We start from the raw sequence: 141236 nt of genomic DNA, 5'->3' as shown, positions 1-141236 counted from the left end.
CAGCATGCTTATGCTAATCTTGCTCAGGTTTAAAATATTAACATTTTTCATTTTAAAAAGTGGAATATATATAATATGCTTATTAAAATATTGCTTTATCAATGTGCTTGTTAAATAATTGATTTACAAATATTTCTTCTATAATTTGGTGGAACTTGTTATGTTTTGAAGTCATTTCTGCCTTTCCTAATAATATGCCCCTTTTTTAAAAGGAAATTAATGCTGTAATTTAACAAGGATGCATTAAATTGATCTTTAAATAATTTTTAATTAAATAAAAGCAGCCTTGCATAAGAGACTTATCGTACCAACCCCAACCTTTTGAATGATAGTGTAGATTTGTGTGTATGTGTTTAATATCCTAGTATATTAACGTGCTTATAAATCATTTAAACTGGCTCTTCAGGAAGTTTTTATACAACCTGGCAGTTGTAGGGTGAAAAAGTCTTGACAGCAGAGAGAGAGATTGAAATTGCTAAACAGCTGATGTATTAATGATGGCATCGGAAGAGAGAAAGGATTATTGAAGCACTTGAAGCTCAAAAGGTCATTAAACTGCAGCAGAGATCTTACTGTGATAAAAAGAGTTAAACAGCAGCTAGAAGAGTTAGATATTACAGCAAAACACCAACACAGCTAGAAGGTTTTGAAAGAATGTCTGTTAGACAGAGGATTTCAAGAGAGACAAAAGATGCCATACTTGCTTGATCCAGAGCCAGATCTTTTATTTGAAGGCGAAGACATGGAGTCAGCAGTCCTCTCCCTTCTTTCTCCTTCTTCAGCTGTATCTGTCTTCCTCCCTGTCAACACAGCATGAATAGCTCAGCTGCAGCCAGCCTGAATAAAACACACGAACATAGACAATGTTGTCAGTTTGACTTGCGGAAATGATTTTCCATATTAAACCATGTATCAACCCTGGCCTCATTCACATAACAGCAGTTTCCTAACTAGGTACATTCTAAAAAATACATATTTCAAGTTTGTTGCCAAACTATAATGCTATTAAAGGGATAGTTCACCCTTTAATTGAAAAATTTAAATTCTGTCATTATTTACTCACCCTCCATGTCAGTCCATTCCAAACCTGAATGACTCTCTTTGGTCTATGGAAAATAAAATCTTTTTTTTTTTTTTTTTTAAATGTTGTGTTTTGAAAATGCATTTCCCTTCCATGTTCCACAGAAGAAAGAATGAATGATTCCAAAAAGGCTTCACTGTTAGGTGAACTGCCCCTTTAAGACATTACCTAAATTTTTATTTCTTACAATATCATGAGGCAGATCATGGCATCAGTGTCAAAAGGAAACATTAGAATCTGTCCATTTCTAATCTAATCTATCTGATCTCTTCACACTCAGCAGACCTGGCAGCAGCATTGCTTGCAGAGCTGTAATATATTTAACATTGTGCTGACATAGACTGGCTGGTCTGACTCTGTACTGATGCGAAGCTAGACAACAGAAATAATAGAGCTTTAACTTTCACAATCAGATTACTCTGTGAAATCAAGATCCGCCAGAAGCTTTAAAAATGTTTTCATCCCTGATGCAGCTAGAATATTTAATACCTGAGAAAAAGACAAATAAGAAAATGAGAAAAGGAAGGGTAAAAACCAGGGATTTCTGCTACAGTGGGCATCCTGAGACACATGCAGATGGAAAAGAAGATTAATGATCTAAATAATTAAAAAGGAATTGGCACAGCTTAGTATAAGCAACAACACACTGCAATATGCTCCTCATAATAAGCAACTAAATCCTTCACCATAAGGACATGATCTTCATTTTTGCACTCGGAGTTGGCAGGGTGATGAAAATGAACAAAACAGACCAGTCTAGTTATTGTTAACTAAAACCATAAAAAAGTTCATTAATTAAAATAAAGCTGAAATAAAAAGTAAATGAATAAATATTATTTAAAAAACTAAATATAAGTAAAAGTAAAGAAAACTAAATGGAAGTAAAAATTATAAAAGCTCATTAAACAGTAAAATTATATTATTAATACATAACAATATTATGATTTAATAAACAAGGATCTAAAACATTTTTTGGGGAAAATGTGCAGTCGCTGAGTCAGTATCGGGACAGTGTGGTCTCCCTCTGGCGCAGTGTGAGTCATAATGTAGAGCGCAGTTGTGAGATCTATCTGTTTGAAATCACCGATGCAGAGAGAAGACTACATTCTCAGTCTCTCTCATATTTTAAATCATCTGCAAACTCTATCATATCAAATAAATACACAAATAAATTAATTAATATTCAGATCATTAATCAAATGAAAAATTAACTTTTATAGCTTACATATAATGATTGCATTATTTGGAGCACAAATCCTGGGAAATGGCTTTTTTTGGCTATTGTGTGTGGCTCATAAATTACGCAGAAATGTCTGAAGAAGGAGCCTTCTTCTCATTGGAAAACACATGTGAAAGGAAGCATATTTAAGGATAAAATGTCATGATGCTAGACTTGCCACATACACAAATACAGATCTAAAAATCTTAATTGATTAGAAAAAGAACACTGAATTTGCATTAGGAAGAATAAATATAATATATTTTGATGAGGAATTCTGCTGTGTCACGCTCCTGCTACAGCACTGGATGACCTCTGTCTGCTGTCTTTTGAGATGTTGTCTGTCTGTCTTTTGAGATTTGAGATGTGCAGAAGTGCAGAAATTGTTTTATTCTATATCATTGGAGAATTTCATGCTATTAAACAGCCAAATATCACACACTGGCTTGCAGCTTTCAACCAGTTTGTGACTTGAATATAAAGCAGATAATGAGAAAGGCAAAGAACAATGTAGAATAATAGAAGATCTGCTTAACAGCTTAGATCTTCATGCAAGTCTTTTCATACAGCAGCAGTTTACAGTGACCATGTAATACATATTAAAGGAATATCCAGTGACACCATGTTTAATGCCAATATAGAGAATTAATTTAGGTATTAAATAAAATACCTTGCCTTGGTTTAAGTACTAAAATGACTAAAACTTGAACTGAAATAAAAATATAATTGAAACTGAAATAAAAATAAATAGATATTTATAGTGAATTCACAGTGTTCATCAGTTTAATTCATAAACAAATCCTTAGGTTAGCAGTTGTGGTCACTATTATTGTATGGAAAAGACCAGTGTAGCCTTCAAAAGCATTTTTTTCCCCATTTTTTTACAGAAGAAAGAAAATCAGGTTTGGAATGAAACAAAAAAATTATAAATACTATTAGAATGCTTACTTACAGAACTATTCCTTTACTAAATCTGGTACAACCCACAATGAAAATGATTGGGCACATCTTATGTTTGCCTAAATCTAATGGGAGCTAGATTAAGATGGATTAGGAAGTGATCAGATTATGAAGTCATTTATCAGGACATCCCTCGTTGGTCCTTAGAGAGTAGTGATCACTCAGTCAGTGGATTGAATGGAGCTAAATGCATCCAGTGTGGATGGATAAATGCAGAATGAATGCTCTGAAGTGATTCTGAAGTGAACTACAACTCAGTAGTTGTTATCAGTGCAATCATTTTAAGTAGATCTATAAAAAGCATTAATCAATAATGCATTTATCTCACAAGCAATTACAAATATGAAATACATTTTAAAGGAATATCTACTGACACCATGTTTAATGTCAATATAGAGAATGAATTTAGGTAAAGTGGGACACTTTCTGATGATTTGTCATTGCCATTGTTTTGATTTAAGTAAGATCCAAATGGCTACATCAATGTCATTCCATACCAGTTTAGGATTTACTAAAAGGGATAAGTGATTGCCTTTAACAACGTTACAGAATGGGTGTGTGATTATTTTATATGCAGACTTATATACTTAAATTAATACATTAAATTAACACAAAATAGACATCCAGAAGATGACACACTTAGATGTCCAGGGACGTGGAGAAAAGACGTGTAATTCATGTCGGTTCAATTTTCATTTTGGATATATTTTTCAACCATGACGGGACGTGTTGGAGGGGCGTCTTTTCAACGGTCATTAAACATCAAAATGTTTGCTGGGATAGTTCACCCAAAAATAAAAACCTCTGTCATCATTTATTCACCCTCAAATTGTTCCAAACCTGCACGAGTTCCAGTTGACAGTATTTGTTTTCATAATATGGAAGTCTGTGGTTACCGTCAACTGTTTGGTCACCAACATTCTTCAAAATGTCTTCTTCCATGTTCAACAGAAGAAAGCAACTCATACAGGTTTGGATAAAGTGGAGGGTGAGCAAATGATGACAGAATTTTAATTTTTGGATGAATTATCCCTTTAACTCTTTCCCCGCCATTGACAGAATTTTCTGGCTTTCCGTGATTTCACTGGTGTACGACAGGAGGCGCTATTACGCATCTTCTGAAAGAGTACTGAATCCCTAGATCAAAACATGGTGAAGAAGAAGCAGAAATAAGCTATCGTGTATGTAAGCAGATGCATATGTGAAATAACGTGATCATCAAAAACGAATCATATAAATCAAACTGTGCAAGCTTTGGATGTGTTGATGGAAGCAATCAATTCCATCTATGTTTTGATCATCGATCTGAATCTGATCATTTAATTAGATGCATTTCTTAAAAATTTAGCTTTTTTTTTATGAAACTTACCACACAATGAAGTTTTGATAAAAAGAACAATTTTCTCAATGTTTTGTTCAAAATTTTCATGAAGCTAGAATAAAAGTTTTTTTTTTTTTTGCTTAAAAGCAATGGCTCTGTTCTTTGTTTTGACATATTGCATGTTCAGATGTTCATGCAACAAAATATTTTGGGTGCCATTACTTTTGTGAAAATTATCAAAAATGCTTGTGGTGGATGGAATAAAAAAAGCGATGTTAATGCTGTTTTTCAGTAATGAAAGAATCAATGTTATTTTATTTACAGTATAAACTTTTAATTTTAATGTGAGTTCAATAATTAGTCATTTATTTTATTTCAGTTTTAATTTTCATTTAAATAATTTTAGTACTTCAGCTTAAACCTATTTCAGTTTATTGCTAGTTACTTAGATGGCTGATCAGTTAATTATTTAATTATTGATTAAATATTAATATTAAGATTAATATTTCCTTACTACTGTAAGAATTTTTAAGACAGGCACTGAGAGAAGAATACATCTAAGTGTCACTTTTCCTGCATTCACCCTACAGAGTGAAATATATTATTAAGTGTGCTCTTTGTAGCACCAATGTGGTAAGGAAATGCTTTGGAAGATTAGCCTGCATGCTGAGAAGATGTAGAGCAGTCGTCATGGCGACAGCCATTCAGCCACTATTCTAGAATGTGAGGTCCACAAGTGGTGTGATTGGCTTTCCTATGTGTTTGTGGTGAGATAGACAGACAGGACGGCATTGTGACATTACACAACCACAAGGCAAGCAGCCTCAATGGCAAGTCTACGTGCAACAAATAGCATCCTGTGCAAAGGAGCAGGTGATAATTACTGTAATACCAGAGAGAGTAAAGAGATTATAGTGATGCACCATGAGACACAATGTAGAGTTTCACCTGCTTTAATATGTTCAAAATAATGTAAACTTGCTTGTGATAAAGACTACACTTGATGTTCTTTTTAGATCTTCACAAATCCACTTTTAAGGACACTTTCTCTGCAGTCCGCAAGTCCTTACAGGGATGCAAGGTCATACTGCACCCTAGGCCCTAAAACTACACTGTTCCTGTCACGACTCGGCGCGTGCTGACGCGTTGAAACCGAATCAGAAATAAAGCATTTCTCAGGGCTAGAGAACGGCAAATTATAAGTTATGAAAACACAGCCCTAGATTAGAATAGTATGAAAGCGCAATACCAAAACAAAAGCAAGATGCACACGCATGCTCGCTGCAGGGAAACATCTGCTGTGCGCGCGCACGTCGACACACCGAAACCCTAAATGTGTGCGAAACACACGGTGCAAATAAACACCATTTAGCTTGCGAATGTGAAATATCTTTTTGCTCTGTGCATTCAGATATAATATAAACCCTGTGCCTGGGGCGTCACAGTCCTTGGTTTGTCCTACACACGGGAAATGCTGAAGGAGTCCTTCGCTACAACGATACATCAGGATTCGCACGTCATACTGCAATGCAAAACATTTGACATTTACCTGGTTGCAGCAAACCGGAGAGATTCAGCTTGCATTCGTGTAAACAGCGGTGTTTTGCCGTTATTACCCGGGTGCACGTCCCCGTCAAGGACTCCGCCACAGCGGTGCTCCGCTGCTCGGGAGGGCGAGTAGACGGGGCGGGTGCTGCTGACAGTGAGAGGGATTCTGGCGCGTGAGGTTTGTTTGAGAGCCTAGTGAGGGAAGACGAGGGTTGATATGAAAGCAGATGCGTAATATTACGACGATCTCCTTAAAGGGGACCAGACCATTTTAAGTTGTGGGGACATGCGGTGCTATGTTCCGTTTAATTATTTCCGATTCCGAGTGTTAACATTTTAAAGGAATTGTTGTCAGTAATGTTCAGATAATGTGACGCGCAACCGAATTGTCTTTTGACGCCTAATCACCAAAACGTCAACTGTCAAAACTGTAAATATAAAAATTACAATTTTGTATTTTTGGAAAATCTAGAATAAAAATATATATTTTTTTATATTTTTGCACGGAAAGCAACCAAGAAATCTATTATTTCTTCGAATGATTTCGAATATGGTTTGTGTTTACTAAAACGCTGTTAAAATAGGCCTATGTTGCTTATTGAAAGAAGGCTATTTTGCTTTCAGGACATCTCCCCCTTCACCCAAACACATTTTTGGAGGGCTGTCATTGAAGAAAAGTTCATTGCACTTAGTTACTGAAGAAGAAATCAAGAGGTATATATTAAAGTCGAATAGAGAGAATTTAAATAGAAAAGAAGCATACATTTTGAATAGAATGATGGGAAATAATTTTTGACAGTGTGCTCTTCGATGCGGTAGTAAACAAGGTAACCCTTAAAATAACCACCCAATCTAAAAATAATAAGCACAGATTTTCAAGGCATTACATTCCCATGGGATTCTAGTTTGCTTTACATCCGCCTAATAAGATATAATGTATCCTAATGCCAGTCTATGGGCATTACAGGAGAAACTGAGAGTCGCATTTTCAGCACCACGGACAGCACTCTCCAATCTCTTCTAAATGGTTGTATACTCCCAATAGGACAGGTGGCGATTAAGCTTCTTTGTTGTTGTTGTGAAGTACCCAAGCAAAAAAAAAAAAAAAAAAAAAACCGTGCTCTGCATTTAACCCATCCAAACTGCACACACACATCAGTGAACACACACCCAGAGCAGTGAGCAGCCATTTATGCTGCAGCGCCCAAGGAGCAGTTGGGGGTTCAGTGCCTTGCTCAAGGGCACCTCAGTCGTGGTATTGCCGGTCCGAGACTCGAACCCACAACCTTCGGGTTAGGAGTCAAACTCTCTAACCATTAGGCCACGACTTCCCCATGATGAGCTGCTATCTATAAAAATTGTCTATTAAAATTATATAGCAATATATTTAATTTCTACCTAATTTAATTTCTTTAATTTCTTAACTGCCACGCCTCAAACCCTCGAGCTTTTGTTTTGACGGGAAACGACAGGAAGCTAAAATAGGTGGGTAATTAAAAATGATAATATTGTGTTTGTTAAATGGGATTCAATCCACTCTTGTAATGAAACGGATAAAACAGAGTATGCCTTCCCCACGACTCCACCGAACAAAAGACGTGATCATCCATTTTATTTATTTTTTCTTATAGTCTTTGCATTAGTGACAGTGTTAATGCATTAAGTATTTGTTATGTAATATTTTTGTAATGTACAGTTCTGTTGTTTTCTCTTCATTTTTTTTTTGATGGGAACACAAATAATACAGCCACAATTGTAATTGTAAAGATAGATAAGTGTACACAGCATGTGTACATGGCATGGAGGCCGTATTTAAATATAAGTAAGGTTCATAGGTTCACCACGCGGTCATATTATAATTATTAAATTATTTTGCGCCCTCCACATAGTATTTTAGGTTTCGTCTGGGATTGAGAACGTCTCTTATTTACATACTCAACCGCAGCAAGCCCACATCTGCTAACATTATATTGAGCAAAACCACATCGGTAGGTCTACAACAGGGATAGGCAACTCCGGTCCTGGAGGCCCACTATCCTGCAGAGTTTAGCTTCAGCCCTCATAAAAACTCACCTGCCTGTATCTATCTAGTAATCCCCAAAAAACTGATTGCCTTGTTCAGGTGTGTTTAATTAGGGTTGGAGCTAAACTCTGCAGGACAGTGGCCCTCCAGGACCGAAGTTGCCTATCCCTGGTCTACAATATTAGCCTAATATCAGTTCACACACAGGCTTATCGCCGTGTTAGTTAGTGGGTGACTTTCCCAACAAGCTACCGTATTAAACAAGCTACCAAACAAACTAGGTATAACCTTATAATAGCATATGGAAAAATACATCGGATATCATCTTTTTTTTTTTTGTCATGACTAATTAATGATCCACCGTCATCTGTATTAAAGAGAAAGAATCACTTCATCCGATGTTTAAAGAGATTAAACTTGTCCTGACAGCCTACTTCAGGGATAGGCAACTTCGGTCCTGGAGGGTCACTGTCCTTCAGAGTTTAGCTCCAACCCTAATTAAATACACCTGAACAAGGCAATCAGTGTTTTCGGGATTACTAGATAGATACAGGCAGGTGAGTTTTTATGAGGGCTGAAGCTAAACTCTGCAGGATAGTGGCCCTCCAGGACCGGAGTTGCCTATCCCTGGCCTACTTACACATAACTACTGAAGCACTGTGTTCTCTTCCACTGCCTACCGGACTCGTGTGTGTCGGTGAGGTAAAGGGGGAAATCAGGCAGTGTCATTAAATAATTTACAATACAGAGTGATTTGTAATGATACACAGTTTGTACCCCTGAAACTTATACAACCTTTTTTCTAGTAGTGTTCAATGAAAATTCTTATACTTGCATGCGAATTCATATAAATACAGCCCATTTTTAAGAGACAAGAAATAATGAAAGAGTAAATTAACAAGCTATTTATTGGCTTAAAATTTCAGCTGTTGTGTTTATGTTCTTATGTACTGTAACAAACAGTTTATAGAATGTCATATCTGTATTTTAACCATAAACCCAACTCATTACTTTTATTTTTCAGCCATAAGTTACAGGTTAAAACTGTCAGGTTTGAGTTTTGTGTTGTGGATATGGACATTATCATTTGAAATTGCATAATTTCTGTAACACTGTATTCTTAATGTATCATTGCTGCATTATTATGTTTGTTTGTCCTTATCCCTATTTTGAGATTTGGTGGTTGGCAAGTGAGGTTTTCTTGTAATATACTACTTTAACCAGCAGATGGTAGTCAACATTTGAAGGATGTAATTCAGTGTTTGTACATCAGTGATAAACAGAATTCAAAAAGCATTTATCACTTAGTTGTGAAAGTGTGGTTCATTGGAGCTGAGAGTTTACAGGTCCTTCTCAAAAAATTAGCATATTGTGAAAAAGTTCATTATTTTCCATAATGTAATGATAAAAATTTAACTTTCATATATTTTAGATTCATTGCACACCAACTGAAATATTTCAGGTCTTTTATTGATTTTAATACTGATGATTTTGGCATACAGCTCATGAAAACCCAAAATTCCTATCTCAAAAAATTAGCATATCATGAAAAGGTTCTCTAAACGAGCTATTAACCTAATCATCTGAATCAACTAATTAACTCTTAACACCTGCAAAAGATTCCTGAGGCCTTTTAAAAACTCCCAGCCTGGTTCATTACTCAAAACCGCAATCATGGGTAAGACTGCCGACCTGACTGCTGTCCAGAAGGCCATCATTGACACCCTCAAGCGAGACACAGAAAGAAATTTCTGAACGAATAGGCTGAACAAGGCACCTCAGTGGGAAGTCTGTGGGAAGGAAAAAGTGTGGCAAAAAACGCTGCACAACGAGAAGAGATGACCGGACCCTGAGGAAGATTGTGGAGAAGGACCGATTCCAGACCTTGGGGGACCTGTGGAAGCAGTGGACTGAGTCTGGAGTAGAAACAACATCCAGAGCCACCGTGCACAGGCGTGTGCTTTTGAACCAGAAACAGCGGCAGAAGCGCCTCACCTGGGCTACAGAGAAGCAGCACTAGACTGTTGCTCAGTGGTCCAAAGTACTTTTTTTGGATGAAAGCAAATTTTGCATGTCATTCGGAAATCAAGGTGCCAGAGTCCGGAGGAAGACTGGGGAGAAGGAAATGCCAAAATGCCTGAAGTCCAGTGTCAAGTACCCACAGTCAGTGATGGTTTGGGGAGCCATGTCAGCTGCTGGTGTTGGTCCACTGTGTTTTATCAAGGGCAGGGTCAATGCAGCTAGCTATCAGGAGATTTTGGAGCACTTCATGCTTCCATCTGCTGAAAAGCTTTATGGAGATGAAGATTTCGGTTTTTCAGCACGACCTGGCACCTGCTCACAGTGCCAAAACCACTGGTAAATGGTTTTACTGACCATGGTATTACTGTGCTCAATTGGCCTGCCAACTCTCCTGACCTGAACCCCATAGAGAATCTGTGGGATATTGTGAAGAGAAAGTTGAGAGACGCGAGACCCAACACTCTGGATGAGCTTAAGGCCGCTATCGAAGCATCCTGGGCCTCCATAACACCTCAGCAGTGCCACAGGCTGATTGCCTCCATGCCACGCCGCACTGAAGCAGTCATTTCTGCAAAAGCATTCCCGACCAAGTATTGAGTGCATAACTGAACATAATTATTTGAAGGTTGACTTTTTTTGTATTAAAAACACTTTTCTTTTTTATTGGTCGGATGAAATATGCTAATTTTTGAGATAGGAATTTTGGGGTTTTCATGAGCTGTATGCCAAAATCATCAGTATTAAAACAATAAAAGACCTGAAATATTTCAGTTGGTGTGCAATGAATCTAAAATATATGAAAGATTAATTTTTATCATTACATTATGGAAAATAATGAACTTTTTCACAATATGCTAATTTTTTGAGAAGGACCTGTATTTGAAATTAGCCAGCATTTCTACTGTTTTATTTGGCGAATAAGATTTATATAACTGAACGTATTACTCAAGTATGATAAAAGCCAGAAAAACACTGATGTGATTTTCTTAAAAACATGAAATATGGTTTAATCTTTCAACTTATTTGTTTTTATCTCCTCATGAATTACTTTCAATGTTTTCTTTTTAAAATATACATTAATACAACCAAAACAAATAGGTGTCATGTCGTTTATTATAAGTAACTTAAATTATTTCACAGGACTTTTTGCATCAAGCTTTTAAAGATTTAGAAACCAGGCAATATATTGAGATTTACATGCTTTACCTTTATAACTTGTGCATAATTAAGAGGAATTTAAGTTTAAGTCATAAACATTAATTGGCTAGGAACTTGTGTTTATTTATTAATTTATTTTGAATATTGCATTTGTGTATTCACATAAATGGAGTAAAAAAACAAAACAAAGGGGAATAAACTAAGTCAGAGGGATAGCTGAAAAGCGGTGGGTGAAATTAACCAAATTAGATACACTGTACCTGCAGTGTCTCTGGTGAATAAACTATTTTTTCTTCAAAGTTTGAGGTCCTAAATACTAAATACTTTTGCTATATAATTATGACTAGATATAACTAAAGGAAGGATTCTCTTCCTCTCACATTACGCAGTGACTCTTTTGCATATGGAACAATGATTCTTGCTCTTCCCAATTTACCCTGTTTTCATCCTGCATTTTTACTATTTAATGGTCCTAATACAGTACTATGTAATGATTTATTCAGTTTCATGCCTGGAGAGAGTTATATGTTTAGATGTAATATGAGCTATTTGAATTTTCCACCCTATTTCTGTCTGGCTTTCATACAGAGAGAATCATGGCTCTGGCCTGACCCACAGTCCTTCTGATGATGCACTTGACTTTTTGATTCTATTAATGATGAATTGAACCCTCAGTGCTAATAGGCTGTCTTCACAGCAAAAGAAGATATCAGTGCTGTTTGGAGTGTAAATATGGTTCTGTTCAGAGGAAGAGCTGTTTGAATGGAACGGTCAATAACAGGCACTGATGTGTGTGACATAAGTATGTCACTAGTCTAAGGACCATCTACTTATGGATGACTAAGTGTGCCATAATATATCACGAGACGCTGCCGGAAGAAACGAAGGAGCCGTGGATAAACAAAACTGTCATTTATTAAATCCAACACAGGGTAAATCCACACTTGGAAGGGAAGGGAAGGGAAGGAAGACACACACACACACACACACACACAAGACCCGACCAACACAGACTTAACAGACTGGGGCTTAAATACACCGGATAACAAGGGAATTGGGAGGAACACAGGTGAACAGAATGAATAATTGAGACAATGAGGACAGGAACAACCAAATAAGGGCACATGAGGGAGAAACTGGGTCAAGGAGAGAACATGGGGAGCAAAGACACACAGACAGGTCCTGACACATTGCCCCCCTCCCGGGAGGTGCGCCCTCGTGCCGTAAAACCAGAGAGAGGGAACGGGTGGGAACTGGGGAAGGATCAGGAGGAGGATGGACACCTGGGAGGGGGCTGGGCAGAAAGAGTCCAGGGAGGTGACGACGGAGGGAGGAGCCAATCAGGAAACAGGAAGAGCCAGGGCAGATAAGGAGGGAGGAGCCAGGGAGACGACAGGAGGAATTTGGAGCATGGGGTGCCAGGTGGGACTCAGGCCACAGCCATAATGACAACCCACAGTGGAGCCGACAGAGGGAGGAGCCATGGAGGAAGGGCTGACAACTCCAGGGGGCCAACCGACTGAGGCGGAAGAGGTGGGGAAACAGAATCTGGGATCGAGGCTGGAGGTGGAGACCAGGGATCCTCCAGCCACGGTGACAATGGAGGATGGCAGACCTGCGGAGCTCGCACAGTACAGATGGTGTGCTGAGGGTAAACAGAGGGGCTGCCAGACAACAGTGGAGGAGGCAGGAGTACGGGCATTTGTGAGCCACTGGGCTTAACTCAGGAACAGGAGCCCTTTCTGCTTTGGAATTGCACAGTCCCAGATCCGTAATTAGCTCACCCTCAGCCACGGTGCAGGGGGCGGAGCTCCTCCTCAGCTCTGTCACACTCCTTGGCGATGGCTCGTTGGTCGCGACGGGCTCTTGCTTTCTATCAGCAGTGGGCTCCGGTTTGTGCTCCGTGCAGCAGGGAGACGGTGGGCTGGGCTCTGGGTCTGGCTGTGCTTGTGATCGGGGATAGACACTCTCCAGACACCGGATAATGGCTTCCCTCCAGCTCAGTCCAGCGGTAACTGGGATGTCGACGGGACAATAGTAGTAGTCCCAATCCAGAACAGTGAGTTCAATCGCAGCATCGAATGCCGTTAAAATGGCAAGCTGGCTGAACTCAACTGCATACTCCAATAGGGAAAGGTCTTTGCAGGCGAGGGGATCCATAGAACATGGGGAAAATAAGAAAACAAACACTGTACAGTAGAAAACATACAAAGCTGAAAATGCAAATAACGTTACTTTTGAAGGTTGGTCTTCTGTCACGATATGCTGCTGGAGGGAACGAAGGAGCCGTGGATAAATGAAAATGTAATTTATTAAATTCAACATAACGGGTTAAGCCACACTTGGAAGGGAAGGAAGACACACAACTGGTAGACCCAACAAACACAGACTGAACAGACTGGGGCTTAAATACACCGGATAACAAATGAATTGGGAGGAACACAGGTGAACAGAATGACTAATTAAGAGACGAGACAAGAACATGAACGACCAAATAAGGGCACATGAAGTAGCAATTGGGTCAAGGAGAAGACATGGGGAGCAAAAACATACACAGACAGATCCATAGTCCTGAGAATATCAATATATGTCTAAAAATCTTAATAAATCTTAATAATTAAATCATGAAATGTAAATGAATATGTGTCAATAAATCCATCAATGTTCAGTTGAAGAATTTAAATTACATTTATTGACATATGTTTTGAAATGTGTATTGTGTTTAATAGAAGATTTATTTAATAGCGCCACACTTAGCCCTCTATAACAGATTCATACAAAACTGATGTGTTTAAGAGGATGAGAGAATAGAAAAAAATGGAACCAAATTAGTATTTATTTAATGAATTATTGCTCTTATCTATTCTTATGGTTACAGGCATTCATCAAGGCTTTTGTGAGTTTGATTAGAGGATTGACGTTGAAGTTAAGTTTGGAGTTTTTATGTCTATTTGGTCTTTTTTTTTTTCTCAGTTATTGCAATTTTTTTGAATGCCACTCTCATATTTACTGTGAAAATGATAGCTATGGAAAGGGCAGACTCATGAATTAAGTCTGCAGCTGTGGTATCAATTTTGGTTTTGTTGGCACTTTTATGAGATCTGGGAGGTCAGAGTCTCATTTCCTACAGTGTATTCAGATTTATTTTTAATTGTAATTAAACAATATTTGTTTACCCATGACTTGGTAAAACTGCACTTCTGTAGTGCTGTATTAAAATCATATTCACTATATAATCTATCTATGAATTAAATATTTTAACCTTTAATATCTCAATTGTTTCTTCGAGACTGCAGTGAGACAAAAGTGAAAGCAAATGGAGATGGCCTTTGTCTCAGGTATGGGGACATCTCAACCATTTAGATGAGCATGTTTTCCAAAAATATTACCCACATTTTTTTGTATTTAATTTGCTCCATGAGCATCCTGAAATAATCCCAATAAAACAATGGACTTTTGAAAACAATCAGACTGAGTTTGATACATTTTTTTTTTAAATATATATTTTAAATTCTTACACGTTTTGTCAGATCTTGCTTACCTTGAGAATTGAACCCATGACTTTGGTGTTGCAAGCTCCATGCTCCTAAACAATTAATATTATACAAAAACAAACAAAACAAATGTGCTTAGCCCAATACTTGAGAGACCTGTTAAAGGGTTAAAGAAGGATTGAAGTTTAAAAGAAAATGAAAGAGAATTAGAGCAAATAGCTAATTTAATATGAAATAGCAGAATTAATTCACTCTTCTGATTCCCAGCACAAAGCCTGATTGAGGTGGTGACATGCAGACATTCAAACTTCTTTTTCAAATGTTTGCACAAGGTCAGATCTTGAATAAATTGCAGAACACAAAGAAACCAGCATAGAAACACTTGGCTATGAATAAAAATGGGCTAAAAATATAGCATTGTTCTCTTGAGTGGTGGGCTGAAAAGCATTCCCACTGAGTCACAGACAGAAATGCTGGAAAAGTGGTGGTAGGAAAGAACTGGGCTACAACACAGTTAGGCAATCACTCAGTGACATTTTGAAAGTGCTGGGTAAATTTGTGTGCTTCACATAAGCTTTTCAGGTGAAACAGGGAGTGCCGGAGAGTGGGTGACAATGTACTGAACTCTTTCATCAGCCTCAAGAGCTGACAGGAGATTGTAGGAATACTCACTTTGATCACTTGCATTGATCCTCTTTGTGTCACTGGTTAATTGTGGCTGTCTAATGTTGTTGATCAGTGTCTGCCAACAGAAAGCTTCAGGAATTAAAATGAGATTAAGACTTGGAAGAAATGAAGGAGTAGGAATGCATGTCCAATGACAGACATGGTGTTGAAGTTAAGTCAGTAAAACCTCAGTGTGTAAAAAATCACTCGCCCTCTTCTCAGGCTCTCATTCTCTTCTCTTTGAATCATTCTTTCATTTGAATCAACGCTAAGGAAAATTCACTGGAAATTCACAAAAAACAGTGAGTCAATCACCAAGATTATGTTTATTTACTAATGTTTAAAATAACCTATTGCAACTAGAATTTTCAATTAATCTGTAAGATCTCTGGCAACAATTCCTAATGTGACAATGAAAACCAAATTGATTTACGTTCACAATGAATGTCTCACTGTGACCCACATTGCATATTACTTGTGATTACACAAATTTCTTTCTTGGTGTCTATGTTGGTCTTTTTTGATAAAGGCTAAATGCCATCATGCTTTAATGGGTAGGGAGTGTAAACACTTCTTTTCTTTTCTTTTTATTTATTTTTTCATCCTTTTCTAGTAAAAAGTCAGCTGACCACTGAATCCATTCTACTTTCATCAGATGTGGTCATTTCTTCTCCTCTTGACTTGACAGTTGGCCCCTTCAAACACTGTATCACATCTACGTCTTCACCTGTGGCCCTTGGTCTAGAAGAACTGTCTGTTCCTTGTTCTGAACTGCTTCTTGGACACAAGGTAAGGGTATTATTAATATACTGCTTTAGAAAGACAGGTAATAATGTTACTAGAATCAGCCAGGTAGAGTATCAAACCCATTCAGGTTATGTACAGTAGTGTTGTGACTGAATGTTTTGCAGTGGGTTCTTCAAATACGGCTGATAAAGCATGAGGTGTGATCTTGACAGGTTCAGAGAGTGTAAATGGAAGAGATCAACTCAGTCTCTCAGACGCCTCATCCAGACTGATCAGAGTCATCATCAGGCTGCTCTTGTGTCATATATCCCTAGACTGATAGGTGCTGTCATGGTCACCGTGACTCACATGACTTCTGATTGAATCAGGTGAAAGTGAACCATGGGTAGTGAACATTAATTGAGTGTTTATTAAACTAGCCACACATACTGAAATTTTGAAGGGTCACCATCAATGTGACATGTAGTGTTAATACAAGTTCAAGGAAGATGCAGCAGTTTGTTACAGTGAATTGAAACTAAATTATTGTTACCACATAGGTCTGGACAGTGTCTACTTATTTTTGAGCAATTAAGCCTTTTGAATACAATATCATTGGGCCTCATTCATGAAACTTGCATAAATATACGAGTAAATTCTGAGTAATTTGACCTTCTTGAAAACTCTCCTCCAGATTCACAAACTCTTCGTAAACTTCCGATTTGTTAGTTAAACATGTGTATGTTAATGAATTCAAATCATTCATAAATATGTCGCTTGTGCACGCTCATTCACAATTAGCATAATCCCCACCTATGAATTACAGCCACGCAAATTGCGTGTCCAGGAACGCAGTGGAATTTTCTGGTATAATTTCTCAGATTTGGCTACAGTATATTGCATAAATGCAAAAAAGACTAGGCTATATGCCTATCAATAATTATTCAATAATGTGTGACCACCAAAGTGTTTAGCCAGCTGAAAAAATGTTAGGTGCTCTTCTTAAAACGACCAGCTGGTGGCGCTTGAGAATGCTTTGGTGGGACAGCGTTTTTCCAGGTGAGGCGCTTTAGTTGCTATGGTATGGAATATTAACGGCGGAACGTATTAGCCTACTATCTCATTTTTAAGAATTTTACTAAATATAATAAAGCAGTAACCAGTAATATTGACTTCTCAGTCATTGTAGGCAGTCGTTGTACAAGTAGGATGTTTAGGTATTTGTCCCGCCCCTCCTCTATTTACGGCTGGGTAGTGACAGTGACGAGCGCTGCCTTTTACAATTATCAACTCAGCTGCAAAATGAATGAATGAATGAATGAATGAATGAATGAATAAATAAATAAATAAATAAATAAACAAGTTACTTGAAAATTAAAAAGAATTAAATAAAAAAAGAGGGCAGTGGCAAATTAACTTGTAATTATTATGGCAGTGCATCAAAAGTCAGTGCCATCAGTTTGCCAAAAAGAACACAGAACATTTTACGCACCATTTACACATGGTAGGGAGCAGGTGTGCATTTCTTTTGTATCTACTTAAAATTTTTTATTAATTTAAAAATAATTAATTTGATTTTTTAAATAAGTATGTCTTTACGAAGTTATTTACACAAAATTTAGTTCTGCTCGTGTTTCATGAATGAGGCCCATTGTTTGCACCTGTGTCTCATTAGCATTGTTAGCTCACTCATACTAGCGTTGTTAGCTCATCCATTGTCTTGTATGTGTTTAGACGACAGTGCATTTCTACGCCTCATTTCCTGGTTCTCAATTTCTGGTTTTGTTTCCCTGCCTGTCTTTGGATCACCCCTTGCCTGTGTCTTTGCCTGTTGCTGTTGTTTGAACTGATTGCCCATGCTGTGACCTTTTGCCTGTTTTTGGACATCGATTGTGGATTACTCCTTGAATAAATACTGCGTCTGGATCCTCAAAACTTTGTGTACCTGTTCAGTTCCATGTCAGATATGGTAACACTTTATTTTTATGTTAAGTTTTTTTTTATTTGTTTTTGTTTTTTTTTTGGTGAACTAATCATTTACAAAACATTCATAAGCAATTAATAAGTGATATGCTAACAATTTGTGTAAGTTTTGTTAATTCATTAACAAGTCATTTACAAGTGATTAGTTAATGATGAACTAATCATTTACAAAACATGACTATGCATTCATAAATGATTAATAAGTGATATGTTAGTATTTTTATTTATGTTTTGTAGATTAAATTATAAATAATTTACAAGTGATTAGATGATGATTAACTAATCATTTACAAAACATGACTATACCCTCACACATGATTATTAAATAATATGCTAGCAATTTACAAATCTTGTAAGTTATCTTAAAAAATATAATCATGAAATAATCAAACAGACCCTTAGTAAAAGGTTAATACACTGAAAAAATTTTTTTAAGGTAAGTGGTTGCAATATATTTTGGCTACGTTTAAATAAAAAAAGTTGAAAGTTAGTCAACTAAAATTGTTTATTTAAATGTAGCTAAAATTGTTTGTTTGAATGTAGTTATATTAAATTGAGTGCAACCACTTATCTTTTTTTTTTTTTAGTATAGTTTATTTTTTAGTTAATTTACTAGTTATTATTATTCACTTATAAATCATTTAAATGTCAACATTGTACTATTTTTGCACAGCGTTAAAAATACTCCATGTGTGTCAGAGAAGACATCTGTCTACACCCTCACCAGTCAGCCCTTACATTGCTGTACACACTACAAAGTATTCAAAACCTGTTGTGTAAACACATTAATAAATCATTTAATAAGCTTTCTGCATCCCCTAATCTAAAGTGTAAACTATTCATCATTTGTAAATGTAACCTGCCGGTTACAGGTTGTGTGTGTGTGTATACACTGGGGTGAAAGATCTACGAATGGTGAGTAAAACATTTACTGATGAGTAGTTTACACTTTAGAATAGGGGATGCAGAAAGCTTTGTAAATGATTTATTAACGTGTTTACACAACAGGTTTTAAATACTTTGTAGTGTGTACTGCAATGTAAGGGCTGACTGGTGAGGGTGTAGACAGATGTCTTCTCTGAATTTTTTTAACGCTGTGAGATAATAGTACAATGTTGACATTTCAATGATTTATAAGTGATTATTAATATATTAACTAGTAACTTATTAATAATTTACCAAGGATATGTTTGATTATTTCATGATATGCTATTTTTTAGATAACTTGGCAGATTAGTAAATCGTTAGCATATTACTTAATCATTTGTGAATCTATAGTCATGTTTTGTAAATGATTAGTTAATCATCATTTCACTTGTAAATGATTTATAACTCAATCTACAAAACATAGATAAAAAATATTAACAAATCACTTATTAATTATTTATGAACAGATAGTTATGCTTTGAAAATGATTACTTCATCATTAAATAATCACTCATAAATGCCTTACAACTGAACGTTATTTTAAAGTGTTACCCATCATTTTTGATATCTTGGACCTGTGCATTTAAAAGGGGTCATATGATGCAATTTCAAATTTTCCTTTCTCTTTGGAGTGTAACAAGCTTTTCATGCATAGATAAGATCCCTTAAGTTGCAAATACTAAAGTCTCAAAGCCAAAGATATATTCCGTATAAAAGTTAAGACCTGTCCACGCCCTCCTAAAACTCCTCGTTTAAACACGCCCCCACATGTCTATGTCACTGTGCGGGAAGATCTGCATAACACCGCCCAAATGTTCATGCAAAGAAAGAAAGAATTGATGCTGCCGCCACTGCCATGTCATGGAGATGCTGTGTGTTACACTATGAAAGTGAAACTACTTTGTTTGGCCTTCCAAAAGAGGACGATATCCACTTCGTCATCCACTTCGTCAACTTTGCACTGTGGATCGCCGGATCAGCTTTCACCGTGGACGAAGCGTCCAACCCGGGGTCATCACATGTGTTTGCTGCAAACCCACCAGCTGCTTCTTCGTTGAATCCGCCGGCTGTTCCTCACTCAAGCCCGCTGTGTGTGACATTGTGTGTTTCACTGTGAAAGCGAAACTACTTTGTTTGGCCTTCCAAAAGAGGACACAACTACAAATCAGTGGTTAAGTTGTATTATACAGCACTGTTCCAGAACAGTTCAACCCGAATATTCAGATGTGTGCAGCGCATTTTATGGAGGACTGTTTTCTGAACCTGCAGAGTAGCCTTCAATGCGTCTACACACAAAGGCTGTTTCTATAAAGTGGGGCAGTTCCAACTTTGCAAGGACAGTCTTCTGCTTCTGACGCCCAGCCTGTAAGTGCGTTTTTTTATATTTAAAGAATTTGCCACTGATGATTCAAACGAGTTTGAGTTTACGCTTGTTGTTTCTTCTCATGATCACAAATGCAGACATGGTTTTATGTTATGTTTCTGTTGCGGGCGCCATGTAGACTAGATGTCATTATAATCAGTTCAGAAAGACACGGGAGGGGCATAGAGGAGCAACATTTCCATAATGAGGTCTAACAACCCCACTGAATACTGTCAGCGTAAACCCTCGCTTTTCAGAACGATGAGCTTTGTAAAAATCGATGCGTTTCAGAAAGGCGGGGCATAGAGGAGCAACAATAATGTCTAAAATAATGTGTTTTTTTTAACCTTAAATTGCATAAACACATTGCATTACCCCAAACACACAACATAATGTTCTTTTTAGCAATGTCATATGACTTAATATATTTAAAAGTTTGTAATCAATTTTTTTTTTTTTTTTTAAGGAATTGTTCACCCAGAAATGAAAATTAGCTGAAAATGTACTCAACTTCAGACGATGCAAGATGTAGATGAGTGTGTTTCTTCATCAGAATGGATTTAGTGAAATGTAGCATTACATCACTTGGTCACCAATGGATCCTCTGCTGTGAATGGGTGCTGTCAGAATGAGGGTCCAAACAGCTGATAAAAACATCACAGTAACCCACAACTGCAGTCTATCATTTAACATTATGTGAAGTGAAAAGCTGCATGTTTGTGAGAAACAAATCCATCATTAAGATGTTTTCAACATCAAGCCATTGCTTCTGGCTAACATACAAGTACATAATCCATAAAAACACTTCCTCCACTGAAAAAAAAGTTGTCTTGTCTGACTCAGGAGAGAAATATGCACTGATCAGTCACCTTTTATAAGCAAAAACAGTTCTAAAAAATATGTTGGTGGATTTTGATTTGAGAGGAGAACAGGGGAATTTTTTAACTAGAGGAAGCATTATAATGGATTATGGACTCATATTTTAGCCAAAGCTACAGTTTAAAGATAACACTCCTTAATCATTGATTTGTTTCTTACAAACATAGTTTTTTCACTTCATAAGACATTAATTGATGGACTGAAGTCATGTGGATTAATGCTAAACTTCTTCAAATCTGTTCTGACTATGAAAAAACTTACCTACATCTTGGATGGCCTGAGTGTGAATTTCCATTTTTGGGTGAATAATGCCTTGAAGTAAAATTTTTGTTGACATTTTGTATGTTAAAACAAGTTTGACTGGGTTGAGTCGCCACTTATTGTTCAATTTAAAATTTTGGTACTGAAGCATCACTAGTATTCTTTACCTGTGTGTTAAATGGAACAACTGGTTTTTACCTTTATTGTAATTGAGGGAAAATAATTTTTAGTTTGTTCTTACACTAATGACTACAATAGTATCTGTGTCACAAAATATCAAAGGAGATGATCTGAAAGTAGAAAATGTATGAGGGGTTGGAAAATGGGTCTATATTGTGTAACTATGTCTTCTTCAGTGTAAAATTTCACACATGAATTCTGTGAGAGATGAGGAGTGACAAATAACAAGTTCTGACAGCACGATAGTCCCTGGAAAGGACTGAATGTGAATTTCATTTTATCCATGTGCAACATTTTTTTGGTATTGCAATTCAACACGTCTATAAATGAATGAATAAATGAATTACATTTTTTTTGAATCAGCTTTTTCAGATATAATTATTTATTTATTCTTTTGAGTATACAAATTAAGCTTCTGCAAGATGGTGCAGTGTGTCTGACAGTGTGAGAGAGAAGGAGTACAGATGTCCATGATGACTCATATTCATGATTCAATACAAAGTCATTTTGTCATTTCTGATTTAATAGAAGAAGTGGCTCAGGTAGAGAAAGTGTGCTGATATTAATTCCTAATATAAAACTATTTGTGCGCCGCATTACACCATTGTGACAGCTAATTTTCTCACAGTCTGAGCAGTAGTCATAACAACGGTTTTAGTTGAAAGATGACAACATGTTGCCATTTAGGTTTGACATTTTGGCAGGGGAAATGTAAAGCAGACTGAGGGGGATTTCATTATTAATTAATTTTGCCTGCTGATTACACCATTTAGGTTCATATGCTGCCTGTGTTGTTTTAAATGCTAATTCACAGTTATTTAAATCATGTGTGTTTGTGGCATTGCTCCAAGAACCAAACACCTGAACTGGATTTTTAAGTCAAGTCACTACAGGTAAAAATATATATATATTTCTTTTATTTTTATTTTTAATGCAGTGGTCAATTTAGAGATTTTGGAATATTTGGCCTTTCATAATGTGTTGTTCCAGACTAGTGGCAGACAATCAGCTTACACCTCACTGAACGTTAAGTTTAGGGGTGGGTTAGAGATTGACCTTCATGTTTACCTTTTTAACAGCACAGCATCAGTTGTGGCATGCAAACACACTGTAAAAAAGCCATTAAAAAATGGATAATGTCCATTTAGAAAAAATACCAGTGTGTTTTCCGTTGGGTTTACAGTCAATTCCTTCTACCCTAAAAGAAAACACAATGCAATGCCATTCAAAATATGGGTAAAACACCTGTGACGTTTCCATAATGTTAACATGGTATGTTGGGCCATATTTTTACAGATTTTTCTTAGAATGCAAAGTTTTGTGAATAAGGTGTAATAAATATTGCCCCAAAATATACTGCTGACCTTTTGATTTCAAATATGAGATTCTTGGGTCAGAAGATTCTTCATGTTCCTAAAACTAGATTAAATTCAAAAGATGATAGAGCTTTCCGAGTTGGTGCTCCAAGATTATGGAACCCTCTTCCAATGCACATTAAATCTTCCCTATCTGTGGATGCTTTTAAGTCTAGATTGAAATCGTATCTTATAGTATAGCTATTAAAATTGATTAGAGTGATCAGGATTTAATGTTAAATTATTGTCTGTTTGACTGAATGTAATGATGCTGGAATGCACTTTGGTTAACAGAAGTTGTTTTAAATGTGCTATACAAATAAAATTTACATTGTATTGTATAGTAAATACAATAATAAGACCAATTAACATAAAAGTATTAGGTATTTTTACTTAATAAAAAAGGTCCAGAAGTGTGTTTTGTTTTCTTCTTTTTTGGTCTTTATCAGAGAACTGGGGTGCTTTATTAGGAAGCACCCCACTTGGAGTCAAACTCAAGTCCCCACGAGCACAACAGCAATACACATTTCCCCCAGTTTGCAGTACATTTTCATTGACATAGAACACCTTCAGTACACATTTCCCTAAATTAAAAAAAAAAAATAAAAAAAAATGTAATTCATAAATCAAACCCAGACCCTTCCTACCAAAATAGCCTCATCGTCAGAAAATATCCCTCTTTCATTTCTCTCCCCTTTGTTTCTAGTGCGGTGAAAGGGCCTATTTTCAAATCTATAATTTCTCAGGGTAATTTGCAGTGTGCATTAATGCAGTATGTCCTGTTGATGCACTTTGATTATCATCAGCGCTTATTTGAGGCTCCTTTCACAGTGGTGTAATTAGACACATGGGGGATGAAGTACTTCTGTGCTGTCTGCTCTAATTCTCTCCCTCTCCGGCCGTTTGCATGCATGATTTTGAAGGGTCCTTTGAGACCTCAGGCCACAATAGTATCATAAGCATGGCATCTTTAGTAGTGTGTGCTTTATGTGTGTACTTATGTAGCCTGGGGTATCGTGGAAAGAAATGGAGAATGGAGTTAACATACTGATGTCATAAAGCTTGGGGTCTCGACAGCATTGTGATATGGACGTTGATGCGGTCGGTAATTGGTATTTCTCTCAGAGGTGTTTGAAGCAGCAGGAGGTCAGCCGTCTTTGCTTTCAAAGAAAGTGGCCCTCAGATGACCCAGAGGCTAGATGAGCTATTGAGCATTCTGTACATGTGTGCTGGTAATAAAATGGCAATCTGCAGTGAACTATGTTAACATGTCCATTGCTCATGGATTGTTATTAGAATTCAAGTCGTGTGTTTTAAGATCTGTGTCCAAGTTTGTGCCTTGTATTTCTTTCTACGTTTAAATAAGTTTTCATATCCCAGATTTAGCGTTCATTTTTTACAGCTTTTGGTTGTAGTTTGGTGACATTAATTCAGACTAGTTCCCCCTCCCCCTCTCTCACTTTTTTTCCTGTCTGTCCCTTGTTCAGCTTCAGAAGTAGGCTATGTTTGTTCCCAGGTGTTGTTATCGACAATGCAACAATAAGTGATATCTCAAGAGAATAAGATGGACTTCTTGGAATCCTCCTTTAATACTGATCTTTAAATCATGGAGCCCAACTCCTCCTGTCACCTCCAATCTCATATGTTCACCTGACTAGACACTAGCACATCCATCTGCCACCACTGAATCCCAGTGGTGTAATGTAACGAAGTAATAATGCATCGTTACAGTACTTAAGTATTTTTTTGGGAGTATCTGTACTTTACTTGAGTTTTTATATTTCAGCCAACTTTTACTTTTACTCCAATACATTTCCTGATTAAAATGTATACTTTTATATTTCTATAATTTAATATAGTTAACTTAATCTATATCACACAGTGAGCGGTACTTATTAGGCAGTATGCAGCAAAGCAATGCTGAGGTTGTGAGTTCGAGCCTCACCTAGAGCAAGAGTTTAGAAAGCAAGGTGCACTTCAGTAGCAAAAGAACTCATGGGCGGACATGGAAATGGGTTTAAAATCAGCTGGCATAATTCCGCAGAAGAAAGTTCATTGCATGTCATGAAAGTTCAGTCTAACTTAAGACCACTCTAATACTGAATGATTATCTTCAGGTGACGTGCTGACATTAGGTAACTTGTGTGCTGATCTTCTATAAAGTGGGACTTGCTCAATCAGTCGGCGTGCTGTGCTTATAAAACAGTACAAAGCAGAACAATGCCGAATTTGAACCTCACCTGGAGCGAGGTTTTAGATAGTAAAAAGCGTTTCAGTAGCTTTCAGTCAGAGTTCCTGGGATAATATAAAAGATCTGTTAAAAACCACATTGCTGTAATCAGTTTTAAGAAAATGTATTGAACAATTTGAATGATATGTCTAACTAAAGAACATGTTGTTTGGAAATATGTCACTTTGACAGCATCTCCAGTGGCTCAATCGGTAAGCACGAAGTGCTTATAAAGCAGTACGCAGTAGAGCAATGCTTAAGTTCTGAGTTCAAACCTCAGCTGGAACAAGGTTTTAGAAAGCAAGAAGCATTTCAGAGTAGTCTAACTTAAGAAAAGTCTACTACTGAATGTTTATCTTCAGATAAGGGGCTCACATTAGGTATCTTGTGTTCTAATCTTCCATTAAGTGGGACTTGCTTGTGTATTCAAGTTTAGTGGTTTAGTCTTAAAATTGACCATTTTGGTTTGGTTTTCTCACATAATATTTGGTAATATTCTCTTGAGTCAGGAGGTTTGGTTAAGATTGAGGTAATAATTCACAAAATGATTACTTTTTACTAAAACTAATACTGATCTTCCATTACGTGGGACTTGCTTGTGTATTCAAGCTTAGTGGTCTAGTCTTAAAATTTACCATTTTGGTTTGGATTTCTCACATAATGTTTGGTAATAGTGTCTTGGGTCAGCAGCTTTGGTTGCTCAATGTGTCAGCTTGCCGTACTTATAAAACAGCTCGCAGCAAAGCAATGCCTAGTGTGAGAGTTTGATCCTCACCTGGAGCAAGGTTTTAGAAAGTGAGAAGCATTTCAGCAGCTACAGAGTTCATGGGATAATTTAAAAGAACTGTTGAAAATCAGATGGCTGTAATCTGTTCAAAGAAAATTAATGGAACAAGTTGAATGATAAGTTTAACCAAAGAACATGGAGTTTGGTAACATGCCTTAGAGGCAGCAGTTCCAGTGGCGCAATCGGTCAGCGTGCAGTACTTACAAGGCAGTGCTCAGCAGAGTGGAGCCTCACCTGAAGCAAGATTTTAGAAAGCGAAAAGCATTTCAATGGATCTTACATATTATCCCATGAATATCTGTAGCTCCATTGAATATCAGATGCTTCTCATTCCTCTAGAAAAACCCTGCTCTAGGTGCGGCTCGCAAAATAATGCAGCACACGAGGAAGCTTATTTTAGTAAAGTCACTTTATTGCAGGATTGGTGTCAGACTGTTAAATTGGAAATTAACGTGACTAAAACAAAAGACACTTATAATACAAACGAAACCAAGAGGGGCCAGTAACATCAACCCTGTTGTACTTGACAGCCGGCCTAGGGCAGTAGTTGAAAATTTTAAGTACCTGGGTACAATCATTGATCGTCACTTTAAGCTTTAATGTTAACTCAGAGAGTATTTTTAAGAGAGCTAATCAGCGAATTTTTTTTTAATTAGAAAACTGAGGAGTTTCAGGTTTGGTCAGTCAGCAATTCTTGAGATGGCATATAGGGCCTTGTAGAAAGTATTTTACAGTTTAAAATAAACAGCTTGGTATGGTAACCTGAATGTGAAAGATAAAAACAAGTTTCTAAAATTGTGGGTACTTAACGGCACGGGAAGGTGATTGGCAGTCACAAAGGCAGCTTGGGGATGTATTTGATAAGGCGGTACTCAGGAAGGCCTGACAGATATCAACAGACACCCTACACCCACTAAACTCAGAGTTTGAATTGCTTCCATCTGGCCGTAGATTCAGGGTCCCAGGGCGAGCCGGAACATCTATAAGGAGATCATTTTATTCCCCATGCCATACAGGAACTTAATCTAAACTGAAATATTTTTTTAAAAATGTGTTTTTTTGTAACCGAAACCTATCTTATTTTAATCAGCTGCGCTGCTTTCCATTTTTCTGTTGTAAGTGTATGTTGATGGTGGTAGTGTTGTGGTACTCTTAACTGTGTGTATTTTAATGTAAGTTTAAATGTGGTGTCATTGATGTATTTCTGTTCGGAGAAGTCGAAGACAAATTTCCACTAAGGTGGACAATAAAGTCTAATGAATGAATGAATTGATTTATTTATTTGTGTTTGCTCAGCAGAGTGGAGCCTCACCTGAAGCAAGATTTTAGAAAGGGCTGCATTCTTTTAGAAGAAAGTTTATTGAATAATTTGAACGATAAGTCTTAGTAAAGAACATGCAGTTCAGTAATTCATCTTTAAGACATCACCTCCAGTGGCGCAATTGGTCAGCGTGTGGTACTTATAAGGCAGTGCTCAGCAGAGTGTCAAGGTTGAAAGTTCGAGCCGCACCTAGAGCAGGGTTTTAGAGGATGAGAAGCATTTCTGTAGCTACAGAGTTCATGGGATAATATAAAAGATCCATTGAATATCAGATGGCTGCAAACTTTTAGAAGAAAGTTTATTGAATAATTTGAATGATAAGTCTTACTAAAGAATATGCAGTTTGGTAATTCAGCTTTAAGACATCTGCTCCAGTGCTCTAATCTTCCATTAAGTGACACCTGGTTGTGTATTGAAGCTTAGTGGTCTAGTCTTAAATTAACCAGTTTGGTTTGGATTTCTCACATAATGTTTGGTAATAGACCCTTGAGTCAGTATATTTGGTTGCTCAATCGGTCAGTGCGTGGTACTTATAAGGCAGTATGCAGCAGAGCAATGTCGAGGTTATGAATTCGAGCCTCACCTGGAGCAAGGTTTTAGAACGCGAGAACCATTTCATTCACAAAATAATTTATGGGATAAAATAAAAGTTTGCTTGAAAATCTGATTGCTGAAATCAGTTAGTGGAATGCCTATGGAATGATTTGAAAGAGTAGTCTAGCTAAAGAACATGGTGTTTGGTAATTCAGCTTTGAGACATCAGCTCCAGTGGCGCAATAGGTCAGCGCGCGGTACTTATAAGGCGGTACTTATAAGGCAGTACGCAGCAGAGCCATGCCAAGGTTGTGAGTTCAAGCCTGACCTGGAGCAAGTTTCAGAAAGCGAGAAGTGTTTCAGTTGCTACAGATTTCATGGGATAATATAAAAGATCCATTGAATATCAGATGGTTGTAATCAGTTAGAGAAAAGTTCAAGGGGATGTTTTTAATGATTTGTGTAAGTTTAGTATGTCTTATGTTGAGTCTTTATATTGAGTTTTTGTGTTTAGTTTTGGGGCTCACCTTATGTATTTTTTGATTTAGTGTTACTTTGTTTTGTATTTGGTCTTAGTGGTCTAGTCTTAAAATTGACCAGTTTGATTTGGATTTCTCACATAATGTTCGGTAATAGTCTCTTGAGTCAGCATATTTGGTTGCTCAATCGGTCAGTGCGCGGTACTTATAAGGCAGTACGCAGCAGAGCAATGCCGAGGTTGTGAGTTTGAGCAATGCTTGATTGATTTGAAGGATTTGAAAGATTAGTCTGGCTATAGAACATGGTGCTTGGTAATTCTGCTTTAAGACATCTGCTCCAGTGGTGCAATCGGTCAGCACGTGGTACTTATAAAGCAGTACACAGCATAGCAATGCCGAAGTTGTGAGTTCGAGCATCACCTGGAGCAAGGTTTTAGAGGATGAGAAGCATTTCTGTAGCTACAGAATTCATGGGATAATATAAAAGATCCATTGAATATTAGATGGCTGTAATCTTTTAGAAGAAAGCTTATTGAATAATTTGACTGATAAGTCTTACTAAAGAACATGCAGTTCTGTAATTCCGCTTTAAGACATCAGCTCCAGAGGCACAATCGGTCAGCGTGCGGTACTTATAAGGCAGTGCTCAGCAGAGCAATGCCGAGGTTGTGAGTTGGAGCCTCACCTGGAGCAAGAAATTAGAAATCGCGAAGCATTTCAGTTGCTAAAGAATTTATGGGGATGAAAATAAAGTTTGGTTTAAAATCCGATTGCTGAAATCAGTTAGAGAATCCTATGCAATGATTTGAAAGATTAGTCTAGCTAAAGACATGGTGTTTGGTAATTCAGCTTTACGACATCAGCTCCAGTGGCGCAATCGGTCATAAAGCGCGTTATAAGGCAGTACGCAGCATAGCAATGCCGAGGTGGTGAGTTCGAGCCTCACCTGGAGCAAGGTTTTAGAGGATGAGAAGCATTTCAGCAGCTACAAAGTGTCATTTCAAAAGTTAGCAGATGGCTGCAATCTTTTAGAAGAAAGATCCATTGAAAATCAGATGGCTGAATCATAAGCAATGAAGAACTGATTTGAATAATTTGAAAGATAAGTCTTACTAAAGAACATGCAGTTGGTAATTCAGCTTTTGACATCTGCTCCAGTGGTGCAATCGGTCAGCTTGCGGTACTTATAAGGCAGTACGCAGCAGAGCAATGCCGAGGTTGTGAGTTTGAGCCTCACCTGGAGCAAGGTTTTAGAGGATGAGAAGCATTTTCAGCAGCTACAGAGTTCATGGGATAATTTAAAAGATCCATTGAATATCAGATGGCTGTAATCTTTAAGAAGAAAGTTTATTGAATAATTTGAACGATAAGTCTTACTAAAGAACATGCAGTTTGGTAATTCACGAGCTTTAAGACTCAGCTCCAGTGGTGCAATCTGTCAGCTTGCGGTACTTATAAGGCAGTACGCAGCAGAGCAATGCCGAGGTTGTGAGTTTGAGCCTCACCTGGAGCAAAGTTTTAGAGGATGAGAAGCATTTCTGTAGCTACAGAGTTCATGGGATAATATAAAAGATCCATTGAATATCAGATGGATGCTGTAATCAGTTAGAGGAATTTGAACGATAAGCAATGATTTGAAAGATGAAGTCTTAGTATAGCTAAAGAACATGGTGTTTGGTAATTCAGCTTTAACGACATCTGCTCCAGTGGCGCAATCGGTCGGCGCGTGGTACTTATAAGGCAGTACGAAGCAGAGCAATGCCGAGTTTGTGAGTTCGAGCCACACCTGGAGCAAGGTTTTAGAGGATGAGAAGCATTTCAGCAGCTACAGAGTTCATGGGATAATGTAAAAGATCCATTGAATATCAGATGGCTGTAATCTTTAAGAAGAACGTTTACTGAATAATTTGAACGATAATTCTTACTAAAGATGTTCAGTTTGGTAATTCATTTTTAAGACATATGCTCCAGTGGCGCAATCGGTCAGCGCACGGTATTTATGAGGCAGTACGCAGCAGAGCAATGCCGAGGTTGTGAGTTCGAGCCTCACCTGGAGCAAGGTTTTAGAGGATGAGAAGCATTTCAGCCAGCTACAGAGTTCATGGGATAATATAAAAGATCCATTGAATATCAGATGGCTGTAATCATTTAGAGGAAAGTTTATGCAATGATTTGAATGATAAGTCATTACTAAAGAACATGCAGTTTGGTAATTCACGAACTTGGAATGTCTCAGCTCCAGTGTTGCAATCTGTCAGCGCGCGGGTACTTATAAGGCAGTACGCAGCAGAGCAATGCCGAGGTTGTGAGTTTGAGCCTCACCTGGAGCAAGGTTTAAGAATGAGTAGCATTTCAGTCAGCAAAAGAGTTCATGGGATAAAATAAAAGTTTGTTTAAAATTGATTGCTGAAATCAGTTAGAGGAATGTCCTATGCAATGATTTGAAAGATTAGTGCTAAAGAACATCTCTTGGTAATTCAGCTTTACGACATCAGCTACGCAATCGGTCAGCGGCGCGCGGTACTTATAAGTCAGTACGCAGCAGAGCAATGCCGAGGTTGTGAGTTCGAGCCTCACCTGGAGCAAGGTTTTAGAGGATGAGAAGCATTTCAGTAGCTACAGAGTTCATGAGGATAATATAAAAGATTTAATATATAAGGCAGTAAGCGGCAGAGAGCAATGCCGAGGTTGTGAGTTTGAGCCTCACCTGGAGCAAGGTTTTAGAGGATGAGAAGCATTTCAGCAGCTACATGAGTTCATGTGATAATGTAAAAGATCCATTGAATATTAGATGGCTGTAATCTTTAAGAAGAACGTTTATTATATAATTTGAACGATAAGTCTTACTAAAGAACATGGTGTTTGGTAATTCACCTTTAAGACATCTGCTCCAGTGGCGCAATCGGTCAGCGCGTGGTACTTATAAGGCAGTACGCAGCAGAGCAATGCCGAGGTTGTGAGTTCGAGCCTCACCTGGAGCAAGGTTTTAGAGGATGAGAAGCATTTCAGTAGCTACAGAGTTCATGGGATAATATAAAAGATCCATTGAATATCAGATGGCTGTAATCTTTAAGAAGAAAGTTTATTGAATAATTTGAAAGATAAGTCTTACTAAAGAACATGCAGTTTGGTAATTCACTTTAAGATTACCTCAGCTCCAGTGGTGCAATCGGTCAGCTTGCGGTACTGATAAGGCCGTACGCAGCAGAGCAATGCCGAGGTTGTGAGTTCGAGCCTCACCTGGAGCAAGGTTTTAGAGGATGCGAGAAGCATTTCAGTCAGCTAAAGAGTTCATGGGATAAAATAAAAGATGGTTTGAATATCAGATGGCTGAAATCTTTTAGAAGAATTGAATTGCAATGATTTGAAAGATTTGAAAGATTAGTCTAGCTAAAGAACATGGTGTTTGGTAATTCAGCTTTAAGACATCAGCTCCAGTGGCGCAATCGGTCAGCGCGGTACTTATAAGGCAGTACGCAGCAGAGCAATGCCGAGTTTGTGAGTTCGAGCCTCACCTGGAGCAAGGTTTTAGAGGATGAGAAGCATTTCAGCAGCTACAGAGTTCATGGGATAATATAAAAGATCAATTGAATATCAGATGGCTGCAATCTTTTAGAAGAAAGTTTATTGAATAATTTGAACGATAAGCAATGCTTGACTGATTTGAAGGATTTGAAAGATTAGTCTAGCTAAAGAACATGGTGTTTGGTAATTCACCTTTAAGGCATCTGCTCCAGTGGTGCAATCGGTCAGCGCGCGGTACTTATAAGGCAGTTCGCAGCAGAGCAATGCCGAGGTTGTGAGTTCGAGCCTCACCTGGAGCAAGGTTTTAGAGGATGAGAAGCATTTCAGCAGCTACAGAGTTCATGGGATAATATAAAAGATCCATTGAATATGAGATGGCTGTAATCTTTAAGAAGAAAGTTTATTGAATAATTTGAATGATAAGTCTTACTAAAGAACATGCAGTTTGGTAATTCATTTTGGAAGACCTCAGCTCCCAGTGGTGCAATCTGTCAGCTTGCGGTACTTATAAGGCAGTACGCAGCAGAGCAATGCCGAGGTTGTGAGTTTGAGCCTCACCTGGAGCAAGGTTTTAGAATGCAAGTTGCATTTCAGTCACAAAAGAATTTATGGGATAAAATAAAAGTTTGGTTGAAAAATCCGATTGCTGAAATCAGTTAGAGGAAATTCCTATGCAATTATTTGAAAGATTAGTCTAGCTAAAGAACATGGTGTTTGGTAATTCAGCTTTACGACATCAGCTCCAGTGGCGCAATCGGTCAGCGCGCGGTACTTATAAGGCAGTACGCAGCAGAGCAATGCCGAGGTTGAGAGTTCGAACCTTACCTGGAGCAAGGTTTTAGAGGATGAGAAGCATTTCAGCAGCTACAGAGTTCATTGGATAATATAAAAGATCCATTGAATATGAGATGGCTGTAATCTTTAAGAAGAAAGTTTATGAATAATTTGAACGATAAAGTCCTACTAAAGAACATGCAGTTTGGTAATTCACAGAACTTACGACCTCAGCTCCAGTGGTGCAATCGGTCAGCTTGCGGTACTTATAAGGCAGTACGCAGCAGAGCAATGCCGAGGTTGTGAGTTCGAGCCTCACCTGGAGCAAGGTTTTAGAGGATGAGAAGCATTTCAGCAGCTACAGAGTTCATGGGATAATGTAAAAAGATCCATTGAATATCAGATGGCTGTAATCTTTAAGAAGAAAGTTTATTGAATAATTTGAACGATTAGTCTTACTAAAGAACATGCAGTTTGGTAATTCACGCTTTAAGGCCTCAGCTCCAGTGGTGCAATCGGTCAGCTTGCGGTACTTGTAAGGCAGTACGCAGCAGAGCAATGCCGAGGTTGTGAGTTCGAGCCTCACCTGGAGCAAGGTTTTAGAGGATGAGAAGCAGTTTCAGCAGCTACAGAGTTCATGGGATAATATAAAAGATCCATTGAATATCAGATGGCTGCAATCTTTTAGAAGAAAGTTTATTGAATAATTTGAACGATAAGCAATGCTTGACTGATTTGAAGGATTTTGAAAGATTAGTCTAGCTAAAGAACATGGTGTTTGGTAATTCACGTTAAGACACCTCAGCTCCAGTGGCGCAATCGGTCAGCGCGCGATACTTATAAGGCAGTACGCAGCAGAGCAATGCCGAGGTTGTGAGTTCGAGCCTCACCTGGAGCAAGGTTTTAGAGGATGAGAAGCATTTCAGCAGCTACAGAGTTCATGGGATAATATAAAAGATCCATTGAATATGAGATGGCTGTAATCTTTAAGAAGAAAGTTTATTGAATAATTTGAATGATAATTCTTACTAAAGAACATGCAGTTTGGTAATTCAGGGATAGGAGACCTCAGCTCCAGTGGTGCAATCTGTCAGCTAGCGGTGCTTATAAGGCAGTACGCAGCAGAGCAATGCCGAGGTTGTGAGTTCGAGCCTCACCTGGAGCAAGGTTTAAGAATGCGAGTAGCATTTCAGTCAGCTAAAAATTTATGGGATAAAATAAAAGTTTGGTTTTTAAAATCCGATTGCTGAAATCAGTTAGAGGAATTCCTATTCAATTATTTGAAAGATTAGTCTAGCTAAAGAACATGGTGTTTCGTAATTCAGTTTTGCGACAACAGCTCCAGTGGCGCAATCGGTCAGCGCGCGGTACTTATAAGGCAGTACGCAGCAGAGCAATGCCGAGGTTGTGAGTTCGAGCCTCACCTGGAGCAAGGTTTTAGAGGATGAGAAGCATTTCAGTAGCTACAGAGTTAATGGGATAATATAAAAGATCCATTGAAAATATCAGATGGCTGTAATATTTTAAGAAGAAAGTTTATTGAATGATTTGAAAGATAAGTCTTACTAAAGAACATGCAGTTTGGTAATTCACAGCTTTAAGAGACTCAGCTCCAGTGGTGCAGTCGGTCAGTTTGTGGTACTGATAAGACAGTACGCAGCAGAGCAATGCTGAGGTTGTGAGTTGGAGCCTCACCTGGAGCAAGGTTTTAGAGGATGAGAAGCATTTCAGTAGCTACAGAGTTCATGGGCTAAAATATATATAAGGCAGTACGCAGCAGAGCAATGCCGAGGTTGTGAGTTTGAGCCGCCACCTGGAGCAAGGTTTTAGAGGATGAGAAGCATTTCAGCAGCTACAGAGTTCATGGGATAATGTAAAAGATCCATTGAATATCAGATGGCTGTAATCTTTAAGAAGAAAGTTTATTATATAATTTGAACGATAAGTCTTACTAAAGAACATGCAGTTTGGTAATTCACGTTTTTAAGATCTCAGCTCCAGTGGTGCAATCGGTCAGCGCGCGGTACTTATAAGGAAGTACGCAGCAGAGCAATGCCGAGGTTGTGAGTTTGAGCCTCACCTGGAGCAAGGTTTTAGAGGATGAGAAGCATTTCAGCAGCTACAGAGTTCATGGGATTATATAAAAGATCCATTGAATATGAGATGGCTGTAATCGTTAAGAAGAAAGTTTATTGAATAAATTTGAACGATAAGTCTTACTAAAGAACATGCAGTTTGGTAATTCACGAACTGGATTACCTCAGCTCCAGTGGTGCAATATGTCAGCTTGCGGTACTTATAAGGCAGTACGCAGCAGAGCAATGCTGAGGTTTTGAGTTTGAGCCTCACCTGGAGCAAGGTTTAAGAATGCGAGTAGCATTTCAGTCACAAAAAAATTTATGGGATAAAATAAAAGTTTTGGTTTAAAATCCGATTGCTGAAATCAGTTAGAGGAATTCCTATGCAATGATTTGAAAGATTAGTCTAGCTAAAGAACATGGTGTTTGGTAATTCAGTTTTGCGACATCAGCTCCAGTGGCGCAATCGGTCAAGCGCGCGGTACTTATAAGGCAGTACGAAGCAGAGCAATGCCGAGTTTGTGAGTTCGAGCCACACCTGGAGCAAGGTTTTAGAGGATGAGAAGCATTTCAGTAGCTACAGAGTTCATGGGATAATGTAAAAGATCCATTGAATATCAGATAGCTGTAATCTTTAAGAAGAACGTTTATTGAATAATTTGAACGATAAGTCTTACTAAAGAACATGCAGTTCGGTAATTCACATTTAAGATCTCAGCTCCAGTGGTGCAATCGCAGCAGAGCAATGCCGAGGTTGTGAGTTCGAGCCTCACCTGGAGCAAGGTTTTAGAGGATGAGAAGCATTTCAGCAGCTACAGGAGTTCATTGGATAATTTAAAAGATCCATTGAATATCAGATGGCTGTAATCTTTAAAAAGAAAGTTTATTGAATAACTTGAACGAAAAGTCTGACTAAAGAACATGCAGTTCGGTAATTCACAAGCTGAATTACCGCAGATCCAGTGGTGCAATCTGTCAGCTTGCGGTACTTATAAGGCAGTACGCAGCAGAGCAATGCCGAGGTTGTGAGTTTGAGCCTCACCTGGAGCAAGGTTTAAGAATGCGAGTAGCATTTCAGTCACAAAAAAATTTATGGGATAAAATAAAAGTTTGGTTTAAAATCCGATTGCTGAAATCAGTTAGAGGAATTCCTATGCAATGATTTGAAAGATTAGTCTAGCTAAAGAACATGGTGTTTGGTAATTCAGCTTTATGACATCAGCTCCAGTGGCGCAATCGGTCAGCGCGCGGTACTTATAAGGCAGTACGCAGCAGCAGAGCAATGCCGAGGTTGTGAGTTGGAGCCTCACCTGGAGCAAGGTTAGGTAGAGGATGAGAAGCATTTCAGCAGCTACAGAGTTCATGGGATAATATAAAAGATCCATTGAATATCAGATGGCTGTAATCTTTAAGAAGAAAGTTTATTGAATAATTTGAACGATAAGTCTTACTAAAGAACATGGAGTTCTGTAATTCACTTTTTAAGACCTCAGCTCCAGTGGTGCAATCGGTCAGCTTGCGGTACTTATAAGGCAGTACGCAGCAGAGCAATGCCGAGGTTGTGAGTTCGAGCCTCACCTGGAGCAAGGTTTTAGAGGATTAGAAGCATTTCAGCAGCTACAGAGTTCATGGGATAATATAAAAGATAAATTGAATATCAGATGGCTGCAATCTTTTAGAAGAAAGTTTATTGAATAATTTGAACGATAAGCAATGCTTGACTGATTTGAAGGATTTTAAAGATTAGTCTAGCTAAAGAACATGGTGTTTGGTAATTCACCTTTAAGACATCAGCTCCAGTGGCGCAATCGGTCAGGGCGCGGTACTTATAAGTCAGTACGCAGCAGAGCAATGCCGAGGTTGTGAGTTCGAGCCTCACCTGGAGCAAGGTTTTTAGAGGATGAGAAGCATTTCAGCAGCTACAGAGTTCATGGGATAATATAAAAGATTCATTGAATATGAGATGGCTGTAATCTTTAAGAAGAAAGTTTATTGAATAATTTGAACGATAATTCTTACTAAAGAACATGCAGTTTGGTAATTCACGAACTGGATTACCTCAGCTCCAGTGGTGCAATATGTCAGCTTGCTGTACTTATAAGGCAGTACGCAGCAGAGCAATGCCGAGGTTTTGAGTTTGAGCCTCACCTGGAGCAAGGTTTTAGAGGATGAGAAGCATTTCAGTCACAAAAAAGTTCATGGGATAATAAAAGAAATTGAATTTGGTTTAAAATCCGATTGCTGAAATCTTTAGAAGGAATTCCTATGCAATGATTTGAAAGATTAGTCTAGCTAAAGAACATGTTGTTTGGTAATTCAGTTTTGCGACATCAGCTCCAGTGGCGCAATCTGTCAGCGCGCGGTACTTATAAGGCAGTACGCAGCAGAGCAATGCCGATGTTGTGAGTTCGAGCCTCACCTGAAGCAAGGTTTTAGAGGATGAGAAGCATTTCAGCAGCTACAGAGTTCATGGGATAATATAAAAGATCCATTGAATATCAGATGGCTGTAATCTTTAGAAGAAAGTTTATTGAATAATTTGAACGATAAGTCTTACTAAAGAACATGCATTTTTGGTAATTCACACTTTAAGACCTCAGCTCCAGTGGTGCAATCGGTCAGCTTGCGGTACTTATAAGGCAGTACGCAGCAGAGCAATGCCGAGGTTGTGAGTTCGAGCCTCACCTGGAGCAAGGTTTTAGAGGATGAGAAGCATTTCAGCAGCTACAGAGTTCATGGGATAATATAAAAGATCCATTGAATATCAGATGGCTGTAATCTTTAAGAAGAAAGTTTATTAATAATTTGAACGATAAGTCTTACTAAAGAACATGCAGTTTGGTAATTCACGCTTTAAGACATCAGCTCCAGTGGTGCAATCGGTCAGCTTGCGGTACTTATAAGGCAGTACGCAGCAGAGCAATGCCGAGGTTGTGAGTTCGAGCCTCACCTGAAGCAAGGTTTTAGAGGATGAGAAGCATTTCAGCAGCTTCAGAGTTCATGGGATAATATAAAAGATCAATTGAATATGAGATGGCTGCAATCTGCTGAAATCTTTATTGAAGAACGAATTGCTTGACTGATTTGATTTTGAAAGATTAGTCTAGCTAAAGAACATGGTGTGCAGTAATTCAGCTTGATTTGAAGGATTTGAAAGATTAGTCTAGCCAGCGCGCGGTACTTATAAGGCAGTACGCAGCAGAGCAATGCCGAGGTTGTGAGTTTGGAGCCTCACCTGGAGCAAGGTTTTAGAGGATGAGAAGCATTTCAGCAGCTACAGAGTTCATGGGATAATATAAAAAGATCCATTGAATATCAGATGGCTGTAATCTTTAAAAAGAAAGTTTTTGAATAATTTGAAGGATAATTCTTACTAAAGAACATGCTGTTTGGTAATTCACGAACTGGATTACCTCAGCTCCAGTGGTGCAATCTGTCAGCTTGCGGTACTTATAAGGCAGTACGCAGCAGAGCAATGTTGAGGTTTTGAGTTTGAGCCTCACCTGGAGCAAGGTTTAAGAATGCGAGTAGCATTTCAGTCACAAAAAAAATTTTATGGGATAAAATAAAAGTTTGGTTTAAAATCCGATTGCTGAAAACAGTTAGAGGAATTCCTATGCAATGATTTGAAAGATTAGTCTAGCTAAAGAACATGGTGTTTGGTAATTCAGTTTTGCGACATCAGCTCCAGTGGCGCAATCGGTCAGCGCGCGGTACTTATAAGGCAGTACGCAGCAGAGCAATGCCGAGTTTGTGAGTTCGAGCCTCACCTGGAGCAAGGTTTTAGAGGATGAGAAGCATTTCAGTAGCTACAGAGTTCATGGGATAATATAAAAGATTTAATATATAAGGCAGTACGCAGCAGAGCAATGCCGAGGTTGTGAGTTTGAGCCCCACCTATAGCAAGGTTTTAGAGGATGAGAAGCATTTCAGCAGCTACAGAGTTCATGGGATAATGTAAAAGATCCATTGAATATTAGATGGCTGTAATCTTTAAGAAGAACGTTTATTATATAATTTGAACGATAAGTCTTACTAAAGAACATGCAGTTCGGTAATTCACGTTTAAGATCTCAGCTCCAGTGGTGCAATCGGTCAGGTTGCGGTGCTTATAAGGCAGTACGCAGCAGAGCGTTGTGGAGGTTGTGAGTTCGAGCCTCACCTGGAGCAAGGTTTTAGAGGATGAGAAGCATTTCAGCAGCTACAGAGTTCATGGGATAATATAAAAGATCCATTGAATATGAGATGGCTGTAATCTTTAAGAAGAAAGTTCATTGAATAATTTGAACGATAAGTCTTACTAAAGAACATGCAGTTTGGTAATTCACGAATTGGATTACCTCAGCTCCAGTGGTGCAATATGTCAGCTTGCGGTACTTATAAGGCAGTACGCAGCAGAGCAATGCCGAGGTTGTGAGTTTGAGCCTCACCTGGAGCAAGTTTTAAGAATGCAAGTAGCATTTCAGTCACAAAAAAATTTATGGGGGATAAAAATAAAAGTTTGGTTTAAAATCCGATTGCTGAAATCAGTTAGAGGAATTCCTATATGCAATGATTTGAAAGATTAGTCTAGCTAGAGAACATGGTGTTTGGTAATTCAGCTTCACGACATCAGCTCCAGTGGCGCAATCGGTCAGCGCGCGGTACTTATAAGACAGTACGCAGCAGAGCAATGCCGAGGTTGTGAGTTCGAGCCTCACCTGGAGCAAGGTTTTAGAGGATGAGAAGCATTTCAGCAGCTACAGAGTTCATGGGATAATATAAAAGATCCATTGAATATCAGATGGCTGTAATCTTTAAGAAGAAAGTTTAAGAACGTTTATTATATAATTTGAAACGATAAGTCTTACTAAAGAACATGCAGTTTGGTAATTCACGTTTTAAGACCTCAGCTCCAGTGGTGCAATCGGTCAGCTTGCGGTACTTATAAGGCAGTACGCAGCAGAGCAATGCCGAGGTTGTGAGTTCGAGCGTCACCTGGAGCAAGGTTTTAGAGGACGAGAAGCATTTCAGTAGCTACAGAGTTCATGGGATAATATAAAAGATCAATTGAATATCAGATGGCTGCAATCTTTTAGAAGAAAGTTTATTGAATAATTTGAAAGATAAGCAATGTTTACTGATTTGAAGGATTTGAAAGATTAGTCTAGCTAAAGAACATTGTGTTTGGTAATTCACCTTTAAGACATCTGCTCCAGTGGCGCAATCGGTCAGCTTGCGGTACTTATAAGGCAGTACGCGCAGCAGAGCAATGCCGAGGTTGTGAGTTCGAGCCTCACCTGGAGCAAGGTTTTAGAGGATGAGAAGCATTTCAGCAGCTACAGAGTTCATGGGATAATATAAAAGATCCATTGAATATGAGATGGTTGTAATCTTTAAGAAGAAAGTTTATTGAATAATTTGAAAGATAAGTCCTGCTAAAGAACATGCAGTTTGGTAATTCACGAACTGGAGACCTCAGCTCCAGTGGTGCAATCTGTCAGCTTGCGGTACTTATAAGGCAGTACGCAGCAGAGCAATGCCGAGGTTGTGAGTTTGAGCCTCACCTGGAGCAAGTTTTTAAGAATGAGAGTAGCATTTCAGTCACAAAAAAAATTCATGGGATAAAATAAAAGTTTGGTTTAAAATCCGATTGCTGAAAACAGTTAGAGGAATTCCTATGCAATGATTTGAAAGATGAAAGATTAGTCTAGCTAAAGAACATGGTTTTTGGTAATTCAGCTTTTTGACATCAGCTCCAGTGGCGCAATCGGTCACAACTTTACGACTACTTATAAGGCAGTACGCAGCAGAGCAATGCCGAGGTTGTGAGTTCGAGCCTCACCTGGAGCAAGGTTTTAGAGGATGAGAAGCATTTCAGCAGCTACAGAGTTCATGGGATAATGTAAAAGATCCATTGAATATTAGATGGCTGTAATCTTTAAGAAGAAAGTTTATTGAATAATTTGAACGATAATTCTTGACTGATTTGAAAGATTACTAGCTAAAGCATGGTGTTTGGTAATTCACATTTAAGACCTCAGCTCCAGTGGTGCAATCGGTCAGCTTGTGGTACTTATAAGGCAGTACGCAGCAGAGCAATGCCGAGGTTGTGAGTTCGAGCCTCACCTGGAGCAAGGTTTTAGAGGATTAGAAGCATTTCAGCAGATACAGAGTTCATGGGATAATATAAAAGATCCATTGAATATGAGATGGCTGTAATCTTTAAGAAGAAAGTTTATTGAATAATTTGAACGATAATTCTTACTAAAGAACATGCAGTTTGGTAATTCACGAACTGGATTACCGCAGCTCCAGTGGTGCAATCTGTCAGCTTGCTGTACTTATAAGGCAGTACGCAGCAGAGCAATGCTGAGGTTTTGAGTTTGAGCCTCACCTGGAGCAAGGTTTAAGAATGCGAGTAGCATTTCAGTCACAAAAAAATTTATGGGATAAAATAAAAGTTTGGTTTAAAATCCGATTGCTGAAAACAGTTAGAGGAATTCCTATGCAATGTTTTGAAAGATTAGTCTAGCTAAAGAACATGGTGTTTGGTAATTAAGTTTTGCGACATCAGCTCCAGTGGCGCAATCGGTCGGCGCGCGGTACTTTTAAGGCAGTACGCAGCAGAGCAATGCCGAGGTTGTGAGTTCGAGCCTCACCTGGAGCAAGGTTTTAGAGGATGAGAAGCATTTCAGCAGCTACAGAATTCATGGGATAATATAAAAGATCCATTGAATATCAGATGGCTGTGATCTTTAAGAAGAAAGTTTATTGAATAATAATTTGAATGATAAGTCTTATAAAAGAACATGGTGTTTGGTAATTCACGTTTAAGGCCTCAGCTCCAGTGGTGCAATCGGTCAGCTTGCGGTACTTGTAAGGCAGTACGCAGCAGAGCAATGCCGAGGTTGTGAGTTTGAGCCTCACCTGAAGCAAGGTTTTAGAGGATTAGAAGCATTTCAGCAGCTACAGAGTTCATGGGATAATATAAAAGATCCATTGAATATCAGATGGCTGTAATCTTTAAGAAGAAAGTTTATTGAATAATTTGAACGATAAGTCTTACTAAAGAACATGCAGTTTGGTAATTCACATTTTTGGATTCTCAGCTCTAGTGGCGCAATCGGTCAGCGCACGGTATTTATGAGGCAGTACGCAACAGAGCAATGCAGTGGTTGTGAGTTCGAGCCTCACCCAGAGCAAGGTTTTAGAGGATGAGAAGCATTTCAGTAGCTACAGAGTTCATGGGATAATATAAAAGATCCATTGAATATGAGATGGCTGTAATCTTTAAGAAGAAAGTTTATTGAATAATTTGAACGATAAGTCCTACTAAAGAACATGCAGTTTGGTAATTCACGAACTGGATTACCTCAGCTCCAGTGGTGCAATATGTCAGCTTGCGGTTCTTATAAGGCAGTACGCAGCAGAGCAATGCCGAGGTTGTGAGTTTGAGCCTCACCTGGAGCAAGGTTTAAGAATGATGAGTAGCATTTCAGTCTACAGACAAAAAAAATGTATGGGATAAAATAAAAGTTTGGTTTAAAATCCGATTGCTGAAATCAGTTAGAGGAATTCCTATGCAATGATTTGAAAGATTAGTCTAGCTAAAGAACATGGTGTTTGGTAATTCAGCTTTACGACATCAGCTCCAGTGGCGCAATCGGTCAGCGCGCGCGGTACTTATAAGGCAGTACGCAGCAGAGCAATGCCGAGGTTGTGAGTTCGAGCCTCACCTGGAGCAAGGTTTTAGAGGATGAGAAGCATTTCAGTAGCTACAGAGTTCATGGGATAATATAAAAGATCCATTGAATATCAGATGGCTGTAATCTTTAAGAAGAAAGGTTTATTGAATAATTTGAACGATAAGTCTTACTAAAGAACATGCAGTTTGGTAATTCACTAAAGAACCTTAAGAGCTCAGCTCCAGTGGTGCAATCGGTCAGCTTGCAGTACTTATAAGGCAGTACGCAGCAGAGCAATGCCGAGGTTGTGAGTTCGAGCCTCTCATGGAGCAAGGTTTTAGAGGAGCGAGAAGCATTTCAGCAGCTACAGAGTCCATGGGATAATATAAAAGATCCATTGAATATCAGATGGCTGTAATCTTTTAGAGGAAAGTTCATGGGATGTTGAAAAAAAGATAGTATAACTTAAGAAAAGTCTACTATTCAATGTTAATCTTCAGTTGAGGGTCTCACCTTTAGGTATCTTGTGCTCCAATCTTCCATTAAGTGTCACTGCTTGTGAACTGAAGCTTAGTGGTCTAGTCTTAGCATTGACAAGTTTGTTTTGTATTTCTCCTCTAATGTTTGGAGCAAGGTCTCTTGAACCAGCAGCATTCAGCATTACTCAATCGATCAGTGCGCGTTACTTAAAAGGCAGGACGCAGCAGAGCAATGCCGAGGTTGTGAGTTTGAGCCTCACTAGAAGCAAGGTTTTAGAGTTGAGAAGCATTTCTGTAGCTACAGAGTTCATGGGATAATGTAAAAGATTTAATATATAAGGCAGTACGCAGCAGAGCAATGCCGAGGTTGTGAGTTCGAGCCTCACCTGGAGCAAGATTTTAGAGGATGAGAAGCATTTCAGTAGCTACAGAGTTCATGGGATAATGTAAAAGATCCATTGAATATCAGATGGCTGTAATCTTTAAGAAGAAAGTTTATTGAATAATTTGAACGATAAGCAATGCTTGACTGATTTGAAGGATTTTAAAGATTAGTCTAGCTAAAGAACATGGTGTTTGGTAATTCACGTTTAAGGCCTCAGCTCCAGTGGTGCAATCGTGATAACTCAACTTTACGACAGGCAGTACGCAGCAGAGCAATGCCGAGGTTGTGAGTTCGAGCCTCACCTGGAGCAAGGTTTTAGAGGATGAGAAGCATTTCAGCAGCTACAGAGTTCATGGGATAATATAAAAGATCCATTGAATATCAGATGGCTGTGATCTTTAAGAAGAAAGTTTATTGAATAATTTGAACGATTTACGATTATTCTTACTAAAGAACATGGTGTTTGGTAATTCAGCTCTGGACATCTGCTCCAGTGGCGCAATCGGTCAGCGCGCGGTACTTATAAGGCAGTACGCAGCAGAGCAATGCCGAGGTAGTGAGTTTGAGCCTCACCTGGAGCAAGGTTTTAGAAAGTGAGAAGCATTTCAGCAGCTACAGAGTTCATGGGATAATTTAAAAGATCCATTGAATATCAGATGGCTGTAATCTTTAAAAAGAAAGTTTATTGAATAACTTGAACGAAAAGTCTGACTATAGAACATGGAGTTCTGTAATTCACGAGCTGGATTGCCGCAGCTCCAGTGGTGCAATCTGTCAGCTTGCGGTACTTATAAGGCAGTACGCAGCAGAGCAATGCTGAGGTTTTGAGTTTGAGCCTCACCTGGAGCAAGGTTTAAGAATGCGAGAGTAGCATTTCAGTCACAAAAAAATTTATGGGATAAAATAAAAGTTTGGTTTAAAATCCGATTGCTGAAAACAGTTAGAGGAATTCCTATGCAATGATTTGAAAGATTAGTCTAGCTAAAGAACATGGTGTTTGGTAATTCAGTTTTGCGACATCAGCTCCAGTGGCGCAATCGGTCAGCGCGCGGTACTTATAAGGCAGTACGAAGCAGAGCAATGCCGAGTTTGTGAGTTCGAGCCACACCTGGAGCAAGGTTTTAGAGGATGAGAAGCATTTCAGCAGCTACAGAGTTCATGGGATAATATAAAAGATTTAATATATAAGGCAGTACGCAGCAGAGCAATGCCGAGGTTGTGAGTTTGAGCGCCACCTGGAGCAAGGGTTTTAGAGGATGAGAAGCATTTCAGCAGCTACAGAGTTCATGGGATAATGTAAAAGATCCATTGAATATTAGATGGCTGTAATCTTTAAGAAGAACGTTTATTATATAATTTGAACGATAAGTCTTACTAAAGAACATGCAGTTCGGTAATTCACGTTTAAGATCTCAGCTCCAGTGGTTCAATCGGTCAGCTTGCGGTGCTTATAAGGCAGTACGCAGCAGAGCGTTGTGGAGGTTGTGAGTTCGAGCCTCACCTGGAGCAAGGTTTTAGAGGATGAGAAGCATTTCAGCAGCTACAGAGTTCATGGGATAATATAAAAGATCCATTGAATATGAGATGGCTGTAATCTTTAAGAAGAAAGTTCATTGAATAATTTGAATGATAAGTCTTACTAAAGAACATGCAGTTTGGTAATTCACGAACTGGATTACCTCAGCTCCAGTGGTGCAATATGTCAGCTTGCGGTACTTATAAGGCAGTACGCAGCAGAGCAATGCCGAGGTTGTGAGTTTGAGCCTCACCTGGAGCAAGTTTTAAGAATGCAAGTAGCATTTCAGTCACAAAAAAATTTATGGGATAAAATAAAAGTTTGGTTTAAAATCCAATTGCTGAAATCAGTTAGAGGAATTCCTATGCAATGATTTGAAAGATTAGTCTAGCTAAAGAACATGGTGTTTGGTAATTCAGCTTTACGACATCAGCTCCAGTGGCGCAATCGGTCAGCGCGCGGTACTTATAAGGCAGTACGCAGCAGAGCAATGCCGAGGTTGTGAGTTCGAGCGTCACCTGGAGCAAGGTTTTACAGGATGAGAAGCATTTCTGTAGCTGCAGAGTTCATGGGATAATGTAAAAGATCCATTGAATATCAGATGGCTGTAATCTTTAAGAAGAACGTTTACTGAATAATTTGAACGATAAGTCTTTTTGAACGATAAGCTCCAGTGGTGCAATCGGTCAGCTTGCGGTACTTATAAGGCAGTTACTAAAGAACATGCAGTTCGGTAAGCATTTTCACGCTTTTGAACGATCAGTCTCCATGCAGTGTGCCATCGGTGCAATCGGTCAGCTTGCGGTACTTATAAGGCAGTACGCAGCAGAGCAATGCCGAGGTTGTCAGTTCGAGCCTCACCTGGAGCAAGGTTTTAGAGGATGAGAAGCATTTCAGCAGCTACAGAGTTCATGGGATAATATAAAAGATCAATTGAATATCAGATGGCTGCAATCTTTTAGAAGAAAGTTTATTGAATAATTTGAACGATAAGCAATGCTTGACTGATTTTAAGGATTTGAAAGATTAGTCTAGCTAAAGAACATTGTGTTTGGTAATTCACCTTTAAGACATCTGCTCCAGTGACGCAATCGGTCAGCGCGCGGTACTTATAAGGCAGTACGCAGCAGAGCAATGCCGAGGTGGTGAGTTTGAGCCTCACCTGGAGCAAGGTTTTTGTGGATGAGAAGCATTTCAGCAGCTACAGAGTTCATGGGATAATATAAAAGATGCATTGAATATGAGATGGCTGTAATCTTTAAGAAGAAAGTGTTTATTGAATAATTGTAAAGATAAGTCCTGCTAAAGAACATGCAGTTTGGTAATTCACGAACTGGATTGCCTCAGCTCCAGTGGTGCAATCTGTCAGCTTGCGGTACTTATAAGGCAGTACGCAGCAGAGCAATGCCGAGGTTGTGAGTTTGAGCCTCACCTGGAGCAAGGTTTAAGAATGCGAGTAGCATTTCAGTCCCAAAAAAATTTATGGGGAAGAAGCATTTCAGTTGCTACAGAGTTCAATGGGATAATATAAAAGTATCATGCAGTGGCGCAATCGGTCAGCGCGCGGTACTTATAAGGCAGTACGCAGCAGAGGCAATGTCGAGGTGTGAGTTCCGAGCCTCACCTGGAGCAAGGTTTTAGAGGATGAGAAGCATTTCAGCAGCTACAGAATTCATGGGATAATATAAAAGATCCATTGAATATCAGATGGCTGTGATCTTTAAGAAGAAAGTTTATTGAATAATTTGAACGATAATTCTTACTAAATATCTGCAGTTTGGTAATTTGCTTTAAGAGACCTCAGCTCCAGTGGCGCAATCGGTCAGCGCGCGGTGCTTATAAGGCAGTACGCAGCAGAGCAATGCCGAGGTTGTGAGTTCGAGCCTCACCTGGAGCAAGGTTTTAGAGGATGAGAAGCATTTCAGCAGCTACAGAGTTCATGGGATAATATAAAAGATCCATTGAATATGAGATGGCTGTAATCTTTAAGAAGAAAGTTTATTGAATAATTTGAACGATAAGTCTTACTAAAGAACATGCAGTTTGGTAATTCACGAACTGGATTACCTCAGCTCCAGTGGTGCAATCTGTCAGCTTGCGGTACTTTATAAGGCAGTACTCAGCAGCAGAGCAATTCCGAGGTTGTGAGTTTGAGCCTCACCTGGAGCAAGGTTTTAGAATGCGAGAAGCATTTCAGTCACAAAATAATTCATGGGATAAAATAAAAGTTTGGTTTAAAATTGCTGAAATCAGTTAGAGGAATTCCTATGCAATGATTTGAAAGATTAGTCTAGCTAAAGAACATGGTGTTTGGTAATTCACCTTTAAGGCATCTGCTCCAGTGGCGCAATCGGTCAGCGCGCGTTGCTTATAAGGCAGGACGCAGCAGAGCAATGCCGTGGTTGTGAGTTCGAGCCTCACCTGGAGCAAGATTTTAGAGGATGAGAAGCATTTCTGTAGCTACAGAGTTCATGGGATAATATAAAAGATTTGATATATAAGGCAGTACGCAGCAGAGCAATGCCGAGGTTGTGAGTTTGAGCCCCACCTGGAGCAAGGTTTTAGAGGATGAGAAGCATTTCAGCATTTCAGCATACAGAGTTCATGGGATAATGTAAAAGATCCATTGAATATTAGATGGCTGTAATCTTTAAGAAGAAAGTTTATTATATAATTTGAACGATAAGTCTTACTAAAGAACATGCAGTTCGGTAATTCACGAACATGGTGTTTTTTAAGATCTCAGCTCCAGTGGTGCAATCGGTCAGCTTGCGGTACTTATAAGGCAGTACGCAGCAGAGCAATGCCGAGGTTGTGAGTTCGAGCCTCACCTGGAGCAAGGTTTTAGAGGATGAGAAGCATTTCAGCAGCTACAGAGTTCATGGGATTATATAAAAGATCCATTGAATATGAGATGGCTGTAATCTTTAAGAAGAAAGTTTATTGAATAATTTGAACGATAATTCTTACTAAAGAACATGCAGTTTGGTAATTCACGAACTGGATTACCTCAGCTCCAGTGGTGCAATATGTCAGCTTGCGGTACTTATAAGGCAGTACGCAGCAGAGCAATGCCGAGGTTGAGAGTTCGAACCTTACCTGGAGCAAGGTTTTAGAGGATGAGAAGCATTTCAGTAACAAAAAAATTTATGGGATAAAATAAAAGTTTGGTTTAAAATCCGATTGCTGAAAACAGTTAGAGGAATTCCTATGCAATGATTTGAAAGATTAGTCTAGCTAAAGAACATGGTGTTTTTGGTAATTCAGCTTCACGACATCAGCTCCAGTGGCGCAATCTGTCAGCGCGCTGTACTTATAAGGCAGTACGCAGCAGAGCAATGCCGAGGTTGTGAGTTCGAGCCTCACCTGGAGCAAGGTTTTAGAGGATGAGAAGCATTTCAGTAGCTACAGAGTTCATGGGAATATATAAGGCAGTACTTATAAGGCAGTAGCAGCAGAGCAATGCCGAGGTTGTGAGTTTGAGCCTCACCTGGAGCGAAGGTTTTAGAGGATGAGAAGCATTTCAGCAGCTACAGAGTTCATGGGATAATGTAAAAGATCCATTGAATATCAGATGGCTGTAATCTTTAAGAAGAAAGTTTATTGAATAATTTGAACGATAAGTCTTACTAAAGAACATGCAGGCTAGCTAAAGAACATGGTGTTTGGTAATTCACCTTTAAGATCTCAGCTCCAGTGGCGCAATCGGTCAGCTTGCGGTACTTATAAGGCAGTACGAAGCAGAGCAATGCCGAGTTTGTGAGTTCGAGCCACACCTGGAGCAAGGTTTTAGAGGATGAGAAGCATTTCAGCAGCTACAGAGTTCATGGGATAATATAAAAGATCCATTGAATATGAGATGGCTGTAATCTTTAAGAAGAAAGTTTATTGAATAATTTGAATGATAATTCTTACTAAAGAACATGCTGTTTGGTAATTCACGAACTGGATTACCTCAGCTCCAGTGGTGCAATCTGTCAGCTTGCTGTACTTATAAGGCAGTACGCAGCAGAGCAATGCTGAGGTTTTGAGTTTGAGCCTCACCTGGAGCAAGGTTTAAGAATGCGAGTAGCATTTCAGTCACAAAAAAATTTATGGGATAAAATAAAAGTTTGGTTTAAAATCCGATTGCTGAAAACAGTTAGAGGAATTCCTATGCAATGATTTGAAAGATTAGTCTAGCTAAAGAACATGGTGTTTGGTAATTCAGCTTTACGACATCAGCTCCAGTGGCGCAATCGGTCAGCGCGCGGTACTTATAAGGCAGTACGAAGCAGAGCAATGCCGAGTTTGTGAGTTCGAGCCTCACATTGAGCAAGGTTTTAGAGGATGAGAAGCATTTCAGCAGCTACAGAGTTCATGGGATAATATAAAAGATCCATTGAATATCAGATGGCTGTAATCTTTTAGAAGAAAGTTTATTGAATAATTTGAACGATAAGCATTCTTTACTAAAGAAGGATTTGAAACATGCTAGTTTAAAAACATGGTTTTGGTAATTCACATTTAAGACCTCAGCTCCAGTGGTGCAATCGGTCAGCTTGTGGTACTTGTAAGGCAGTACGCAGCAGAGCAATGCCGAGGTTGTGAGTTTGAGCCTCACCTGGAGCAAGGTTTTAGAGAGGATGAGAAGCATTTCAGCAGCTACAGAGTTCATGGGATAATATAAAAGATCCATTGAATATGAGATGGCTGTAATCTTTAAGAAGAAAGTTTATTGAATAATTTGAATGATAAGTCTTACTAAAGAACATGCAGTTTGGTAATTCACGAACTGGATTACCTCAGCTCCAGTGGTGCAATATGTCAGCTTGCGGGTCTTATAAGGCAGTACGCAGCAGAGCATTGTGGAGGTTGTGAGTTTGAGCCTCACCTGGAGCAAGTTTTAAGAATGCAAGTAGCATTTCAGTCACAAAAAAATTTATGGGATAAAATAAAAGTTTGGTTTAAAATCCGATTGCTGAAATCAGTTAGAGGAATTCCTATTCAATGATTTGAAAGATTAGTCTAGCTAAAGAACATGGTGTTTGGTAATTCAGCTTTACGACATCAGCTCCAGTGGCGCAATCGGTCAGCGCGCGGTACTTATAAGGCAGTACGAAGCAGAGCAATGCCGAGTTTGTGAGTTCGAGCCTCACCTGGAGCAAGGTTTTAGAGGATGAGAAGCATTTCAGTAGCTACAGAGTTCATTGGATAATATAAAAGATCCATTGAATATCAGATGGCTGTAATCTTTTAGAAGAAAGTTTATTGAATAATTTGAACGATAAGCAATGCTTGACTGATTTGAAGGATTTGAAAGATTAGTCTTACTAAAGAACATGGTGTTTGGTAATTCACGAACTTTAAGACCTCAGCTCCAGTGGTGCAATCGGTCAGCGCGCGCGGTACTTATAAGGCAGTACGAAGCAGAGCAATGCTGAGTTTGTGAGTTCGAGCCTCACCTGGAGCAAGGTTTTACAGGATGAGAAGCATTTCAGCAGCTACAGAGTTCATGGGATAATATAAAAGATCAATTGAATATCAGATGGCTGTAATCTTTTAGAAGAAAGTTTATTGAATAATTTGAACGATAAGCAATGCTTACTGATTTGAAGGATTTGAAAGATTAGTCTAGCTAAAGAACATGGTGTTTGGTAATTCACCTTTAAGACATCTGCTCCAGTGGCGCAATCGGTCAGCGTGCGGTACTTATAAGGCAGTACGCAGCAGAGCAATGCCGAGGTTGTGAGTTCGAGCCTCACCTGGAGCAAGGTTTTAGAGGATGAGAAGCATTTCAGCAGCTACAGAGTTCATGGGATAATATAAAAGATCCATTGAATATCAGATGGCTGTAATCTTTAAGAAGAAAGTTTATGAATAATTTGAACGATAAGTCCTACTAAAGAACATGCAGTTTGGTAATTCATGAACTGGATTGCCTCAGCTCCAGTGGTGCAATCTGTCAGCTTGCGGTACTTATAAGGCAGTACGCAGCAGAGCAATGCCGAGGTTGTGAGTTTGAGCCTCACCTGGAGCAAGATTTTAGAGGATGAGAAGCATTTCAGTAGCTACAGAGTTCATGGGATAATATAAAAGATCAATTGAATATCAGATGGCTGCTATCTTTTAGAAGAAAGTATATTGAATAATTTGAACGATAAGCAATGCTTGACTGATTTGAAGGATTTGAAAGATTAGTCTAGCTAAAGAACATGGGGTTTGGTAGTTTATTTAATAATTTGAAGGTTCAGTGGCGCAATCGGTCAGGGCGCGGTACTTATAAGGCAGTACGCAGCAGAGCAATGCCGAGGTTGTGAGTTCGAGCCTCACCTGGAACAAGGTTTTAGAGGATTAGAAGCATTTCAGCAGCTACAGAGTTCATTGGATAATATAAAAGATCCATTGAATATGAGATGGCTGTAATCTTTAAGAAGAAAGTTTATTGAATAATTTGAATGATAATTCTTACTAAAGAACATGCAGTTTGGTAATTCACATTTAAGACCTCAGCTCCAGTGGTGCAATCGGTCAGCTTGTGGTACTTATAAGGCAGTACGCAGCAGAGCAATGCCGAGGTTGTGAGTTCGAGCAACACCTGGAGCAAGGTTTTAGAGGATGAGAAGCATTTCAGCAGCTACAGAGTTCATTGGATAATATAAAAGATCCATTGAATATCAGATGGCTGTAATCTTTAAGAAGAAAGTTTATTGAATAATTTGAACGATAATTCTTACTAAAGAACATGCTGTTTGGTAATTCACGAACTGGATTACCGCAGCTCCAGTGGTGCAATCTGTCAGCTTGCTGTACTGATAAGGCAGTACGCAGCAGAGCAATGCTGAGGTTTTGAGTTTGAGCCTCACCTGGAGCAAGGTTTAAGAATGCGAGTAGCATTTCAGTCACAAAATAATTAATGGGATAAAATAAAAGTTTGGTTTAAAATCCGATTGCTGAAATCAGTTAGAGGAATTCCTATGCGATGATTTGAAAGATTAGTCTAGCTAAAGAACATGTTGTTTGGTAACTCAACTTTAAGACATCAGCTCCAGTGGCGCAATCGGTCAGCGCGCGGTACTTATAAGGCAGTACGAAGCAGAGCAATGCCGAGTTTGTGAGTTCGAGCCACACCTGGAGCAAGGTTTTAGAGGATGAGAAGCATTTCAGCAGCTACAGAGTTCATGGGATAATATAAAAGATCCATTGAATATCAGATGGCTGTAATCTTTAAGAAGAAAGTTTATTGAATAATTTGAACGATAAGCAATCTTACTGATTTGAAGGATGCAGTTAGCTAAAGAACACGTTTTAAGACGTTTAAGCTCAGCTCCAGTGGTGCAATCGGTCAGCTTGCGCAACTTATAAGGCAGTACGCAGCAGAGCAATGCCGAGGTTGTGAGTTCGAGCCTCACCTGGAGCAAGGTTTTAGAGGATGAGAAGCATTTCAGCAGCTACAGAGTTCATGGGATAATATAAAAGATCCATTGAATATGAGATGGCTGTAATCTTTAAGAAGAAAGTTCATTGAATAATTTGAACGATAAGTCTTACTAAAGAACATGCAGTTTGGTAATTCACGAACTGGATTACCTCAGCTCCAGTGGTGCAATATGTCAGCTTGCGGTACTTATAAGGCAGTACGCAGCAGAGCAATGTCGAGGTTGTGAGTTTGAGCCTCACCTGGAGTAAGGTTTTAGAGGATCAAGTAGCATTTCAGTAACAAAAAAATTTATGGGATAAAATAAATGTTTGGTTTAAAATCCGATTGCTGAAATCAGTTAGAGGAATTCCTATGCAATGATTTGAAAGATTAGTCTAGCTAAAGAACATGGTGTTTGGTAATTCACTTTTAAGACATCTGCTCCAGTGGCGCAATCGGTCAGCGCGCGGTACTTATAAGGCAGTACGAAGCATAGCAATGCCGAGTTTGTGAGTTCGAGCATCACCTGGAGCAAGGTTTTAGAGGATGAGAAGCATTTCAGCAGCTACAGAGTTCATGGGATAATATAAAAGATCCATTGAATATCAGATGGCTGTAATCTTTTAGAAGAAAGTTTATTGAATAATTTGAACGATAAGCAGTGCTTGACTGATTTGAAGGATTTAAAAGATTAGTCTAGCTAAAGAACATGTGTGTTTGGTAATTCACCTTTAAGACATCAGCTCCAGTGGTGCAATCGGTCAGCTTGCGGTACTTATAAGGCAGTACGCAGCAGAGCAATGCCGAGGTTGTGAGTTCGAGCCTCACCTGGAGCAAGGTTTTAGAGGATGAGAAGCATTTCAGCAGCTACAGAGTTCATGGGATAATATAAAAGATCCATTGAATATCAGATGGCTGTAGTCTTTAAGAAGAAGTTTATTGAATAATTTGAACGATAAGTCTTACTAAAGAACATGCAGTTTGGTAATTCACGTGTTTTAAGATCTCAGCTCCAGTGGTGCAAGTGGCGGATTTGCGGTACTTATAAGGCAGTACGCAGCAGAGCAATGCCGAGGTTGTGAGTTTGAGCCTCACCTGGAGCAAGGTTTTAGAGGATGAGAAGCATTTCAGCAGCTACAGAGTTCATGGGATAATATAAAAGATCAATTGAATATCAGATGGCTGTAATCTTTAAGAAGAAAGTTTATTGAATAATTTGAACGATAAGTCCTACTAAAAATGATTTGAAAGATTAGTCTAGCTAAAGAACATGGTGTTTGGTAATTCACCTTTACGACATCAGCTCCAGTGGTGCAATCGGTCACGCTTGCGGTACTTATAAGGCAGTACGCAGCAGAGCAATGCCGAGGTTGTGAGTTCGAGCCTCACCTGGAGCAAGGTTTTAGAGGATGAGAAGCATTTCAGTAGCTACAGAGTTCATGGGATAATATAAAAAGATCCATTGAATATCAGATGGCTGTAATCTTTTAGAAGAAAGTTTATTGAATGCAATTTGAAGCGCCATTAGTCTAGCTAAAGAACATGATGTGTTTGGTAATTCAGCTTTTGAAAGATCAGCTCCAGTGGCGCAATCGGTCAGCGCGCGCGGTACTTATAAGGCAGTACGCAGTGGCAATGTAATCTTTAAGAAGAACGTTTATTGATAGAATGCGAGGTTTGAGCCTCAAGAACTTCAGATTTTATTCACTCATTAATCTTGGCAGTATGCTCCAGTGGCATGGGTAATCAAAAGGTACTTATAAGGCAGTACGCAGCAGAGCAATGCCGAGGTTGTGAGTTTGAGCCTCACCTGGAGCAAGGTTTTTAGAGGATGAGAAGCATTTCAGCAGCTACAGAGTTCATGGGATAATATAAAAGATCCATTGAATATCAGATGGCTGCAATCCTTTAGAAGAAAGTTTATTGAATAATTTTGAAGCAATGCTTCTGACTAAGGATTTGAAAGATTAGTCTATTCAAGAACATGGTGTTTGGTAATTCACCGCATCTGCTCCAGTGGCGCAATCGGTCAGGGCGCGGTACTTATAAGGCAGTACGCAGCAGAGCAATGCCGAGGTTTTGAGTTCGAGCCTCACCTGGAGCAAGGTTTTAGAGGATGAGAAGCATTTCAGCAGCTACAGAGTTCATGGGATAATATAAAAGATCAATTGAATATGAGATGGCTGTAATCTTTAAGAAGAAAGTTTATTGAATAATTTGAACGATAAGTCCTGACTAAAGAACATGCAGTTTGGTAATTCACGAACTTGAAGACCTCAGCTCCAGTGGTGCAATCGGTCAGCTTGCGGTACTTATAAGGCAGTACGCAGCAGAGCAATGCCGAGGTTGTGAGTTTGAGCCTCACCTGGAGCAAGGTTTAAGAGGATGAGAGTAGCATTTCAGTCACAAAAAAATTTATGGGATAAAATAAATGTTTGGTTTAAAATCCGATTGCTGAAATCAGTTAGAGGAATTCCTATGCAATGATTTGAAAGTTTAGTCTAGCTAAAGAACATGGTGTTTGGTAATTCAGCTTTACGACATCAGCTCCAGTGGATAAGGCCAGCTCCAGTGGCGCAATCGGTCAGCGCGGTACTTATAAGGCAGTACGCAGCAGAGCAATGCCGAGTTTGTGAGTTCGAGCCTCACCTGGAGCAAGATTTTAGAGGATGGAGAAGCATTTCAGCAGCTACAGAGTTCATGGGATAATATAAAAGATCCATTTGAATATAGATGGCTGTAATCTTTAAGAAGAAAGTTTATTATATAATTTGAACGATAAGTCTTACTAAAAGAACATGCAGTTTGGTAATTCTGCTTTAAAACCTCAGCTCCAGTGGTGCAATCGGTCAGCTTGCGGTACTTATAAGGCAGTACGCAGCAGAGCAATGCCGAGGTTGTGAGTTCGAGCCTCACCTGGAGCAAGGTTTTAGAGGATGAGAAGCATTTCAGCAGCTACAGAGTTCATGGGATAATATAAAAGATCCATTGAATATCAGATGGCTGTGATCTTTAAGAAGAAAGTTTATTGAATAATTTGAACGATAAGTCTTACTAAAGAACATGGAGTTCTGTAATTCACGAGCTGGATTGCCGCAGCTCCAGTGGTGCAATCTGTCAGCTTGCGGTACTTATAAGGCAGTACGCAGCAGAGCAATGCCGAGGTTGTGAGTTTGAGCCTCACCTGGAGCAAGGTTTAAGAATGCGAGTAGCATTTCAGTCACCAAAAAAATTTATGGGATAAAATAAAAGTTTGGTTTAAAATCCGATTGCTGAAATCAGTTAGAGGAATTCCTATGCAATGATTTGAAAGATTAGTCTAGCTAAAGAACATGGTGTTTGGTAATTCAGTTTTGCGACATCAGCTCCAGTGGCGCAATCGCTCAGGGCGCGGTACTTATAAGGCAGTACGCAGCAGAGCAATGCCGAGGTTGTGAGTTCGAGCCTCACCTGGAGCAAGGTTTTAGAGGATGAGAAGCATTTCAGTCAGCTACAGAGTTCATGGGATAATATAAAAGATCAATTGAATATTAGATGGCTGTAATCTTTAAGAAGAAAGTTTATTATATAATTTGAACGATAAGTCTTTTGAAAGATTAGTCTAGCCAAAGAACATGGTGTTTGGTAATTCTCCTTTAAGACATCTGCTCCAGTGGCGCAATCGGTCAGCGCGCGGTACTTATAAGGCAGTACGCAGCAGAGCAATGCCGAGGTTGTGAGTTCGAGCCTCACCTGGAGCAAGGTTTGGAGGATGAGAAGTATTTCAGTAGCTACAGAGTTCATGGGATAATATAAAAGATCCATTGAATATCAGATGGCTGTAATCTTTAAGAAGAAAGTTTATAAGCAATGCTTGAATAATTTGAAACGATAAGTCGTACTAAAGAACATGCAGTTTGGTAATTCACCTTTAAGACATCAGCTCCAGTGGCGCAATCGGTCAGCTTGCGAGGCGGTACTTATAAGGCAGTACGCAGCAGAGCAATGCCGAGTTCGAGCCTCACCTGGAGCAAGGTTTTAGAGGATGAGAAGCATTTCAGCAGCTACAGAGTTCATGGGATAATATAAAAGATCCATTGAAATATGAGATGGCTGTAATCTTTAAGAAGAAAGTTTATTGAATAATTTGAACGATAAGTCTTACTAAAGAACATGCAGTTTGGTAATTCACGCATTGGATTACCTCAGCTCCAGTGGTGCAATCTGTCAGCTTGCGGTACTTATAAGGCAGTACGCAGCAGAGCAACGCCGAGGTTTTGAGTTTGAGCCTCACCTGGAGCAAGGTTTAAGAATGCGAGTAGCATTTCAGCATGTTAATAAAAAAATTTATGGGATAAAATAAAAGTTTGGTTTAAACAAACTATCCGATTGCTGAAATCAGTTAGAGGAATTCCTATATGCAATGATTTGAAAGATTAGTCTAGCTAAAAGAACATGGTGAAAGTAATGAGAAGTTTTGCGACAATCAGCTCCAGTGGCGCAATAATTTAAAAGATCCAGCGCGCTTGGTACTTTAAGGCAGTACGCAGCAGAGCAATGCCAGTTGTGAGTTCGAGCCTCACCTGGAGCAAGGTTTTAGAGGATGAGAAGCATTTCAGTCAGCTACAGAGTTCATGGGATAATATAAAAGATTTAATATATAAGGCAGTACGCAGCAGAGCAATGCCGAGGTTGTGAGTTTGAGCGCCACCTGGAGCAAGGTTTTAGAGGATGAGAAGCATTTCAGCAGCTACAGAGTTCATGGGATAATGTAAAAGATCCATTGAATATTAGATGGCTGTAATCTTTAAGAAGAACGTTTATTATATAATTTGGAACGATAAGTCTTACTAAAGAACATGCAGTTCGGTAATTCACGTTTAAGATCTCAGCTCCAGTGGTGCAATCGGTCAGCTTGCGGTGCTTATAAGGCAGTACGCAGCAGAGCATTGTGGAGGTTGTGAGTTCGAGCCTCACCTGGAGCAAGGTTTTAGAGGATGAGAAGCATTTCAGCAGCTACAGAGTTCATGGGATAATATAAAAGATCCATTGAATATGAGATGGCTGTAATCTTTAAGAAGAAAGTTCATTGAATAATCTTGAACGATAAGTCTTACTAAAGAACATGCAGTTTGGTAATTCACGAACTGGATTACCTCAGCTCCAGTGGTGCAATATGTCAGCTTGCGGTTCTTATAAGGCAGTACGCAGCAGAGCAATGCCGAGGTTGTGAGTTTGAGCCTCACCTGGAGCAAGGTTTAAGAATGCAAGTAGCATTTCAGTCACAAAAAAATTTTATGGGATAAAATAAAAGTTTGGTTTAAAATCCGATTGCTGAAATCAGTTAGAGGAATTCCTATGCAATGATTTGAAAGATTAGTCTAGCTAAAGAACATGGTGTTTGGTAATTCAGCTTCACGACATCAGCTCCAGTGGCGCAATCGGTCAGCGCGCGGCACTTATAAGGCAGTACGCAGCAGAGCAATGCTGAGGTTGTGAGTTCGAGCCTCACCTGGAGCAAGGTTTTACAGGATGAGAAGCATTTCAGCAGCTACAGAGTTCATGGGATAATGTAAAAGATCCATTGAATATCAGATGGCTGTAATCTTTAAGAAGAGAAGTTTATTGAATAATTTGATAAGTCTTACTAAAGAACATGCAGTTGGTAATTCACGAACTGATTACCTCAGCTCCAGTGGTGCAATTGTCAAGTACTTGTAAGGCAATACGCAGCAGAGCAATGCCGAGGTTGTGAGTTTGAGCCTCACCTGAGGCAAGGTTTTAGAAAGCGAGAAGCATTTCAATCGGTCAGCGCGCCATGGGATAAATAAAAGATCCATTGAATATCAGAGTCTGTAATCAGCCGAGGAAAGTTGTGATGGCAATGATGTGAAAGATCATAGCAAGCTAGTATAACCTGGAGTCAAGGTTTTTAATCTTCAGCAGTTGATGGGTTAAGCTCACCTTAGGTATCTTGTGCTACAGATCAATTCCATGTGACAAGTTCTTGTGAGCAAGTTTTAAAGCTTAGCATTGGTCTAGTCTTAAAATTATTTGAAATAATTTGTTTTGTATTTCTTCTAAAGAAATGGTGTTTATGAATAGTCTTTGAACGAGCATCATTTGGTTTACTGCAATCGATCAGTTGAACGAAAAGTCAGGACGCAGCAAGAACATGGTGTTTCGGCCTAATTCAGAAGCAAGGTTTTAGAGGGGATCTTCTCTAGCTACAGTGGCGCAATCGGTCAGGCGCGTAAAAGATAATATATAAGGCAGTACGCAGCAGAGCAATGCCGAGGTTGTGAGTTTCGAGCCTCACCTGGAGCAAGGTTTTAGAGGATGAGAAGCATTTTTCAGCAGCTACAGAGTTCATGGGATAATGTAAAAGATCCATTGAATATCAGATGGCTGTAATCTTTAAGAAGAAAGTTTATTGAATAATTTGAACGATAAGCAATGCTTGACTGATTTGAAGGATTTGAAAGATTAGTCTAGCTAAAGAACATTGTGTTTGGTAATTCAGCTTTACGACATCAGCTCCAGTGGTGCAATCGGTCAGCGCGCGGTACTTATAAGGAAGTACGCAGCAGAGCAATGCCGAGGTTGTGAGTTTGAGCCTCACCTGGAGCAAGGTTTAAGAGAATGCGAGAAGCATTTCACAAGCTACATTCATGGGATAAAAAAAAGTTTGGTTTAAAATCCGATTGCTGAAATCAGTTAGAAGAAAGTTCCTATGCAATGATTTGAAAGATTAGTCTAGCTAAAGAACATGGCAGTTTGGTAATTCAGTCTTGCTTTGGATTACCATCAGCTCCAGTGGCGCAATCGGTCAGCGCGCGGTACTTATAAGGCAGTACGCAGCAGAGCAATGCCGAGGGTTGTGAGTTTGAGCCTCACCTGGAGTAAGGTTTAAGAAGCGAGAAGCATTTCAGTCACTACAGAGTTCATGGGATAAAATAAAAGATCCATTGAATATCAGATTGCTGTAATCAGTTTAGAAGAATTCCTATTGAATGATTTGAACGATAAGTCTTACTAAAGAACATGCAGTTTGGTAATTCACAACTGGAATTACCTCAGCTCCAGTGGTGCAATCGGTCAGCTTGCATCGGTACTTATAAGGCAGTACGTGGCAGAGCAATGCCGAGGTTGTGAGTTTGAACCTCACCTGGAGCAAGGTTTTAGAGGATGAGAAGCATTTCAGTAGCTACAGAGTTCATGGGATAATGTAAAAGATCCATTGAATTTCAGATGGCTGTAATCTTTAAGAAGAACGTTTATTATATAATTTGAACGATAAGTCTTACTAAAGAACATGCAGTTCGGTAATTCACGCTTAAGACCTCAGCTCCATCGGTGCAATCGGTCAGCTTGCGGTACTTATAAGGCAGTACGCAGCAGAGCAATGCCGAGGTTGTCAGTTCGAGCCTCACCTGGAGCAAGGTTTTAGAGGATGAGAAGCATTTCAGTAGCTACAGAGTTCATGGGATAATATAAAAGATAAATTGAATACAATGGCTGCAAGGCAGAAAGTTTCATTGAATAATTTGAGACGATAATGCTTGCTGTTGTGAAGATTTTGAAGATTAGTTACCTAAAGAACAAGGTGTTTAGATTCACCTTTATGAGAATCTGCTCCAGTGGCGCAATCGGTCAGAGTTCATGGTACTTATAAGGCAGTACGCAGCAGAGCAAAGGGCCGCGAGTTGTGAGTTTCGACATTGAACCTAGAGCAAGGCTTTAAGAGGATCTTTCAGCACGACAGAGTTCATGGGATAATATAAAAATTTTGAATATGCAGATAAATCCGTAAGAAGAACTATTTTGACATGCAGTGATAATTCTTAATTAAAACATGCAGTTTGGTAATTTTCTTTAAGCTTCAGCTCCAGTGGTGCAATCGGTCAGCTTGCGGTACTTGTAAGGCAGTACACAGCAGAGCAATGCCGAGGTTGTGAGTTTGAGCCTCACCTGAAGCAAGGTTTTAGAGGATGAGAAGCATTTCAGCAGCTACAGAGTTCATTGGATAATATAAAAGATCCATTGAATATCAGATGGCTGTAATCTTTAAGAAGAAAGTTTATTGAATAATTTGAACGATAAGTCTTACTAAAGGAACATGCAGTTTCGTAATTCACGAACTGGATTACAACAGCTCCAGTGGTGCAAATCTGTCAGCTTGCGGTACTTATAAGGCAGTACGCAGCAGAGCATGCCGAGGTTGTGAGTTTGAGCCTCACCTTGTGCAAGGTTTAGAATGCGAGTTGCATTTCAGTCACAAAATAATTCATGGGATAATAAAAAAAAGTTTGGCTGCAATTTTTTAAAAATAAAATTGCTGAAATCAGTTAGAGGAATTCCTATGCGATGATTTGAAAGATTAGTCTAGCTAAAGAACATGTTGTATGGTAACTCAACTTTACGACGTCAGCGCAGTGGCGCACTTTCGGTCAGCGCGCAGTACGCAGGCAGCAGAGCAATGCCGAGGTTGTGAGTTCGAGCCTCACCTGGAGCAAGGTTTTAGAGGATGAGAAGCATTTCAGCAGCTACAGAGTTCATGGGATTATATAAAAGATCCATTGAATATGAGATGGCTGTAATCTTTAAGAAGAAAGTTTATTGAATAATTTGAATGATAATTCTTACTAAAGAACATGCAGTTCAGTAATTCACGTTTAAGACCTCAGCTCCAGTGGTGCAATCTGTCAGCTTGCTGTACTTATAAGGCAGTACGCAGCAGAGCAATGCCGAGGTTGTGAGTTTGAGCCTCACCTGGAGTAAGGTTTAAGAATGCGAGTAGCATTTCAGTCACAAAATAATTTATGGGATAAAATAAAAGTTTGGTTTAAAATCCGGTTGCTGAAATCAGTTAGAGGAATTCCTATGCAATTATTTGAAAGATTAGTCTAGCTAAAGAACATGGTGTTTGGTAATTCAGCTTTAGGACATCAGCTCCAGTGGCGCAATCGGTCAGCTTGCGGTGCTTGTAAGGCAGTCCGCAGCAGAGCAATGCCGAGGTTGTGAGTTTGAGCCTCACCTGAGGCAAGGTTTTAGAACGCGAGAAGCATTTCTGTAGCTACAGAGTTAATGGGATAATGTAAAAGATCCATTGAATATCAGATGGCTGTAATCGTTAAGAAGAAAGTTTATTGAATAATTTGAACGATAAGTCTTACTAAAGAACATGCAGTTCGGTAATTCACAACTGAATTAACGCAGCTCCAGTGGTGCAATCTGTCAGCTTGTGGTACTTGTAAGGCAGTCCGCAGCAGAGCAATGCCGAGGTTGTGAGTTTGAGCCTCACCTGAGGCAAGGTTTTAGAAAGCGAGAAGCATTTCAGTTGGTACAGAGTCCATGGGATAATATAAAAGATCCATTGAATATCAGATGGTTGTAATCAGTTAGAGGAAAGTTCATGGGATGTCATAAAAGACTAGTATAACTTAAGAAAAGTCTACTATTCAATGTTAATCTTCAGTTGAGGGTCTCACCTTAGGTATCTTGTGCTCTAATCTTCCATTAAGTGACACTTGCTTGTGAACTGAAGCTTTGTGTTTTGAATCTTGTATTTTATTAGTTTTTTTTGTTTTTTTTTGTTTTTGTTTGGTAATGTTTGGTAATAGTCTCTTGAACCAGCATATTTGGTTACTCAATCGATCAGTGCGCGTTACTTAAAAGGCAGGACGCAGCAGAGCAATGCCGAGGTTGTGAGTTCGAGCCTCACCAGAAGCAAGGTTTTAGAGGATGAGAAGCATTTCTGTAGCTACAGAGTTCATGGGATAATGTAAAAGATTTAATATATAAGGCAGTACGCAGCAGAGCAATGCCGAGGTTGTGAGTTTGAGCCTCACTTGGAGCAAGGTTTTAGAGGATGAGAAGCATTTCTGTAGCTACAGAGTTCATGGGATAATGTAAAAGATCCATTGAATATCAGATGGCTGTAATCTTTAAGAAGAAAGTTTATTGAATAATTTGAACGATAAGCAATGCTTGACTGATTTTAAGGATTTGAAAGATTAGTCTAGCTAAAGAACATGGTGTTTGGTAATTCACCTTTAAGGCATCTGCTCCAGTGGTGCAATCGGTCAGCGCGCGGTACTTATAAGGCAGTACGCAGCAGAGCAATGCCGAGGTTGTGAGCTCGAGCCTCACCTGGAGCAAGGTCCTAGAGGACGAGAAGCATTTCTGTAGCTACAGAGTTCATGGGATAATGTAAAAGATCCATTGAATATCAGATGGCTGTAGTCTTTAAGAAGAAAGTTTATTGAATAATTTGAACGATAATTCTTACTAAAGAACATGCTGTTTGGTAATTCAGCTCTAATACATCTCCTCCAGTGGCGCAATAGGTCAGCGCGCGGTACTTATAAGGCAGTACGCAGCTGAGGTTGTTAGTTTGAGCTTCACCTGGAGTAAGGTTTTAGAGGATGAGAAGCATTTCAGCAGCTACAGAGTTCATGGGATAATGTAAAAGATCCATTGAATATCAGATGGCTGTAATCTTTAAGAAGAAAGTTTATTGAATAATTTGAACGATAATTCTTACTAAAGAACATGCAGTTTGGTAATTCACGAACTGGATTACCGCAGCTCCAGTGGTGCAATCGGTCAGCGCGCGGTACTTATAAGGCAGTACGCAGCAGAGCAATGCCGAGGTTGTGAGTTCGAGCCTCACCTGGAGCAAGGTTTTAGAGGATGAGAAGCGTTTCTGTAGCTACAGAGTTCATTGGATAATATAAAAGATCCATTGAATATCAGATGGCTGTAATCTTTAAGAAGAACGTTTATTATATAGTTTGAACGATAAGTCTTACTAAAGAACATGCAGTTCGGTAATTCACGCTTAAGACCTCAGCTCCAGCGGTGCAATCGGTCAGCTTGCGGTACTTATAAGGCAGTACGCAGCAGAGCAATGCCGAGGTTGTCAGTTCGAGCCTCACCTGGAGCAAGGTTTTAGAGGACGAGAAGCATTTCAGTAGCTACAGAGTTCATGGGATAATATAAAAGATCAATTGAATATCAGATGGCTGTAATCTTTTAGAAGAAAGTTTATTGAATAATTTGAACGATAAGCAATGCTTGACTGATTTTAAGGATTTGAAAGATTAGTCTAGCTAAAGAACATTGTGTTTGGTAATTCACTTTTAAGACATCTGCTCCAGTGGCGCAATCGGTCAGCGCGCGGTACTTATAAGGCAGTACGCAGCTGAGGTTGTGAGTTTGAGCTTCACCTGGAGTACGGTTTTAGAGGATGAGAAGCATTTCAGCAGCTACAGAGTTCATGGGATAATGTAAAAGATCCATTGAATATCAGATGGCTGTAATCTTTAAGAAGAAAGTTTATTGAATAATTTGAATGACAATTCTTACTAAAGAACATGCAGTTTGGTAATTCACATTTAAGACCTCAGCTCCAGTGGTGCAATCGGTCAGCTTGTGGTACTTGTAAGGCAGTGTGCAGCAGAGCAATGTTGAGGTTGTGAGTTTGAGCCTCACCTGAAGCAAGGTTTTAGAGGATGAGAAGCATTTCAGCAGCTACAGAGTTCATTGGATAATATAAAAGATCCATTGAATATCAGATGGCTGTAATCTTTAAGAAGAAAGTTTATTGAATAATTTGAACGATAAGTCTTACTAAAGAACATGCAGTTCGGTAATTCACGAACTGGATTACCACAGCTCCAGTGGTGCAATCTGTCAGCTTGCGGTACTTATAAGGCAGTACGCAGCCGAGGTTGTGAGTTTGAGCCTCACCTGGTGCAAGGTTTAAGAATGCGAGTAGCATTTCAGTCACAAAATAATTCATGGGATAAAATAAAAGTTTGGTTTAAAATTGCTGAAATCAGTTAGAGGAATTCCTATGCGATGATTTGAAAGATTAGTCTAGCTAAAGAACATGGTGTTTGATAACTCAACTTTACGACGTCAGCGCGCGGTACTTATAAGGCAGTACGCAGCAGAGCAATGCCGAGGTTGTGAGTTCGAGCCTCACCTGGAGCAAGGTTTTAGAGGATGAGAAGCATTTCAGCAGCTACAGAGTTCATGGGATAATATAAAAGATCCATTGAATATGAGATGGCTGTAATTTTTAAGAAGAAAATTTATTGAATAATTTGAATGATAATTCTTACTAAAGAACATGCAGTTCGGTAATTCACGTTTAAAACCTCAGCTCCAGTGGTGCAATCGGTCAGCTTGCGGTACTTGTAAGGCAGTACGCAGCAGAACAATGCCGAGGTTGTGAGTTTGAGCCTCACCTGGAGCAAGGTTTAAGAATGCGAGTAGCATTTCAGTCACAAAATAATTTATGGGATAAAATAAAAGTTTGGTTTAAAATCCGGTTGCTGAAATCAGTTAGAGGAATTCCTAAGCAATGATTTGAAAGATTAGTCTAGCTAAAGAACATGATGTTTGGTAATTCAGCTTTAGGACATCAGCTCCAGTGGCGCAATCGGTCAGCTTGCGGTACTTGTAAGGCAGTCCGCAGCAGAGCAATTCCGAGGTTGTGAGTTTGAGCCTTACCTGAGGCAAGGTTTTAGAATGCAAGAAGCATTTCTGTAGCTACAGAGTTAATGGGATAATGTAAAAGATCCATTGAATATCAGATGGCTGTAATCTTTAAGAAGAAAGTTTATTGAATAATTTGAACGATAAGCCTTTACTAAAGACATGCAGTTCGGTAATTCACAACTGAATTAACGCAGCTCCAGTGGTGCAATCTGTCAGCTTGTGGTACTTGTAAGGCAGTCCGCAGCAGAGCAATGCCGAGGTTGTGAGTTTGAGCCTCACCTGAGGCAATGGTTTTAGAAATCGAGAAGCATTTCAGTTGGTACAGAGTCCATGGGATAATATAAAAGATCCATTGAATATCAGATGGTTGTAATCAGTTAGAGGAAAGTTCATGGGATGTCATAAAAGACTAGTATAACTTAAGAAAAGTCTACTATTCAATGTTAATCTTCAGTTGAGGGTCTCACCTTAGGTATCTTGTGCTCTAATCTTCCATTAAGTGACACTTGCTTGTGAACTGAAGCTTAGTGGTCTAGTCTTAAAATTGACAAGTTTGTTTTGTATTTCTCACATAATGTTTGGTAATAGTCTCTTGAACCAGCATATTTTGTTACTCAATCGATCAGTGCGCGTTACTTATAAGGCAGGACGCAGCAGAGCAATGCCGTGGTTGTGAGTTCGAGCCTCACCTGGAGCAAGATTTTAGAGGATGAGAAGCATTTCTGTAGCTACAGAGTTCATGGGATAATATAAAAGATTTGATATATAAGGCAGTACGCAGCAGAGCAATGCCGAGGTTGTGAGTTTGAGCCTCACTTGGAGCAAGGTTTTAGAGGATGAGAAGCATTTCTGTAGCTACAGAGTTCATGGGATGATATAAAAGGTCCATTGAATATCAGATGGCTGTAATCTTTAAGAAGAACGTTTATTATATAGTTTGAACGGTAAGTCTTACTAAAGAACATGCAGTTCGGTAATTCACGCTTAAGACCTCAGCTCCAGTGGTGCAATCGGTCAGCTTGCGGTACTTATAAGGCAGTACGCAGCAGAGCAATGCCGAGGTTGTCAGTTCGAGCCTCACCTGGAGCAAGGTTTTAGAGCACGAGAAGCATTTCAGTAGCTACAGAGTTCATGGGATAAATATACAAGATCAATTGAATATCAGATGGCTGCAATCTTTTAGAAGAAAGTTTATTGAATAATTTGAACGATAAGCAATGCTTGACTGATTTGAAGGATTTGAAAGATTAGTCTAGCTAAAGAACATGGTGTTTGGTAATTCACCTTTAAGCCATCTGCTCCAGTGGCGCAATCGGTCAGCGCGCGGTACTTATAAGGCAGTACGCAGCAGAGCAATGCCGAGGTTGTGAGTTTGAGCCTCACCTGGAGCAAGGTTTTAGAGGATGAGAAGCATTTCAGCAGCTACAGAGTTCATGGGATTATATAAAAGATCCATTGAATATGAGATGGCTGTAATCTTTAAGAAGAAAGTTTATTGAATAATTTGAAAGATAAGTCCTGCTAAAGAACATGCAGTTTGGTAATTCATGAACTGGATTGCCTCAGCTCCAGTGGTGCAATCTGTCAGCTTGCGGTACTTGTAAGGCAATACGCAGCAGAGCAATGCCGAGGTTGTGAGTTTGAGTCTCACCTGGAGCAAGGTTTAAGAATGCGAGTAGCATTTCAGTCACAAAAAAATTTATGGGATAAAATAAAAGTTTGGTTTAAAATCCGATTTCTGAAATCAGTTAGAGGAATTCCTATGCAATGATTTGAAAGATTAGTCTAGCTAAAGAACATGGTGTTTGGTAATTCAATTTTGCGACATCAGCTCCAGTGGCGCAATCGGTCAGCGCGCGGTACTTATAAGGCAGTACGCAGCAGAGCAATGCCGAGGTTGTGAGTTCGAGCCTCACCTGGAGCAAGGTTTTAGAGGATGAGAAGCGTTGCTGTAGCTACAGAGTTCATGGGATAATATAAAAGATCCATTGAATATCAGATGGCTGTAATCTTTAAGAAGAATGTTTATTATATAATTTGAACGATAAGTCTTAGTAAAGAACATGCAGTTCGGTAATTCACGCTTAAGACCTCAGCTCCAGTGGTGCAATCGGTCAGCTTGCGGTACTTATAAGGCAGTACGCAGCAGAGCAATGCCGAGGTTGTCAGTTCGAGCCTCACCTGGAGCAAGGTTTTAGAGGATGAGAAGCATTTCAGTAGCTACAGAGTTCATGGGATAATATAAAAGATCAATTGAATAGGCAGATGGCTGCAATCTTTTAGAAGAAAGTTTTTATTGAATAATTTGAACGATAAGCAATGCTTGACTGATTTGAAGGATTTGAAAGATTAGTCTAGCTAATGAACGTTGTGTTTTGTTTTTCTGATTTGAACGTCTGCTCCAGTGGCGCAAACGGTCAGCGCGCGGTACATAAAAGGCAGTACGCAGCAGATCAATGCCTAGGTTGTGAGTTCGATCCTCACCTGGAGCAAGGTTTTTAGAGGATGAGAAGCATTTCAGTAGCTACAGAGTTAATGGGATAATATAAAAGATTTAATATATAAGGCAGTACGCAGCAGAGCAATGCAGAGGTTGTGAGTTTGAGCCTCAGCTGGGGCAAAGTTTTAGAGGATGAGAAGCATTTCTGTAGCTCCAGAGTTCATGGGATATTATAAAAGATCCATTGAATATTAGATGGCTGTAATCTTTAAGAAGAACGTTTATTATATAATTTGAACGATAAGTCTTACTAAAGAACATGCAGTTCGGTAATTCACGTCTAAGATCTCAGCTCCAGTGGTGCAATCGGTCAGCTTGCGTTGCTTATAAGGCAGTACGCAGCAGAGCATTGTGGAGGTTGTGAGTTTGAGCCTCACCTGGAGCAAGGTTTTAGAGGATGAGAAGCATTTCAGCAGCTACAGAGTTCATGGGATAATGTAAAAGATCCATTGAATATGAGATGGCTGTAATCTTTAAGAAGAAAGTTTATTGAATAATTTGAATGATAATTCTTACTAAAGAACATGCAGTTCGGTAATTCATGTTTAATTCCTCAGCTCCATTGGTGTAATCGGTCAGCTTGCGTTACTTGTAAGGCAGTACGCAGCAGAGCAATGCCGAGATTGTGAGTTTGAGCCTCACCTGGAGAAAGGATTTAGAGGATGAGAAGCATTTCAGCAGCTACAGAGTTCATGGGATAATATAAAAGATCAATTGCTGACATCAGTTAGAGGAATGCCTATGGAATGATTTGAAAAATTAGTCTAGCTAAAGAAGATGGTGTTTGGTAATTCAGCTTTACGACATCAGCTCCAGTGGCGCAATCGGTCAGTGCGCGTTACTTATAAGGCAGTACGCAGTAGAGCAATGCTGATGTTGTGAGTTCGAGCCTCACCTGGAGAAAGGTTTTAGAGGATGAGAAGCATTTCAGCAGCTACAGAGTTCATGGGATAATATAAAAGATCCATTGAATATCAGATGGCTGTAATCTTTAAGAAGAAAGTTTATTGAATGATTTGAACGATAAGACTTACTAAAGAACATGCAGTTCGGTAATTCACGAACTGAACTACCGCAGCTCCAGTGGTGCAATCTCTCAGCTTGCGATACTTATAAGGCAGTACGCAGCAGAGCAATGCCGAGGTTGTGAGTTCGAGCCTCACCTGGAGCAAGGTCCTAGAGGACGAGAAGCATTTCTGTAGCTACAGAGTTCATGGGATAATATAAAAGATCCATTGAATATCAGATAGCTGTAAACTTTTAGAAGAAAGTTTACTTAATAATTTGAACGATAAGTCTTACTAAAGATGTGCAGTTTGGTAATTCAGATTTAAGACATCTGTTCCAGTGGCGCAATCGGTCAGCGCGAAGTACTTATAAGGCAGTACGCAGCAGAGCAATGCCGAGGTTGTGAGTTCGAGCCTCACCTGGAGCAAGGTTTTAGAAAGCGAGAAGCATTTCAGTTGCTACAGAGTCCATGGGATAATATAAAAGATCCATTGAATATCAGATGGTTGTAATCAGTTAGAGGAAAGTTCATGGGATGTCATTAAAGACTAGTGTAACTTAAGAAATGTCTACTATTCAATGTTTATCTTCAGTTGAGGGTCTCACCTTAGGTATCTTGTGCTCTAATCTTCCATTAAGTGACACTTGGTTGTGTATTGAAGCTTAGTGGTCTAGTCTTAAAATTGACCAGTTTGATTTGGATTTCTCACATAATGTTCGGTAATAGTCTCTTGAACCAGCATATTTGGTTACTCAATCGATCAGTGCGCGTTACTTATGAGGCAGTATGCAGCAGAGCAATGCCGAGGTTGTGAGTTTGAGCCTCACCTGGAGCAAGGTCCTAGAGGATGAGAAGCATTTCTGTAGCTACAGAGTTCATGGGATAATGTAAAAGATCCATTGAATATCAGATGACTGTAATCTTTAAGAAGAACCTTTACTGAATAATTTGAACGATAAGTCTTACTAAAGAACATGCAGTTCGGTAATTCAGCTTTATAGCATCAGCTCCAGTGGCGCAATTGGTCAGCGTGCGGTACTTATAAGGCAGTACGCAGCAAAGCAATGCCTAGTGTGAGAGTTTGATCCTCACCTGGAGCAAGGTTTTAGAAAGTGAGAAGCATTTCATTAGCTACAGAATCCATGGGATAATATAAAAGATCCATTGAATATCATATGGCTGTAATCTGTTAGAAGAACGGTTATTGAATAATTTTTACTATAAGTCTTACTAAAGTACATGGAGTTTGGTAATACAGCCTTTGCACATGAGCTCCAGTGGTGCAATTGGTCAGCTTGCGGTACTTGTAAGGCAGTACACAGCAGACCAATGCCGAGGTTGTGAGCTCGAGCCTAACCTGGAGCAATGTTTTAGAAAGCGAGAAGCATTTCTTTCACAAAACAATTTATGGAATAAAATAAAAGATTGGTTGAAAATACGATTGCTGAAATCAGTTAGAGGAATGTCTATGGAATGATTTGAAAGATTAATCTAACTAAAGAACATGGTGTTTTGTAACATGCCCTTGAGGCTGCAGCTCCAGTGGTATAATCCGTCAGTGTGCGGTACTTATTAGGCAGTACACAACAGAGCAATGCTGAGACCACTGAAGACAACTCTAATATTGAATGTTTATCTTCAGATGATGTGCTGACATTAGGTAACTTGTCTGCTAATCTTCTATAAAGTGGGACTTGCTTGTTTATTCATCCTTAGTGTTTTTTTACAAGTCAGGGAATGAGCACCCCCTGCTGGCCGGACTAAAACTAACTCCAGCAGCAAGCAAGTTGTTCACAACAGCCTTCCAGCCATCAGAATGTGCTACCAGCTTCAAGAAGAAAACAAAGTCAAATTTGTAACTGAGGTGTGGAATTCATGACAACAGAATGTCAGGAGGCCAGTTTAATGTCTCCTCTGAAGGATGCTCCTTTTCACAGTCTAAAATCCGTGTCATTACACCAGGAGTATTGCACCCATTCAAGCCAGGGAATGATCACCCCCTGCTGGCTGGACTAAAACTAGCTGCAGCAGCAAACTACATTTTCACAAATGGTCTCCCATCAGTATACCAACCAGGCTCTAGCCTGCTTAGCTTTAGAGAGGAACCTGACTGTGCCTACTGCAGGCAACAGCTGGATTTGTAGTCTGCGTTTTAATGAAGCTGTTCTAATCGAGGGGTAGCGCTTCCTGACACTGCATGAAAATGTCAGTTTCCAGACTGTTCACATCAGCACACAAACCCGTAAATGGAACATTTCTTGCAGTTTCCGTGTATGTGCCCTGGTGTTTCTGGTTTCTTGACACTGACAGAAACAAACTTTTTGTGTGCGGCAGTTTTCCAGTCCGTTCACTAATGCGATAAATTCCCAGACATGGACAGAAATGTTTACTCACTCAAAGGTAAATCCATGTACATCCCTGTGCATAAGAAGTAGTCCCCGCAAAATCCAGGGTACAAGCAGTTAAATCTCCGTAAACGACCACTCATGTCTCAGTAAACGTCTATAAATTAATGTACTCTTTTCATGTTTTAAATGCTGCGGGCCTTCTATACAAAAATGCATCATATGCGCTTATAAAAGCTGTCATCAGTGCCACAAACACAGTAAGGCATCAACAAAACTCAATTTTTATTTTTCAGCAGATGCTAGACTGCAAACATTTAACAGGACTGCAAATATTATTAAACGAACTCAGCAGGACTGCAACATCATGTAGATTGAGAAAAATATTTTAAATATTTTGCAAACACAGACACTATCATTATACTGATAAAAAATAAAATAATTTGAAAAGAAACAATAAAAAATGTATACGATCCAAAAGACAAACACAATAATGAATAGACTTGCAATGGACACTCGAGCCAGGACAGTAATTACCACTCTCAATCAGACAGTCACACACACATATTCTACAACTCTAATAGCAGCACCATGAACATGCCATATTTTTTCATTTAATTCTGCCTTTCAGAAGCTACAGAAGATACTGTTATGCTCATAAGTTTACATACCCATAGGCACAGAGATGGGTAAACTCGGTCCTGGAGGGCCACTCCTGTCTGTCAAACTCACCTGTCTGTAGCCTTCTAGTAATCCTAAAGACCTTGATTAGCTTCAGGTCTGTTTAAATAGGGTTGGAGCGAAACTCTGCAGGACAGTAGCCCTCCAGGACTGAGTTTGTCCTCTGTGCCCTAGCACAGAATATGCAATCATTATAACAAAATAAGAGGGATCATAATGTATGCTATTTTTATTTAGTACTGTCATGAATAAGCAATTTTACATAATAGATATTTACATTTACGGATTTTATAAAAATGAAAATGTATAATTTATAAAAATCTTCACAAGTTTACATACACTGGATGACAGCTGTTTTTATGTTTTGGGATAGTTTTTCATGAGTCCAGAGCAGTTCAACTGCCTGCTGTTCTTCAGAAAAATCCTCCAAGTCCCACAGAGTCTTTGGTTTTCCAGTATCTTCTGCATATTTGGCTTCTGTCCTATAATGACTAACAAATTTGAGATCCATCTTTTCACTCTAAGGAAAAATGAAGGACTCATACACAACTATTATAAAAGGTGAAAACATTGTTCACTGATGCTCCAGAAGGAAACACAATGCATTAAGAGTTGGGGGTGTACATTTTGAACAGGATGATGATTAAATCTTTCTTGTTTTGTTTAAAGATCATATCTGTTCTTTTAGTACTGCCCTTCAGAAGATACATAAAATACATTTTTTATGCTTATTTTCAGAAAAAAATTAGTAGTTTTGATCATCCAATTCAAGTAGTTCACACCCTGTGTCTCTTAATGCTGTTTTATAACAAAGTTCGGGAGGAACAGTCGCAGTTCATTAACCTGATTAACACAAGTGGAGACCAATCAGTAATCTACTCATGACAAGGTATAAATAACAGCAGAACCTACCTCTGTTCATTGACAGTTTTCAGCATCCAGCCTCCACCCCCCATTTCTCCTCACTTATAGATCCATCTACTCTTACCACAACCGGGGGGAGTATTCTGGGTTCATCCCGAGCTCGGAGCCCTCCACCCGGACAGCACGCCAAATACGCATAAAAACTTACGGTATTAATATACGTAGATGTGAACTCGTGAAATGCATTGTGTTGCTTTCTTGAAAATCAATAAATGCATATACCTTTTGAAACAGTTGAGTCCCTCAATTGTCCTCAGTGGATTTTTCTGAAGAAAAGTGGCCATTTAAACTGTTCAGGACAAAGGACTCATGGAACACTACCACAAAACAAACATGAACCACTATTTACTTTCATTAAATCAGCTATAATTCTGACTAGCAGACTAAATGTAATTAAATTACATCAGTGAAATATCAATACCCCCATCATCTTTTGCCATGTCCTTTCTATTTATCATGTGTCACCGGCGGTTCAAAGGTTTCATATTTTCACAGTCCTTCAGATGAATGGTTGGGTCTGGGAACAGAGGATCCTGTAAAAATATAATAAAACACACTTTCTCTAAATACATTTTACAGTTTTCATTGTTTTAACACAAGTTAGTAGGAGACAAATATGAGACCCCCAGAGTCTTTAGCTAAAGAGAAATATCTGAGCACAGTGTGTGATGTTGTTTAGATCTCTTCTAAAGCTTTAAAAGAGACAAATGTGAAAGATCCAGAGTCTCTAGGTAAGGAGAAATATCTGAGCACAGTGTGTGATGTTGTTGAGATCTCTTCTAAAGCTTTAAAAGAGACAAATGGGGAAGATCCAGAGTCTCTAACTAAGGAGAAATATCTGAGCACAGTATGTGATGTTTTTGAGATCTCTTTTAAAGCTTTAAAAGAGACAAATTTGAAAGATCCAGTGTCTGTAGCTAAGGAGAAATATCTGAGCACAGTGTGTGATGTTGTTGAGATCTCTTCTAAATCTTTAAAAGAGACAAATGTGAGAGATCCAGAGTCTCTAGCTAAGGAGAAATATCTGTGTGCGATGCTGTTGAGATCTTGTTTGAAACTTTGGAGGAGACAAATGTGAGGCCACCAGAGTCTTTAAACTAGGATAAATATCTAAACACAGTGTGTGACATTGTTGAGATTTCAGTTAAAGCTTTAAAGGAGACCATTGTGAGATTGTTAGAATTTTTGTCTAAGGAGACAAGTTTGAGAAGCAGTAGACTCAAGCAAAAATCGATTATCGACGTAAAAACAGTTGGGTACGTCTTTAGTTGATTTAAATTGTTTAGAAAATATATTGTGTGTGTTTTTATATTGTGAGTGTGCATTTCTTATGTTAACCTTTAAATGCATTAATGTCAATCATTCTTAGATATTCAGGTCTTTAGCGACCCAAACCTAAATATCCAGCACAGATGGATCTCTATCTGCTGCAATAGCAAAAAAACTCTCTTGATATTTTAAGAACAGTTACAGAAGAATAAAATAAAGCATATTTCGTTACCTTTTGAAAATTAAAAGGATTCAATTTGAGCAGATGATTTTACCATCGTTGTCATCATCAGAGCGCACTTCCACAGTACATTCAGCATCTGCCTCATATTCACGATCTCAGCCATATTCTTAAAACTATAATTTTAATTGACTTCATATTCAACATTTTGATCACTGGCAGCTTATTCACCATACCCAACATCAAATGGCAGTGACATTTACAGGTGCATCTTAATAAATTAAAATGTCATGGAAAAGTTCATTTGTTTCAGTAATTCAACTCAAATTGTGAAACTTGTGTATTAAATATATTCAATGCACACAGACTGAAGTAGTTTTTGTTTTTTTTATTGTGATGATTTTGGCTCACATTTAACAAAAACCCACCATCTCAACAAATTAGAATACTTCATAAGAGCAAAAAAGAAATTTTTTTTTTGTGAATTGTTGGCCTTCTGGAAAGTATGTTCATTTACTGTATATGTATTCAATACTTGTTAGGGGCTCCTTTTGCTTTAATTACTGCCTCAATTCGGAGTGGCATGGAGGTGATCAGTTTGTGGCACTGCTGAGGTGGGATGGAAGCCCAGGTTTCTTTGACAGTGGCCTTCAGCTCATCTGCAACTTTTGGTGCTTTTGGCAGTGTGGGCAGGTGCCAAATCCCGCTGGAAAATGAAATCAGCATCTTCAAAAAGCTGGTCAGCAGAAGGAAGCATGAAGTGCTCTAAAATTTCCTGGTAAACGGGTGCAGTGACTTTGGTTTTCAAAAAAACACAATGGACCAACACCAGCAGATGACATTGCACCCCAAATCATCACAGACTGTGGAAACTTAACACTGGACTTCAAGCAACTTGGGCTATGAGCTTCTCCGCCCTTCCTCCAGACTCTAGGACCTTGGTTTCCAAATGAAATACAAAACTTGCTCTCATCTGAAAAGAGGACTTTGGACCACTGGGCAACAGTCCAGTTCTTCTTTCTCCTTAGCCCAGGTAAGACGCTTCTGATGTTGTCTGTGGTTCAGGAGTAGTTTAACAAGAGGAATATGACAACTGTAGCCAAGTTTCCTTGACATGTCTGTGTGTGGTGGCTCTTGATGCCTTGACCCTAGCCTCAGTCCATTCCTTGTGAAGTTCACTCAAATTCTTGAATCGATTTTGCTTGACAATCCTCATAAGGCTGCAGTTCTCTCGGTTGGTTGTGCATCTTTTTCTTCCAAACTTTTTCCTTCCACTCAACCGTCTGTTAACATGCTTGGATACAGCACTCTGTGAACAGCCAGCTTCTTTGGCAATGAATGTTTGTGGCTTACCCTCCTTGTGAAGGGTGTCAATGATTATCTTGTGGACAACTGTCAGATCAGCAGTCTTCCCCATGATTGTGTAGCCTAGTGAACCAAACTGAGAGACCATTTTGAAGCCTCAGGAAAACTTTGCAGGTTGACTTTGAGTTGATTAGCTGATTGGCATATCACCATATTCTAATTTGTTGAGATAGTGAATTGGTAGGTTTTTGTTTAATGTGAGCCAAAATCATCACAATTAAAAGAACCAAAGACTTAAACTACTTCAGTCTGTGTGCACTGAATTTATTTAATACACAAGTTTCACAATTTGAGTTGAATTTCTGAAATAAATTAACTTTTCCACAACATTCTAATTAATTGAGATCTGATTTATTGCCCCTATAAATTTCATTGGGTATAGTAATTGATCTGCAGTAAAGCCATTCAAACCAGTTAAATTTTTGCTGATGTTATTTGTTTGTTTTATGCCTGCTGTATTTATCAGTGAAACATCACGTCATCATTGTGTATCAAAAAGTGCCACCTTGAGAGGAAAAAGATGCATTGCATTTATTGAGTCATCAGATATGTAAATATAATTGCGGAGAAAAAAAATACTTACACATTTACATACCCCAGGTCTCTAGCGACCCTAAACACTTTTTATAAAAAATAATTTAGAAAACGGGCATTCTTTTACATTTATTCTTATATTGTTTATTATGAATAGATTGAGGAATACTAAGAAAGTGGATGTTTAACTTTAAAAAATGAAGGAGGGAGAGGGCAGAGAATGATAACCCGGGTCGGTAAAGACCCGAGGTATGCATTCAAGGGTTAATAATGTTAATCAAACAATAAAAGAAAAAGAGAGAATCACTCGCTGCTCTTAATTAAGTAACTTCTATAACTTTAATGGATATTTGTGTATATTTACTTCAATTAATTTAGGTAATTTGTATCTTTGTATCTAGTGGTCTGTCTGAGGGCTGAGCCCCCTGTGTATGAAGTCCTAGAACATCCCCCGTATAACAATATGACCCAGCACCCAAAATACTATCAAAACATTCCAATGCAGCCTCCATTCTTCACAAAAGATGGATAAAGAGGTGAACATGAAACAAAAACCTTGAAAAAATGATATACGACCCTGCCAAATCCAGGCCAAATTACAGAGATGCCGATTTGCACGGGACTAATATTATCACAGGACCTTGGTGTTCAGTGAAATATGGTATGCCATTTGTGGGGGAATTTTTACCTTACAAATTACAGACATGGCCGATTCGCATGGGATTAAGATCACAAACAACCTCTGCAATTATTACAAATGACTAGAGGTCACCAGGTAATACTAATCCTGTGTGAATAGGGTTTGTCCCTGCGTCAGATGCTCAATCGGTCACCGTGCAGTACTTGTATGACAGCACACAGCAGAGCAGTGCTGTAGTTTTAAGTTTGAGCCTCACTTGCTGCAAGGTTTTAGAAAGCAATAGAAATTTCAGTAGCAAAAGAGTTCAGAGGTTTATTTTAAAGATCGGATTAAGATTTATTAAAAGAAAATTCATGGAATAATGTGTAAGATCTGTCTAACACTGTTTGGTTTTCCTCTATTAGAAGAGTGTTTAATAGCAAACCTAAAAGGTTGTTTCAACTTTGACTGATCATCTTCAAAAGAGAGTCCAATGACTAATGCCAAACCCACGTCTTATATTGAACAGCTATCTTCAGAATGACCATTTCAGTTTGGTTTATACATAGTGTTTGGTAATATGTATTTGAGTGAACAGCTGCAGTAGTGCCGACAGTACTTAAAAGACAGTATGCAGCAGAGCAATTTAGAGGTTGTGAGTTTGAGGCTAACCTGGAGCATAGTTTTTGAAAGACTGAGACATTATAGTAGCAAAAGTGTTAAAGGATTTACATGAAGGATTGGTTAAAAATCATCATCATAATTTAGAAGGAAGGGAATAATGTAAAAGAATAGTCTAATAAATTATGACCATATTCATATTTAATCTGACTAAATAACATAATTTGACTGCTGGCTCATCTGTAGTTTGCACTTAGAAAATGTATAAGGTATGTTAACTTTTTTAAACCTCTAGGGTTTGAGATGGGAGGGATTTTAAATTGTGTGTTTATGGGTGATTTGTTCAATTTTAGATTAGCTGGGTGCATCCCGAGATGGTCCTCACTGCAGAACACAAGATCCAGGGGGCGTGGTTGGATCCAGATCCAACTCCTCCCACCTCACATATTCCTAAACCTACCTGTCTCCACCCCCTGATCCCTAAACCCACCCATCTCCACCCCTAAACCTACCAATCTCCACCCCCTAGATGTGGACCCAACCACGCCCCCTGGATCTTGTGTTCTGCAGTGAGGGGCTACTGTGAATCCCGGCCATGCTTGTAAGTGGTAAGGTGCCCTAGATCTTCCCCTATATCATATGATTCCACAAAGATTTGGGTGAGAAGGAAGGAAATAGATACATTTCCAGTTGTTGTTTTGCAGAGTGTGCCAGCTGCTGTTTTGCTGTGACTAAAATTTCAGCTGTCCCAGTTTTGGACGCGATATTTGCTGCTTGCGTGCTTTTCTTCTCCTGCGTGGCTTCAACTCTCTGTACTCTTTGTTTTGCCTTGGATGTGTTATAAGATCGAGGCCTTTGTCCGGCACTATGTGAATCTTGTTTGTGTTTGTTGTCTTTGACTTGTTTGTTTTGGTTGATTTTTCTTTCTCATTCTGTATGTGCGCGCGTGGGTGTGAATTGAGTCGTATTGAGATCATTTCTATTTTCATTTTGTTAATTATTTATTTTGTGTTTTGAGTTGATTTGGTTTAGGTGTTTAAAATCTTGTGATTGTATGTGCCATCTTGTCTTGCTTATATTGGTATGGCTCATTTAGGAAATTGTGGGTTATTTGTTTATTTGGGTTTGTGTTCACTGTGATGGTTGTTTGTGGTTCCTCTTCAGGAACTCGAGCTGCGTTGGAGAATGCTTTGGGGAATGCCCCCAGCGTGAACTGCTCTGAATCACGTGTGTAATCAGTCCAATGGATGGGCGATACGTCATAGGTGGGTGACATCAGAGGAAGCCAGGAAGCTTAAAAGCATGTGCGACGAAGCCGGCATTAGCCTTCTGTCTTCAGCAAGCGCTCTGTGTGGCCCATTGGCCCAGGGCTTATGAGGGCAGTCCCCTCTGGGGTGCAGCGCATTACTCCTTGTCGCCGTGTAACGGTCATGAGTGGCCACCCTGCCCGTGGTCTATGGAGTGGTCACCATCTTACATGGCATCCTGTCGAGGCAGGGGCTGAGGCCCGGGGAATGGCGGCTTCACACCAAGGTGGTGAAGCAGATTTGGAGAGTTTTTGGCCAGGCTCAGGTGGACCTGTTTGCGACTCGAGAGACATCACACTGCCCCCTCTGGTGCTTTCCGACTCATCCAGCTCCACTGGGGCTGGACGCCATGGTACAGACGTGGCCGAAGCTTCATCTGTACACTTTTCCCCCGATTGCTCTGCTCCCGGGAGTTCTGGAGAGAGTGCGTCAGGATGGGGTTCGGCTGCTGCTGGTAGCCCTGTTCTGGCCAGGCTGAGTATGGTTCTCAGACCTGATTTCCATCCTCGATGACTCTCCATGGGTGATTCCCGTCAGGAGGGATCTCCTCTCACAGGTGGAGGGCACTATAGTCCATCCCCGCCCAGAGCTGTGGAAGTTATGGGTGTGGTCTCCGAGGGGGCACAACTTGTAGCTTCAGGTCTCTCAACCGAGGTTGTTGAGACCATCCTCCAATCCAGAGCTCCCTCAACAAGGAAACTGCACGCCTTGAAGTGGAAGCTTTTCCAGTTAACTGCCCGATTGGTACATTGCTGGAGTTCCTGCAGGCCCGCTTCTCTGCAGGGTTGACCCACTTCACCCTGAAGGTCTACGTGGTGGCCATTGCGGCCTACCACGCCCCTCTTGGTGGCCAGTCAGTGGGCAGACACCCCCTGGTTTCACGTTTCCTCTGCGGTGCACTGAGGCTGAGGCCTCAGGTGCGTTCTCATGTCCCCACGTGGGACCTGGCTGTGGTGTTAGAGGCTCTCTGTAGGCCTCCTTTTGAGCCTATCGAGGAGATCTCCGATTGCCTTCTCACTATAAAGACTGTTTTCCTGTTGGCGATATCTTCTCTCAAGAGAGTTGGGGACCTACTGGCCCTTTCCGTGGCCCTGTCCTACATAGAAATTGCGGCTGGTCTGGCCAAAGCTTTTCTCTACCCTCGTCTACACCACAGCCTGTCATACTCCAGGCCTTCAGTCCTCCTCCCTTCAGGGAGCCAGACCAGCAGAAGCTTAACTGTATGTGTCCAGTGCTCGCACAGAGCTGCCCTGTGGAAAAGGGCGGACCAGTTATTTGTTTGCTATGGTCCCCCTAAGAGAGGTCTTCCAGCTACGAAACAGACCCTCAGTCGGTGGATAGTAGATGCCATCTCCTTAGCCTATGAGTCCTCTCCTCGTCCCTGGGGGTCAAGGCTCACTCCACTAGAGGTATGGCGGCCTCCAAGGCCTTCTTAGCAGGTGTCCCTATGCAGGACATCTGCAATGCTGTGGGTTGGTCCACGTCCTTAAACTTTGTTAGGTTTTACAGACTGGATATGCGAGCCACTCCAGGCTCTTCTGTTCTCTCGCCCTAGCTGTGCAGTCTCACACACTAGGCAGAGATTTGTAAGTTTGGCGGTGTGGCCATTCTCGTTCCCCAAAGTGTTCTCCAACGCAGCTCGAGTTCCTGAAGAGGAACGTCTCAGGTTACGTATGTAACCATGGAACATCTCTGCCGGCACTTGCTTCATCCATTGAGGCTAATGCTGGCTTCACCGCACATGCTTTTAAGCTTCCTGGTCTCTGATGTCACCCGCCTATGACGTCTCGCCCATCCATTGGACTGATTACACACATGATTCACAGCGGTTCACGCTGGGGGTGTTCCCCAAAGCATTCTCTGACGCAGCGTCTCGTTCCCTTGAGGAACCATGGTTACATACGTAACCTGAGACGTTTTCTTTGGATGGTGCATTTTGTGGATTGTGATTTGAAGTGTATGTCTTTGTTCTCCAATTTGTGCTTTATCGAATGTTTCTGGTGTAAGACAAATAGTGTTCAAGAAAACAAACAACCCAACAAAACAAAGAAAACAAATTTTTGTTTTTCTGGGATTGTCACTAGTTTTGAATTATTTTTATTATCATTATTATCAATATTTCTTATGCTATTGTTTGTGTATGTTTTGATTTAATATTTGTTGTGTTGGTTAATTATTGACATTCATATTACTATTATTTGTTGATATTGTTGTCATTTTGTGTGTATTTTGGTGTGAGGATGGTTGGGTCATTGGTATGTTTAACAAGGCCTATTGGATAGGCTGCTGAGTTGAAACAGTTTACACTAATTGAATCCTGTAGCTCAGGATTCTAAACGCAAGGCATTCAGCTATCTTGGACATTATTGTTAAGAGTGTCTGACCTTGTTCAAGTTAACTGTGAATTTTAGAGAGAAGGGTTTTATATTGTTGCTGAGCTCAATGTTTTAGTAATGAATCTATAAAAGAAAATAAAGTTGTGATGTACTCTGTCCTTGCTTGTCACTCTCCATTTAACTGGAAGCCTGCCATTGGGAAGGGGAGTATAGCTACCCTTACGAAAAAGAAGTTTATTCAAGTATGCTATTAGTATACTTCTTTTAAACTAAAAATAGGAAAGTATGCTTTTACTTTACTTTTTATGTACTTCTCAGAAATATACTTAAAATGACATATAAGTATACTTGACTTATACTCACAAAAATTCTAAATATATTTGAACTATACTTGTGCTCCTAGAATCCGTGTTTTTATTTTTATACGGTACAGGGCGCTAGTACACATCTTCTGTACAGAATTAAAAAAAAAAAAACAACAGATACTAACACACATATAATCTAACACGATCATCTGACATGAAACAGCATCAAAACTGTAATGTTATAGAATAAAATGGACAGATGAAGAGGTAATAATTACAGTCAAGCTTTGGGGTGTTGATCGACTCCATCTACGTTTTGATTTTCATTCTGAATCCAATTCATATTCTTTTTTCAGCTTTTCGTTCAAAATGTTATTTTGTTATTTTTATTTTTATGAAACTAACCCACATTAAAGTGTTTAAAAAAATGCATGAAGCTAGAATAAAATGTTTTTGTTAACAAGCAGATACCCCGTTCTTTCTTTGGATGTTTTGTATGTTCAGATATTCACATAATAAAATATATACAAATTAAAACCTAAATAGGGACATAGTAGTATACATAAAGTATGATGTACTGTAAAGTTCACTTAAATAAAACTTATGAGTATACTTACTGTATAAAAGTACTAAATTAGTAGTTTACTGAGACTATACTTCAAAGTGTACAAAGTATTTAATTAGTAAACTATCAGTATACCCATAAGTTCACTTTTAGTATAATTGCAGAACAAACTACAAACATAGAGGTAAACTAGTTGTGTACTCAAAGTTTGCTACAACTTAAAGTATACTTAAAAGTATACTTTTATATACTAGAAATTGGGCAAATTTAGTCCCAAGGAGTATTGAAACAGTACACTTACAAATATACTACTAGAATACTGATATTTGTATCCTTGCTACATAAAGTATACTTAAAAATATACTTGAACTTTACTTAAGTATACTTAATAAAATAAACTTGAAGTATACTACTTTTTGGGAAGGGTATTCTAGAAGGCCAGCCACAGTTAAAAAAGTATATGATGACTTTAACATTCCTTGATTACATCATTTCCAAATAAAAATATAAGCTTGGGAGACCAGGGACCCGTTCTTCGTACGTTGCTTATTACATCCAAGATGAAATGTCGCATCCAAGATGATATCATCGCGAAACTGGCTAATTCGGTTCTTTGAACGCACTTGTTGTTGATAATTTGTATGGCTGGATTGAAGTATCTGAGATAATTGCTTGTTCATGGGTTGGTTTAAAATAGTGATGGGTTGTTCTCGAACGATTCGTTCATTTTATACGAATCTTTAACGTGACTCGGGAAGAATGTCTTCACGGGGAGTGATTCATTCAGTCGCGCATGCGCAATATTCTATAGGTTCTGTACTGGAATTAGTCTAGTAGTTCACCTGTTTCAGTCAATGCAGTCTGAGCCGGAAAGAGAATTGGTTCATCTCTCGAGTCTTCGGGTTTATCGAGTCATTCGTTCATCACGTGACAGACCCATAAGCATAACCAATGCAGTCTTGAGCCGGAAAGAGAAATGATTAGTTCATCTCTTGAGTCTTCAAGTTTTTCGAGTCACTCGTTCATCACGTGACAGACCCATAAGCGTGACCAATGAAAGAACGACTCAAACCTGGGGCAAGTTCAAGCTCACACCGGTGCGCAACGTTTTGCTACGTTTTCCGGGTTGAACGACACGTTTCCTGGAAACGGTGTGCAACGGTGTGCAACGGGTTTGAGATGCGCTTTTCTCTTGTTTGGTGGGTGTGTCAGAAATGTCGGCCCAAAGTAGCGGCAGCATGTATATAAACCACGCGGTATTAAAGAGACACCTCGCACAATGGGTCCTAGTAAAGTAGTTTACAAATGTGTCCGCTGCAGCTCGGTATATGCAACAATTGAAGACATTAGAAGACATGTTTGCCGTAAGAGTTTTATAGTAAAATATAGCATATCACCATGATGATGTAGTTGTTTATATTTTTAACTTCATTGCAAGGCAAGTTTATTTATATACCAAATTTCATACACCGTGGTTATGAAGTGCTTTACAAAAAATGAGAATGATAATTAATACAAGGTATTTAAAAATTAAGAACTAGAAATAAAATAATTTAAATTAGAATTGATTAGCTACCAGGAGATAAAATAGATGTGTTTTCAGTCAGAATTTGGTAAGATGTGTGCTTTCATTTGTTTCAGCAATCCCTTTGGAACAGGCTAGTGCATCAAATGGACTTGGTCAACTTCCACTAGGCCTACACATTCCCGCTGCACCACTGCATTTGCCCCCAGCTCCTGCACCATAGAAGTTGGCTCCTGCACCACAGAAGTTGGCTCCTGCACCACAGATGTTGGCTCCTGCACCACTTAATTTGTCTCCGACTACTGCACCACTTAATTTGTCTCCGACTACTGCACCACTTAATTTGTCTCCGACTACTGCACCACTTAATTTGTCGGTTGCTGGACCATCACCTGTCTGTGTTCCAAAGTGGGTACCAGTGTCAAACCCCCAACTAATGCATAAAGGTACATTGTTCATTCCTAGCACAATTTTTCCGTTTATATATTTTCTGTGACTTATCTATTTACATGTGTGCTATAGATACTAAGCCATGGACGCACAATGCAACATTGCTTCTAATTTCTCTGACAAAGCAAATGGCTGAAGACTTTCAATCTCCTGTATTAAAGAAAGTAGAAGTGTGGAAAAAGGTAGCTGCACAAATGCTGGCAAAAGGATATGACTTTGGAGCAGAGGCATGTGACAATAAGTTCAGGCAGTTAAAACACAGGTTTGTTTTGATACTGGCATTTGCATAATTTTGGGAGTAGGGCCACTTGAAGACATTTGGTATTTCTGGGTTTCTATTATTAGATACAAAACAATAGTGGACAGTAAGAAGAAGACTGGGAGTGGTGCCAGCAGCTGGGTCTTTTTCTCATCAATGGAGGACCTCCTGGCTGATGATCCTAGTGTGGAACCAGTCTTGATCGTGTCATCTTTTGCTGGTGATAATCTTTTCTATGTCAATGTTTTTTTTTTTTTTTTTTTTTTTTTTTTTTTTTTTTCCATCAACATGAATTAGCACATCAGATGAGTTGAGTGCATGTTATATTCATGCTTTTATAAAAATCTTATACATTATTGGATCTTATTTGTAAGTTTTAATTCAATCACCCAGTGATGTCATATAATGGCCTCACAATTGCATTCAGGTTGGATACAAAGTAGCTCCAATGTTGTCATCTACTTTTACTGTATAACTTGTTAGTGTTACTAACAGCTTTATTTGACAGATGTCGATTATGTGACTCGGGTAATTAGAAGATGGGTTAACTGGATGTTTAATGTAGCTTTGTTGGCACATGATTCTAACTTACAGTAGAACTGCAAAATGTATTTGGAGGAAAGTGATGTTTGCTGCCTTGATCATTGCCATTTTTAGGCCACCAAGTTTAATATTTCTTTCCACTCAGGATCTTCATCAACTTCAGGACCATCAACTTCAGGACCATCAACTTCAGGACCATCAACTTCAGGACCATCAACTTCAGGACCTAAGCCATCAGCAGAACATGGCAAAAAGAGAAAGCACAAGTCTGAAGCACCTGAGTGGTTTGAGCAGTCTGTCACTGAGCAGAGGAGGCAGATGTCAGAGCTCATGGCCCTGCAAAAGCAAGCAGTGGAAGTGGCAAGTGAACGTAACAACATCTTAAAAGAATTTGTTTCTGCTTTGAAGGAGAAATAGAAACTTGTGTTTTCTCCTTTTGCCATATTCTGCTGATATTTGGGTTCTATTTTGTTTCCTTCAGTATACTGTACATCATGCCATTAAACAATCACCTCACCTTAATGATTTTTTATTTATTTATTTATTTTTTATTTTTTTATTCAATATTTTATTTCCATTCTTTTATGAAACAAATACCTCTGAAAACTTAGGTGAACACAAAAACATTAAACAGAAACTTTAATCACCCCCCCACCAAAAATGAAGCAATATCTTCCCTTTTTCTTTGACCTGAATTATTTTCAGGGTGTCCTGCTTGACAGTCATTGTCATCGTTTCCATCCACCTCTTCACAATCCTCCATTTGGTGGCCTTCCTCCCTCAAGAGGAAATTGTGTAGAACACATGCAGCTGTGATAACTACTGGTATTTTTTCAAGGTCTTCCATGGGCAAGTACTTCAGACGTCTCCATTTCCCCTTTAGAAGGCCAAATGCCCTTTCAATCACAACTCTGGTTGAGCTGTGGAGTGTGTTAAAAAATTTTTGCCTTCTTGATAAGTGCCCATTATCTCTGTATGGTGTAATGAGAGATGTGCTGAGCGGGTATGCAGAGTCTCCAAGCAGGTGGTAGTCACTTCTCATTGGATCCTGGAGATGGCCATATAATGGGCAGTTCCGAAATACCCTAGCATCATGCACAGACCCTGGCCAACCAGTGTACACATCCAGGAACATCATCTGTGATGTACACACTGCTTGGAGTTGAATACTTGCATGTCCCTTTCTGTTAATGTAACTGTTTCTGTGGAGTGTGGGGTGCTGGGATGGGAATGTGTGTGCCATCGATTGCTCCAATGACTCCAGGGAAGCCAGTTTTTATCCTGAAAGCCATTTGCCAGGCTTGCAAACTCCTCCTCTCTGGACCATCGAATGTATTCATTTCTTAGTGTACAAAGGACCTTGCAAATGTCAGAAAAGATATAATGAAGGGTTCCTTTTGACATGTCAAACCAGTCTGCAACACCCCTGAAGCTCTCTTGGTTTGCCAACAACCAAATGGAGCACAGCAATTTTTTGGGGGTGTCCAAGGTTACATTTATCAGGAGAGGACCAGCTTTCTCACAGAGAGCCTGTAGAAAAGTATGTGCAATATTTATAGTAGAGATTTCTACATCGCTATGATGCTGTAAATAAGCTGACACAAATCTTGCTATGTCTGTTGTATACACACTGATGCACATACTGCTATATAGGAATTTGTAAATAAATGTAATTAACAACAAAATAAATTCACAAGAGCAAGTATATTGTTTGCACATGTTTATTTACATTAAAGGCAAAATAACTTAAATAATAAGAGCACAAGTATAGATCTAGAACTTCTTTAAGTCTGTCTAAATATTTATTAGTAATTGCAATGTCTTCTGGTCTATTTTCTTTCCTTAGGAAGGTGTGCTAGACACTGATTCATTCTGGACGGCAAGGGCAGTGACTGTAACATCGAGGGTACTTTGCAGTATTAAACAAGTATTTATATCAATATCATCAGGCTCCGAAAATTCTTCAAAAAGAACACAGAGAATGGCCTTCTCAGCTGCCATAGTTGCAACGCTTGCGTCATCACAACAGGGTGTTCAACACGCCACCGTTTCCGTTTAAAAAACGTTTTGCAACGTTTTGTCGGGGCTGAACGCAGCCCTGAAGACTTGTCAGATAAGAGGTGAGCTAATCATAGAATGAAGACCCAGGTAAACATTACCTTATGAATTAATCTTTTCTGTTTCTTATAGCATTATTGTTGTGTATTGTTTGTAGTGTGATCAACGTTTGCATAAGTACTAGTAGACATGGTAGGGAAGTAACACGTAACATTTTAATTATATTTTGATAAAATGAACGAAATTAACGAAATTACTCGAAAAAAAAAAAAAATTGTTCATTATGCTGAACAAGACTCAAATATCAGAGTTGGTAAAATGATCCGAACTTCCCATCACTAGTTTAAAAGGGGCTATGTATCAATATTTGAAAGCATGATCAGCAGTGCAGCGATTGGCTGACGGCAATGTAATGACATAATTTAATTTAAAAGACACCTACGAAAAACTTGACAATTTTCTGGACTTTTATAAGGAAACAGCCAAGCGAACAAAACTACATTAATGTTATAATGGATAAATTAAATGTGCACTGTTTTTTTGTTTTTTTTTGTTTGTTTTTTACATGATTCCCAATTATTTAGATTTGCGATTTATAATATTTCTAAAGTCTTTACATTTTTATTTCAATGTAGTAATTAGCTATTCATTTAATTAAATATTTGGACAGATTTATTATGTGACCGCATTAATGAAAGTTTCTTAGGCTAGCATGGACTACACTACATTATTTTATTATCTTTAAATACATTTTTAAATTATTCTTATTTTAAATTATTGTCCCTGGATCAGTAGGATACTCTTGTAATAAAGTAGCGGTGGCAGTGGACAGATTCTAAGGATCAGTTCTGGTTAAAAAGATGCAATCTAATCATAGACTTTATAAAACCAGGATCTAATCCTGTTTACATGAAATAAACCTGCTCCTGAGCAGGTTTAAGCTTATGGACCTGTTGCTATGACAGCAACTCCAGGATGAGCTTCGAAGAATCAAATGATCCAAGATCATGCCAAATCGTAAACAATCAAATCCAGCTTACTGAGTTAGCGACGTATGAGGAATGGGCCCCAGTTGTCACGCCCCTGGACTCATTTCATTGTTTTTTTTTTTTCCTCCCCATGTGTGCCGTGTTCCCTTTAATTAGTCATTCCTTGCACCTGTGTCTTCCCAATTATCCTGTGTTCAAAAGCCCCAGTCCTTTCAGTTTGTTTTTGTTGGTTATACTTGTTGGATGTCTTCCTTGTTTTCTGTTTCTACATTTGGATTATTAAAGATTTTGTGTTTACTCCAGCGACTCCTCGTTCCCTCTTAGGGAGAGTATGACAGAATAACCGACCGAAACAGTTTAAATTGCGTGTTTCCCTTCTGTTTTTGCTCAGTTTTTTTCTGTTGTGTATTCCACATGGATCCCTTCACTCGCCCTGAATTCCTCCTCCTCATGCTGGAGCAGGGAGACAAAGCTCTTGAGGACCATACCAAACTGTTCCTGTTGAAAGTGAAAGTGATGTGACATACAGCCAAGTATGGTGACCCATACTCAGAATTCGTGTTCTGCATTTAACCCATCCAAAGTGCACACACACACACAGCCGTCAACACACACACTCCGTGAACACACACCTGTAGCAGTGGGCATTAATTTATGCTGTGGCACCCGGGGAGCAGTTGGGGGTTTGGTGCCTTGCTCAAGGGCACCTAAGTCGTGGTATTGCTGGCCCGAGACTCGAACCAACAACTTAGGGTTAGGAGTCAAACTCTCTAACCATTAGGCCACGACTTCCCCGAGGGGAAGTTAACATCACCAGCTACCAGGAAGACGCGCTCTGCTGTTTCTATGATGCAAACCTGAACCAGCGGAAATGTGCAGAGCGCAGTCGTCCGAAGATGGTCCTCGGGAGGAATTCGCCACCTTCGTGGAGTGGACTCCTAGACTCATTTCATTGTGTTTTTTCTCCACATGTGTGCCGTGTTCCCTTTAATTAGTCATTCCTTGCACCTGTGTCTTCCCAATTATCCTTTGTTCAAAAGCCCCAGTCCTTTGTTGGTTATACTTGTTGGATGTCTCCCTTGTTTTCTGTTTCTACATTTGGATTTATTAAAGACTTTTTCATGTTTACTCCAGCGACTCCTCGTTCACCCTAGGGAGAGTGTGACACCAGCTTTTAACAGTGTGGTCTGAATGCATTATGAATTATGAAATGCATTTTGGTTATCTCTTTGGGGATATACACGGGCGTCATCGGGACATTTTTTTTTTTTACGAGCCACCTTCATAAATCAATAGAAATGTAATTTTGACAATATATTGTTTTCTGCTGAACAGCTCTTCAATAAGATTAGATTTTTGTGCCAAGGATAGGGCACTGTGGAGACCAGATAATTTAACTGTGACATTTGGTTTTCTGTTTTAGTGCATTATTTCTTTGTTTCAAGTTCAGCATGAAGAGGGATACATGAAATATTTGATTGGACTCAGTTTCACATGAGTCACTGGAAATGGAGAGCAAAACGAGCACAATATTCTTCACCTGCTTTACCTTCTCAACACAAACATTCTTTAGCATTATTCCCATCAAAACCACTAACATTAATTTCCATCTTGGACTCAGAGTATTGATTCTGGCTTGCTCAGGCACTTACAAGGGTTCTTCAGATGAAATTAGGGGACTGACCTCAGCATGATACTCTTTCAGATGGTGGACTGCAATTTTTAATGGACATTTATTATCAGACTTTAAATGCGCTGGTTTTACTAATAACTCTTTGGTGAGCTTGAAACACAATGAACAGTGTGTATTCCTAAATTCTTGATAAGTCTTTTGCTTCAAAAATCCATCAAATAAGGGTGCATTCACATGTTTGGTTTGATTAAAACGAACCCTGGTGTGATTGCTCTGTTAGTGTGGTTCGTTTGAGCATGTGTGAACACTGCAACCTGAACCCTGGTGCACACTGAACAAGCGGACTGAGACCGATCTTTTCAGTGGTCTCTGTCCGATTGTTTGGTGCTCCCAAACAAACTCTGGTGTGGTTTGAATGATATATGAATGCAGGACGGACCAAATACTTCTAAATGAACCAAAAACAGGATGTATTGACAAGATGCAATATTATGCGACATGATTTGACGACGCGGTGTAACCAAAACAAAATGAGCAGAGGGAAAACGTGGAGCAACTATGTGGTAAAGTGTCTTTTATGAGCTCCTTGTGAGTTTGCAGATGGTTAAAATAAAATTATATGTACATGCAAGAATGAGCGTGCTTAGTCCAGCAGACGGCATTAGGTGTGTTCGACTTCCACTAGTTCAATTTCTTTGGTCTGGACCAAATACAATGTTGATTTTTTTGTTTGGTGCGGTTTGCTTTCACACTGCCCAAGTTAACCAGACATTGTAAACAGAACTACATGTGTGCTAAGGACATCCATTTATTGGACAGAAATTCTCAAGCAGGGAAAATAGGAAGTGCAAAAACAGGCTAATCATGGAGATCTTTTGTAGTGCCATTTTTATTCTTTTATTGATTTGGTGTTATCAGATACTAATGCATTATGAAGAAACTAATGAGTATCATATGAGACAATGTCATACGATGCTATAATTACGACTGGCCGAGAATAAAATCTATAGATGAAGAGTTCAGATGCAAAACCCTCTAAAAGCCATCTGAAATTTTCTTCTGAAATTAGCATTTTTATCAAGCTCCTGTGTTTATGTTAAGTTATTTCACTTTAATGGCAATGAGAAGAAACTATTCAATGACATTAAAGTGAATTTACTGAACATAAACACAGCAGCCGAATAAAAATGCTAATTTTAAAGGAAATTTCCAAATGGCTTTTAGAGGGTTTTGCATCTGAACTCTTCAGATATAAAATACTTAAAGTATATCACAATTTTAGTTTAAACATTCAATAAATGTGCTATTAGGCACATATCCAATTGTTTGTGCGGAGAGTGGAAGCTGAAGCACACTTCAGTACATCAGTGGAAACAAATTAAATACACTGTCATTTTTGCTCATAAAGGTAAGAATAATACATTATTCGATCTGTAAAGGGTTATTTTGTATAGTGTGTGCACTCACAATATCAGCAAAATGTTGTGCTTTTGTAAAATAAAGAAAACAAACAGGATGTGCTTGGCGCCTCTGTCTTGAGCAGGAGCCCTTTACAAAAATTAACCAAAAATCAGCAAATATTTTCCTAACAGATATAATGAATATATCTATAGAAAACTTTAAATGACTACAAAAATGAAATAATTCAAATACAAAACAAAAACTCTTTCATTATGTAATCCAAGATGCATTTCTTTCTAAAGGCACATCCAATGATGAGATGACAAGTTAGGATCATCAATTTCACCTTTGCCATACTGACTCAGAAAACACTAGTTTATTAATAATTAATTCAAATATCTCCTTACTATTTCCCCCCAACATATATGGTAACTTTGCGGCAAGCTTTAGCCTATTTAGAGTGCTCATGTCACTTTGGTGTGCGTCATGGTCACAAAAACTAATCATTTGCATGCATTTTAAGCATTGTGGTTTAAAAATAAATGATTGAAACGCAAAAAAACAGTACTACATGTGCAAGCTGTTTGTTTCTGAGCGTGATTTCTGCAATTGGGTCGGATTAAACGAACCTTACCAGAGTTTGTTTGAAAGTGGATTGAAACCACCTCTTCAGCTGGGTCTCAGAATGGTTGTTTGGTCCGCACCCGCGTGCGATTGCTATATTCACACCTGCCCAAAAGATCCGCACCAAGAGGGCAAACGAACTTGAGATCGATTCAATCGAACCAAACAAGACAGGTGTGAATACACCCTTAAAGCGGCGCTGAGCAGAGCGATGGGCCCTTTTCACAAGACTGTGATGATGCGTTTAACGATCATCAGCATCATAAATCCATCATTAGTATTTTTTAAAAAAATTTATGTACATTTATAACACTATTCTTTGTATTATATCACCTTTGCATCAAAAAAAAAAACAAACAAACAAAAAAAACAGTTAATGCTAATGCAAGGGTGTTTCTAATGAGATATGGTAAATTTGACATCGCTGTCTCTTCTGGCTGCCGTTATCAGTCTCTCTCAATTTTTTTTCCTTTTATTCAAAGTCATGAAAACACTATTGTGGAGTTTTTCTTTTGCTATTTGAGCAAAAAAATATATTTGTTGTACTCTCCCATTCATTGCTCTTCAAATTAACCCAACTATGACGACTTCCACTGCTGAGAAACCCGGAAATGTGAAAAAGGTCCATAGGATAATGGGTGTTTTGATATCATACACCTGCAACGCCGCTTCAAGTCTAAAGCCGGGAATACACTGTGCGATTTTCGTCTGATTTTGAGCAGAATTGTGACTCGTAGGACTCTTTTTTTTTTGAGTCGGGCCAAATTTCAGCTTTGCCTTGCTTCGTTTGTCTTGCAGTGTACAGTGGGAAATGAGAAGCGATAAGCGATAAGTTCCCGACAGGCAATCGGATGGTCGGATGAATTTCTGAAATTTTGGTCGCCCCTTGTGAGGGTATCGCACAGTTGAAGCAGAGCTACGAACCGACTGCCCTAAAATCAGTGCTTTTTCCCTCATTGTGCCTGTGCAAAAATAGAACTTTAACCATTTAATCTTCCATGCAGCATGAAAGAAAATGAAAAGAGGGAGATCTATTGATAAAATAATGTTATTATCACGGGAAATGTGAACCATTGTTCATCATTTTGCAAATAGTGATCAAGACAAATATGTCGCAAAATTATAAATATTTCAGTTTTAAACCATGAAGGCGAGCCGCATGCCACACAAACAATAGGGCCTTTCGCACTACAGTAACCTTTTCGAAGTACCAGAACTAATTGTAGAACTACCTACTTTTTGGTGTTTTTGCACTGCCAGAACTGGGTGCGATTTTAATACCGGACTGCCTTTTTTGAGAACCAAATTAGCTCCTAATCCGGAGCAGGGTCTAACCAGCACAACTGGTACAACCCGTGACGTATGTAGACATTGATTGGCCAAACGCATACAAAAATGCCCTCACCCGCCATGATTTAAAATGTGTGTAAACATACTGTAAACATTGTGTCAACTTATTTCACAAGTTTGGAGAAGAGCGATAGATGGACGGACACTGAAGTGCAGACACTTGTAGCAAATATAGCACTGCCTGTTGTAGTTGGAGATTCTTAGTTCTCATTTCCGTTCTTTCAATCACTTTACGTATACATCGACATTTCATGGCAGCCTGCTTAAACATATTCCAGTCAGTTGTGTCAAAGCAGTCTTGAAGAGCGTCTGATGATCCTTCCGGCCACACTTGAATCTGTTTTTGAACTGGTTTGGCGACTTTAATGAGCGGTCTGTATGCAGGCATTAGCATGACAGTTATGTGGTCTGAGGCTCCGAGGTGGGCGAGGTGTAAACCGAAATGAACAGTATGGCAGTATATTCCCTCGGCAGATAGAACGGCCGGCACTTAATTAAATTCAATTCAATTCAATTCAATTCAATTCAAGTTTATTTGTATAGCGCTTTTTACGATACAAATCATTGCAAAGCAACTTTACAGAAAATTAAGTTTCTACAATATTTAGTAGTAGCTTATCAGTGGTGACTGTCAGTTTATGTGTATACGGCAGAAATGGCTTGTTTGGGTTAGCCGTTAGCCTAGCCCGGATACCGCCGCACTTACCCCTCTTCTGCTCCTCTCACGCCGCTTGTACGTGAACACAGCTCCGAGTACACACTGTCAGTGTGAATGCAACCCTTTAAATGGTACTGGGAAATATTTCCAGTACTTTAGTACTGTACATTTAGTTCTGGAACTAAAGCAGTGCGAAAGGCCCTAATGTGCAAACTCCATGAGTGTTATGCCCGTGAAGAAGTTTTAAACTCATTCATTAAGCAACAGAAAGTAAAAGTAAAAACTGACTGAGCTTTCGGCAACTGACGCTGCATTAACAGCACATATTCTGTCAATGGAGACAAGAGATTTTGGGCATTGTCTTAATTTATTTTCTAAAAAAATTCTCTTATGATTTAAGATTCAAGATTTTTATTCGTCACATACTTGGTTATATAGAGAATATATAATCAGCAGTGAAATGTAATTCAGGTCCGCTCCATGGACAGTGCAATTATTATAGAATACAAAAACAAAGAAAATTATATAAATATGGGTATGGAAAAAGTAAGATAAAAAAATAAAATGTGCAGGACAGTATACTCATTTTCCAATTTTGGTCCAGACCAAATGAACCAAACAAACTGAACTATAAGTGTGAACACACCATAAGTATTTGAACAGGTCAGTGCATGACTGTTTAAACAGCCTTTTACTTGGAATCCTGAATGAACTCTGCAAAAAGCGCCTTAATAAAAATCCTGGTATTAGTGTACTTTATATGGCACAAGTTTTGTTGGGAGTTCAACTAAATTCAAAGCAAATGGAGACAAATTCTCATAGCAGACAGACTATTTACCCCAGAGCACTCAGTAGCTCTGACCCAAAACCTATTCATAATGCATTTGCATTCATTGTTTTTTTTTTTTTTACATACATTTTGTCTAACAATTTGAAACTCTGTCTCTTTCCCAGTATGTCAGCATTTTTCATTTAGCAAACTATTTAGTCAAACATTATTTGTCTTCTAAATTTTAAATAACATGTACAGTTTTTAAGATTTTCACAAGCTACAGTATTAAAGGGGTCCTATTATTCTCTTTTACAAAGTCTTGATTTTGTTTTGGGGGTGTACTAGAACATGCTCTCATGCTTGGTGGTTCGAAAAACGGATAGTTTTTCACATAATTTACATTATTAAAGTACCTTTATCCCCAGCCTCGCACAAATGGCACGATTAGTTCCGGGTTTGATTAAGGCCTGCCTTCCGAAAAACGAACTTAGTTGTGATTGGTTAGCTGTCCCAGTGTGTTGTGATTGGCGAATAGCTTAGATGGTGGTTCAGTACTGCCAAAGCCCCTTGCCAAAGCAGCAGGTTCCGTCTGCTCCGGCATAGTTAAGGATGAAGAACCCCGAGAATATTACACAAGAGGATCTTTGCACCCACGGGTATGGACGGACATGGCGAAAACTTAATGCTACAGCAGCTCTTTCTTCTTCATTTTCTCTGATGCACTAACTCTTAAGCAGCACTTCTTTGTCATCGTCTTGTCTGATGCACTCAACCAAGCATTCTAACCTTGATCTCAACCCCTCCCCACCCCCCAACCATTTGAATTTCGTAGGCGGGAATTACTTTAATGATATTCTAATGGGCTGCTTTGTGACATCACAAAACCTGGAAAACAAGTCTGTAGTCCAAACGAGCCATCTGTTGTCGTTCTTGAAAAGGGATTTTTTAAAAAAATGAAATATCTCCCTTTGGAATGGACTTTGAGATTTGTAACTTTGCAGATTTTTTTATGTCCAAACATACATACTACACACTGACTAAAATTCAAAAAGTGAAAAAGCATAATAGGACTCCTTTAAGATGTAAGCTCCCTTTTTTACCAATAAGAAACTATTTTGCTCAAGCCATGATATTTTGTGGTTTTGGTAGTGAATGGACTGAAAATAGTTCTTCTCAGAAGAACTTCTCTTCAAGTTGAACTTCCAGATTCAATCTTCCAACACATCTAAAAATCAATATTGTTGATCTTTTTTGCCCATCTCTCTGTACAAGCTTTACTTTTTCCTTATAAATTAATTGATTGTGTCATTCCTCATCATAATTTGTTTATATAATAATCCATTATATGAATGAATTTAAAATGTTACATGCACACAGGTATGGACATACAACAAAATTTAATTACAAACAAGTTAGTATGTGAGAAGGTTATTGATGTATTCAGTTGCCCTGCTCTGGCAGTTCTCAGTACGGTACCAGTATGAACCGTCTTACTGGATAAACATTGTTTAACTTTTCAGGTTAAGTTAAGCACGTATATACAATTCTGTTTAGTTCATAGAGCATGTTTCTTGTCCATATCTCATTTAATAAAATTAATGTTTGCAACACACTTTACTTGCATATTATTTTTTTTTCTAAGTGAAAAAGGTGGGACTTATTTTTATACAATAGTAATTGGCTGGATGGTGAAAAGTGGGCTTTAATAGAACAGAGCCAGACCAAATGCTTACTGAGCTTCTTAAAACGGTGTCTACATTACTATTTGGCTATTAACTTACATTCTCTAAAGGAGTAAATTTTAATTTGATATTGATTTTAAGGGCTCTCACAGTCAAAACTTAAAGTTGAGATTTCCCTCTCCCCTGTGATTTCACGCTAAATCTATTGCTTCTAAAATTGAAAATGTCAAATTCATGCAGCGGGACTTTTGGTTGTCTCGCTTATTTGAGTCATAGAGCTGTCTGGATGGATCAAAACAGATGCATCTTCAGTGATAACAAGTGTACAAACAAGACTGATGTGGCTTAATTATTGGATTACAATACAAATGACAATGGTGATTATTACAGTCCTGGTGCCGTGCAACATACGCCATTGAGTCAATTAAGACAAACTATATTAAAATAACATACAGTTCATTGCTTCAAAAGATGGAAATTTGTACTCATATTTGCATAATATAATTGCTTGATATAGAGAGGATGAAATTAGACATTTAATGAACTGTAGGCGGGCATTAGGCCAGTGATAGATTCACATCATAGTTTTATGCATCATTGAATTAAATCAGTAAACAAATAATGAGATCTGCTAGACATTACAGAAATATACTCAGTGCTGATATTTTGCAAAAATGGTGTATTCCAAATTGAGTTAATGCTATATCAAGAGTTAATGGGTAAAATTTAGGTGGGAAATTAGATAAATCTTTTTCTTTGCCATAGTGTTAAATTAAGAATGTTTGCTGGTCTTGTTGTTGAAGGGCTTTGATAGCAGCATTGCGATCCAGGTGGGAAGCTAATAACAAATAATGAACTGAGCTGAAATATTGTTTCCTTGAGACACATTGTTGCATTCTATCACCCTTAAGAAGAGAAGTGCACACACACATGCGGAGTTGATGAAATTGTCTCCTGCTTAAAGCTATATATGGCACACACCATGAACAGGGTACAAATAAAGGCCTGAAACTCATTAACCTCCCCACCCCAAGCAGTCAAAAATAGGTGCTAAATTATGGAACTGTTACGGGGCTGACAAGATGCGAGACGTGCGGATCCATATGCAAGGCTTTATTAAGAGACGTGGTCATAAACAGGCGTGGGTCAAACAATGGCAATCAGGTATAACACAGGTAAAACAAAGAGCAATCCTAGAACAACCCTTACGAAAAAGAAGTTTATTCAAGTGTGCTATTAGTATACTTATTTTAAACTAAAAATAGGAAAGTATACTTTTAGTTTACTTTTTATGTAATTCTCAGAAATGGGCTTTATGTACTTCTAAGATATATACTTATAATGACAATTAAGTATACTTGACTTATACTTACAAAAACTCAAAATATACTTGAACTTTACTTAAGTATAATTAATAAAATAAACTTGAAGTATACTACTTTTTATGTAAGGAAAGTGTGGGTGTTCGATGAGCAAACAATATCCAGAGGGGTAGACAAGAGGGGGAATCCAATGAAATGAGAAATAGTCCAGGCGAGGTGCGATAGCAGTCCAAAACAGAAGACAATACACAGAGGCAGAAGGTCAGGAAACAAACTAAGACAAAACTAGAAGTGACTCCATAAAGTAGCTATCTCTAGGAGAGTGATAAGCGCTAAATAATACTCGGCAGTGTGTGAGAAGTCCAATGCTTATAAAGCGTGTCTGATGATTGTGCTGTGTGTGTGTGTTTGTGTGTGTGTGTGTGTGTGTGTGTGAGTGAGTGAGTGATTGTTCTCAGGTGCATGGTGTGATTGTTATCAGGTGAACTTGTGATTGGTGCAATGGACCATGGTAAATGTAGTCCAGGGTGTACAGTGTAGTGTGAAATGCTGTGTGGTGATGCCCCCCAAGGAGCGGCATCCAGACGCTCTTAAACAATCTAGGAGGGTGGTGGAGTGGAGGTTGTACAGGGGGAGGGATGGAGGGCCAGGTCCATGTGGAAGTGGAGTGGCCGGGGACCGAGGCAGAGCCAGCAGAGCAGGAAGCCCGGGTGGAGCCGACGGAACAGGAGTCCACCAGGCAAGAGCCGACAAAAGTCCACCAGGGCGAAGTCCACCAGGGCGAAGCAGGCGGAACCGGAGCTCACCAGGGCGGAGCAGACGGAACTGGAGCCCACCAGGCCACGGCAGGCGGAACTGGATCCCACCAGGCCAGGGCAGGCGGAACTGGAGCCCACCAGGGTGGAGCAGGTGGAACTGGAGCCCGCCATGGAGGAGCCAATGGAACTGGAGTCCACCAGGCCAGGGCAGGCAGAACTGGAGCCCCCCAGTGCAGAGCAGATGGGGCTGAGACCCATGGCAGAGACCGGGGCCTAAGAAAAGAGAAAGACAACACAGGCAGTGCATTCATGGTCTCAGGGACCGAGGCAGGGAACACAGAGAGTTCATAGACGGCCTCCATAGCTGTGACAGGACAGACAGGAAGTTCGTAGGCGGCCTCCGTGGCTGTGACAGGAGAGGCAGTGAGTTCAAAGATGGCCTCCATAGCCGTGACAGGACGAGAGTTCATAGACAACCTCCATAGCCGTGACAGGAGTGAACGAAAGTGCATAGACGGCCTCCATAGCTGTGACAGGAGTGAACAAAAGTTCATAGATGGATACTACTGACACCTCTGGAGGTTCTACAGCAGCAGCCTCAGGAAATAGGGAGAGTTCATTAACACTCTTTAACATGACAGGTTGAGAATCCATTTTTGGGCGCCACCACCATACAGTGAGCTGAAGCGAGCGCCGCTGTCTCGGGAGGTTCTGCAGCGTGGGCCGCCACCTCTGGAGAGGCTGCAGCAGGGCGCCATTGCCTCTGGGAACACGGCAGCATGTGCCACTACCTCGGGAGGATCTGCAGCATCAGCCGCCATTTTGGGAGAAATCACAGTGTCCGCTGCCGTCTTTAAAGTTTCAGTGGTGGTGTATGCAGCCCCTATACACCATAAAGTGATCCCCATAGTGGGAATTGATAGAGACGGGAATTAGTTCAGGAACTGGAGGGTTTCAGAGTGCTGGCTTAGGGATATCAGCTGCACGTGCTGACACCAGCGGTGGGTCTTCCATGCTGAGTACCAGTCTGGGATGCTGAAGAACAGTTCTGTGTGCAACAGACAGGAAGTGACAGGACTCTGGGAGATCAGCGGGGACTTGGCTTGACTCTTGCTTGACCAGTTGTGACCTGATAGGGCCATGTTGTGTCCGCCATTTTGCGATTGTGCTCTAGGGCCGCCGCCATTACGTGAGTGCGTGCGGGGTCGTGTGCCTCCGTGACACCCACAGAGAACTGTGAGCCAACAATCAACAAAGCATAGTCCATGAACTGACTGAGAGATGAGCGGGGACCTTCACGGATTAACTGTGACTTTAGTGGTTAATTTAATCCATCACAAAAAAAAAAGTCTATCAGTACACAGTCCGGCCAATCAGAATAATATGCAATGTCCAGATACTCTTGAATATAGCCCCCAAGTGGGCATATACCCTGACTCAAGGTTAATAGCAGTTTTGCAGTGTCCATACCTGGCCAATATCCACATAAAAGCTGCTGGATCCTTGTGTGGCCGAGTATTCTGTTACGGGGCTGACGAGACGTGAGAGGTGCGGATCCATATGCAAGGCTTTATTAAGAGATTTAGGACTGCTGGGTCTTGGGTCAAATAATTTTATTAAGTTATGATTATGGTAAAACAAAAAGCAATCCTAGAACAAGCGTGGGTCTTCGATGAGCGAACAATATCTGTAAGGGAAACAGGTCAATTTAGCTCAAAGGGAATCATTTAAGATTTTAAAGGGAATTTGAACAGAATCATTGTTTCACGGCTGATCACTGAAACGGCCAGCGTTTCGTTGAAGGAGCCTTATAACATCAAATCTGCACTGGATATTAATATCCAAAATATAGTGAAAACACTATTAATTAGCACAGTAACAAAATCGGCAGTTTAAGACATTAACTTGTAAGCACAAAACACAAGATACTTCTCTTTTCAATATGAATGAGCCTTTATTAGATAAATCTAAGACATATAAAGTAATCTAACACATAAGCACACGCACTCACACATTCACACAAGTTGCAGGAAGATAGAGAGTTAGGGAAGAATGAGTTTAAGAGAATGAAAATGTGGAATCCCAAGTTTACAGCAATAAGTGAAATTGCATAGACATGAACAACCATCAGTCACTTAATTAACCCCCGCATTGAGTTCCTCAATGAGGTTAAAATTATATTAGATACACCAGTACAGATGAGAGTCTGGAGGTAAAGTTACTTGCGTTGCCTGTGTAACGGGGGTTCCCTTTGTTGTCGCTGAAAAGGGGGTTTCCCGAGGTTGCTGATTGGCTGGAAGTTCAGTAGTCGTTAAAGTGACCTCTTGGGAAGCCCGTGGTTGGGCGTTGGCTGACGATGCAGAGTTGTGGGCTGGTTGAAGTTTAGACGGGCACGCGAGGTCAGACTCGGAGACACGACGTTACAAAACTTAACTCAGGACATGAAACTCTCAACAGAAAAGAAAAGAAACTAAAGTAAAAGAATAGAAGTAAAGTTTGACGAGACTAGGTGGTGTTTCTTCTCATCATGGCTAAGTAGCAGCAGGTGTGCAGGCCGAAGCAAGCTGGAACAGCACTCAAAGAATGCTAAAAGTGATGACTAAAAGCATGACTAAAAGCAAACGCTAAAAGCAAAAGCAAAAAGCAAAATTTGATGGTGTCCTGAGTATTTAAACTGGCCTTTTGGCCACACCTCAAATGTTGTCTTGACCAATTAGATATTGTCTTTTGTTCGGGTGTTGCGATGTTTGTCCTACCCATTCATAAATCATATGTTATCTTATCAATCACGTGGTCCGAATTTTCCCGCTCTTGCAGAGTATAATTTTGGACATGATTCCTATGATAAGAATATGATACATTTGACAAATAACTGATGGTCAGAAACGTTTCAAGAAGAAAAGTCGAACACACACATACTAAACATGAATATGAATACTTAAGCTATTCAATAGTTATTAAAAAGACATACACAATAAGTGATTAGAAACATGATAGTCAAATGTGTGGGTTTAATAAATGATATGGAGTTAAGCAATGGACTGATATTCCTTTAGAAGTCTTTTTGTGTTCATCTTGGTGCAACTACATCTATAAATGACAGTTCCTGTGCCATTCTCTGACATAAGGTTTTTCTGTGTGGGGACCAGAGGTTAAAAGGTCCCCTTAGGAATTTCAGTCTGGTTCTGCTAGGTGGGGGGGAAGTCAATCCAATGATCTTGTTTACTCTCATGGGTTTACATGTGATGGTCATGCTGTGCATCTCTTTGACCATCAATCTTGATTACTTGCCCCAAATTTGACAATCTTTTTTTCGAATTGAAATTGTCAATAATTGTTCTAATGGTGTTAATGTTGAAAGCTGTTTTCTGAAAGAGTTGGTTGGTTATCTTGCTTCAGACTGTGGTGCTAGGAGTTGATTTACAACATCCTGTTGCCTTTCTGTGGAATACGGCTCCTCATGTTTCAACCATGCTCACGATCGAATCTTTAATTTGTCTGGTTAATCCAATACACAGAGGCCGAAGGTCAGGAAACAAACTAAGATGAGATTAGAAGTGACTCTGTAAAGTAGCTATCTCTAGGAGAGTGATAAGTGCTAAACAATACTCAGAAGTGTGTGAGAAGAAGTCCAATGCTTATAAAGTGTGTCTGATGATTGTGCTGTGTGTGTGATTGTTCTTGGGTGCATGGTGTGATTGTTATCAGGTGAACTTGTGATTGGTGCAATGGATCATGGGAAATGTCGTCCAGGGTGTACTCTGTAGTGTGAAAATCTGTGTGGTGAATTAACGGCAGTTCAAAGACCGGATCATGACAGGAACACAGTTACATATTTTTTTTATTATATTATATTATATTATATTATATTATATTATATTATATTATATTATATAAGAAAATTTAATATTAAAATAAGATTATTTTAATAATTAAAATTTATAATTTAATATGTTATAATTAATTCAATAACAATTCAATATATTATGTCAAAATTAGTGGACACATGTGAATTCTGTTTTATCAAGATTCAAGATTTTTATTCGTCACATACATGATTATATAGAGCATATATAACCAGCAGTGAAATGTGAGTCAGGTCTGCTCCATGGACAATGCAATTATTAAAGAATACAACACAGATGAAAATATACATAAATATATGTATGAAATAATGAAATAAAAGTAAATAATAAAAATATAAGAATAAAATATAAAAAGAGATGCATACTGTAGAATTAAATATAGAATAGATCATAATGTGCATGAAAGTATACTGTAGTCTTAAATATTAAGATACACAGGATTGTACAAGAGGCAAATGTGCATATGTGCATTATATTGTAGTCTTAAATGTTAAGATACACAGGAATGGGCAAACAGGTAGTGCCACTGTCAGTATTTCAATGTGAGGTAGAGAATGATGAATATCTTACTGATTAAATGAATATTAAGTGGAGACAAGTGGATGTTAAGAGGCTGGTTTTAAGTTAAGGAGCCTGATGGCCTGGGGGAAGAAACTTCTCCTAAGTCTCTCAGTTTTTGCCATCAGGCTACGGAAGTGATTACCAGATGGCAACAAAGTGAAAAGATGGTTACTGGGGGGATGGAGTCCTTGATGATTTTAACAGCTCTGCTTTTGCAGCGTTTGAGGTAGATGTCCTGCAGAGAGGGGAGAGCAGACCCTGAGATGCACTCAGCTAAGCGCAGAACTCTCTGCAGGGCTTTGCAGTCTTGACTGGAGCTGTTCCCATACCTTACTGAGTTAATACACTTTCTATGGCCCCTGAATAGAAAGTTTTCAGGATTGCTGGTGAGACCCTGAATTTCCTCAGCTTTCGCAGATGGTACAGTCTTTGCCTGGCTTTATTAACCTGTGTTTGAATGTGGGTAGTCCAAGTCAGGTCCTCAGAGATGTTTACACCAAGGTACTTGAAGCTACTCACCCTCTCCACAGGGGTCCCGCTGATCATAAGATGAGTGTAGTGCTTCCTGACACGCTGATCGGCAGACTTGCGCTGCTTAGAGTGTTTTCAAAGTGGTTTATCTGGTCAGCCAGCGATGGGTCTGCTCTCACCTCTACAGAGGATTTATTTCCAAAGGCACAGATGGTCCTTAGTCCCTGCCACATGCGTCGGGAGTCATTGAGCTGAAAATGAGACTCTATTCATTCCCTGTATCGGAGTTTGGTGGCTCTGCGCATCGGAGAACATAGCACAATGCTTTGTACTTGCTCATGTTTCCCGACAAAAGACATTGTATGCAGCAGTGCGTTTGTTTACTGCTGCACAGATTGTTCTGTCCACCCACAATATCTGATTAGAGAAGGATCTAATAGTTATTGTTTCAGTTGCTTGCTTGGCTAGCATGTTTACAAAGCTTAATGCTACATCTGTGAACTCGCTGATGTCAGAGGAACTCGCTCGGAACATGTCCCAGTCTGCGTCATCAAGAGTGGGCGGACCAGCGCATCACCACCCTCTGCACCGAGGGTTCTTGAACAAGCCTTTGTTTATATTCTGGTGTGAGGAAAATGGCGGCATGGTCCGATTTGCCGAAAGCCGGTAGTGAGCGAGCTTTGTAGGCATTCTTAAACTGAGAGTAGCAATGATCCAGTGTATTCGGTCCTCTGGTTGGACAGGATACATGTTGATAAAAGTCCCCAGCAATGATAAGAGCAGCGTCATGATGTTTGTTGATGTTGCCGCTGAGCACATCGTGAAGCTTAGACAAAGCCAAGCCGGTGTCTGCTTATGGTGGGATGTAAACAGCAGTAATGATGATCAATAAAAACTCCCAGGGCAGATAGAATGGGCGGCAAATAATGGATAAATGTTCCAGATGAGGCGAGCAGGAGCCCGACAGAATGGAGATATTCCTGGGGTCACACCATTTCTTGTTAATCATGAAACACACTCCTCCACCTTTGGATTTACTGAGTGTGGATTTGCAGAGCGGAACCTGCCCTTCCGGAGGCCCTGCGAAGACGTGAAGGCGGAACACCGCCTCGCCCTCCGGAACAGCATCGGGCACCGCCTCCGCATTGGGCACCGCCTCCGCATCGGCCTCGGCCTCCGCATCGGGCACCGCCTCGGCCTCCGCATCGGGCACCACCTCGGCCTCCGGAACAGCATCGGGCACCACCTCGACCTCCGGAACAGCATCGGGCACCACCTCGACCTCTGGAACAGCATCGGGCACCGCCTCGACCTCCGGAACAGCATCGGGCACCGCCTCGGCCTCCGCATCGGGCACCGCATCGGGAACCATCTCGGCTTCCGCATCAGGCACTGCCTCAGCCTCGGGCTCAGGAACCACCTCGGCCACCGCATCCGGAACGGCCTCGGGAACCGCCTTGGCCACCGCATCGGGCACCGTATCGGGCACTGCATCGGGAACGCCAGCGGGCTGCTCGGGGACGGCCTCCGGGACGGCAGCGGGCTGCTCGGAGACGGCCTCCGGGACGGCCTCCGGGACGGCAGCGGGCTGCCCGGAGACGGCCTCCGGGCCTTGAGCAACGGTAGACGCCTGTCTTCTCCTCCGCCCTCTATGATGGCGACTCGGTGGCACCTTGTCTGGAGACTCAGGTGTTGAGTCGGCCCTCCTGTCGAGCGACACAGGTGTAGATTTGGCTATCTTGTGCTGTGGTGCTGGGCTGGTGGCCATCTTGTTCAGTGGCTCTGGGCTGGCGGCCATCTCGAGCAGTGGCGCTGGGCTGGCGGCCATCTCGAGCAGTGGCGCTGGGCTGGCGGCCATCTTGTCTGGAGACCCAGGCGTAGATTCGGCCATCGTGTCTGGAGAGACGGGTGTGGTCGGTGTATCCCACTGGGCACGATGGTGTAGGTAACTGGTGAACCCCCAAAAGTCCAAGATCTCCAGCCCCTTCATCTCCCACCCAGGCACAGGGTCATCAAGGTAGGCGTTAAATATGTCCTTAAGTGCCTCATCATTATACCCTAACCCGACTGCCATGGTCCAAAACAATTGCGCCAGGCCACCCACCTCACTCCCCCTTTGACGAAGGGTGGTTAGGTTCAGGAGTCTCCCCCTCCGCTCCTCCATGGTGACTGGGGAATGGATACGAAATCCCACACCGATGGATCTAGGCATGACGGAGTCCTTCTGTCACGACACGCACACAAATAGGTAGATCCAATTGCAGTGTTTTATTGGGATAATCCAAAACTCATAATCAGCCAGGCAAAGGTCACGATCCAGTTAAGCAGTCCAAAAACAAGAAACATACACATCGGCCAGGAAACACGAAAAAACCAGGGTGACATTAAACAAGGACTCCGTAACAATGACAGAAACAACCAGGGTATTTATAGACAGGTGCAAACAATGTAAGTGGGGACAGCTGAATACAATGAACAGTGATGAATACAGACAAGTCTTGTGGGAAATGTAGTTCCTGAGGTGGGGTGACGATATGGGGAAGTGAGACCTCTAGTGGACACCCAGGGAACACAAACCAGACACTGTGACAACAAGACTCTGGCTTTCTCCGTCTTCTTTGAAGCTCCTATGAAATAACAAGAGAGAAAAAATACTGTCATGTTCAACAGTATGATGAATAAATATTAATAACACTTTACAATAAGATGTCATTTTAAATATTGCGGTATATCGTCACACACTAAATTAACACGATATTGATAATTGTTGATTTGAATACAACGGTTATCGCCAATACCGGTATATTGCGACAATTAATATATTCATATATAAATCATATAAAACACATCCGACACCCTGCCCCAATATAATTGTCACAACTTGTTATGCCTTTCGATTAAATCTAAAATTTTCTTAATTTTTGACTCTTGCTTCTGCATTTATATGTCATTGTGGTGTCATTATGTTTACATTGTTTCTCAATAGCTACAAGAAAAAATGATGAGACTGGAATTTTAATTGGAAGAGGGAGTTTATAAAAAACTTCCTGGTAGGTATTTGAAACCAACAGGCAAAATCTGCAAGAGAAAAACAGAGTTTACTCCTTTGACTCAAAAACTTGTCTTTACTGAAATTACTGATCAGTCTCTGTTAAGTCTTTCCTGTTTGACAAACTGATGATCTTATTATAATCCCTTATTTTTTGTGAGGTTGTTGGTTGTTGTTTTGATGTTTTTATGAGCAAGTTACCATGGATTATAACATGGATTATATTACATTTGCCTACTTTTTAATCCATTGCCCATTTTTGATATCATATCATTAAATTTATACATCACTTTATTTACCCAATATAAACTCATTAAAGCATTTTCCAGTTGAATCTGAATGCTTATTGCAAACCTCTCTAGCCGCTTCTTCGGAGAAGTTTATTTTTCACTTTCCCTTCAAGAAGCTGGAAGAGTCACAAGCTCATTGCCCTTCTGAATGTGTAATTAAGCACATGTGCAAAAGTGAAGATATGTTGATGTTTTTATGTTTGGGCAGAGGAGGGAAATGCTGTGGGGTATGAATTGTTGTACCTAGTATCTCTAAATCTGCACTAGACATAAAAAAACACGGTGGCACTATCTAAGGTCTTTAGCCATTATTAATGTAGAGTGAATCTTCAGGCTATTACTCTTTCTGCTTAGGGTTTCTTTGTTTTTACTAATTGACATATCGGTAAGCACCACCCCCCTTAGTTACTGTTGCTCCTTTGGACAAACAAACGTAGCTGCTCACTGTCTCACAATGATAGCTGTCAGTGTGAAAACCTTATCCCACAATATTTTTGCACAGTTTTGGACACAGAAGGGCCACCATTCAAGTGGGAAATAAATATTCCATGGAGGGATATATAAAAGATTTTAAAATAAATATGGTGGGTAACTCGAAGCGAGGGTTAACAGATCACAATGCAATCACAAAGCGGGAGAAGTGTAATATTTGAGTGATGGAGATGTCTGTTGTTAATCTGAATGATAGAGGGTGTTGTTTTTCCGCAGAGTACGATTAAATTAATGTACATTTAACTAGTTTAATATGGAGAGGCACTGAAATGTAGACCTTTGTTTATTTGTTTCTGACACTGTACATGATGTGAGAACAGTTTGCTATTTAGGTCTGTAATAGCATTGACTCACTAACTTTAATGTTAGCTGGTTTTAGCCAGAGATACCTTGCTGAAACGTAAGATGACATTAACGTTCTGCTTGAGCAGATGAAAATTGTAACTTAATGAGAGTATGAACCAGAAAATGAACATTTTTGTCTTCATTGGGGTTGGGGTTTAATGCTTTTTGCTCTGTTTTGTTTGGGTTTTAGGAAATGTAATAAAATGAATTCTATTGCCCATCCTCTCAGGATACCTGGAATCAGTGTTACAAGTACCCCAGGCATTTTTCAGTTTTTCGTCACATAAACACCATCAAACCGATGAAAGCTTCGGATCTTCCAGTGTTTCTCTGTGGCGCTGAAACCTAAAAGATGTCCAAGTTCCGCTCCCCATGCAACTGATACTCAACTGCCATTGGGCTCATCTACATTCGAGGGAAAGGGCAGGGGCTTACCGATAGGTCAATTATGTAGTTGCAGGGAGGATCATTATAGCAATGAAATGGTCTATAAATGTGGCAATGTCAACAATTATATGGTTTCATTGGATGCAATGAAGGAGATTTAAGGAGATCACTAAAGTGGGTGTAATTTGAAAAAACACTGACAGAGAAAAAAGTTTGATGTATCTGTGAATGTGAGAAACTGTTTTCCCTGGCTAACATCATTTTCATAACCAACAAATTAAAAGTAAAACAGTTTTAACTGTCCACTGTTACAAAAATCAATGATAAAAGATGCCGTGAAAAATATTGTTCATTGTTTAGTTCAAGAAAGCTAAATCATTAACTTATGTTAACAAATTAACCTTGTTGTAAAGTGTTTACCAGAAAACATTGTGAAACAATGGTGATGTCTGAAGTATCCTTCACATATGGAAAATAAGATAAAAATGAATTAATTTGATCTTAGAGCATCCTTGAAATCTCCTGATTGTGAATGTCAAACAGTTTAAAAAAGTCAGAGGTTTATTTTTTTTTATCATGGATATGAGGATGCCCCCAGCTTCAGAGCAGGATCTCAGGAGTGATTGAACAGCACAATTATGTTTGACTGCTTCTCAGTGCTAATCCAGCCTTTGGGATCTAATCACCACAACAATCACCATCCATCAAAGACCTTAGACAACCTCCAGACTGGGCATTACCTTAGGACAGTCTGATAAGGTCAACCATGTCAGTCATTTGTTTGCATGTTTGTGTGATTAGACTCAAATGAATTGCAAAGTCTTAGCATGTCTCACATTTGATAAATCTATAATGCCTCTGTAATTAGTTGTAAATGAAATACTACAGTATTTACACAGATATTTATCATAATACACTGAGAAAATATGCATTACTTCTTTTAATGATCTGACTTATACAAACTGAGTCACAAGCAAAACAATTTAATTTTTATTCAATTATTTGCAAAACAAACTCATTAAATTTTTGTGGATTATAATGGATTGGCAGAAATCCATTATTAAACATCACAAAAAACAAACAAACAAACAAACAAACAAACAAACAAAAAAAAACATTTAAAGTGTGATGAATAAGAAAAGCCTTTTGAACAATTTATTATTCAGAATTATTCCCTTATTAAAATGAATACATCATAAAAATCAGAGTTTTAGTCTTAAGTAAATAATAATGATACACATCAACACCAATACATATTCAAATCCAGTATTAACTGCAGTATTATTTTGAACACCACAACAGAGTTAACATCAACTGTGGGATGTACATTATATTGATTCTTTCAACATCAATTCAGATGGGTTTTGAATTCATTTATGGTATTTATGACACTATGAGCATGGAGGCTCAGTCTAAAGGCATGTAAATTGTGAATCTGATTACTACTGATCTAAAACACTGCAAAGTCAGTTTAACACCATAAAAAATGAGTTACATAGCAGGTTTTTTTCAGGCTCACACTGAAAAGGTATCGATTTGAAGGCAACAACAATAAAATTACAATAAAAGTCATAGCGATGATGATCTTGATCATCCAAACAAAAGAGTATGTTTGATGTACCACACGGCTGTTATTTATCAGGATACCCCAGAGAGCCATCAAGCAAACATTTTAACCTTTCTTACTGTGTTGGTCTTGTTTTCTCTACAGCCTCAGCAGGTGGTCTCTTATACCGTTCACTTTCTCATTTCCTTCTTTTTATGTTGCTTGCTGTGCCCTTACAGCCCTGGCCATCACACACAAGTTATGCACTCTTTTTCCCATTCAGTATACTTCAACACACCGGTCTACTACTACACTCAAGTGCTCAGCTTCCTCCCTGCTGTGAATATCCACCATGTTCTTTAGAGTTCACTCATGATGATTCATGTGGATGGATTTTCACGATTTCATATATATGGGAGTTTGATATAAAGCTCAAATCAAAAGTGTCCACAAGTCTATACAGAGTTTATTAGAAATGAGCTGAACTTTTATTGTGTGCTGTTTTTCCATTTTCCTTCAGCCACACATATTCTCAACCAAGGCTCATTGAAAATCCGTGCCTGTGTATGCAAAATTATATCAAGTAACCTCTTGACCTTTTTGTGGCACATTCAAAGTGAAATGTCCTCTGAGTAATGTTAAAACCACATTTAATTTCCCCCAAAACAGATGACCCTGAATTTGACAAGCAATGGAATGGTATCGCAGCAATGGAAATGAAATGTTCTGGTGAGTGGTGCTAAAAGGTTAATGCTCTATCACGTTTGAAATAATGTACCACCTAAAGTGGTATACTATATACCTAAAATTATTTTTACTTCACTTTTTTCTAAATGTTTTAACCTGAAACTGAATCAGAATGTGAATATATATATTAAATAAATAAAAATATTATTGCAAAAGAATGTTATGGTAATGTTTTACCCAAGAATATAAGATTTTTTTATTTACTTTTTGTGGGTATAAAGAAACATGATGACGGTGATCTTTTTTTAATTTACTTTTTGTGGGTATAAAGAAACATGATGACTGTGATCTTTTTTTCAACCAATGTTTTTGTTTCCCCCTTTAAATACAGTAATATACAAACACACATCATGCTATATGGTGTGCATGAGTAAATTTAAATTATTTGCAGATTCAGTTTGCTGCTCAGCTCTCTAAGAATTCACAGTGTTCAGCTTTACTTCTTTCTCCATTACTGCACTACTTGTTGCAGATAAAAAGCTTTTATTAAGCCCTAAACCTAACTGATAATGCTAACAAAAGCATTTGTGAAATAATCTGCCCCGTAATCATAATGTGTGTAAAAAGGAATAACAGTTGTTGTTTTACTGCCGCTAGTGTTAATTTCAGCTGGAAACTGCAGTGAATTCTATGTTTAGGTAGAGGCACATTTTTCCAGTGAGCCTGTTACACATTATATCATTGCAATCTGAAAACTCTCCCTTCTCTCTCTGCAAATTGCAGAACAAGGCAGTGTTTTAAATGAAGCTGTTAGAATTAGAGAATCATTCATGCCCATCATCCTGCACTCTTCTCCAGTTTGCACACAAGAGTGCTGCCTTTTTTACACATAACATGGATATAAAGACTCTGTGTATACAATAGAGAGTGTCTGCAATCTGGTCCCTTCATTATATTTTTCTCTTTTCACTCTTTTAGCTGCACAAAATAGATTTATTTCATATTTTGAATGAGAAATAATCTTGATATAGATTTTTTTTTTTTTTTTTTTACAGTTTTGGCACATTGTTTTTTGTGTGTATTTGTTGCTACATTTCCTCCCATAAACATTGTAAATGTCTCTGGTGCCAGTTCTGCAACATTTATAAGCTCCATATAGTGATTCAGTTGCATGGGCATAATGAATTCTTGTAATAATAACTCAATATGAAAACATTCTTCACTACAGTGGTCTCTCCTCGGCTGAGTGAAACAGTAGAATGGAATGGCTCCATTTTTGACAGCATTCAGTAAATGGTTTCTTTAATGACATTGGTGGAGAAGGTCTGGTTGCTGCAGATGCTGATAGAGTGTCTGGTGAGAACACGCTTCTGTTTCTTATGGTGGCATGGCAGGATTAAGTAGCGAAGTGTGGAAAAAAAAATTTGCCGGTAATTGGCTGAGACAAGGTTGTACAGGATGGGGTTGATGGCCGAGCTGACATAAAAGAGCACATTGGTGCACATGTAGAAGTAGTGGTAGAAATCGAAGAGAGCACTGTGGAAGAGAAAAAATACAGTTCATTAGTGCAGCATTATCATGCCTATAAAAATATTTTTTACTTGCAGCTTTTTTTTTATCTGAGCCAGAATCAGAATTTTGTGAATAAAATGTGTTACCAAATCAATATATTATTGTAAAACAATGTAAATTTAATGGTTTATCCAAGAATTTTAAATTCTGTTACAATTACAATATGTAATTTTATCATTTATTTAGGGCCCGAGCACCAATGGTTCTGTTTCTTCTTCTTCTGCTTCTCCAAAGTGAATCACATTTTTGAGGGCCTAAACATGCTCGAAAACTCATGAAACACTGCACACGCCAGAACTTGAAAAAATTTACATCTGATATGAGTTTCAGAATTGGGCGTGGCAAAATGGCTTGATAGCAACACCTATAAAATTTCAATGAATTCCAATACCTCTTGGAACGAAGTTCTAAATGCAACATGAAGTCAGCCATTTTGAATTCCCTCTACCATTTTTGTACAGTTTTTGCCATTTTCAGGCCTTGTACTTTAACAAACTCTTCCTACAGTTTTAATTGGATCATCTTCAAATTTGGTGAGTGTAGTAATAAGGCCTTTGTGATGCTAAATTGTGAAGATCTTGAGTTTTCCTCAAAGGGCGTGTCCCTGGCAGCCTGACAAATTTCGAAGTTTCGCCATGAAACAGGAAGTTGCTGTTACTCAGGCAAACAATATCCAATCTGCCCCAAACTTCACACATTTGATAGGAGTTCTGTCCTGAACACATGTCCATGCCCATATTCAGTTATAGTCATAGCGCCACCTGCTGGCAACAGGAAGTGACATGTTTAACACAGTTATGGACTCCTAGCAACATATTAAAGAGCAGGTTATATGGGTTTTTGAAAAATATCTCTTTTGCAGTTTATAATGTAGGTATCCTTAAATGAAAACAATCTGCAAAGTTCTTAATCAAAAAAGTGCATGATAAGTAAATGATAATATACATCCAGCCGGTTGTTCTCGCAGAATGTGTTTCCCAGTTTCACAGTTTAGCAGCAAAATTTTAGCTGTTAGTATGATTCGCTTGCATAAGTGTTCTTGTATTTTATGTCATTATTATAAGAACGGATGCGCGCACTATATTATTGTTTTATGTAAAGGTGCTTTGTTAGTGGTAGCGCTCGCTAACTAACTTGCTCAATGACTCATCTCTGTGCCAATCACAACAGGCTTGGCCAGCTGAACAATCAGAGCAGAGTAGGCTTATGGAAGGGAGGGGTTTGCTCTGAACTTGCTTGGAATGAATCATTACGAAATCATTGGCAAATGACTCTAATATTAAATGTATATTCTGAGAAAATTACAGTGTTTTCTGGCCTTAGATGCATTTAAACCTGTTGTAGGGGACTCCAAGACAATAAAAGGACCATTTTAAATACCATATGACCTGCTCTTTAAAAAGCGTCAGCATATGCTAATCATTGAAGGCTAATAACATGCTAGAAAATTGTTGAAACACATTGTCTAGAAACACTTATCTAAGTGCTAAAACATGCTATTAATGCAACGAAACAGGAAGTTGCTGTAGGCATGCAGTGTCCAATCTGCCCCAAACTTAACATGCAACATGCTAGAAACATAGTATCGCATGTTAGCAACACTTAGCTTATTTGATAAAGCATGCCATTAATACCATGAAACAGGAAATTACTCTAACTCATGCATACAATGTCCAATCTGCCTCAAACTTCACACATTTGATAAGAGTCCTGGCCTGAAGACATCTAAATGCCAATATTCAGTTATAATCATAGAGCCACCTGTTGGAAACAGGATATGTCATGTTTTACACTAACTCAAACATACCATGTTCAATCTGCTCCAAACTTCAAATTTTTTGATAAAAGTCTTGGCCTGCAGAGATCCACATGCCAATATTCAGTTATAGTCATAGTGCCAAGAGCTGGCGACAGGAAGTTTGGCATATATAAGTGACTTTTATATATTCCTCCTATATTTTCCACTTGAAATGCATATTGCCCACCGTTCACCATTTTCCTATGGTCACCGGCTGGAGGTGGCTCCGGGTGTGAGGGCACTTTCAATGCTGCTTGCAGCTTTTATTACTCTTTTTGAAGTTTAAAAGCTTCAGTCCCCATTTTTAGCAACTACACAGAAAAGAGTTGCCATTATGAAAGTGGGTAAATGTTCATTTTAAATGTCTTTCATCTATGCAGTTTAATTGCTGATAAAAATAGTGTCTTTTTTTACGTCACGTTCTGTGGGTATAAACTAGGGCTGTCAACGTTAACGCATGTGATTAATTTTACAATTCTTAACACGTTAAAATAATTTAACGCAATTAAAGCAAAATTACAAAATTACATTAGCACAATTTATATTCTAACCCTTTAACCCAATTTTGCTTCTCTGTTTGCGATTAGATCATTTTAAGTTGCTAAACTCCAGGAAAGTTTTCAGTCCAGTAAGCAAATGCATTCAAACAGTCCATCCAAAACAACACTAATGTAAAGGAAACCAGGCTGATTACATCAGAGACTGCAGAGAGAACAGTTCTCAGTGAATTATTCCAGTGTGTTTTGCTTTAAAATAGGAGCTCGGTCATATTCTGTGGTTGTCTCTGAAGGGCACAAGCCTTCACATGTCGCGCTGTGTGAAGTACAGACTGAACAGAATGTCAACACATCCCACCGCTGTATGGCCAGATGAGATGCGACTGGATAACCAGTTTCTCGCTAATAGATTTGATGGATGAAGACTGCAATCAAGGTAAAGAGGATTGCGGTGGCATACAGGAGTCGTACAGTAAACATGAGTGAGTCCGTTATATTAATGTGTGTATGAGTGCTTTTGACTCACTGATCGGAGATTGTATTTATGCGAAGGCACAGACATTTCCGTAAATTTACATTGTTTCCACACATACACGATAATGTTTTGATTTGTCATGTGTATGTTGCTATGTTTAGTTATTCTGAATGCATCAGTGTACTGTAGTAGATATCTGCAGTCAGAAGGCGGTGGGGTTTGGTTCGGTATCACAAATTGACTTCTCTTAAATTTAAAAAAGCTCTTTGCTGTTGCACTGTACACATACTGTACGATTTGGATTTTTTTAAAGCTTTTTTTTTTTTTTTTTTTTTCCCTTTCATATGTGCTTATATGGGCTCCTTATATCATTTGGTTGTTTGGTGTCCTTTTGGAGTTTCTAAGTGTCCTTTTTTTGAAAAGACCATCCAAATTTATCTTGATTAAAAGCTTGCAGAAAATACAGATTTTTGAGAATCACCTTTCAATCTTTTGGTTTACTTTGCTGGATATAGCAAATGATGACAAAACAAACATTTGAAACAAGATAAATGGTCTATACTTAATTTCATGAAGTGTGCAATTTATTGAGATTTATATTTGAAAAAGGATGTGATTCATTTGATTAAAAATTTTAATCTATTCTTAATCTTATCTGACACCCATTTCTGGACTTGGAGTCTCAGCTAATGAGGTAATTATCTGAATCAGGTGTACTTTATTAAGGAGACATGCAAAATGTGCAGTGTTGGGGGCCTCTAGGAATGTGGTGGGAACCACTGCTGTAGATAACTCATGGTTAGTTCATATCTATTTTATCTTTCCCCTTAAAAACATGTTTTTTCTCTCTGTCTTATTTTCCCTACAACATTCAGAAAATCCTTATCTATTATGTCATATAATATTTTATAATTATATTTTCATTCAGCAAGGATGCATAACATTGATCAAAAGTTACAGTAAAAGACATTACATTGTGAGAAAGATTTCTGTTTCAAATAAATGCATTCTTTGTAAGCATATGTGACTTTCTTTCAAATACATTGGAAAAAAAATCTCACATATTTTAACTCCAAATTTTTGTACATAAAATATTTATTTATATGCTATGTCCTATGTAAATCTGCTTGTTTGTGATGACTATAATGTGCTGTGTGTGATTATTTTGAATGCTGTGCTGAAGAGAGAGACATTTTTCCAGGAATAACTGAGAGAGAAAAAAAAGAAGATTTTGCGTAGTGATTTGAGTTTATGTGAGTCATATTAATGTGAAATGCTTCAAATGAAGGTTGTGTTTGACCTGCCCAGTGCAATCTCATGAACAATCTTATATCCCTTGGGCTCCTGTCTCGTCATCACACACAAAACAAGGAAATTGTGTTTTGACTACACTTTGTAGATGTCATTTTCATTATTCATTATCCTTGTGATATTTGATCACATCAGGATTATCATCAGCATCAGCATATCCACAGAAGACAGAAACACTATGAATCTCTATCAGCTCAGCAAGGGTATGAAGATCTAGTGTCGCAATCCTTAAAAAACTTTTACAACTAGTTTTTCCTTGATACTTCTCATTGCAGCAGTCTGGGACCTTGTAAACAAAACTTTCAACTTTCACTTGGGGCTGATAAAAATCTGTACCCCAGCCAATCAAATTAGGGCTTGATGTTTTTAAAGCTCTTGCAATTTGTGTGTGCAACATACATCAGGCATTTTATAAACAGTCTGTGGCCATCCATCTAAGCCAAACAACTTAAGATCTGCCCGTCATCTGCTAATAAAAAGCACTAGCTATATTTCTGAAACCCTGCAGAGGACAGACGAAAAACACTTCAGATGGCTTAGGAAACAAGAGTGACTCTGATGACTTATGAGACAGATGTTTGCCCTTAGCTCTCCATACATGCATTTTAGACTTGTATTTTATTTAAAATGTAATGCAATTTTTATCATAAAATTCAGTCTTCACAATACAATTCATACATGCATTTAAAATATGAAAACTATTCGTTCAGCTTGAAGTCCTTTAAAGTATGAAAAATTAGTATAATAATATGCAATGCATCTTTAAAGATAATTATTTGGTCATCTGGGTGAAGCTTTTGTTTTCCCTAAGGCAACAATGATGATGAGTCCTGCATGATAAAAAACTAAACAGCACTTAGACTGGGAAGAATCATAAATCTGACAGACGGATCTCTCCATTTTATATGATTTTAATGAATGATGAATGAATTCAGTGGCTGCATAGGAGGTTGAGAATATAATACAGCAACCAGAGTTTAGTTTGTATTATTAAAATGCATGTATGCAAGACTCACATGTCCTAAGTCTCTTCTCATATTTTCTTATAAATTAAAAGACCTTAAATAAATACAAACAAACTAGTAGACTGACATTAGGAGGCTCATATTCATCCATAACATCCACATTTGTGTTTTGAAACATTTGTCATTATATTGATTCTTTATGAAAACCTTAAAGGGGTCATATGACGTTGTTAAAAATAACATTATTTTGTGTTGTTGGTGTAATGCAATGTGTTTCTTGTAGTTTAAGGTTAAAAAAAAACACATTATTTTCCACATACTGTACATTATTGTTTCCTCTCTATGCCCCGCCTTTCTGAAATGCGTCGATTTTTACAAAGCTCATCATTCTGAAAAAGCGAGGTGTGCTCTGATTGGCCAGCTATCCAGTGCGGGTGTTGTGATTGGCCGAATGCCTCAAGCGTGTGACGGAAATGTTATGCCCTTAACATACTATGCTGTCTCCCTGCAGCACGAGACTCAGTCCAGCTGCTCTACTCGTGCACATGCCATCATCGGTTCTCTTTTAGCAGTTCAGTCAATGTACTTGTTAGGCGTAAACTGAATAACTTGGGATATTGTTTTTTTTCGCGTCAGAGGGAGTGTAAGGCACATTTATAAAGGGATATCAAACGATTTCAGTTTGATTTGGCGAACTGGTTCCCCCGGCTTCACTAAGAAGATCTGGTTAAATAGAACAATTTGTTTGCGATAACGGAACATCACTGGATGACACAAAGCCAATAAAAAACCCATTACAAGCAAGGCATTTTTGTTGCATCCAGTGGGGGCAGTGTTTTTACACGTTGTGTTGCATATCATGCTGCATAAACATAAAACCAATGCCATCATCATTGGCTAATTATTTAAATATTAAAAACGCAACGGTTACTTACAGGCTGTGAGTCAGAAGCGCCAGACTGTCTTTGGAACTAACCGACTTTATAGAAACAGCCTTTGTGCCACAGATGCATTGTAGGCTACTGGTTCAGGAAACTGTCCTCATCTTCCATAAAATGTGCAGCACACATCTGGAACAGTGTTGTAAATACACTTAACCACTGATTTCTAGTTGTGTCCTCTTTTGGAAGCCCAAACAAAGTAGTTTTGCTTTCACAACGAAACACACAGCGACTTCACAACATGGCGGGTGGCAGCAACAACAGCGAGAATAAAAGGTTTTGCCTTCTTTCTTTGCATGAACATTTGGGCGGCGTTATGCAAATCTTCCCACATAGTGACGTTAAGATGTGGGGGCGTGGATTAGAACGAGCCGTTTTTGGGGGGGTGACTCTTAACTTTTATAAAGAATTTCTCTTTGGATTTGAGACTTTAGTCTTTTGGAACTTTACGGCTCTTCTTTATGCACCGAGAGCTTGTAACACTCCAAAGAGAAGGGAAAAATTGAAATCGCACCATATGACACCTTTAATGCTGCCTCCCATAACATCTTTGATTCCTCTCATAATTTCAATTTCCTCATCCTCAGTTCTTTTTCTTTTTTTCTTTTTTTGCTGCTTTACTTTAAACATCAAATGTACTACAACATCAAGCACTACCTCATCTCACTGGCACATATTAAAGGACTTCCACTATATATATATATATTATTATAATATATATATATATATATATATATATAGCTATATATAATATATATATATATACACAGGGGTGCACATAATTCACATTTTTTTTTTGGCCTGGCTCTCGTAAGAGAACCTGGAGATTTGGTTTGGTCCTCACACTGCATATAATGTGACCCATTAAATATAACGATAAAAAATGAATTAATAATAGTTATAATATCATTGCACTTTATTTGTTTAGTTTTTTAAAATAAAATAATAAACAAAATAATAATGTGTGATAATATTATTACAAATAAAAGGTAGGCCTAGTATTAAATACAAATACAATTATTTTATAGTAAACAAAAATAAAATATTTATAACTACTGTCTTTGTTTGCCTCTTTAAGAAGAAGGTGTTTTAGTGTATTAATTCCCTCAATTGTAAGTCGCTTTGGATTAAAAATTAATAAAAGCGTTTTCATCATTTTTCAAACTTAAAATCAGCAAGCTTTTATTTTGGCGGGGTTGCCGGCAAGTAAGTATGCACGCTTCCGGATTTAGCACTGCTGTTTGATTAAAGAGCGTAAATGAAGAATGTCACAGTTTTGCACTGTGACTTTGAAAACGGACAGGGATAGCCTAGATTTATGCTTTCAGGTTGAAAAGAAATATTATATAGTACAGTTGTCGATCTTAAAATGGAATTGTGCATCTAAGCTGTCAACCTTGTCAGTACGCAAATGCACTGTCATAACTTAGTTACACAGCAACAGTTTTTATTTGGTTGCTCATGCGAGACCTGCGGACCACTTATGTGCACCCCTGTATATACTATATATATATTATATATATAGAACCATGTAACCTTTGCAATCAATACATCAGCCCCAATTTGCACAGATCACCTACTCTATCCTTTTTAATCATATTCATTTTTTCATTTTGTGGACAAGCATTACTATTGTTACTACTGTTCATAGTTAGGGTTAAGGATTGTAACAAAACACCTGACAGTATTGCATTTTGGCATATAAGCTGCCTTAAATCTTTGTTGTGATATACTAAATTGTGGGGCCTGCTAAGCAAAGGGGTATTACTTTTTTGCAACAAAAAGTTTCTTCATCTTGTGAATGACAAAACTCCAGACCAAAAACCCAATAGAATTATTTTATAAAACCCTCTAGAATTACAAAAGAAAGGGGTCCGACTGTCTTATCCAAACTAGTTTTTAATTGTCATGCACCACTCATATTTCTAAATCTAGTTGTAATTATATTCGACACCTTATGCATTTTTCAGCAAGGGTTCAAAATGCCATTGTTTTTCTGGACACTGGTCTGCAATGAGGGGATATGTGCACTGAAACATAAAAAACGTCCATCATTTATCTGCATATGCTTGAGGAAGCGTCACCACAGCATAAAACTGGATGCAGTCAGCCCGATCAAAAATCACAGGTACAAGCTGACAAGCTGTTCATATTGAGTTTGCACAATGTATTAGAGCTGCCCTATATGTAGAATAAGCTGATGTGTTAGAGGCATATGGCACAGATTTATCGATCGGCCCTTAAATCATTGAAGAAAACTCCCAGAAATAAATACCACAGCCAGATGCATCATGATTTATGTGCTCTGCTTTTGGGTAAGTGCTGCTCAGAACAAAGAACTGATATGTGGACCTATAATTTGCGGTGAGCTAGCTATAGTTATTCGTTTATTTTATAAGCTTCTTTGTATGTTATCTATAAGATGCTCTTGGACTCAGCAAAAACTTTGTCTCTTAAAAACAGAGAAAATTGAGATTGCGTCAGGAACTGCAGTTACACTTTAATCGATAAAATGAAACGTTACGGTGTCCATTCAGTGGACATAGCAGTACATTAGTCTTCTTCGGGCGTGATTATGGCAGACAGCACACCACAAAAGCAATGACCACGGCACCTGTGGAGAATCAAATAAAAAATAATAGGTAAAAACATAAAGGATTATAAGCAGTGTTTCCCACCTTTGTGCAATAATATTGTAAATGAACAGATTTCAAGAGCTCTGCTGGTGGTTTCAGCATGTAAATAGTCACATTTGGTAGAAACAGATGACTCATAACTTGTTTCCTCACAGAAATGGATTCGTATCTGCCCAATTTTTAAAACATGACCCCCCCCCATTATTTTTCTCTGATCCTTTACCGATCCCATTTAAATTTATTCGCCCCCAGGTCGGATATTCCGAGTCAAGCAGGGATTGACTACACTAATCTCTTTTCCCATCCCACGTGAGTCGTTTGTGTGAGGCTTTTGACTAGAGGAAAAAGACTATTGATCTCTCATATAGTGTGAGGCAGTAGTGCACGACAACAGATTTGCTTCCTAAATCTGTTTCCTCAACACTTTATGTCCATATATATTTTTTTTGGTTAGCTTCAACATTATTATGCCTTATTCAAGAAACACAAGCAGAATGAACTTTTCTGTGTAAGCTGTATGAACAGCACATCCGTATGCCAAATTCGTCCAAACTGTCAGACAGCTGAATATGATCATTTAAACACCGATGGCTTTTACATAAGCAATTTTATTTTGCTTGTGTTTCATGAATAAACCCTAATGGATCGAATCTGCGGCATCTATTCAGATGAATGTGAATGTTAACATATTCCAGGTATTATTGACCTCTTTGGTCATGTTGTTAAAAACAATGGCCAGTTATTATAGTGATATTTTATTGGAATTACAAAAATGGACTATTAAATATTAGGGTGTACCAGAACCACTGTCTCTGTTCTAGTACACACTAATTCATATTCAATATTTTGTTTGGTCAAATATGGTCCGAAGCATTTAATAATCATTTAATAGTCAAACTATTTTTTAATTTAATGAACACATACCAATTGGTTTTTTATCCGTTTTTTTTTAAAAAATGATATATTTAAATCTAATATAATATTTTAAAAAAATAATAATATATATTTTTATATATATTAATACATTTATTAATATAAGCAATATATATATATTTTTTTTAATTATCTGTTCATTTATTTATATAAAGAGTTTTTAAATTTATTTGGTCCTTTTGTTTTGGTTAAGTATTGAATTTATTTTTTTTTTGATTGACAAAATGAAGTGAAGATATTGTATTGTAAAAGTGTAAGAGTCATAGTAAAGGGTTTTTTGTTTTGGGATCATTTTTTAACCTGTTCACTGATGTTTTGAATGAACTAATTCACAAGGATGAATCACATTTTCTCCTCACATATAAGAAATGTTTTAGACAAACTGATGTTAATTAGCAGTGCAGCATATCCTGTTACTTCCTGCAACTAAATTTCTGTTATATGATCTACCATTATTTGATCAGGGCAGCGTGGCCTAGATGTATAGAATTGGACTGTACCAGAAGGTCGCAAGTCGAGTCGCGAGTGCTGGGCAGGTTGTAGGTACGTGCGGAGTGATGAACACGCTCTCTTCCCCCTCATACCCATGAGAGGAAGTGGCCCTTGAGCACTCACTGACCCCCCATTGCTCCCCGTGCTGGATATAGCTGCCCACTGCTCCGGGGGTGTGTTCTCGGGGGTGTTCACTTTCTCACTGCTGTGTGTGTGCACTTGAATGGGTTAAATGCAGAGCACCAATTTCGAGTATGGGTTACCATACTTGACAAATGTCATCACTTTCACTTTTCACTTTTGATGTGCAGCAAAATAGATCATTATTTGTTGTTAGAGTATTTACTAGAACTATGGAGAATATAAGCTTGGCATGTGATTTTACATCAATTTTATTACAACCAAGCACTAGTTCACCTCAAGCAAATTTGTTCATTTCTCAGTGCCAACAAGAGAAATGGCTAAAACCATAGGCAGTTAAGTTCTTTATGGATCAAGTAACTAGTCACCCATTTGTCAACAGATGGTGATTTTAAAGGGTCATGTGTGTATAATTGTGTGCGTTTGTCTACGGAAAGAGAAAGATTCATGGAGTGATTGCTCTTCCCTTGAAAGGTCAGCAGAAATGCTTATTCATATAATCCCACTTTGTGTATTATATGTTCTGTATTATCTGCTTTTTCTTGAATGATTAAATCTTGCCCAGTTCCTTCTGGTTACCCAAATTGAATTGTGTTTTCTTTTATATGAGGACTAGAAGCAAGTAAAAGAATAAATCCCCCGAAGAGAAGAAAGCTGGAGACAGATAAATATTCGCCTCCGTGGTGTTCTTTGAAAATGGCAATTCTGTCTCAGTTATCAGGGGTTTCCACCACCAGCAATCACATTAGAGTGGAAGCTTCGTCCTTTCTTTTGATCATTTAGTAAATTGCATAAAAATATTGAGCAGTTAAATAAATACGAAAGCCCGACATTGCTTATCAGAAGTTACTCCCCCATAGTAATCACATTATCAAAGTAAAAAAGGTTCATATGCTTATTTACATTTTTGTAAAATGTTGCTCTGCTCATTTCAGCACACTTCCGCAAATGGCTTTAGGCAATTTGGCTGATAACTCCAAAACAAACATTTCCTCCGTATCAACCAGTCCATCCTCCTTATCTTACCAGCTCTAAAAAGCAAGGTGCTTCAAAAGGTTCTTCACAGCGAATGCCATAGAAGGAACACATTTTGGTTCCACAAAGGAACCATTCAGTCACAAGGCTCTTTAAAGAACCATCTTTTACCTTTTTTACAATCTGAAGAAGCTTCTTTCGCCACAAAGAACCTTTTGTGAACAGAAAGGTTCTTCAGATGTTAAAAGTTCTTATGGAACCATTTAGACAAAAAGGTTCTTCTATGGCTTTATGAAGCACCTTTATATACGAGTGTACACTCCTGGAGGGCAGTAAATGAGTAATTCACTTCTGTATATATCTGAATGTTAATGTCTCAGGATGCTGTTGGCCACAGCCATGGAATGAAATTCTAGAATGAATCAATCATGAATACAATTTTGTCTGATTAACTTTGAAATGAAAGGCTGAATGGAAGGCATTGGGTACAGCATGTAATATATTATATATATATATCTATATATATATTATATATATATTAATTATATATGATATATATAGGAATATATATATATATATATATATATATGCTTATGCATATGTGTGTGTGTGTGTGTTTCAAAAGGCAGTCAGACTTATTTATTCTTAAAGCCTGGCTGATTCCACTCCTCCCAATTGCTTTGGCTTTATAAAGAAACATAAATATAGATCAGTGTGATCTCACAGAGGAGGATTATGCCCTTTACACAGCAACAAACACACTGACTGCCTCAGACAGCGCTGTGGACACAATTAAATGATGTGTATAGCATACAAACACTTGCTGCCTACACAATAATGCTGTATTTTCAGTGTGTATCAGGACGCGTGTGAAACTAAAAACAAGTTTGTCCAACTCATGTTTTTGTACCAGTCTGTGCTGATTTCATTTGAAATCAATAGATGCATAAATGAATTCACGAATGACAAAAATCTTTCCTGGTGCTGTGCTTTGATAAGACATAATTAGTTCTCATTATTTAGCGTTGCGAATATGGTAATTAGGCTTTTTCGCTATTGAGTGATTTTGTCCATTCAATTTTGCATCCAACCCACTTCCCAATTCATTGTCCGTCCCTCATTTAGCAGATTTAAGACTTGGAATTATTCATGGAGCTTGTGTCAGGCTTTTTTTGGTGCAAGAAACAGCAAATGATATACATAATGGTGTGTAATATCTTGCTGAGCAGCAATTACGTAGCATCTGAAAAGGACACAGAGATGGTTCTTTCTCCTGTCCAGTCATCTTCTTCCAAAGGTTGGCAAGGGCACCTAATCCACATTGGGGGGCAAAAGCCAATGAGAATAGATCTTCCTCTATTTCTTTCACTCTCTCTCTCTCAAATGTGAATCTATATAAGTAATGATTGTCTTTCTACTTGCTGTTTGACTTTGTCTCTCCTAAATGCTGTCATGTAGTCAGATGCCATCCCTCAAGACAGTTTTGTAATACACAGTCACTAAAAGGTAAGGGATAAAGATATCCTCAGGTGTGAAATTTTGTTACAAAGTTTTTGTAAAAAAGGAACTTGCATCAGGAAAATAAAGCCGAAACAGAGAACTCTTTATAGGGGGACACACCTTATTGTGACCAAAAGACGACTTATACTAATAAAGTAGGCAGATCATTATAAAAGAACAACACAATGAAAACAAAGTTGTGCAGACCAATCATATACCCTTTTAAACTGTACTTTAATTCATTTTAGTTTGACAATTACACACATTATGTTGTTTAGATAAAAAATAAAAACACAGAAGAAGCGGCACACCCGACTTATGTCTTGAATTTGCTATAGTCGGATTAAAAAAAAAAGGTCTTGCTGTGTTTCTGTGTCGCCTACAAAGCCCCACTATCCTTTTTCCATTTTAGAACTTGTGAATACACAGAAGATCATCAGATCTGCAGGTTACTGAACTTCTCTAGATTTCGCACTAAATTCGCAACTTTGTATCCCGTCAAGAACAAAGTGAGTAATTCTGAGTCTGATCTTTAACAGGCACTCCCGCTCAGAGATTCAATTCCAGCAGATGTAGAAGTGAACTGAGACAACGATGAGATGAACTGAGGAAAGAAAGGGATAAGAGCACTCCTTCCCAGCACTCTCTGACCTTGTACTAACCTCCTGGCAAAGAAAGTGTTTCCTCCTGCAGATCCTGAGTCTTTTCAGTCAGCAATTTGCTGAGCTCTTACATCAACTAGGGATCACCTCACCCACGTCACTCTGTCCACACTGACAGATGGAAGTGTTGTAGGGGAGGCAAACTGCTTGATTCTTAGCAAACTCTCAGATCTATTCATGACACCGCATGACTTGGAAATGGTAGAAAAAAGTGAACAACCTATAATGGATGTGGAAAATAATTGCTTGTAGTTAGGTCCAAATGTGAGAGAACATGCATATTCACTTGGAAAAACAAATTCTTACGACTGGAATACACCTACACAACTTTTAAATCTGAACAGATTTGAAAGCACTAAGCATCATACCGAACGTATTTACCGACTTTGTTAATGTGTAGAGTATAAGTGGCCATCATACACTAAACAAGTAGATACACTAAGCAGACTTTACCAAATCCACAGTTCTGATTACCACAACAAACTCATCCAGAAACGTGCGCCTTGTTGCTGGAAGCTTGACAAATGAAAACAATGTGTGTTCTAAAATGGGCTGAAAGAAAAACTCAAACATGTTTGATATCCCTAACTAGATGGAATTAGAGTCTGGAGCTTAAACATCAGAGTCTGTGACTATCATACACTATGCGATTTTATATTAAATCTGTCATCTCAAATCTGCAGATTGGCTCTGACTTTCAGCAACTAGTGTCGTCTTATCAAAGTCTTGCAGTGTATTCCAGCCTTTATATACATTATGCCATGCTATATCACAGACTGCATTTTAAAAATGATATAATCAGCGTGTGCAGAAATGAGAAACTGTTATTTTGTTTTATTGTTTTTGGGGGGCCATATGGCAATCCTGATATGAACTGACATGAACACCTTTTGTTTTGTTTTGTGTTTTATTTTGTTTTAAGGGGAAGTCATTAATGGCAGTCCATTGTTTCACTTGAAATCCCCCTTTTTTAAAAAAAAAATCTGGGGAGACATAAATACATTTGAATAGACATGGCACTGATATGTGTGACTTAATGTTGTGGTTTCGTGGATTATATAATATTTTAAATAGAATTTTTGTGGGCAAAATTCTTGTCTCAAAAAGAAGTACCTTTTTAGCATACTCTTTAAAATGAGTAACTTATTATGGATAATAAAATAATAATTGATTTATTCTATCGTCTTTGGAATATGTACTGACTGAATGCATTTATGATAAACTAAAATGTACATAAATTACATTTTTATTGAAACTTTTAATGTCATGTTTATAAATATATTTGTAATGATGGGTTGAAGTTCCATTTATTAAATTTAAATGTAATATTAAATAACAAAATACAGTTGAAATTATAATCAAGTACTTTACATGTTATTTTAGTATAATAACAAATTAGTCAATGACAAAACATTATGCGATTTAGAATGTACTTTTAAACTTATAATTTGACATTTTTACAAAGTGCACTTTTAAAAGTGGCCTTTTATTTAATTATTATTATATTACTATTTTTTTTACAAGGGAAGGAAGTAATGACTATACTCCACTGATGCTGTAACGTCACTGCCTTTTGTCTTTTGTGTACAAAATGCATTAAAGTATAACTGCATTTTGTCATGAAATAATTCCCTCAGTCCACTAAATAATTCAGGTTACTTTTGGGGCCCTTTAGGCAATCCTGGCACAAATTCACATCAAACACTCTCTTATGATGTAGCAAATTTAACAAACAGTAGGTTTAAAAAAAAGAAGAAAAAAATTGTCTCCCCAATAGTGCGGAAAGTCGGTTGGTGAGGAGCAGTTAAAAGTCTAAGGCCAGTACACTGACCCTTTACTGGATGCTTGCAGTCAACTGGCGAAAACAAAAAACTAGCGCTGGCGTCTTCCCTAGAGAACATTATCTCAACTGCCATCTCTAATAGAAAAATCATGTTCTTACTGTTTGTTATTATTAAGTTTCAACTGACTTAAATTGGCTTTTAAAGGAAGTTGAAAAGGAACCCTGAAGTATCTATTGTTAGCTCCCATCTAAGCAGTCTATACCTTTGTAGACCAGAACAAACCATTTTAGACATCCAAACAACAGGAATGAAAATCTTAGAAAGTGCTGTGTGGGTAAAAATCATTTTCAATGCACACATACAATATTGAGTTTTCATTTGCCTGTCAAAATGAAAGAATATGTGGTTAGAAAAAAATAGAGATATTTGTTAAAGGCAGTACAGACAGCCTGTGCTGTTGTGACATGAACTTTATAATGGACATCCTTTGGGAAGTAAACATACATGTGACTCAGCCTTCTCCTGTATTTTATAAATGGCAATGATTTTCAACACAGATTTCACTGTGAAGAGTTAATGGCTATGTTTGTCTATAGAGATATTTCACTGGGTTTGAATAAGAAAACATGCTGTTATTAATGTCTGTTCATTGATCAAGTGAAGGAATATATTGTTATATTACTGTCTATTTATTTATTTATTTGGTTCCCCCTGCCTGTGTTTTGTGGGTAGTTTGTGGAGGTTTCCAAGTAAACGGAATGTAGGAACAAAATTACCGTTTTCTGTATTAATTTTTGTTAAAAAGTGTATAGGGGTTCGCTAGAGACCCGAAGTATGTAAATGTGTAAGTATTTTTTTTCCTGCGCAATTATATTTACATATCTGATGACTCGATATGTGCGAAGCATCTTTTTTCCTCAAGGTGGCACTGTCTAATACACAATGATGACGTGACGTTTCACTCATAATTACTGCAGGCATAAAACAAACCATAACATCAGCAGAAATGTAACTGGTTTGAATGGCTTTACTGCAGAGCAATTACTATACGCAACGAAATATAAATGTCACTGCCATTTGTTGCAGGGTTTTGTGAGACAAGCTCTCAGTGATCAAAATAAATGATTATGAAGTTATTGAAAAACGATAGTTTTGAGGAATATGGTTGGGATCGTGAATACAAGCACAGATGCTGAATGCACTGTGGAAGTGCGCCTCTGACGATGACAGCTATGGTAAAATCATCTGCTCAAATTGAACCCTTTTTAGTTTTCAAAAGTAATGGAATATGCTTTATTTTATTCTTCTGTAATTGTTCTGAAAATATCAATAGAGTTTTTTTGCTATTGCAGCAGTTAGAGATCCATCCGTCCTGGATCTGTATATATAGGTCCGGGTCACAAAAACCCCAATATGCAATAATGATTGGGGAAACATTCATGAATTTAAGGGTTAAACAATTTTGAATGCACTAAGCAGAGACAAATAACCACCTGAAACAATGCATATAGCAATAAACATCATTATAACAATATAGCTGCAAGCAGCAATGATGGGCCCAAGCCCCTGTGGCACCACTCCCCCAGTGCATTTAACCCTCTGGCAGTCTGATTATTGAGTCACAGCAATGAAAGGGTTACTCTAGAACTGCAAGAGTGTGAAACAGTTACACGCACAGAGAGGGTGGGATGTATAAATATTTTAATGATCTATAAGCATTTATAACATTATTATATAAATCTGCGACACAAGGATACAACACAAAGATACGTTTTCTACATGTATTTATGCTTTGATTTGAAAGTAAACCGCACATCCTTGTGGCGTGGCTGACACAGAAGAGTGTAAGCTGCTTGTGTTCAGCTCATATTCTCCAAAATGGGGCTATGGTAATGTGGAGAGACACAGAGGAGACAAATTGTTGAATAAAGTCGTTATTTTTCTTTTCTTTGCTTACAAAAAATCCTTTTAATTTTTAAATTTGGGTTTGTGCTGCGCGTGCCCTGGGGGTTAATAATGAACACGAGTTGGGGATCCGCCAGAGGCACTTTTTTTCCCCTAATGGCTCTTTAAATAAAAAAAACAAAAAAAAAAAATAGCCCATTACCTTCAGCTTAGACCAGGTTTGATTTTGGTCCTGGATTCAGTTCCTCAAAATAGCAAGTGCCAAAAATGGACCTGAAAACCCTCTTTTTTAGCCAGCCCCCCTGGGGCGCACAAAGAGGCGCAAATGTTTTGCTTTTTTAAAAACTACGCGGGCAGTATGGAAAAAAATGAGAATGGTGGGCTGAAAACTACAAAATTCTTGAGCAATTTCATAAAATTTTGACACAGAATGGTTGTAAGTCTCTAAGTTGGAAAAGGTTTGGCCTTTGGGGGGGTTGAATGAAACGTTTCTAGAATTTTTTTTTTTTTTTTTTCAAATTTCCCACCCCTTTGAAACCCTTTTGCCTTGCAATAAAACAAAAATTCAATTCCAAAAAAAAACCCAGTCGATTTGGTCGACACATTAAAAACATTTTAGTTTTTATAGTAAATTACAAATTTGGTTGGGTTTTTCATGGCAACCAGTTCATAACTAAAATTTATGTTTTTTTTGTGCGTGGAATAAACACGTGGAAAAAAGCACTATAAACAGTTGCCCAACAAATATAAAGCTTTATAAACAAACAAAGAATGAATTTTTCCCACCCACTGCTTTAAAACAGATATTGTTGGGATGATTAAATTTTAAATGCAAAATAGCGGGCACACCAACACTTACAATTAGTAAGTCTTACTGAAATTGGCGATTAAACATTTTATTTTAAAACTAGTCTAGGTTTTTTTTTGTGAAAATTTAAAAATTTTAGTATGTAAATGACTAAATGTAGAACCCCAAAGCTTACAAGGAGCGTTCAGCAGACCCCTTTTAAAAACGTCGGGTCGGGAGCATCATGACGGCCCCAAAATCACTCACCCAACTTTTTTTTTGGGTTGGCCCCAATTTTCTGCAGTTTTTGTCGTTGAAAAAAAGATGAATATCCATTCCGTGTGCAAACGGGCACAGAAAATATAGGCTTTTCTCCCAAAAATGAATTCTTGCGAAAATTTTAAATTGGGGGGCATTAGTCAGTTTGTTTGATTTTTTATTAAAAAACCTTTAAAATAACTACATGTTTTCAATTTCCCCTTTTTGAGTTGAAAATACTATTAATTTAAATTTTTTTTTTTTTTTAAAATCTTTCGTCCCTAGGGGAGGCCGGGCCCCCTCTGGCCATCCAAAGCTAACCCAAGGATTTTTGAAAAACATAAAGGTACTCACGTAGCCCCCAGACCCAGGCGCATTATTGGGCCGGTTGGGTTAAAACGGCAACACAAAGCATGGTAGCTTCCCTCGATGTACAGATGCGATATCCTGAGAGACCCCAAAAAAGCCAGCGCGAGGCTTTACTCCATTTAATGCTGAGATCAATGCCAGGGGAACCAAAAAGGACGGAAGCACCACCTTGAGAAAAGGAAAAAGGAAAAAAAAAAAATTGAGGACTTTTTTTATAGTAATTTTGACGCATATATTTTTTATTTTTTTTAATTAAAAAACCCAAATTTAAAGGGGTTTTATTTTGGACCTGTGCACCTAAAGAAGCACAATACTTCTCCTTTTGGGCGGATTTTGCAAGGGTTGTATAAAAGCGTTGGACTAAATTTGAATTAAATTGAAAAATTAGTGTGTTGTGTGGTTGTGTGTGGTGTGGTGTGGGTGGTGTGTGTGTGTTTTTGGGTGTGTGTGTGGTGTGTGTTAAAAAAAAAATAATTGCATTTGGAACCCCCAAATTACAAAGAAACACATGCGTTTTTAGTTTCTGATTCCTGAGAGAAAATTTCCTTTTTTTTTTTTTTTTTTTTTTTGTAACATTTGTGACATGCAGCTTTACTTTTTAACATTTTTCCACCTGGAAAAGAAGGAAATTTAGACACCTCTTGAAAACTCACCTCCCCCAAAATGTAGACACACACGGACCACAGAAATTTTATTACTGCAAATTGGGGTCTCCTAGGTTTCTTGAAGGGGTCACTTTCCGGGTCTGTTTTCCCCCACTTTTTTTTTTCCTTTTTTTTTTGTGCTTTTTCCAAAGAAAATTTAAATCTCATGCGTTCTGAATCTGCACTGCATAAAAAAAACGGGTTTTTTGCCAAGACTTTGAAATTCCTTAGCACTAATTTAGAAGAACTTGTTTTGGTTAGGCAGTCATTTAAATTGGGTTAGAGATGCTGGGTTAACAGCCCAGCACTGTTCCTTCCGTCTGGAAACAAAAAAGATTGCATAAAAACCCTTGAAAATTTTTTCAAACACATAAAAAACCCATTGAAGAGAAAGAGGAGGGAATATTTAAAGCTTTAATCGGGGGGGGGTAGAGAAGTTAGAAAAACATGCTAGAAAAAGTGCTCTTTTTGCTTGTTCTGTGGTTTTGGGCCAGGGACAAATTTAAAACCCAAAAACAGGATAAAAAGTTTTTTATAAAGCCCCAAGAGGGTTTTGGGGTGCAACGGATGTTTTTACACAAAATTTCCAATTTTTTTTTTTGAGACTAGAAACCATGACAAAAGTACAAATTTTTTTTCCAAATTGCCTGAAGCCCCCGAAAATGGATTTTGTGGAGTTTTTTGGGTTTAAAATCTCAGGAATGGTGAGTTGTTTCCAGGTATAACATAAATAAAGAACTAGTGTAATCAATTATTTGAATGCGTTCAAAGACCAAAATAGTATCCCCAAAACACCTTTATTGTTTAAAAAAAATAAACTATAGTTAATGCAAAAGTCCCGTTTATAAAATAGTACACCTTGGGTTTGTTAGCATTGCAGACCAAAATCAAATTTTCTTGTGTTTTTTGTCTCATAAACAAGGGGATTCTCTTTCCCATTCTATTTTTTCGATGAGAATGATCTAACAAAAATTATAGTGAGGCAGCCAGTAGTTTTGCTGCCAAAATGAAATACCCAGACCCCGTCCCTCGTTAGTTTTGAATGAGGAAAAATGCAACGTCAAAGGGTGCTCAATCGCAAAAGCCCCCCCTTCGAATGAAGGCCAAACGCAACGGTTTAAGTTTGCGGCACTGCAGCTGCGTTAGAAGCGCCCCCCCGGGTTTATTAAAAAAACAGTTTTGCGTTCGGGGGGTGCACTCAGGATGCGCAGGCCCATGGCTATCTAGCCGAATAATTTGCTTTAAATGATTTGAGAAAAATAAAAAACATTATGCACAGTTTGTTTTGGTGATTTTTAAAAAATGAAAAAAATTTTTTGCAAGCCTAGTAACGTTTTGTAGAATTTTTTTTCCCATTCAAAGAGATGGGGGGTTCACTGGATGCCCGGAGGCATTTAAAGTGGCCGCCCGGAAATGATTGTCTTTAAAAGGGACTTTTTTAATGCTAAGAATTTCCCCTAAATTCTTGAAGCCTTAAACTACTGTAAACCAAAGTGTTAAAAATAAATGAAAATGTTACATAAAATGTTAAAAATGAGAGGTAAACATTAGTTTAGTTTGTTTTGTTTTAGTTTGTTTTAGTTTGTTCATTTTTCCGGGGAATGCCATTTTAACAGGCTGAAATTTTTAAAAATTTGCCAAAAAAAACTATTTTTATCGTTTCATCTGTAGACCCTTGAGAGAATGTTAAAAAGTCAGCCTAAAAACAAAAACAGAGCATCTTATACAAAAATACACAAATATACATACAGGAAGGACACTTAAAAAGGGATGTCTTATGAATATGATATATAAACAGAGAAAGCAATTTCAAATAAGACACAAAAGCAATGTTTAAAAATATATATGAACACTAAATTTTATTATTACTGAGAATTCAGACATAATACTCATTTCATGTAGTACATTTCACTAACTATATAGCAGAAAGAGTCACTTTTCAAAAGGTTGTTATATTGAATGATTAGTTAATTTTCAGGGGTTTACTTTCTTAAAAGAAAGAAGATGTGAATTTTCTTATTTTGCTTTAAATATCTTTTTTTTTTTTTTTTTTTTTTTTTTTACTGCTACAGAAGGACAGAAGTATTTAATGTTTTTTAGAAAAACAAAAAAAAAAAGTTCAATTTTCCCCCCGTCTTCAAATTCAAAAAACTTTCTCTCCAGCTCTTGGCATTGTGCATTGTGTTTTCTTTTGGAGCCGTGGTGTTTTAAAACCCTTTTGTAATGTTTGCAGATCCCCAGGTGAAAAGATGGGTTTAAAATCTCCCCCCCTTGTTGGAAAAGGGTTTAAATACACAAAATAGAAACCCAAAAATTTAGGGCCCCGAAGGGTTTTTTTTTGGAAACACAGGCATTTAGCTATTAGGACAAAAAAAAACCATTTATGAACAACTTCAAAAAAAAATAAAACAAACAAAAAAAAAAAAATCTGTGGTCATCAAAAGTTTAAAGAATCAACGTATTAAATTTTGAAAGGGGTCATTTTTTTGAATTCAATTTATTTTTCTTGTGGACTAAAAAAGTATCGTATATCCATCAGTAGTAAATAAAAAAACTAATAAAAATTACATGCATTTTGTTAAACCCACTCCACCAAAGGTTCGAGAGAGACAGTCTGAAAAGGGGGATGTGAAAGCCACCCCCCGATCTCAAAAAAAGCTGTGATGAGGGGTATCGGGTTGGGGGAAGGTTTCAGATCGAGGAAAAAAAACAGTCCCCCGGGATATTTGGCCCGGATCTGCATCAAATTTTTCCCCGAAGGGTGTTTCTTGGGGCCCCCTTTTAGGGCGTTTTCAATTGAGGACGGCTGAGCCCCGAACCTCACTGGGAAGGGAAGTAAGGCGTAAAAAGCCTGATCGCTTTCCTAAAGTCCATTCTAAGTAGAGACGCTCCTTCAAACAGATTTCCCAATCGGATCAATCAAAGCCTCGGGTACCCGAACCAGCTGACAGCAAGAGCACTTAGGCGGAAGTGGCGCATAACTGCTAAAGACTTTCTGCCGTGAAGCACTTTGGAACTACGTCCACCAGGTGGGGCTGAATAACCCCATAGGGGAAGGACAGTGGGAGTCGAGGAAGGCCACTTTCTTCTCCGAGTGCAGCGGGAGCGAAAAGAAAACCGGAGCGGGGAAGGGCCTTGGATATGTTTTCATTGAAGAAGGGCGATCCATGGGGTGAAGAAGGGTGAGACTTTGTCTCCGCAGTGAGAGGCGTCCTGTATCATGTGAAGAACAGCCTCAGTGTCAGCATGGCCCAGTGCAACTGTGACCATTGAAGCTTGAACGGGGGCCCTGCAACGAGTCACATAAGTGGACACTGCCATTTGAAACCACCAAAGGAAATTTGCTCTAGCAAATTTGCTCTTTGTGATCGCAGGATAGCTGCAGGGGAGAAGGCACTGAAAAGGAGTGCCTTCCCGCAGCCAGGGCTCTTCCACAGTGAGTAGCAGGCTTTGAGCGTCTTGCTTCTTGCTTCATCTTCGCGTTGAAGGAGAAAATTCGGATGCATATCACTCAGAGCCAACTTATATAGCAGTCTACCTCCACCCCTTTGTGGTGAGCTGAACGCCATTTTTTTATGCAACTTATGACCGATGAACAAATGCTTCAGTATCATAGTAAAACAGTGTGTTCCCCATATGAGTTTCACTGCACACGGAGAGACCAGTCCATAGGAACTTCAATCTGCAAAGAACCCCAGCTCTGGGGTAAGTTCAGTCACCTTAGTAAAGTGACAGTTGTGGTTTTGAGACAATTCAATTGATCTGAATGAAGTGTTGGTATAATTAATGGACTTGAACACATATTGGTAAAGGACTAATTTTATTCAACTGTGCCAATGCCCCTATATAGCAAAGATTTTCACTAAATTATAGTATGTTTGTGATTCATATTATTTTTAGCTAAATGTTCCCCATTGGTACTTGAGGGCATCTGAACTGGGACTATCGATGCTTCAGTCTGGCTAAGAATGTGCCAGGGAACAATGGTATTCCCATATATTTCTCATCAAAGCTTTCCAGCAGGTATGCTCACTAGGAACAGTGCCCATGCCCACTCGAATAAGCACACAAATCAGGTTGCAAAATCAAATTCCACTCAAAGTGTCTGCTTGGTCGAGACCTAGGTTTCCTGCAGTCGTGCATGGATTAGCTACACTTTTGACTGAAGATGTTTACCTGTGCGTTTTTTATTTAGTCCTGTACACTGAAGAAACAGTAACAGGCATCATCAGGGCTCTGTTTTCATGTTTCAGTACATAATCATGTTTCATGATACTTTAGAAAATTAAAATACTTATTCTGGTTGGTCAGTAGAAGAAAACTAATCAAATTAATTTCATGAAACACAGACAAATGTAATTAACCTGAATAGTAAGTGCTTGCATTATTAATATCACATGAGAAAATCACAAATGAAGACAATCGAAAAAAAGCCCAGACAGGTTAAGGCATGTTTTGGAAGGGTGGCTTAAGAAGGGCCTCCTCTTTCTAAAAAGAACATTGCAGGATAGTGTAGGTTGCAAAGGTTGCATCTGAGCAAACATAAGACTTCTAGAACAATGTCCTTTGAACAGCCGATACCAAAGTGGAGAATGTTCGGGCCATAATACAACAGTGGCCACATTTGGTAAAAGCCAAAATAGTATATCAGCCACAAATACCTCATACCAGAATTTCAACATGCTGATAGAGGGTTGATGATTTTGTGCTTGTCTTGTAGCCACATGACCTGTAGCCCACAGTCGACCCTGAACTCCTCTGTATACCATAAGTATTCTAGATTCAAGATAAGGCCATCCGTCCATACAGCTAAAGCTTGGCCATTATTGATCCATGCAACAGGACAATGATCCTCAAGGCACAAGCAGCAATCGACAACAGAATGACTGAAAAGAATCATGGTGTTGTAGCAATCCAGGGAGTTCCAAGTCTAGACCTCATTCCTGACTGAAATGCAGTGATGAGAGCTGTGCCTACACAAAGGCCCACAACCCTCAATACACTGGAGGCAATGTGTAAAGTATACAGTGGGCCAAAATTCCTCCCGAACGATTGTGAGAGACTGATAAAGTCATACAAGAGAAAATTATTACTTCAAGTTATAAGCTGCTAAATGTGATCTACAAGTGATTAAATCCTAGGGTGTCCTTATTTGTCACTGTCTTTTCCATAGTAGCTTTATTTTTGCTAAATAAATAATGACACGGTGGATATGTCATTGCATTGTTTACTCATAGTTGTTATGTTTCCAAAATATAAGACTTCCAAGAACCAGATTATATTTTTTTTTATTATGTCCCTGATACAGAAACCATGGAATTCAATAGGGTGTAAAAATATAATGCACTGGTAAAAATGTATATCCTGAATGCACTGTAAGTCGCTTTGGATAAAAGTATCTGCTAAATCCATTAATGTTAATTAGTACTGGTTACCCTGAGGGTGTTTTATCTTTGGGAAACACTGTGCTCTGTCTATACATGTTTCATTTTTAACTTTTTATCACCTGTATTATAAGAATTTGATCAGTATTGTACATACTGTAAACTAAGTTTATTTTATAAAGCAGGTTAACTTTACTGAAATGATTCATTTCAATAATTGCAAAACCACAATAGTTGGAAATGAATATAACCAGGGGTTTGAGAAAGATTATAAGTAACAAATTTACTTCAAATTCAACTTGTTAGGGGTATGTAAACACATCATCCACAAATCACAACTAGCTAGTTAATGTATGCATTTTACTGTACTGTCTTTTTTCTGAAATATTTTTCTCCCATGTGTTTTGGGGGAGAAAACTGTTTTATTAATGCTATAATTTCACATTATATTTGTTCATTTTTTGTGTCTAATGTGAGACCACCTGAGCAGAACTCATGATTAAATTCTCTCTATTACTTAGCACGAGCACCTTTAAAGGTAAGGCAAATGCAATTTGAGGGTTAAACAGATTAGCCTGCCTTTTTTTTTTCTTTCTTTCATCTTCTTTTCTTATCATCAGTAGATTTCTAAACTGCCTCACCAGTAAAGCCACTGATCCCACCAGGCAACTACTTCAAAATGAAAAAAACGACAGATAATGGGAATACAACAGAGAGTGAGGAGAGGTTCTTATGAAACAAGATGATAAACAGACTAATGGAGCAACAGACATTGCCTGTTATTCATTGAGATTTTTGTGCCTTATACACATTTGTTCAAGTCGAGCACTGCACAGTTTGATTTAACCAATTAATGACCCTTAGAGGCACTAATGAGGTAATTAAGCTAAATCCCTGGTCTGTGGTGTGCAAGTGTTGCCCTTAAGGGTTATGAGCAATATTAATTCATATTTGTGTACTTCAAATAGCAGTCTCATATCTATGTATTAAAGCTAAGGGTGATTAGTGAGGTTTCTATTGTTGTTAGTGGTATATGGAATAAGGAAGGACACGTGATGCGTGCTGACGTTTGGAGTTTCTTATTTGGGGTAGCTGACATACGGAAGAACAACACAATGTGATATAATAACTACTAAAAAAAAAATTAATAATCCTAACCTTTAACTTCATATCAAAATCCCAGATAGCCAAACAATGAAATATATAAATGTAAATAAATAAATATAAAAATTATTTGTGTTTGGGACGCTGTGAGCATGGAGACTGTAGTGCATACCGTAAGTTTGAAAACGTTTAGCTATAAATGTTATCAAATAATATGAAAAACAGTGCTCTTAAACGGCTGCTGAGGTAGTATTCTCAAGTGAAGCGGGGTGAGTTTTGGACCTCGGATAAGCCCTGAAACAGCGCTTCTTACGTAATCACTTAACAAACTGAATTGTTACTGACAGTGTTTGTTTTTATTTGTATTGTTATTGTCTCCCAAGCATTTTTTTCTTTTCATAATCTTTTATGTATTTCCTTTTTCAATACAATAGACTTAATACAGCTGGTAGCTTTCTGTACTGAAAGAAAATGGAGTGAGGGTTGAAAATTAAGATGACTGAAAACGGATAAGATATATATATATATTACTATAATTATATATATATATATATAGGTATATATAGATATATATATAAGGATATATATAGATATATATATATATACATATTGTCTTTGCTCATCATCACAGCAATTAGGAAGAGGCTCCTTTGTTGACTTTGGTCCGTCCAGTTGTAGCGTCTGGAGAATTTTTGTATTTTACCACTCTTAAAGGGACAGTTCACTTAAAAGTGAAAACTCCAAAAATGAAGATCCCAAAAGGTTTACTAAAGGACACCATAAAACTAATCTAAATTAATGTATGATATGATTCCGATATGTATATGTGTTTTATGTTAATATCTTCTTTAAATATGACTCCATGAACATTGACCTAAATAAAACACTGTGCCACAATTTAAACAAGCTTCACTTTGGGGCAGATTTAACCATAATTTACCAGATTTTACTACCTTTTATCTATCTACTATCTATCTATCTATTATCTATCTATATGCTATCTATCTATCTATCGATCTATCTATCTATCTATAACTTAAACTATTTTACTTTATTTGACTTTATTTAATATATACACAATATCTGATTTACCAGATCAGTATAGGGCTCTGGATGATGTGTGACAAAATTGATGACGCATGAAAAAGACAAGCTGATAAATCATTCAGAGCTTTACTAAAAAAAATGCAGGGTTAGCATCAACCATGATGTAAGGTATGAAAAAGATTCCACCCTGTTGACACTCTGTCTCATTCTATCTTGTTTACTGACTGAAAGGTACCAATGTTGAAAGGTATCCTTTCCCCTCTTTTCTTTGGCCTCTTTCTCCTCTCTTTGATGAACTCTTGGCTGAGGTTTCTTTTATCTGTCAGAGATCTCTCTGTCTGTCAGTATCTGCTGCATGGTGTTTGAAGGTGTCTGGAGTAAAGAGAGCACCTGTGATTGCTTTGAAGCACTTTGACTATGTAATTCATTACAACGGACAGGATAATTGGACAAAAGTAACAGCATATCATCCCCACTCAAGGCCACTAAGAATAAACTCCAAATGTGACTGACTGACATATCACAGATTCACAGAATGTCTGTATTGTGTCACTTTCATTTGCACTATTTTTTCCTCTCAAATACACAGGCAGCCAAACTCTCTGGCTCTGTTTTCCTTGCTGACCACTGCTTGTGATGAATAGAAGATGTCTCTGGTAGAAATCTATATGAGAGACACAGATGCTTCACGACATGTATTTTAGCTTCATGAATTAAGTGTTGGGCAGAGGAAATCAAGATCTTAACCAACAACAATTAATAACTAAAAAAATGCAACAGGTATTTACAAATTGTATGTTTGTATTTTTTTATTTTTATGGTTTTATTTATGTATAAGGTTTTTTTTTCTCTATAATTTTTTTTTCCTAGCATAATAAATATGTAACTGTCACAACCACAGCCCATATCAAGTATATTCAAAAAAATGCACAAAACACAACCCGTCTTGCACACAATCCATCTTTCTCTCTCTCTCTCAGCAGCCGATACACCAGCCAGTACAAGGTGCACTCTTAGCTCACTGAGGACAGACACATCACGTCATCTCTATCTTTGCTGAATTTCCTGTGCTCACTGACATGTGCCCATCTTACATTTATTTCCGGGTATGCTTAGGAGCAAATATCATATTTTTTAGGTGGGCTGTTTAGGCTAGATTTGACATGACCTTTTTTGTTCAGATAATTGCATTAGAATATATCTTAAACAGTGTTGGGCAAGTTACTGAAAATGTAATCAAATTACTGATTACTGATTACTGGCCTTTTAAAAGTAATCACGTTACTGTTCTGAGTACTTTATTTCAAAAGTAATTAGTAATTAGTTACATTACTAGATTACTATTTTCTTCATGAAATATTATGAAATCGCAGCATACACACTCCAGATAAATATCTGTTATTAAAGCATCAACATTCACAGAACAAGTTATTTTAACTAAAATCAAAACGGCTGCTGTGTGCATAATGGTTCTTGAATGGCAGAATACCAGATAAAGAGCACTGCATTTATAATCGATAAAATACATCTCAGTTCATCGCAATCTCACAATTTTCTGTTATAACACAATAATGTATGCAAAAAGAATCATTCATGTCTACAATTCGTGAGTTATAATGAGAGGATTCGTGAGCATGCAAATTTCAGCACTGCATGCTTAATGCTGCAAACACGTGTTTTAGTCTAAATAGAAACTCTGCATACGCTTGCACCGTTTATATCGTTTATATTTTATATTAGTTAATGTTGCTTTTGTGCAATAGACGTATAACAATTTGTCTAATTAAGATATTTTATGTTTTAGATTATTTCTATTTTTGGCGTGAGTCCCATGAATCATTATCTCTCCGCATCCCGCCCACACACACGAGTGTCTACCCGCTCGCAGCAGCATCTCGTCCCGCGTCTGTTGCGTCGGGTCTCGAGTGTCTACCCCTCCAATCCAATGGCACTTGACTTGACAGTGCGTGCGCTACATCCTTTTTACAATCTCTAGATTATAAAACACTATATTCTGTCAGAATATGTTTTGAAAATTACATGTTAAATTACTCCGTAACTAAAAAAGTAATCAAATTCGTTACTGCTCAACACTTGTCTTAAATAAATAATAATAGTAAATATGAATACAATAAAAATATGAATGAATACATACATACATACATACTAGATGAATAACTAATAATAGATGGATAATAATAGATAAAAAGCAAACAGTGGCAGGAATCCTGTCAAAAGATACAACATATAGGCTACACTGCAAGAAAGAAGTTAAAAAAAAAAATTCATAAAACACTATTGTATAACAACAATTTTTACCATTTAAAAACAATAACTATCAATCAAAAAAGTTATTTCAAAAGAATGAAATAATAGTAGTAATATTTTAATTCACTAATGTTTAAAAAAGTATTACATTAATTCATATTTCAAGTTACCTATCAAACTATGAAAAACCTAAAAAGAAATACACCACGGTAAAAGTTTGGTACTCTTAAGATGGTGTGATATACTATAATAATATACATATATATATATATATATATATATAATAATATATATATTTGAAAAAAAAAAAGACTTCACCAAGGCTAGATTATTTGATTAAAAATGCAGTAAAAACTGCAATATTGTGAAATATCAGATACAATAAAAAAAGTGTTTCTATTTTAATGTATTAACAAATATAATTTAGGTTTTTTTGTGATGCTAAAGCTTTTCAAACAGCCATTACTCCAGTCTGCAGTTGTCACATCTTTCAGAAATGATTATATATATGATTTTTGATGCTCAAGAAACATTTCTTATTATTATCAATCCTAAAAACTAGTTTGGTTTTTTTCTGCTTAATATCCTTTTGTGGAAAATTATTATTATTAATTATTATTATTATTATTATTATTATTATTTTCAAAGGAATAGCATTTATTTGAAATAAGTTGAAAGTATTTATTTATTTTTAAAAGTAATTAAAAAAGTATTTTGAATGGATACTGTAGCATGGTTTGAAAATAAATCTTTTATATATATTCCACTCTCTAGCACCCCAGATTGAAAGTCCCCGCTCATTTTATTTGTATGTTTGTGTCCATGTACTTTTAAGTGCAGCACTAGATTAGTTTCGGGTGCAAACTGTGCCATAAGAAAGATCACAACAACAAACAGAAAGGGGGTGAAAGGTACAGCACACCTGTACAGATGCTGCATATTCAAGAAAAGAAGCCATTACTGAAACAAAAAACTTCAGTTCAAAAAAGCATACATATTTATGTCAGATTACACTTTATGTGGTGAGGTTATATACCACATCTGAAAAAGCAATAAAAGACCATTTATGTGTTCTTTCTGCAATCATTTTGTGTCTCACAGGGCACTTGAATTTCAGGTATTGCTACAGTATAGCAATATATAATACTGGATCATTTTTCATATTGTGAAATCTTTTGTATATAAAAGAAGACATCTTGGGGTTTTCTGTGGTTACCAATTTGCCAAGATTGAGACATGATAAACTGTTTGTCCTGTAGCAAACAGCTGGCTTTCCAACTATCATTATTTTTGATCAGCTAATCCCTTATTCATTCACTCTTTTGAACCTCTCTTTTTGCATCTCTCCAGTTTTTCTGCACCTTTGCCTCTTTTTTGGTGTGCATTCATATTCTCTATTCTCTTGTTTTGTCCCCTTTTTCAGTAATGCACAGCACTCCATCTAAATCAGATCGTGACTCACCAACTGTATCCACTGTGCTATGAGTTCCAATTATCTACATGCATTTCAAGGACGGAATGCTGTAAATGTTTATTTCATATAGAATAAGTGTGATTTTTGTGTATTTTTTTGCCTAAAACCCACAGGTGTACTTGTTTTAAGTTTCAGGTTTTTTTTTTTTCTTTTTTCTTCAAAATATAGAAAGTTAGAGGGCTGAGTGTTACAAGCAGGAGACCTCC

The 141236-nt window shown here is 38.5% G+C and overlaps 2 protein-coding genes and 45 non-coding genes across 56 annotated transcripts in view; 46 read left to right on the top strand and 1 right to left on the bottom strand.

Annotated features, from left to right (window-relative positions):
• LOC109045411 (syntaphilin-like) overlaps window positions 1–6380 on the bottom strand; it is a 16505-nt gene extending 10125 nt beyond the window's left edge. For 3 of the 10 annotated variants that reach the window (XM_019063280.2, XM_019063282.2, XM_019063285.2), the window contains exons 1-2: window positions 6131–6363; window positions 701–837 (exon numbers count right to left, since the gene is read on the bottom strand). In XM_019063280.2, the coding sequence (XP_018918825.1) occupies window positions 701–744 (44 nt within the window). In that variant the 5' untranslated portion in view covers window positions 745–837; window positions 6131–6363. Of the gene's footprint in view, window positions 838–6130 lie in introns of those variants that run through there. The other 7 variants (XM_042712900.1, XM_042712903.1, XM_019063279.2 and 4 more) reach the window with 5 other exon arrangements.
• A 24101-nt stretch (window positions 6381–30481) lies between these two features.
• On the top strand, window positions 30482–30575 carry trnai-uau. Its single transcript has 2 exons — window positions 30482–30519; window positions 30540–30575. It is a non-coding gene; the product is annotated as a tRNA-Ile (tRNA).
• Window positions 30576–31404: 829 nt separating this feature from the next.
• Window positions 31405–31498, top strand: trnai-uau. Its single transcript has 2 exons — window positions 31405–31442; window positions 31463–31498. It is a non-coding gene; the product is annotated as a tRNA-Ile (tRNA).
• A 173-nt stretch (window positions 31499–31671) lies between these two features.
• On the top strand, window positions 31672–31765 carry trnai-gau. Its single transcript has 2 exons — window positions 31672–31709; window positions 31730–31765. It is a non-coding gene; the product is annotated as a tRNA-Ile (tRNA).
• A 482-nt stretch (window positions 31766–32247) lies between these two features.
• Window positions 32248–32341, top strand: trnai-uau. Its single transcript has 2 exons — window positions 32248–32285; window positions 32306–32341. It is a non-coding gene; the product is annotated as a tRNA-Ile (tRNA).
• A 440-nt stretch (window positions 32342–32781) lies between these two features.
• Window positions 32782–32875, top strand: trnai-uau. The gene is made up of 2 exons: window positions 32782–32819; window positions 32840–32875. It is a non-coding gene; the product is annotated as a tRNA-Ile (tRNA).
• A 174-nt stretch (window positions 32876–33049) lies between these two features.
• trnai-uau lies at window positions 33050–33143 on the top strand. The gene is made up of 2 exons: window positions 33050–33087; window positions 33108–33143. It is a non-coding gene; the product is annotated as a tRNA-Ile (tRNA).
• Window positions 33144–33316: 173 nt separating this feature from the next.
• trnai-uau lies at window positions 33317–33410 on the top strand. Its single transcript has 2 exons — window positions 33317–33354; window positions 33375–33410. It is a non-coding gene; the product is annotated as a tRNA-Thr (tRNA).
• Window positions 33411–33620: 210 nt separating this feature from the next.
• trnai-uau lies at window positions 33621–33714 on the top strand. The gene is made up of 2 exons: window positions 33621–33658; window positions 33679–33714. It is a non-coding gene; the product is annotated as a tRNA-Ile (tRNA).
• Window positions 33715–34154: 440 nt separating this feature from the next.
• trnai-uau lies at window positions 34155–34248 on the top strand. The gene is made up of 2 exons: window positions 34155–34192; window positions 34213–34248. It is a non-coding gene; the product is annotated as a tRNA-Ile (tRNA).
• A 562-nt stretch (window positions 34249–34810) lies between these two features.
• trnai-uau lies at window positions 34811–34904 on the top strand. The gene is made up of 2 exons: window positions 34811–34848; window positions 34869–34904. It is a non-coding gene; the product is annotated as a tRNA-Ile (tRNA).
• Window positions 34905–35345: 441 nt separating this feature from the next.
• Window positions 35346–35440, top strand: trnai-uau. Its single transcript has 2 exons — window positions 35346–35384; window positions 35405–35440. It is a non-coding gene; the product is annotated as a tRNA-Ile (tRNA).
• A 675-nt stretch (window positions 35441–36115) lies between these two features.
• On the top strand, window positions 36116–36212 carry trnai-uau. The gene is made up of 2 exons: window positions 36116–36153; window positions 36177–36212. It is a non-coding gene; the product is annotated as a tRNA-Ile (tRNA).
• Window positions 36213–36386: 174 nt separating this feature from the next.
• On the top strand, window positions 36387–36480 carry trnai-uau. The gene is made up of 2 exons: window positions 36387–36424; window positions 36445–36480. It is a non-coding gene; the product is annotated as a tRNA-Ile (tRNA).
• A 207-nt stretch (window positions 36481–36687) lies between these two features.
• Window positions 36688–36781, top strand: trnai-uau. The gene is made up of 2 exons: window positions 36688–36725; window positions 36746–36781. It is a non-coding gene; the product is annotated as a tRNA-Ile (tRNA).
• A 712-nt stretch (window positions 36782–37493) lies between these two features.
• trnai-uau lies at window positions 37494–37587 on the top strand. The gene is made up of 2 exons: window positions 37494–37531; window positions 37552–37587. It is a non-coding gene; the product is annotated as a tRNA-Ile (tRNA).
• A 171-nt stretch (window positions 37588–37758) lies between these two features.
• On the top strand, window positions 37759–37852 carry trnai-uau. Its single transcript has 2 exons — window positions 37759–37796; window positions 37817–37852. It is a non-coding gene; the product is annotated as a tRNA-Ile (tRNA).
• A 726-nt stretch (window positions 37853–38578) lies between these two features.
• trnai-uau lies at window positions 38579–38672 on the top strand. The gene is made up of 2 exons: window positions 38579–38616; window positions 38637–38672. It is a non-coding gene; the product is annotated as a tRNA-Ile (tRNA).
• An 836-nt stretch (window positions 38673–39508) lies between these two features.
• trnai-uau lies at window positions 39509–39602 on the top strand. Its single transcript has 2 exons — window positions 39509–39546; window positions 39567–39602. It is a non-coding gene; the product is annotated as a tRNA-Ile (tRNA).
• Window positions 39603–40085: 483 nt separating this feature from the next.
• Window positions 40086–40181, top strand: trnai-uau. Its single transcript has 2 exons — window positions 40086–40123; window positions 40146–40181. It is a non-coding gene; the product is annotated as a tRNA-Ile (tRNA).
• Window positions 40182–40916: 735 nt separating this feature from the next.
• On the top strand, window positions 40917–41010 carry trnai-uau. Its single transcript has 2 exons — window positions 40917–40954; window positions 40975–41010. It is a non-coding gene; the product is annotated as a tRNA-Ile (tRNA).
• A 439-nt stretch (window positions 41011–41449) lies between these two features.
• On the top strand, window positions 41450–41543 carry trnak-uuu. Its single transcript has 2 exons — window positions 41450–41487; window positions 41508–41543. It is a non-coding gene; the product is annotated as a tRNA-Lys (tRNA).
• A 981-nt stretch (window positions 41544–42524) lies between these two features.
• trnai-uau lies at window positions 42525–42620 on the top strand. The gene is made up of 2 exons: window positions 42525–42564; window positions 42585–42620. It is a non-coding gene; the product is annotated as a tRNA-Ile (tRNA).
• A 1292-nt stretch (window positions 42621–43912) lies between these two features.
• trnai-uau lies at window positions 43913–44006 on the top strand. The gene is made up of 2 exons: window positions 43913–43950; window positions 43971–44006. It is a non-coding gene; the product is annotated as a tRNA-Ile (tRNA).
• A 441-nt stretch (window positions 44007–44447) lies between these two features.
• On the top strand, window positions 44448–44541 carry trnai-uau. Its single transcript has 2 exons — window positions 44448–44485; window positions 44506–44541. It is a non-coding gene; the product is annotated as a tRNA-Ile (tRNA).
• Window positions 44542–45373: 832 nt separating this feature from the next.
• On the top strand, window positions 45374–45467 carry trnai-uau. Its single transcript has 2 exons — window positions 45374–45411; window positions 45432–45467. It is a non-coding gene; the product is annotated as a tRNA-Ile (tRNA).
• A 550-nt stretch (window positions 45468–46017) lies between these two features.
• On the top strand, window positions 46018–46111 carry trnai-uau. The gene is made up of 2 exons: window positions 46018–46055; window positions 46076–46111. It is a non-coding gene; the product is annotated as a tRNA-Ile (tRNA).
• Window positions 46112–46744: 633 nt separating this feature from the next.
• On the top strand, window positions 46745–46838 carry trnai-uau. The gene is made up of 2 exons: window positions 46745–46782; window positions 46803–46838. It is a non-coding gene; the product is annotated as a tRNA-Ile (tRNA).
• A 438-nt stretch (window positions 46839–47276) lies between these two features.
• Window positions 47277–47370, top strand: trnai-uau. The gene is made up of 2 exons: window positions 47277–47314; window positions 47335–47370. It is a non-coding gene; the product is annotated as a tRNA-Ile (tRNA).
• A 316-nt stretch (window positions 47371–47686) lies between these two features.
• On the top strand, window positions 47687–47780 carry trnai-uau. The gene is made up of 2 exons: window positions 47687–47724; window positions 47745–47780. It is a non-coding gene; the product is annotated as a tRNA-Ile (tRNA).
• A 441-nt stretch (window positions 47781–48221) lies between these two features.
• trnai-uau lies at window positions 48222–48315 on the top strand. The gene is made up of 2 exons: window positions 48222–48259; window positions 48280–48315. It is a non-coding gene; the product is annotated as a tRNA-Ile (tRNA).
• A 1678-nt stretch (window positions 48316–49993) lies between these two features.
• trnai-uau lies at window positions 49994–50087 on the top strand. The gene is made up of 2 exons: window positions 49994–50031; window positions 50052–50087. It is a non-coding gene; the product is annotated as a tRNA-Ile (tRNA).
• A 512-nt stretch (window positions 50088–50599) lies between these two features.
• On the top strand, window positions 50600–50693 carry trnai-uau. The gene is made up of 2 exons: window positions 50600–50637; window positions 50658–50693. It is a non-coding gene; the product is annotated as a tRNA-Ile (tRNA).
• A 1272-nt stretch (window positions 50694–51965) lies between these two features.
• Window positions 51966–52059, top strand: trnai-uau. The gene is made up of 2 exons: window positions 51966–52003; window positions 52024–52059. It is a non-coding gene; the product is annotated as a tRNA-Ile (tRNA).
• A 721-nt stretch (window positions 52060–52780) lies between these two features.
• On the top strand, window positions 52781–52874 carry trnai-uau. Its single transcript has 2 exons — window positions 52781–52818; window positions 52839–52874. It is a non-coding gene; the product is annotated as a tRNA-Ile (tRNA).
• Window positions 52875–53082: 208 nt separating this feature from the next.
• trnai-uau lies at window positions 53083–53176 on the top strand. Its single transcript has 2 exons — window positions 53083–53120; window positions 53141–53176. It is a non-coding gene; the product is annotated as a tRNA-Ile (tRNA).
• A 1994-nt stretch (window positions 53177–55170) lies between these two features.
• Window positions 55171–55264, top strand: trnai-uau. The gene is made up of 2 exons: window positions 55171–55208; window positions 55229–55264. It is a non-coding gene; the product is annotated as a tRNA-Ile (tRNA).
• A 722-nt stretch (window positions 55265–55986) lies between these two features.
• On the top strand, window positions 55987–56080 carry trnai-uau. Its single transcript has 2 exons — window positions 55987–56024; window positions 56045–56080. It is a non-coding gene; the product is annotated as a tRNA-Ile (tRNA).
• A 1665-nt stretch (window positions 56081–57745) lies between these two features.
• trnai-uau lies at window positions 57746–57839 on the top strand. Its single transcript has 2 exons — window positions 57746–57783; window positions 57804–57839. It is a non-coding gene; the product is annotated as a tRNA-Ile (tRNA).
• A 1016-nt stretch (window positions 57840–58855) lies between these two features.
• On the top strand, window positions 58856–58949 carry trnai-uau. The gene is made up of 2 exons: window positions 58856–58893; window positions 58914–58949. It is a non-coding gene; the product is annotated as a tRNA-Ile (tRNA).
• Window positions 58950–59129: 180 nt separating this feature from the next.
• trnai-uau lies at window positions 59130–59224 on the top strand. The gene is made up of 2 exons: window positions 59130–59167; window positions 59188–59224. It is a non-coding gene; the product is annotated as a tRNA-Ile (tRNA).
• Window positions 59225–62385: 3161 nt separating this feature from the next.
• Window positions 62386–62479, top strand: trnai-uau. Its single transcript has 2 exons — window positions 62386–62423; window positions 62444–62479. It is a non-coding gene; the product is annotated as a tRNA-Ile (tRNA).
• Window positions 62480–62908: 429 nt separating this feature from the next.
• On the top strand, window positions 62909–63002 carry trnai-uau. Its single transcript has 2 exons — window positions 62909–62946; window positions 62967–63002. It is a non-coding gene; the product is annotated as a tRNA-Ile (tRNA).
• A 3124-nt stretch (window positions 63003–66126) lies between these two features.
• On the top strand, window positions 66127–66220 carry trnai-uau. Its single transcript has 2 exons — window positions 66127–66164; window positions 66185–66220. It is a non-coding gene; the product is annotated as a tRNA-Ile (tRNA).
• Window positions 66221–66659: 439 nt separating this feature from the next.
• On the top strand, window positions 66660–66753 carry trnai-uau. Its single transcript has 2 exons — window positions 66660–66697; window positions 66718–66753. It is a non-coding gene; the product is annotated as a tRNA-Ile (tRNA).
• A 1917-nt stretch (window positions 66754–68670) lies between these two features.
• Window positions 68671–68764, top strand: trnai-uau. Its single transcript has 2 exons — window positions 68671–68708; window positions 68729–68764. It is a non-coding gene; the product is annotated as a tRNA-Ile (tRNA).
• Window positions 68765–82878: 14114 nt separating this feature from the next.
• LOC109067795 lies at window positions 82879–84788 on the top strand. Its single transcript, XM_042713951.1, has 4 exons — window positions 82879–83361; window positions 83438–83627; window positions 83711–83844; window positions 84313–84788. Exons 1-4 carry the CDS (start codon window positions 83181–83183, stop codon window positions 84582–84584), a joined length of 777 nt encoding a protein of 258 aa, XP_042569885.1. The 5' UTR covers window positions 82879–83180; the 3' UTR covers window positions 84585–84788.
• The last annotated feature ends 56448 nt before the right edge of the window (window positions 84789–141236 follow it).

This window comes from Cyprinus carpio, chromosome A23 (genome assembly GCF_018340385.1).
Source record: "Cyprinus carpio isolate SPL01 chromosome A23, ASM1834038v1, whole genome shotgun sequence".
In the NCBI taxonomy this organism is placed as follows: Eukaryota; Metazoa; Chordata; class Actinopteri; order Cypriniformes; family Cyprinidae; genus Cyprinus; species Cyprinus carpio.
Note: the sequence above shows the minus strand (reverse complement) of the source record. Positions and strands in the feature narration are given on the sequence as shown.

Bases quoted from the DNA above. Each gene is read 5' to 3' on its own strand.
- LOC109067795 (XM_042713951.1), top strand. From the start codon at position 83,181: ATGTTGGCTCCTGCACCACTTAATTTGTCTCCGACTACTGCACCACTT. The intron at 83,628-83,710 runs GTTTGTTTTGAT...TTCTATTATTAG, and splicing joins TTCAGGCAGTTAAAACACAG to ATACAAAACAATAGTGGACA. The intron at 83,845-84,312 runs GTGATAATCTTT...CTTTCCACTCAG, and splicing joins GATCGTGTCATCTTTTGCTG to GATCTTCATCAACTTCAGGA.